Source organism: Bubalus kerabau, chromosome 15 (genome assembly GCF_029407905.1).
Source record: "Bubalus kerabau isolate K-KA32 ecotype Philippines breed swamp buffalo chromosome 15, PCC_UOA_SB_1v2, whole genome shotgun sequence".
NCBI lineage: Eukaryota > Metazoa > Chordata > Mammalia > Artiodactyla > Bovidae > Bubalus > Bubalus kerabau.
Genome location: NC_073638.1, coordinates 58907619 through 59051797, shown reverse-complemented (window position 1 = coordinate 59051797; position 144179 = coordinate 58907619). Strand labels below are relative to the sequence as shown.

At 41.9% G+C, this 144179-nt stretch overlaps 1 protein-coding gene and 1 long non-coding RNA gene across 10 annotated transcripts; one reads left to right on the top strand and one right to left on the bottom strand.

Moving 5' to 3' along the window:
- The first annotated feature begins 57949 nt into the window (after positions 1-57949).
- BDNF (brain derived neurotrophic factor) lies at positions 57950-122161 on the top strand. 8 transcript variants are annotated; one of them, XM_055549173.1, is made up of 2 exons: positions 57950-58220; positions 118483-122161. In XM_055549173.1, the coding sequence occupies exons 1-2, from the start codon at positions 58104-58106 to the stop codon at positions 119254-119256; spliced, it is 891 nt and encodes a 296-aa protein (XP_055405148.1). In that variant the 5' UTR covers positions 57950-58103; the 3' UTR covers positions 119257-122161. The 8 variants fall into 8 exon arrangements, 6 of the variants coding, with proteins under 6 accessions (XP_055405148.1, XP_055405150.1, XP_055405153.1 ...); XM_055549175.1 differs by lacking the exon at positions 57950-58220 and adding an exon at positions 59781-59919; XR_008703105.1 differs by lacking the exons at positions 57950-58220; positions 118483-122161 and adding exons at positions 59784-59919; positions 80630-81138.
- Positions 58084-62665, bottom strand: LOC129629253 (uncharacterized). 2 transcript variants are annotated; one of them, XR_008703108.1, is made up of 5 exons: positions 62279-62665; positions 60580-60778; positions 59368-59861; positions 58831-58965; positions 58084-58214 (listed from the first exon to the last, which is right to left on the bottom strand). It is a non-coding gene; the product is annotated as an uncharacterized LOC129629253 (long non-coding RNA). The 2 variants fall into 2 exon arrangements; XR_008703107.1 differs by lacking the exon at positions 58084-58214 and having other exon boundaries at positions 58490-58965.
- Positions 122162-144179: the final 22018 nt, after the last annotated feature.

The window sequence follows — 144179 nt, the reverse complement described above, 5'->3', positions numbered from 1 at the left end:
TAATACCAGCTGCTATGATGATGATGATGTATTTTCTCCATTTTACCAACTATATGCTTGTTTACAGAATGCTCATTTTATGGTTTTATACTTTGCTTTTATATTTTCTCAAGCCACTCATTATTCCTCTAAAAACCTTATTTTTGTAACAATTATCTAATAGAACATTATTATGTGAATGTATCAATTTTTTCAGCAATCATCTATTGTCAGACATTTAGGATGTTTCCATTTGTTTTAAGTAATGTTGACATTAACATATGTTCATAACTGCTACATTTTTCTTTGAGTGTTGCCTTAGGATCTATTCCTAGAATTGGAATTTCTTAGCCAATGGGGTGTGAATATTTTTATGACTCTTGATACAGTTTGCCAAATAGCTCTTCAGAAAAACTAAAACCAGGTACCTTGCCTAGCATTATATGAGTAGAGGATAAAGTCATTCTTTAATTCTTAGCTTGTCCTCCTGTGCCCTTTTGATGCAGTAACTATTGAGTTCTGAGTAAACCAGAGAGTCCAATTGTAAGGTAAGGATGCTGATACAGTGGTCTCCCACTGTACTAAGTGTTAAATCCTGCCAGGAAAAAGCAAAATATAGAGATACTAATTATATCCTCCCATGCTTTGTTCTTTGCCTTTCTTTCCATCCAGTTTCTCAACCCCAAAACTTTTAAATCATTCTTGATTCTTCCCTTTTCCTCCCTATTCACCATCTTTAATCTTGAATCAACTCCAATCCCTTCTACTTCCAACATATAACCGGAACCCACAGGCTTCTCTTCATTCCTTTGGCCACCGTGTTGGATTAAGTCACCATCAACTCAGGCCTGGACTGTTAACATAGCTTCCTAAGTGCTTTCTAAACTATCCTCATGTTACAAAGGGATCTTTTCAAAATGTAAAGCCATAAAAGCACCTTCCTGCTTAAAACTCTTGAGCTCTCTTACCCATCCTGATTCACCTGCATCAGCTCTCTTTCACCGTCTGAGGTTCCAGCCACACTGGCTCCTTTCTGCGCCAGAAGCACTGGAAGCAGACCCCACCTTAAGGTCTCTCCTCCCCCAGCTTTGCATATGGCTGGTTCCCTCAGGTCAGTCAGATTTCGGGTCAGATGTTCCCTCCACAGTGATTCTTCCTTGGCTAGCCAGTCTAGTCTCCTCCCGTCCTTCATCTCTTCCATATCCTACTGCCAAAAGCGTTCAAAACTACACCTGATCTTGACACCTTATGGCGCATGAAAGAAAGTACAGAAACCTTAGTGTGATTTTTCAAGTCTCTCTATGGTCTAATCCAACCTACCTTTCCAGGCTTTTTCCAGTCTAATTCCCATCCCCTACCAACATACACACACACAGACACACACACCTGCCAGGTTACTCATCATTCCCATTTCTTCCACCCTCCTGGCCTCCAGGAATTTGCTCATCTTGTTCCCCTAGGATGAGTATTTCCTACTTTCTAAAACACTGCTCCCTCCTCAAGCCTGTTCTCCAATACAGTCTCTTTTAAGACAAGTTCAGTGCCTCCTCAAGCCAAAATGAATAGTTTCCCTGTAACACAGAGATGACAAGAGATTTCGGTTTAATTAATGATCACTTTCTAAGGAGAATTTGAGAAGAATTCTGAGAAGTATTCAGGCTATCAGAGAAAGAGGTCAAGGAGGAGTTGTGAGATACATATGTATAGTATTATAAAATATAATACTCAATCATGGGCATGTTTTTCCATGCTTTATATAATGTTTACTGATTCATACTCTTCCTTTTTCTTGAATTGTCAGAAACTCAAGTTTAGTCTGTTAAGACCTAGTTAAGATACACAGTATGTATCACATGATGCATACTCAATATATTCTGATTCAGCATGTTTAGTCTTTTTTAGAAGGACCTTTCAATATAGACCATTAAGGAGACAATGAAGCTGGAAAACAAATGATGAACGAGGAGTGGTAGGGAATTGACTAAAAGTTGAATCTATTCCCTACTCTTGGCTGAGAAGATGATGCTGACATGGAAGTGTGGTTTTCTAGAAAGAGTCTAGAATCAGATGAGTCTCGGTCTGATTACTAGCTTTGTCACTTCTTAGCTGCTTAAACTGGCAAGGTCCTTCATCTCTCTGAACCTTAGTTTCCTTAACTGTGAGATGGGGCCTATCGTACCTATCTCATAGGATGATTAGTGAGAAAAAAATAGAAAAATCTAGGAAGATTGTGTGTAGTGCTTTACTGGCTCCTAGTCGATCCTAGGTCCCTCCAGTCTCATTGGCCAGATGGGCATTTGATGGCTCTCTCACTTAATGTGGAGATGCCTGTCCTACTTCAGATGACAGGGAAAGAAAACAATCTTTCCTAATAGAAAGGATGCCTGACATAAACCCAAATGACAATTCAGAGCCCAGACTTCCTGAGTCTGATTTGGCAATAAGGAATTAAGTTTCTCTGAGGTCACTTTCCATCTCATCAGTCTTGGCTTTGTTTTGGCCCTTCCACCTCCATTTTCATGTAGCAAACAGACTATTAAGCCACACCACACTCAACCTCAAGAAAATGCCCCACCTGTCCTTGAGCAAGGCTCACCTGAGGCTCTGGCCAGCGAGGAAAGAAAGAAGACAGTAAAAATAGCACCTATGCTGATCTATTTCCTGAAAGCTCACCTCTGGAGCTTACGTTACCTGTGAATTAATTAATTATAACAAGGTGACACTTAATCTTCTGATCAAAGAATAAAGCCATTTCCATTTCTCATCTCTCTGTTGGACTTCCCCTTTAAATACATACACACACACTTTTCCCCCCAAATGTGGGCTCTTGAATTTGAATGTTCTCCTTCCCAGCCCCCACGACCTGGTTTGCTCAAGAAAGAAGCTAAGAGATTAGGAAGCTCTTAGCACTGAGCACTGTGTGTATCTAACTAATTCCCCAAATCTCATTCCCAGTAGCTTGCTGGTTTACTAAAAACTAAGGGCATAAAATATAGTCACAGAAGGAACCTGATGTGCCCCCATTTTACAGATGGGACAACTGAGGCCTGAGAATAGAAAGATTTTCTCAAGGTGAGACATCTAGGCAACAACAGAACAACTTTCTAGTCCATTGCTTTTCTATTACACCATATCCAAAATCACATGGGCCTGAACATATTTCCCATTTTCTGATTCCACTACTTGGGAAATGATTTGTTAATTTACTGAGCATTGGCTGGGTATGAGCTGATTTATATCTATTATTTTATTTGGTCCTCACCGGAACCCCAAGTGGCTCAGTTAACATCTTCATTTTATAAATGAGAGCGCTGAAGATTAGAAAAGGGTCGATAACTTTCCCAAGGTTCTATAGCAATGAGTGAAGTAGTATTTGAACCCAGGAATTTTGACCTCAGAGGATGAATGCTAAACCACCACCTGATCCTGTTTCCTTACTCTGAGACCTTCCAGGTAGTGATCCCTTCAGGACCATTAGATATCTAACAGAAACCAAGATGCACAGTGCCGGAGGTCAAGGCCAGTGACCGAGCGAAGCCCACACAGCTGGTCCACTGCTGAGGTGGGCAGGGTGGTGAGGGGCCCACCTAGGCTCTGTGCAGCTGGCATCGGGAGCATGGAAAGGTCAGGCACCTAGCATTGCCCTGGACTTGTTCTGTCATCTGATCTACAAGAGCAGACAGCTAACTACCAACAGCAGGGTCCAGTCAATTCCCAGCTTCCTCGGTCATCAAGGCTGTGCCCAGGGCTATGGAAACTGCATAGCCCAAGAAGTGGAGGCATCCGTGTCATGGTTTCTATATATGCTCCCTAAAGAGAGAAGTATTTATCCATCCTATCCTCTCCCCACTCTGCTAATGGACCCCGTCAGTGCTTCTGGGTCAGTGCAGGGAGCAGAAATCCTGCTCTGGTCTTGAGAGTACAGCCCTGTTTTGCTGATTTAGCTGGTTCAGTCACCAGCAGGGAACCTGTCATCTGGTTTCAGTCCCGTCATTTGCTCCTCTCCCTGTACTATCACTTTTTTGTCTCTGGGCCTCCCTTTTCCCATTTGTTTAAAGGTAAGTGTGAATGCTAGTGAAGCTGCATCTAAGATAAATGTGTCTAGCTCGCATGTTCTACATCCCTCATGCTCTGGGTTTTGATGGTAGAATAGGAGCTGAAATCTCCAGACAGAGGCAGGGACCCAGGCACTGTGCTGGAAATAAAGCAAGGACCAGTGAGAGAGAAGTGAAGAAGGCAGCAGGAGCAGCCCAGGAAAGACGTTCGAGAGGAGGAGGGTCGCTGAGGCTCCTAGGGACACAGAAAGGCAACCTCCTCACACCTTTGTCATAACAGGGTCTCTCTTTGCAGAGCTGCAAGGAAGGTACAGACAGGCTTTCAGGGCTTGGAATCTTTTTTCACTCCACGCATTGCCTAGCATCTTACATCCCAGTTTTATTCTGATCCATTCTCAGAACCACCAAGAAGAACACTTCTTCATTCACAATCTTGAGAAAAATAAGCAGTGAATCTCAAAGCCTCCTTAGAAATAGGCAGTTTTGAATTTTGAAACAGACACATTTGTTTTTAATGGTGCTTCAGTAAGAATAATGGACTTCCCTGGTAGCTCAGATGGTAAAGAATATGCCTGCAGTGTGGGAGACATCTGGAGAAGGCAATGGCACCCCACTCCAGTACTCTTGCCTGGAAAATCCCATGGACGGAGGAGCCCGGTAGGCTGCAGCCCATGGGGTCGCTAAGAGTCGGACATGACTGAGCGACTTCACTTTGACTTTTCACTTTCATGCATTGGAGAAGGACATGGCAACCCACTCCAGTGTTCTTGCCTGGAGAATCCCAGGGATGGGGGAGCCTGGTGGGCTGCCCTCTATGGGGTCGCACAGAGTCAGACACAACTGAAGCGACTTAGCAGCAGCAGTAGGAGACATCAGTTCAGTCTCTGGGTTGGGAAGATCCCCTGGAGAGGAGAATGGCTACTCACTCCAGTATTCTTGCTTGGAGAATTCTATGAACAGAGGAGCCTAGCGGGCTACAGTCCAAGGGGTCACAAAGAGTCAGACATGACTGAGTGACTAACACTTTCACTTTCAATTAGAATAATACTTACTAGCTCCATAGTCTAAGATGGCCTCTAGAAAACTCTCTGGAGAAACTGAGATAGCAGTTTCTATCATCCAGATATGGAGGCATGTTTGCTCACCAAACTAGGATTCAAAATCACCTAGACTAGCTAGAACACATGGCAGGAATAAAAGGTAGCAGAAACATCAAGTCCAGCATTTGGGTCAAAAAATTAAATTTCTCACCAACCAGAGTCCTTGCAACAGGTCCTGGGGAACAGGCTCCAGTGGGTACAATAGCCAGCAGGGCTACACATCAACCTGGGCTGAGCTAATGAAAGAAGAATGCTTGTGTTTGTGAATCAGGGTGGCTTAAAAGTGTTCTGGAGTAGAGTCTTCATCTGCTACACAGGAGATTCACATATGCCATTACTCAGATGTGCCTTCATACCTACCATCCAAAGGTAGCCCAGAGTATATGCAAAGGACTTAGGCAGGTCTAGATTCAAAGCCAGATTCAGCTTACCATCTTGGAGAACTTGGGCAAGTTATAGCGGAGCCACTGTTTCTTTAGCTGTCCCAAAATATGCTTCCCTTGACTGGTTGTTGTAAGTAATAAAGATAATGTATGGTTACACTTCTCAGATTAGGCTGGCAAATTCCTAGGAGTATTTGGCAGTATGCTTGGGAGTATGGGAGGCCATGGCATAAATACAAGGCGTGTTCCCAGTGTTTCTCTTTTACTCAATGGCAAATCGTTTACAACCTATTTTTATAGTAAGCCAAAGAGGGATCTGCTATTGAGTAGAAAGAAAAATCTGCTGCCATGTTTAAAGCTTGAAGTGGGAAGGAATTTTCAAGACACAGACAGCTGCTGCATGGCCTACACCCTTAGCTCCTTAGGGATGCACACTCCCTTTTTCTGTCTTCAGGGTGCTTCGGCAGGAAATTTGACTTGCTTTGGGGCACATGAAATACTTAGCATGGGCTTTGGCACATGGCAAATGGTCAACAATTATTAAATGTTGTTATTTGGAATTTCTGGAATGAGCTCATCCTATTAGTCCCTGCATATGTGTATAATGAGGTCCAATGAGGACTATCCCTTTTTAAGAGGGACGCAATCAAATAAGAATGTGTCTAGATTAAAGAATGATGGCCTGGTGGCCAAGTTGGTGAGAGGTCCAGAAATCCTATTATATGAGAAATTGTTCTAGTCACAGGGACTCTTTACCCTGTGGAAGTGAAAAGAGGACAAAGAAGATTCTTCTAATATCTGAGGATGTGAGAGGAAAAAGACAGAGCAAAGATAATGAATTAGCAGATAAGGACCAACCAGGGGAAGTAAATAGGGAGCAGACTGAAAGTCACTCAGTTGTGTCCGACTCTTTGTGACCCCATGGACAATACAGTCCTTGGAATTCTCCAGGTAAGAATACTGGAGTGGGTAGCCTTTCTCTTCTCCAGGGGATCTTTCCAACCCAGGGATCGAACCCAGGTCTCCCGCCTTGCAGGCAGATTCTTTACCAGCTGAGCCACAAGGGAAGCCCAAGAATACTGGAGTGGGTAGCCAATCCCTTCTCCAGTGGATCTTCCTGACCCAGGAATTTAAACAGGGTTTCCTGTATTGCAGGCAGATTCTTTACCAACTGAGCTATCAGGGAAGCCCAAGAAGCAGATTAAACCTCTCTATAAAAAAAAGAAACACTTTTTGAGTTGTCTGGCAGAGGGAAGCAGAATATAATGGTTAAGAACTCAGGTTCTAGAATCAGAATCATGGAGTTCAAATCATAGCTTTAATTTGTAATAGTTTTGTGAATTTGGGGCAAGTTTGTTAACTCTTTGGTTTGCTTTCCTTATCTTTAAAATGGCGATAAAGAGATAGTGCTCATAGGATTACTGTGAAGATTAACAAAAATATGTAAAGCACCTAGATACATAGTAAATGCTCAATACACTACTTTATACAGAAGCTGGCTGCAAGTATACACTTGGGAGTGTTATGGACACAATGTTTGTGTTCCCCCAGAATTCATGTCAAAACCCTGGCTTTTAGTGGTATTAGATGACAGTATTAGAAGACCTTTGGAGAAGACAATGGCACCCCACTCTAGTACTCTTGCCTGGAAAATCCCATGGACGGAGGAGCCTGGTAGGCTACAGTCCATGGGGTCGCAAAGAGTCAGACACAACTGAGCGACTTCACTTTCACTTTCTTGGGAGGTGATTAGGATTAGATGAGGTTATGAGGGTGGAGCCCTCATGAATGGGATTAATGCCACTAGGAGGGTCACAGAGAACTTGCTTTCTGTCTCTTCTTTCCTGCCATGTGAGAACACAGTGAGAAGGTAACCATCTTTAAAACAGAAAGCAAATCCTCATTAGACAGTAAATATGCAGGTGCCTTGGTCTGGGCCTTCCTAGCCTCTAGAACTATGAGAAAGAAATGTCTGCTGTTTAAGCCACCCAGTTTATGGTATTTTTGTTACAGCACCAAAATATACTAAGACAGAAAGATACAAGCGTACAGGGAAGAGTTAAAGTCAAGGATGTTGTAAGACTGTTATTCTAAAAGAGAACATATACAAAGAAAAGAGAACTAGACAAACCAAAGCCCTGCAGTTCCAGGATTGCAGTATTAGAATGCAAATAGCCAAAAATCCAAATAACAGTGGCTTAACTTACTAATAATTTTACATATTAAGAATCATGGTGGTGGGCAGTTCTAATATTAGTCTGAGTTCAGTAATGTCATCAAGGACCCAGGCTGTTTCTTTTCTCTGCCCTGCCGTTTTCTACATATTGACTTTCCATATTCACACTTGTGACCTCATGGTCTCAAGGTGGCTTCCAAAGCCTAAATTCCGTGACTTCACTTAACTACATTCAAGGCAGAAATATGAAGGAGGGACAAAAGATTCCACTTTGTGAGATTCTGTCTTTCATATGGAAAAACAGTTCTTCTCAGAAGTCCTCCAACAGTTTTGTCCTTATGCACTATTGACTGAGATTGAATTTTTCATATTCAAACAACCGTAATGTATGCTCCAGATCTGAGGTGGAAGCCTACCTTCCCTAAAAATCAGTAGATCTCTGCCTAAGAGTTAAACAAAATGTAGGGGTGGTGACTGCTGAGTAGCTGTCATTTGTCACATTTGGGCAGCACCAATATTTAAAGGGTTAGGAGAAGGAAAGAGGACCGTGAAGGATAATGAAAAGGAAATGCCATAGAATTTGGAGGAAAACAAGGGGGAATGTCAAAGAAATGAAAAAGTAAGGAAGCTTCAAAGAGGAGAGAGAGATCATCACAGTTAAATGTTTCCATCTTTGGGTCAAAAAGAACTGAAAGGGGCCCCTGCCCTGGTGATTTATAAACTGGACAAGAGGCATTTCAGTGGCGGATGGGAGCAAGAGCCAGAGGAAAAGATACAAGAAGCTAAATGAAGTGAGGGAATGAAGCGGGGAATGGAGATGACTCTTTCTAGTAGTTTAGCTGTAACGACAAAGACAGGGATAATATAAAGAGGAGAAGACACGGTCGGGGCGGGGGTGGAGGGTTGGTTTTTTTAAGGAGAATCTTGCAGTGCACTTATTTAGGGAGATAAAGCCAAAGTAAAGGGGTATATTAAATATTTAGGAAAGGGAGGAAGAAAGAGGATGAAGATTGTGTAGGAAAGGACAAAGTCAATGCCATGTGTAGAGGCCAACCCTAGATAAGAAGAATGATATCGTTTCCTCTGAGATGTCATGTAGGATGATGTTGGAGAGTTGGGGGGAGGGAGAAGGAAGTAAGGACCAGTAGGGACACAGATAAAAATTGAGTTTTGGGTTCATAGGTCCTCAGAGGGATCTGCAATACCAAGCGCATGGGAAAGGAAGAGGGATGGGGGTATAGCTGAAAAGAGCTTCCCATAAACTGTTAACCTCAGAAAATCTGGTTGTTTCCAGCTGTGGACATAGAGGGAAGAAGAAAAAGAACATATTTACCCCTCTTTCTCAGGAGAGTTTAATATCAGTCCCCTTGTTCTTAGTCACTTAGTCATGTCTGATTCTTTGCGACCCCATGGATTGGACCCCACCAGGCTCCTCTGTTAATGGGGATTCTCCAGGCAAGGATACTGGAGTGGGTTGCCATCCCCTCCTCCAGGGGATCTTCCCAACCCAGGGATTGAACCCAGGTCTCCCACATTGCAGGCATATTATTTACCATTTGAGTCACCAGTTTTAATGAAAACAGGCACCATAGGACCAGCAAGACATATGGCCGAATCCTTTCTCCAGAAAAGGCCTCCAGGCCCAATAAAGTATTTCATCGCACCCAGCTTCAAGGGTAGAGAACAACACTCCTCTGCCCTTGGCACTCATCTATGGGGAGCTTTTAGAACCAATACCATTGACATGTGTCCTAAACAATGGATTTATTGTTTCCTGTGGTTCAGGTATCATGAGTCTTCAATTAAAAGAAAGTTTTATTTTCATTCCCGGATATATTTTAGGGAAAAAAAAATCAATCCATTGGAGACAATATGGGCTCATCATCAGGAAAGATGTCTTCAACCCAGTGTTCCTATAAAACAGCCATAACTCAGAAAAAATATTCCATCAGGGACAACAAAACAATCATTGACAGACTGCAATCAAAATGTAGTTGAAAACCAATTTTGTTCAAAATTATCCCATTTTTGCATTTTGGCTTGGATGTCATTTAGGATTGATGGGGAATGTTAGGCTCTAATTTTTTTATCCCTTTGAAATACAGCTTTTAAAGTGAATTAAAATGCAAGAGAATTTTTGAGGGATGATAACAAATTAAGATACATTTTATTACATCTAGAAGATAGGTAGTTTACTGCCTTCTTTTCAAAGATAAGCACATGAAGAAAGATAGAAAGATTCTCCCCAAGTCACAGAGCTGAGTATCAGAGTGCGGAGATGAACCCAGGTGTTCCTACTGATTTCTACTAGCCCAGGTTTCCACATCTTTAAAAAATGGAGTGATAGACCCCACAAATGTATATTAAATATGATGAAACCTTTAAAACCATCCTTTTCCATGGATTGTGGTTAGAGAAAAGGTTGGAACAGGTCAAACAAAAAGCTGTTGAGAAATTCCAGCAGGGATGCAGTCATCTTCAGTGTGGGAGGCCCAGGGGTCAAGAATTTTGATTGTAAAAGATTAAAACTGACTAGCTAAGTGAAAGCAATGAAATTTGTTGGTTGGGCTTTGAGTGACTTCTAGGCTCAGCTGAAAGGCTGGGGAGCCTGGTTTGAGCAAGGGGCTGGAGGAAGGGAGGCTGAGTGGCCACACTCATAGCTATGGGCACCTCACAGAGACAGGCTGCTTAGACGCTGGACACAGCCTCTGCCCTACGACTGCTGCCACCACTGGACCCTTGAAACCATGCTTCACTCACCGAAGCAAATTCAAAATGAGTCAGTTGATTAGATGTAAATCTGGTTGCAGTATCTCATCACCCACCATGTTCTATGCAACAGCTTCCAGAGATGAGGAGAGCAAGTATCTAGCCTCTTTCACTTCTGTACACTTATAGAGGCAACCCCCCCAAATATGGAAAGGAGTTTCAGATTCTGGACTGCAAACAAATGGCAAATGTTCATTACAGATGGTGAACTTAAATAATACTCTGCTTTTTAAATATTTATTTATTTTTATTTGGCTGTACCAGGTCTCAGTTGCAGCATGTGGGATCTAGTTCCATGACCAGGGACCGAACCAGGAACCTCCTGCATTGGGAGCGTGGAGTCCTAGGCACTGGACCACTAGGGAAGACCCAAATCATAGTTTTATTAATCTGATTTCCATCTTCCTGTGATTCTCATCGCCTGGGACTTCCTCATCTATAACTGTCAGACCCCTCAGATTGGTGGACTCCTCACGTTCTCATGTCTTGACAGAGTATCCCCATTCCCAGATCCGTCTTGACAGAGTATCCCCATTCCCAGATCCATGCTCCTTTTCTTCTCCCTTTTTCTGAAAAATCTCTCAGATTTGAACCATGATTTCCTAACTCTCCAAATCCTACTTATTGAAGACTATGGGCCTGGCATGCTTACTGAACACTGATGCCTATAGTTCTATCACCTTCTAAGAACCTTCCCTAATGAAAGAATTCCTTGTTTACATCCCAGATCTCACTGTCCTCCATCCAGTCTCATTCACATGAGCATATCCAGTCTCATTCACAGGATTAATGACTTGACTGTATATATCACTGCTTCGTTAATCAACTGATGGACATGGTAATATGGAGAGCAGATCAGGAATCAGAGTCTTGAGTACCACCAACTTGATACACTTCCATGGGCAAGTCACTATGATCTTAAGCTGCTGCTTTGGAAAGAATAGAATAGATGAAATCATGGCTTCCAACTTGGGTCTTCGTTAGAATCACCTGGGAAAGGGAGGTGGTGGGGGTAGGCATGGGAACTCAAATATAAATTTCCAAGATCCAACACAAACCCTCTGAATCTTCCAGAATGAATCCAGGAAGCTACAAGGACTTTATCATATTGTTTTGTTTCTCTTCCTTCCTTCCTTTCTTTTTCTTCCTTTCTTCTTTCCTTCCTTTCCTTCTTTCTTTTGGTTTTGCTTTAAGTGTACCAATTTATCCTGATAACAAGCTGGATTGGGGACCCCAGAATGGAAAAATTTCTTATACTCTTTAGCTCTAAGCCATGATGAGGTAGAAACACAGAAAGCTTCCATCTCTGGGGTCTGACTTTGGCTCTGAAACTTCCCAGCTCCAGAACGTGACCAAGTAACTCAACATCTCCAAGCATCAGTTTCCTCATTTCAGAAATGAGAGTGATAAACACACCTACTCTATGAAATTTTTGCAAGGATTCAGTGAGATAAGGCTTGCTGCTCTGAGCCCATGCCTGGCCTGTGAACAGCACTCAGGAATGCTTGCTGGATTATTGTGATGATGAGGGGAGGAGAGCTAAGCCACCCGGCTATGTTGGGGGAGGCTGGAAGAAAGCTGGTGGAAACATGACTTTCTTTTTTCTGTTTTTGTGCTTGATTTAACTGTGTAAAAATATAACTGATGAACTTAAAATGTTCAGGATGTTGGCGTTTTTCCCCCTTTTTTCTGGCTGCAGCTTCTCAGAAGATGCGTTCCCAAAGAGGAACATCTCAGCCCCACCAACCAGTATGTGACTCGCTCCTGCGTCTTGGCTCAGGCCTGAATGTGGTCCATAGTAAGCGGCTTTGCCTTAGTGACTCAGCATAGTAGGCCCTTTTTCATTTCTCTCTCATTCCCCAGCCAAGAAACGCTTCCCACTTCTCTCTGCCGTCTGCTACTGAGATCGCATTCTGTATCATCTACTGGGAGATAACACAGTTAAATCGATGCTGGGAACCTTATAAGGCTATAAACACCGCTTTGCAGGATGGACGTCATAATAGCAAATTGAGGGCGAGTGCCAATAATAGATTTCTTGGGTTTCTTTTTTGCTTTTGCACATTCTTCAGGGTTCTCCGAGGGGGACTGAAATGATATGGCAACCCCAAAATAGTTCAGGGAATCAGACTGAAGGAGTCTTGAGCAGGCAGGCAAACCAAATACAGCCCACACCTTCTCAGCCCCAAATCTGCCTCCCCTAAAAAAGTGAAGGGGCCTCTTTGGTGGCCCTGGATTAGAGCAGTGGGAAGATGGCTTTGGTATTGGACAGCTCTGGGTCTTGTTCCCTCTGCGTCCTACCAGCTACCCGATCCTGGGTCTACTTCCTAATTATCCTGTTCCTGGTCCTTGTAATGAACAAGGGTCTGCTGATAAAATGAGATGGCAAAGTAAACCTGCCTGCCACACAGTAGGGGCTTAGAATGCGTTCACTCAATTTGCATGCTTTCTTTCCAAAAATAGTCCCACATTGGCAGGAGCAGTCCATTTTAAATGTGCAACTTCCACCACAGAGTGATTCTAGATTGTTCTAGCAGGAGAGAATTCACTTCCCCAAGAGATCCTTTGAACCTGCTATATGAAATAGTAAAAAAGACACTCAGCTCAAACACTAGTCCTGTTTTTTAAAATTTTTTATCAATATTTATTCATCTGGCTGTGCCAGGTCTTAGTTGTGGCATGTGGAATCTAATTCCCAGACCAGGGATGGAAACGAAGCCCCCAGCATTGGAAGCAGAGTCTTAGCCACTAGAATACCAGGGAAGTTCCCCACTAGTCCTGTTCTGTAACTTACCATCTTTGTGTCCTTGTAAATGTTATTAAGAGTTTCTACAATTGCCAAGGGCTTCCTAGGTGCAAAGCACTACGTGTTCATGCTAAGTCGCTTCAGTCGTGTCTGACTCTTTGCAGCCCTATGAACTGTAGCCCACCAGGCTCCTCTGTCCATGGGATGCTTCAGGTCAGAATACTGGAGTGGGTTGCCATTTTCCCCTCCAGGAGATCTTGCCAGGCACTTACTGAATACTTAATATGCCTTATTTTACTTCATCTCATAACAACCCCTACACAGTAGAAATTACTGTCCTCTCATGATAAAGGGCAGAGAAAATAACTTACCCAAGTGCACATCCCTGTAAAGGGTGAAGCTTGAATTTAAACCCAGTTTTGTCTGGCTCTAGAGTCCCTGTTTCTCATTACCATATACCTGGCTCCTGCTTTCTGTTCCTGACCTCACTTTCTCTATCTGTGAAAAAGGGGACGATAAGCAAAGTCTACCCCCAGGGCTTTCTAGAGATGAACACAGAAAATCATGGACTGAGGGGGCTTTATGCACTAATGGGACAGTTTATTTAAAGAACCACAGTTATTATCACAAAAGGGGTAATAGTCTCTTTGGTCTGTAGAAAACAATCCCTGTCTCCAAAGAAAATCAGAACTTTAAGGATGACGGCTCTTGCCTGCGCTGAGGACAAGGTGGCTTTTGCAGCTACATGATCGTATATTGAGTAGGGTAGAGTACACACTAAATCTGTATTTATACTTGGGAAACCACGCTGTGCTTAAATTAGCACTTGAAGAATAGACACTTCTCTAAAGCTGCCCTTCTTAAGTAACACAGACTAACATTTCTGTAACTACAGACAACAGTATTTTGAAAGCAATAGCAAGACGCCTTGAGTTCATCCTTAATCCTTACCCACCCCTCTCCAATCACACCTCCCGACTTCACCTCTCCCCCAGCAACCAGCATCTATCTTAAACCAAAGCTCTTTTCCAACATTTGTGGTTCAAGCAAGGTCTGAATAATAAAAGACTGCCAGAGATTTCCCTAGGGTCCCGGTTTGTTCAATGGTATGTTACTTAGAAGTCACAACGTTCATCACAAAGGGGCTCAGAAACACTTGATGATTAGAGACGCCCCAGGCATCATCACAGTAAGAAAGGTATCAATTTTCCGAATTTATGAAAACTGTAGAAATGGCATCCAAGCTTTGTCCTGAGATTTGCTCTAATTTAATAGGGTCACTGTACCTATTGCCTGGTAACCCCCAGATTCAGCCTGGCTGCCTCCTTGGGCTTTGCTCTGGGGAGTCTATCCTTATTGAGGCCTTTTGGCCCAGACATAATAAGTTAGTTGCTCAGTCGTGTCCAACTCTTTGCGACCCCGTGGACTGTAGCCCTCCAGGCTCCTCCATCCATGGAATTTTCCAGGCAAGAATACCAGAGTGGGTTGCCATCTGCTTCTCCAGGGGATCTTCTTGACCCAGGGATTGAACCTAGGCCTCCAGCATTGCAGGCAAACTCCATCTGAGCCACCAGGGAAGCCCAATATATACCTAGACGTATATTTGGATATACCACATATACACAAATTAGGAATTAACCTGGTGGCTCAGACAGTAAAGCATCTGCCTTCAATGCGGGAGACCTGGGTTCGATCCTTGGCTTGGGAAGATCCCCTGGAGAAGGAAATGGCAACCCACTCCAGTATTCTTGCCTGGAAAATTCCATGGACAGAGAAGCCTTGTAGGCTACAGTCCATGGGATCGCAAAGAGTTGGACATGACTGAGCGGCTTCACTTCATATATGCAGGGTGTGCATACATACACACACCATGCACATCCCCAATTCCCAAGGAAACCAAATGAGGTGGAAAAATTGAAAAACAGAAGAAACTGCAAAAGAGCTCTCTGACCCTGTTGCCAGATTCTCCCTAGACGCTAGCTCTGAGACCCCTCTGAGATTTCTGTAGGGTTGTGAGCATTCCTTATCATTTAATTTAGAAATGAAGAGTGATGTCTTTAAGTTGAGAATAAATAGCCATGTAATTGAGCTTCACAATGAATAACCAAGAGGGATGCTAATTTTAAAGCAATCACCCAGCCAGTAGAGCAGACAGAAGCCAACTTTTGATCTGAAAGTCACCTTTGCCCAATAAAATATTATAGGTGTGGGAAGCAAGGAGAGAGAGGAAAAATATGAATATTAAATATTTTCTTCATTCTCTGAATAGCTGTAAATAAGGGAGTGAATAAGTACATTAAAGTATAATACATCTGTACAATGGAAAATTGTACAGCCTATAACAAATGAGAATTTCAAGTACTAACAGGGAAAGATGTCCATTGTATTGTTATGAAAAATAGAATTGCAGTGTTACTGTATTAATCCATCTAGGCAAAAGCAATCATATGGAAAAAAGAATGCCTTTACTTATATCTGTGGAGTAAGATTTTGGAGAATTATTATTTTCTAAGCCATTCATTTCTATAAAGTTTGTTTTTAAAGATTAAGAATCCACTATGCTGATAACCAGAAAAGGTGAGGAGGCTGAGCTAAATTATCTTCTCTTCTCTATGGAAACCAATAACCTTGAGACCTTGAGATCTAGGGAGCCCCTGCAATGATATCTACAATGGCATGCCCTGGGTCCTTCATTTCCCTGTGTAAGCAGGTGAATTTGGAAACCCAGACATGCCACATTCTAGCCAAAACTCTTCTCTTCTATTTTTGAAAAACTAGAAAAACCACAGTGACTTATGTTCATCATTTCTGGTCCAGCGGTGGCCAAGTGGGTGGGTGGCAGAGTTCCAGGTTCTGATGGATGACAAGACTTCAGTGGCCAAAATGTTAAAGACCTTTCCTCCTTCTTCTCCTTTTGTGGGTTGTTGTTTTTTTGGTTTTTGTTTTTTGTTTTTTTTTGTCTTCAGCACTGGCAAAACACATTTACAAAGCTGTTATAATGACAGGTCATCAGTCATCAGTCTGTAACATTGCCAAGGGCCAGTCCTCCTGCTCAGCGTGGACTCCGATCACTTGTCAAAGGAGAATGGCATCTGGAAAGTACGAAATTCTTTCTTTCCCACTTTTTTTGGCCGCACAGTGCAGCATGTGAGATCTTAGTTCCCCAACCAGGGATTGAACTTGCATACCTTGTAGGGGAAGCATGGAGACTTAACCACTGGACTGCCAGGAGAGTCCCCCTTTGAAATATTTTGACTGAGAAGAGTCATGAGAGGGGACACTTGGTCTAAGGTTTCCTTTCATCCAATTTCTTGGCAGAACTTCTGATTAGAGAATTGGAGATCCCCACCTTGGATAGACAAGAAGAAATCATGGATTTAATATGTGACTACATGTCCATTTACAGAGGAATGAATAAAAAGGATGCAGTACATATATGCAATGGATTATTACTCAGCCATAAAAAAGAACAAAATAAAGCCTTTTGTAGCAACATGGATGAACTTAGATTGTCACACTGAGTGAAATAAATCAGAGAAAAACAAATGTCATATGATATTGTTTATATGTGAAATCTTTAAAAATGATAAAAATGAACTTTTTTTTTACAAACTTTTTTGTAAATTTGTTTTTACAAAACAGAAATAGAGTCACAGAAAACAAACTTATGGTTAAACCAGAGGAAAAAGTAGGGGTGGGGATTGGGAGATTGAGGTTAACATGTACACACTACAGTAAATAAAATGGCTAGCTAATGAGGACCTACTGTATAACACAGGGAACTCTACTCAGTACTCAGTGCATTAGTTGCTCTGTCATGTCTGATTCTTTGTGACCCCATGGACTGTAGCCCACCAGGCTCCTCTTCCATGGACTCTCCAGGTAAGCATACTGGAGTGGGTTACCATTTCCTGCTCCAGGGGATCATCCCAACCCAGGGATCAAACCCCCAGTCTCCTGCATTGCAGACAGAGTCTTTACTATTTGTAATGACCTATATGGGAAAAGAATCTAAAGAAGAGTGGATACATATATACGTATAACTGACTCACTTTGCTGTCCAGCAGAAACTAACACAACATTGTAAACCAACTATACTCCAATAATAATTTTTAAAACTAAATAAATAATAAAATGAAATGGGACTACAAGTAGCCAAACTGAGTGTTAAACACTTTTGTTATAAACACTTGTTGGTGATCTTCAGAAACCACACGGACCCATTTTTTCCAAGGACCACAGTTATGTACTCTGGGCAGTCATGCTTTTTTTTTTTTTTAACATAAGTTTCCCAGAGCCTCTCGATTCCAATTTCATCCAGGATGAGCACCTGACCCACTGGGACCAATCAAATTTTCTGGAAATCTGTGATTACAAATCAGATTCATCCATTTCCTTTTTGAGGCTAGAGATGATTATCCCCCCAAACTGGGAGCTGTGGCACCGGTACAAGTCAAGAGAATGTGCCAGTGGTTTGACCATTGTTTAAAACAGTTTGGTTACTCAAAAAAATAAACATAGAATTATTATATGATCCAGAAATTCTCCTTCTGAGTATACACCCAAAAGAATTCAAAGCAGGGACTTGAGCAGATACGTGTATACCAATTCATAGCAGCATTATTTATAATAACCAAAAGATGGAAGCAAACCAAATGTCCATCAACAGATGAATGGATAAACAACATGTATGTGTGTGTGTGTGTTTGTGTGTGTATGTGTGTGTGTACATATATATATTTAATAGTCTTAAAAAGGAGTGAAATTCTGATACGTGCTACAATATGGATGAACCTTGAAGCCATTACTCAAAATGAAATAAATCAGACATAAAAACATAAATATCAAATGATTCCACATATATAAGGAATCTAGAGTAAATTCATACAGACATGAAATAGAATGGTGATTGTCAGAAAATAGAAGTGGGTAGGGTGAAATGGGGAGTTGTGAAATGGGTTTCAGTTTGGGAAGATAAAACACTTCTGGAAATGAATGTGACTATATATGGTATACCTAAAACTGGTTGTGATAATTAATTTTATACGATGTATGCTAAGTTGCTCCAGTCATGTCTGACTCTTTGTGACCCCATGAACTGTAGTCTGCCAGGCTCCTCTGTCCATGGGATTCTCTAGGCAAGAGTACTGGAGTGGGTTGCCGCACCCTCCTCCAGAGGATCTTCGTGATGCAGGGATGAAATCCACATCTCTTTTGTCTCTTATATTTCCTACATTGACAGGCAGGTTCTTTACCACTAGTGCCACAATTAAAAAAAAAAAAAAGAAAACGCACCACAAACTCTGGGCAATATTGGAGTTAGAGTTCAAGAAATGTGAAGCCAAGACAGCAGCTTTGAACAAAATGCATTCAATTCCACTGCACAGATATTTCCTGAGTACCTATTATGCAGTGTGCCAACTGAGAGGTTATACAGAGGATTTAGAGATTAATGAGACCTTGTCTAAGCATCAGGGAGCTCACCTTCTAGGGGAGATTTCAGAAAGTACACAAATGCAAAACAAAGAGTAACAAAACTGCAAATAAAAAAACAAAAACAAATACACCTTGGAGGATTGAGAATTGAAGGAAGACTTCACTGTAATCTGACACCTGCAATGTGCCATGATGTATTGGTAGCTGCTGTAGACTGAAAGTGCCACCCTCAAAATTCACATTGAAATCTAATCCAAAAAGTGATAGTACTTCTAGGTGAGGCCTTTGGGAGGTGATGAAGTCTTAAGGGTGAAGCCCTCATGGATGGGATTAGTGCCTTATAAAAGAGCCCCAGAGAGATTTCTTCTTTATTTTATTGAGCAGAATCACAGCAAGGAGACAGTCGTCTGTGAATAAGGAAGCAGTCCCTCATCAGAAACCACATCTCCCGGCACCTCAATCTGAACTTGCCAGGCTGTAAAACTGAGGACTAAAGTTCTGTTGTAAACCACCCCGCCTAGGGTACTCTATTATAACAGCCAGAACAGAATAAGACAGTAGTTTTGCACCAGGAAGGGGACATTTTAAACACAGAGAATATGGATTAAAGCTGTGAGCCAACTTGGGGAATAGTAAGCAGAGGATGGGATAAAAATAAGAGCAGAGAAAGTGACAGTGAACTTATTCTCTTCCAGAAACCATGCACAGTATTTTTCACATATCTCATTTAATCTGCAGAGCAGTCTTGTACCCAAGTCTTGTAGAAGACCCTCCTGGTCACCTATCCAGCAGCCATTTCTCCCTTCCCATTCCTTGTCTCCAAGTCTGATTTGTTATTGTTGTTATTCAGTCACTAATTTGTGTCCAACTCTGCAATTCCTCAGACTGCTGCATGCCAGACTTCCCTGTCCTTCACTATCTCCCAGAGTTTGCTCAAACTAATGTCCATTGAATCCATGATACCATCCAACCATCTCATCCTCTGTCACCCACTTCTCCTCTTGCCTTCAATTTTTCCTAGCATCACGGTCTTTTTCAATGAGTTGGCCCTTTACATCAGATGGCCAAAGTATTGGAGCTTCAGCATCAGTCCTTCCAATGAATATTCAAGATTTATTTCCTTTAGGATGGACTGGTTGGATCTTCTTGCAGTCCAAGGGACTCTCAAGAGTCTTCTCCAACACCACAGTTCAAAAGCATCAATTCTTTGGCGCTCAGCCTTCTTAATGGTCCAACTCTCACATCTGTGCATGACTACTGGAAAAACCATGCAGGGAAAAAAAGAAAGTGAAGCCGCTCAGTCGTGTCTGACTCTTTGTGACCCCATGGACTATAGCCTACCAGGCTTTTCCATCCATGGGATTTTCCAGGCAAGAGTACTGGAGTGGGTTGCCATTTCTTTCTTCAGGGGATCTTCTCGACCCAGGGATCAAACATGGGTCTCCCTCATTGTAGGCAGATGCTTTTACTGTCTGAGTCACCACTGAAGTCAGAAAAACCATAGCTTTGACTAGATGGACCTTTGTCGGCCAAGTGATGTGTCTACTTTTTAATATGCTGTCTAGGTTTGTCATAATTTTGCTTCCAAGGAGCAAAATTTTAATTTCATGGCTGCAGTCACCATCTGCAGTGATTTTGGAGCCTCAAAAAATAAAGTCTGCCACTGTTTCCAGTTTTCCCCATCTATATGCCATGATCTTAGTTTTTTGAATGTTGAATATTAAGCTGGCTCTCAAGAGACTCCTTAATTCCTCTTCACTTTCTGCCATCTGCATATCTGGGGTTGTTGATATTTCTCCCAGAAATCTTTATTCCAGCTTGTGCTTCATCCAGCCTGGCATTTCACATGATGTACTCTGCATAGAAGTTAAATAAACAGGGTGACAATATACAACCTTGACGTATTCCTTTCCCAATTTTGGACCAGTCAGTTTCATGTCTGGTTCTGTTGCTTCTTGTCCTGCATACAGCTTTCTCAGGAGACAGGTAAAGTGGTCTGGTATTCCATCTCTTTAAGAATTTTCCATAGTTTATCATGATCCACACAATGAAAGGTTTTCATGTGGTCAATGAAGCAGAAGTAGATGTATTTCTGGAATTCCCTTGCTTTCCCTATGATCCAATGGATGTTGGCAATTTGATCTCTGGTTCCTCTGCCTTTTCTAAATCCAGCTTATACATTTGGAATTTCTCTGTTCATGTACAGCTGAAGTCTAGATTGAAGGATTTTGAATATCATCTTGCTAGCATGTGAAATGAGAGCAAATGTGCAATAGTTTGAACATTCTTTGGCATTGTCTTTCTTTGGAATTGGAATGAAAACTGACCTTTTCCAATCTTGTAGCCATTGCCGAATTTTCCAAATCTGCTACATATTGATGCATCACTTTAGCAGCAGCATCTTTCAAGATCTGAAATAGCTCAGCCGGAATTCCATCATCTCCACTAGCTTTGTTCATAGTAATGCTTCCTAAGGCCCATTTGACTTCACACTGCAGGATTTCTGACTCTAGGTGAATGACCACACCATTACAGTTATCTGGTCATTAAGACCTTTTTTGTATAGCTGTGTGTATTCTTACCACATCTTTTTAATCGCTTCTTCTCCTGTTAGGTCCTTGCCATTTCTGTCCTTAATTGTGTCCATCCTTGCATGAAATGTTCCCTTGATATCTCCAATTTTCTTGAAGAGATATCCAGTCTTTCTCATTCTATCGTTTTCCTCTACTTTTTTGCACTTTTCATTGAAGAAAGCCTTCTTATCTCTCCTTGCTCTTCTCTGGAACTCTGCACTCAGGTACATATATCTTTCTCATTCTCCCTTGCTTTTTACTTCTCTTCTTTCCTCAACTATGTGCAAACCCTCTTCAGACAACCACTTTGCCTTCTGTCATGTCTGACTCTTTGTGACCCCATGGACTGCAGCACGCCAGGCTTCCCAGTCCATCACCAACTCCTGGAGCTTGCTCAAACTCACCATCTCTATCTTCAGCTGCAAAGAATACAGTCAATCTGATTTCAGTGTTGACCATCTGGAGATGTCCATATGTAGAGTCATCTCTTGTGTTGTTGGAGGAGGGTGTTTGCTATGACCAGTGTGTTCTCTTGGCAAAAACTCTGTTAACCTTCGCCCTGCTTCATTTACTATTCCAAGGTCAAACTTGCCTGATTTAGTTTGGGGGTATTCCTCCTGGACAGAGTTGTCTTGCTGAGCTTGAGGGAATGAGTCTTTATTATTAGCCTAACCTGGTGGTACTAATCCCATTCCTGTTGGCTCCTTTGACCAAAAGGCAAGATGCAATTTGACCAGAAAGGAAAGGAGGCAGAAGTGTCTACCAGAGGACTTGTGAAAAGTCTTTTTTCTCTGATTTAAAAAAATGAAAGCAAAACCTTTCTGCTTTTGGGTGCATCTGTTTAAGAATATAAAGCTTGGAATTGGCTATACCCCAATACAAAATGTTTTTGCTGTTAAAAAATAAAAATAAAAACAAATGTAAAGCCTGGGACTGTGTTACTCCTCTTGTGACCATCATTCTATGACTTTAAAGATAAAACTAACCCTCTAAAAATGGCAGATGAGAAAGACAGAGGGAAGCTACTGACTTTGAGCCCCTGAGTTAACCAACCCTGTGACCACATCCCTCCCTCTCTCTCTTTACTTAACACTTTTTTTTTTTTTTTTTTTTACATTTGAGCCACTTTAAGTTGGGTCGTCTATTAAATGCAAATGAAATGTTACATGAGTCTGCAAAACAAAAATATTTCCCTGTAAGTTAAAGATCAAGGTGTATGACTCCAGGTGGTATGAAATTAAAACAGTAGTCTGTGACCTCAAACATGTGGGTGGGCAAATCAGAGGACAATGGGGACGACCCTCCTCTGAATGTGTGAGTAGCTCAGGAATGTGAAGCATTATTTTAGAGTCCCACCTCCCTGCCTGTGACCTGGAGGAGGGATAAGGGGTGGTGTTTCCGTGGTGACTCAGCCCTTCCCCTTGAAAACTCAAGAGAACGTCAAGCGTGTCCTTGCAGGCAACGTTTCCTCTGTCAGGGCTGTGTTTATACAGGGGAGTGCCTGGAAACTCTCGCTCCTCCTTTACGCTTGACTTGTCCCATGTCTCCCACCTCCTCAACTCTCACAGGGTTGGGGGGCCCAGTGGCACTCCAACCCCCTCTCTCTGCCTCCCACACATTTCCAGGCCTTCCTTGGAGGCAACTGCCAAGGGGTGGAATGACCTCCCCCACCAGTACTTTTACTATTAGGATGGAGAAGATTGTTTTCTTTAGGTTATTATAAGATATTGAATAAAATTCCCTATGCTATACCGTAAATCCTTGTTGCATACCTATTTTATGTATAGTAGTTTGGATCTGTTAATCCCACTGTTGTTCATTGTTCAGCCGCTAAATCGTGTCTGATTCTTTGTGACTCCATGGAATGCAGCACGCCCGGCTTCCCTGTCCTTCACCATCTCCCAGACTTTTCTCAAATTCATGTCCATTGAGTAGGTGATGCCATCCAACCATCTCATCCTGTCTCTTAATTTATGCCTCCCCCTCCCCTTTTGATAATCTTAAATTTGTTTTCTATGTTTGTGAGTCCATTATTTTGTATATAGACTCACTTGTATTATTTTTTAGATTCCACATGTAAAGAATAGCATATAGTATTTGTCAACTATACTTCCATTTAAAAAAGGAGAAAAAAAAAGACTTTTCTATAAAAATAAAACTCATCCTTCCGGGAGAGATTAGAGGAAGGTTTCCACCAGAGGTGACCAGAGGCTGCCAGATGGAGCAGTGGATGTGAGTCAGATAAATCTGGATTTGTATTCCAGCTTGGACACCATGAGCTACATGATCCTGGGCAAGTCACTTCATTTCACTTGGGTTTATGATCTGCAGAATGGGAGTCATGTCACCTGCTCTGCTTACTTCATAGGGTTCATTTTTGTCTGCCAAAAAGATGATAAAAAACACTCACAGCTACCATGCCAACTTCAGGATTGTATCTTGAGGTGCTGGGACTCCCACAGAGATTTACATTTCAGACAGAGCAAAAAAGTTCAGAAACAAGAACTTAGTATACCCAAACTGTCTAGGCGAGTCCTTAAAGGAATCTGGGAAAAGAGAAGGGTGTATATTCACTATGGCAGGAGAAGGACGATCCAACTGGCTGAATCTCTTCTGTGAAGCCTGACTGCGGGTCTGGGGCTGTGCATTCATTTTCTCACTTACCCTCCTGGCAGCCTCATGAGATGGGTGCCTTCATATTCATTCTATAAATAAGAAAAAGCCACATCAAGAAATCAAAGGTACCAGCTGAAGGTAGATTCTGGTCTTCTCATAACACAGGTTATGAGGGACTTTTTAATGAAAGGCTTTACAGCTTTTTAGAGTCCTTTTTGCTCCTAAGGATAGATGAGAGGGAGCAAAACCATGGAAAGGACTCTTGCAGCATTATGGGAATTCTCATGCCCATGGTTACAGTCCTCTCCTGGGCTGAGGGTCCTAGGGGGTCGAATAGCAATAGCACTGAAAGTGACTGAAAGGTAGCAGTTGTTCCACAAATTGTGCTGAACAATGAATTAAAAACCCCACATTTCAGTCTAAACAACTTTCTAACTATATAGCCTTGAACAACCTATTGGATCAGGCTTCAGATTTTTTTTCTTTAAGATTTTCTTTGATGTGAAATATTTTTCAAGCCTTTATTGAATTTCTTACTGTATTATTTCTGTTTTATGTTTTGGTTTGTTGACCCCAAGGAATGTGGGATCTTAACTCCCTTATCAGGGATCAAACCTGCACCCCCTGCATTGGAAGGCGAAGTCTTAACCACTGGACCGCTGGGGAAGTCCCCGGTCAGGCTTAACCTATAACAGAAGAATGGGCTTAAGCCTCTTTTTCTGTCTGTCCAACCAGGTTTAGGTGGATACCATAGGATAAGGACAATCAAGTTTGACCGGGGAGGGGAGGGGGCTGAGATGGACAGCAGAGCAAACACTGGTTCTGAGTCCTCCTTCTCATTTGTGAAATGGAAGATTGTGCTAGATTCCTGGTTTTCAAGTTTTCAACCCCCTTTTTTTCCCCTTTTTAAAAAGCAACAACTGAAAGCTTTTATTATCGGAAATCTGACAGGGAGCCCCAAATTATTAGGTGAGTAAAAGTCCTGAACAGATGGAAACAGCACAGGCATGCAGAAACCATCCCCACCCTGCCATCCCGAATTACTTTTTCTTCCCTACTACCAAAGCCACTTTGCAAGATGGGGGGGCCCCACAATCCCTGTGGGATTTCCCAAGCTTGACTTCCAATGAACTGTTTCAAATGCTTTTAATATTATGATTTTAGCCTCAAAAATCCTACAGTATAGGTATCAATAGTAACCCCTTTCACAGATGAAAAAACAAGCACAAAAGGCTCAATTAACATGGCCCAGGAATTAGATTTAAGATACTTAATGGAGAGTGCCTCATTCCACAGTGGGAAGGGGTTTCAGATCCCCTGGGACACCTATACTCCTGACCCAAAGGCTATTGAAATCAAACTTAAAATACAATCTTGATGTGGCTGGAAACACCAGATGAAATTTTATTTTCCAGGGCAGTTTTTCCACAGTACTTCTTTTTGAGAGCCCAGCAGAGTTGGTGACTTGGGCTTGGTATCCAGGCAGTAGAGGAAGATGTCCAGAAAAGTTCCTGATGTCACAGGCTCCGAAAGCACCAGACGTGTCAGAACTCTGCCTCGTGAGCTGACCCCAGTGGATCTACGTGTGTAAACAAAGCCACACTTTAGACATCTGGGAGGAAATGACTTTTCTGATGGCTCTAATGAGTGTGGACATGTCAGAAGCCCAGACTGTACCCTCTCCTTAATGTGTGAGCTTGCACAAATGAGTGTCTGTGTGCCTCCAAGAAGCAGTGAGAAAAGATATAAAACAATTGTGACTCAAATGAACAGTCCAAGTTTCTGGTAACATGATGGAATACACAGACTTAAAAAAAAAAAGAACTATTCCAAGCATAAGGACCCTGTTCTCAGGAAGAAGCCCAGTGTCTTTCCATTATACTCTGCAGATCTCATTCACGTGGCAGGAAAGATGATTGCTTGCCTGATGTCATTCTTTGTCTGCCTACTATGGGCCAAGCATTTATTCAAATCTTCATTTGACATTCACTGAGGCTCTTGGTAATATTTTCCTAATCAGTATGACAGAGGAGAGTCCTTCCATTCTTCCTTGTTTTATCCAGCCAAAGAATATTCGTTGAGTTCTTCTTGTGGATCCATTATCCAAATTCTCATTCCATACAGATTTATTAGTCATCTGTGCTGTGCTCACTCAGTTGTGTCCAACTTGTTGCGACCCAATGGACTCTGGGCCTCCGGGCACCTCTGTCCCTGGGATTCTCCAGGCAAGAATACTGAAATGGGCTGCCATTTCCTCCTCCAGGGGATCTTCCCAACCCAGAGATCGAACTCTCGTGTCTCCTGCATTGGCAGGAGTGTTCTTTACCACTAGTGCCACCTGGGAAGCCCAATTCTTTTTCTAGTATGTGCTAGATGTTGAGTATAGGTCTACAGATACATGTGATTCAGTGTCCCTTTTCTCTGACATCTTCTAGCACAGTGGCTTTATTTTCTCTAAGTCCACTTGTCACATGCCATCTTGCCCTTAGAGTCTGGGCCAATAGCAACAGCCTACAAGCAAAAGTCAAACAGCAATGTCTTGGATCCTTGGGAAATCCTCCAGGCATGTGTAAATGCACATACATAAAGATACCAGTTTTAAGTGGAACTTAGTACAGCACTGGTCTTACCTTCATTAAAGATTTAATATCCATCCCATAGATGTTTGCCTCCATATCAGGAAAAAACTGAAAATAAGGGAATGGATTGATGTTTATATGAAAACCCCAAACAGAGAAAAGAATAAGGAGGAATTGGAAAAGCCAGTAATCTCCCCATCAATATTCATGGTTAAATTGACCAGATTGCCGTAACACAATTTTAGGAGTTTGCTGTTTGGTGTTTTGTGTTCAGGGCCTGCAGTTCCAAGAACAGCTGTGACTCGACTTCAGCAGCATATATATTTATATATTTCCATCTTCATCACCTCTATCACCATCAAATGTCAGCTCTCTTCCATGAAGGCAGTGAGGCCCATGTGATTTGCTGAGCCCACAATTATTCATGCTTCCTGGTGCCCAAGCCAGGCTTTTGCCAACCTATATCCAAAGTGACCCAGCCCCTGTTTCTGAGGTAGAAGATGGGGATCATTAAGATCAGGTGGGTCAGTGTCTCTGAGTTGAAGCCCCAGAATGAAAGGACATCTACTTCCCTTTTGGAGGGGTCCATGGATGTCAAGACCCACCATTCATCACTGCCAATTGTGGGAAATTGGCATTTATTTTAGAAAATGCCAAATGTGTTTTCCTTGCATATCTGTTACCACATTAGTGATCTGTCCTTAGATCTCTCTGGAAAAAAAAAAAAAAAAGAAAGAAGCAAGCAAGCAGATCTTTCTGCCTCTTTCTTATTGGGTGATCTTTGGTAAATTACTTAACTGTCTGAGCTTTAATAAACTTAACAATGGAAGCATTAATACCCACTGAATAGAATAATTGTGAAGATTAAATATAGCACCTGCTACACAGTAGGTAACAATGCTACTGTAAATACTATTATTAATACTATTTACTAAATGCTTACAATGTGACATTTGATAATGTTAATTCTTCCTTAACTTGTCTGAACTATGTTACCTCTCTAAAATTTACCTTTGAAAAATCTGTACAGCAGGCTTATTATTTTATGCATTTGTTTTAAGGCAGTGGTTCTCAAACTTGAGTATGCTTAAGAATTCCTACTGAGCTTCTTAAAAGCATTGCTAGCTGGGTCCAACGGCCAGTGTTTCCAATTTAGTAGGTCCGGGTTAGAAACTGAGAATTTGCAGTACTAACAATTTCCTAGTAGAGGCTGATGCTAATGGTCTGGGGCCACACTTTGAAAAACTGTGCTCTAAGGATTAAATTCATTGAACATTTTTTTTAACATGCATTTATTGAATTCCTACTGTGTGCAGAGGGCTGTTTTAGCCATAGAAGGAGAAGCCGTGAACAAGAAAAAGTCCCTGTCCACATGAAGATTACATTCTGGCAGGGGAGGTAAACAATAAATAAAGCTACAGGGGAACACCAACATTCAGCGCTTTGAAGTAAAAGACAGAAGGTTAGGAGGACAGTGAGTGATTGGGTTACACTGGGAAAGATATTTCAGGTACAGCAGTCAGGGAAGACATCCTCGAAGATCTGGTTAAAAAAAAAAAAAAATGATAGGGAAAGGAAGAAAGCATTTGGGAGAAGAGCACTCCAGAAAAAGAGAACACAGCAAGTGCAAAGATCCCAAGGAGGCAAAAGATTTGAAGACATCCAGGGGCAGAAATGGCCAGCATGCCCTGAGCAGAGTGAGTGAGCTGAGAGAGAATGAGGAGATGCCCTCAGAGAAATAGGCAGAGAGGCCACGTCATGCAGAACCTCGTAGGTCGTTGTAGGCAGATTGCATCTTATTTGCAGTGTGATAGACAGTGCCCCCAGTGTTTTAAGTAGGCGAGTGACATGAAGGGAAGCCCCTGAGTTCTAGAACAGTCCCAAAGAGCACACTGGCTGCTGGGTAGGATAGGAGAGAAGAGTTAGAGTACAAAGAGTAGAGTAGAGATAAGAGTACAGAGTTAGAGGCTGTTAAGGCCCTCCGGGGTGAGGGACGAGGAGGGTGTGGCCCCAGGTGGTGGCAGAGGAATGGCTGAGCAGCGATCTGATGCACATTTTACTCTGTGGGTCAAGCCAAGGACCTGCTATGGAGGTGGGGGTAAGGAGAGGGAGAAGGCGCACTTGGGAATGACTCCTGAGATTTTTTTACTGAATTTAATAAAATAAGATCATCTGTGAGAAAGTATCTGGCACATAATAAGGGTTCGCTACTCATCTATGTATTTTGGAATCAAGACACTTTCAGTTTGGAAATGCTAATGCTACCAAAACCGCCATGCAGCCCTGTGCACTGCACAACCTCCGTAGACTGGGCTATGAACAGAGCTGTGTAAAGCTGTTGTGCTGGGAAAGCTCTGGCTTGCAGGACTCTGACTCTTTATCAATGCTCTTCCTTAGGTTTTTTGACCTTTCTGCAACTGTATATAACTCCAGGACATTGAGAGGAGTGTCCAGTGTGAAGGCCACTGTGCCGGGGGCTGAGCCTGTGTCACTCGAGAATATTCTAGAACTCAGGGACTTACCTCTGGAGTATGAGCTTGTAGCAAGGGAAAAGTTATCATGTCATCAGTAATCAATATTGATAGGGAAGCCTTCTTTCTCGGCATTTCCCCCCAGATCTTGCTTACGGACTATGGGCCAGTTGCCCTTCTTGATTATAACGGTGGTTTAGAGTGCTTGCACCATGTGATTTACTCGAGGACAGCCACCCTGGAGGCCCACCTCCTCCCTGAGTGGGGCTGGCAAGCTTGCTGCTACACGAGCAGAGATGAAGCACGTGCATTCTGGGGAAGCCATCATGTTCGAACTCTGGACCTCTCCAAATATCTTCAGGAAAGAAATACGACTCATTGGAATTCAGTTGTATTTTTTAAGACATGTGTTCTTGTTGTTTATAACTTAGGAGATTCAGTTTGTGTTCATGCACCAAACTTGTGAAGAAGTCAGTTTGTCTCCTCAACTTCTTGAAGCATATGTAGCATCTATTTCCTGGGTGCCAAGGTAACCACAAACATGTATGCAGTTCCCCATTCCCGTCCTCCCTGGTCTTACCCAGGTGCCTGTGCTGCACACCTGAATTCACCAATATCCATTAAAGTGAAGTGAAGTTGCTCAGTCATGTCCAACTCTTTGCAACCCCGTGGACTGTAGCCCACCAAGCTCCGCCGTCCATGGGATTCTCCAAGCAAGAATACTGGAGTGGGTTGCCATTTCCTTCTCCAGGGGATCTTTCCAACCCAGGGATCGAACCCAGGTCTCCCGCATTGCAGGCAGACACTTTAACCTCTGAGCCACGGTGGCTCACACATATGCATTTAGAAAGTATCTCATAGATCCCACTACATATGTTTCACAAAACACCCGTTCTGAGTACTGCTCTTGTTTATCCAGTATTTTTTGAGTGTCTGTTATTTGTCAGGCACTGAGTCAAGTGCTTTTAATAGATTATCTCATTTAATCCTCACAGCAATCTTATGATTTTAGTACTACAATTTTATTAGCTCCCATACAAATAAGTATATATACCTGAGAAAAGGTGAAATGATGCCCAGGATTAGTCAGGAAGCATATAGCAGGGCAAGATGCAAACCCCAATCATTCTGATTCACAGTCCATGCTCTTAACCACCGCCATCTTGCCCTTCAAGGCAGAAGAAAACTAGCATTTATGGAGCACCCATTGTGCAGCATGCCCTTTACAAATGTCATCTCATTTGATCCTCACAGCAACTCTTCAGCATGGATATTATTGTCAGCTAAAAGGAAACAAGGGTCTTGGAAAGGTTAACAATCTTATGCAAGGCCCGTGTTGATTTTAAAAGTGACTGAGCCAGGACACAAAATCAGATTTCCTAAATGCCCATGTTCATGTGCTTTCCATAGCACCACACAGCCCAAGTTTCTAGCTTCATTGAGGAGCTGTGGTATCTGAGGGGTTCTTTGAAGGTTGCATGGCAGATAGAGGAATAGCTTCTGGAGGTAAAGAACAGCTCAGTGTGCACAAGTACCATTCATGCTCTAGTTTTCCTGGGGTGGAAAGCCAAGGAGAAAAGCATATCCTCACTTTTTACATTTCTATATATTTTGTCTCCCCTTCTCCTTTGTTTGAAATCTTTCAGTGAGTCGCTGTTATGCAATGACTTGCATGATTTGGCCCCTGCCTGCTTCCTTTTCTTTGGGGGTTTACTCACTCTGCTCCAGCCTCACTGGCCTCTCTTCTAATCATCAGATATAAGGAGAAAGTGATAACCACTGCATGATGTGAAAGCCTACTAATCCTCCAATGGATCCATCATTTTGCATGTTAGAGATTCCTGTATTTACTCTGTGCCCTGCCCGTAACTTGTTTTTACCTCATCCTCCTACAGCAAAGATCAGTACAAACGTCACCTCCTCAAAGGCCTTCCTTGTCCCCATAGTTACTCTCATTACGACATTCTGCTTAAGTGTTTCTGGAATAAATAAAGCTATGCATCCTTGCCATGCATCCTTGAATGTTTGCAATTCAAGAGAAAAAAAAAAAAAAGCAGTGTTTGTTATCAACCTTTTCCAAAATTGGTTTGTTTGCAGGTTGATCAGTCCTGCCCCAAATCAGCATTCAGCTGAATCTTCAGATTATTTTCAAAGCAGCTTCCTGACATAAGAAGTTTTAAACTGACTGCAGTGGTGATGAAAACCAAAAATCAAGTGACAAACCCCATTAGGAGAAGGTGATTGTGAGAGTTCAGGCTTTAAAACCTTGTCTTGATGGATGAGAAAGACAAAAGAACTCTTTGCCCTTTAACCTAAAATTGATTTGTGCTGCTGCCCTGAAATCATAGCCGATAATTCCAATAGTCTGGAACAGCCCCCAGGGCTCCTATAAGAACAGATTTCACAGATTCCTGTGCTAGGAGACAGAAGAGCCTCTTTCCTGTATGTGGTTTACATTGCAACACAGGCTAACATTCCCTGGCTTCTTTCATTTATTCCAAGTCTTCTCCTCATTTTTGAATTACAGTAGGAGAAAAAAGAGATTTTTTTTTTCTGCCCATAAAACATAAAGGTTATTATTGGCCAGTAGAGCATCCCCCAACTTCTCAAAGCAATATTATATTTGTATGAAATGAAACACAGTATCACTCCTTCTAATTAATATTCAGGGTTGATTTCCTTTAGGATTGACTGGTATGATCTCCTTGCAGTCCAAGGGACTCTCAAGAGTCTTCTCCAACACCACAGTTCAAAAGCATCAATTCTTCAGTGTTCAGCCTTCTTTATGGTCCAACTCTCATATCCGTACATGACTACTGGAAAAACCATAGCTTTGACTAGACTGACTTTTGTTAGCAAAGTAATATCTCTGCTTTTTAATACACTGTCTAGGTTTGTCATAGCTTTTCTTCCAAGGAGCAAGTGTTTTTTAATTTCATGGCTGCAGTCACCATCTGCAGGGATTTTGGAGCCCAAGAAAATAAAATTTGTCACTGGTTCCACTGTTTCCCCATCTACTGGATGGAGACTGGATGCCATGATCTTAGTTTTTTGAAAGTTTGAGTTTTAAGCCAACTTGTTCACTCTCCTCTTTCACCTTCATCAAGAGGCTCTTTAGTTCCTCTTCGCTTTCTGCCATAAGGGTGGTGTCATCTGCACATCTGAGGTTATTGATATTTGTCCTGGCAATCTGGATTCCAGCTTGTGAGTCATCCAGCCAGGCATTTCACATGATGTATTCTGCACAGAAGTTAAATAAGTAGGGTGACAAAATATAGCCTTGATGTACTCCTTTCCCAATTTTGAGCCAGTTCCATTGTTCCATGTCTGGTTCTAACTGTTGCTTCTTGACCTGCAAACAGATTTCTCAGGAGTCAGGTAAAGTGGTCTGGTATTCCCATCTCTTTAAGAATTTTCCACGGTTTGTTATGGTCCACACAGTCAAAGGCTTTAGCATAGTCAATGAAGCAGATGTTTTTCTGTAATTCTCTTGCTTTTTCTATGATCCGATGGATGTTGGCAATTTGATCTCTGGTTCCTCTGCCTTTTCTAAATCTGGCTTTAACATCTGTAAGTTCTCAGTTCACATACTGTTGAAGCCTGGCTTGGAGAATTTTGAGCATTACTTTGTTAGCATGTGAAATGAGTGCAATTGTGTGGCAGTTTGAACATTCTTTGGCATTGCCCTTCTTTGGGACTGGAATGAAAACTGATGTTTTCCACTCCTGTGGCCACTGCTGAGTTTTCCATATTTGCTGGCATACTGAGTACAGTACTTTAACAGTATCATCTTTTAGGATTTGAAATAGCTCAGCTGAAATTCTATCACCTCCACTAACTTTGTTCATAGTGGTGCTTCCTAAGGCCCACTTGATTTTGCACTCCAAGATGTTTGGCTCTAGGCAAGGTGAGTGATCACACCATCATGGTTGTCTTGGTCATTAAGATCTTTTTTGTATAGTTCTTCTGTGTATTCTTGCCACCTCTTCCTAATATCTTCTGCTTCTGTTAAATCCATACCATTTCTGTCCTTTATTGAGCCCATCTTTGCATAAAATGTTCCCCTGGTATCTCTCACTTTCTTGAAGAGATCTCTAGTCTTTCCCATTCTATTGTTTTCCTCTATTTCTTTGCATTGTTCACTTAGGAAGGCTTTCTTCTCTCTCCTTGCTATTCTTTGGAACTCTTCATTCAGATGGGTATATCCTTCCTTTTATTCTTCGCCTTTCACTTCTCTTCTCAGCTATTTGTAAGGCCTCCTCAGACAGCCATTTTGCCTTTTTGCATTTCTTGAAGATGGTTTTGATCACCGCCTCCTGTACAGTGCCATGAACCTCCATCCACAGTTCTTCAGGCACTCTGTTTATCAGATCTAATCCCTCAAATCTATTTGTCACTTCCACTGTATAATTGTAAGGGATTTGATATAGGTCATACCTTAATGGTCTAGGGGTTCTCCCTACTTTCTTCAATTTAAGTCTGAATTTTGCAATAAGGAGTTCATGATCTGAGCCACAGTCAGCTCCCAGTCTTGTTTTTGCTGACTGTATAGAGCTTCTCCATCTTTGACTGCAAAGACTATAATTAATCTGATTTCAGTATTCACAATCTGGTGATGTCCATGTGTAGAGTCATCTTTATTTAAAATTATGTATTAATATATTCATTTTAAGTGATAATTATACACCCATTAATATTTACAAAATAGCATATTTTTATTGAAAAATATGAATATTGAAAAATAACTATATTCCCCTCAAATAGATAAGTCATATCATTTCATGTTTTTATAAATCTCTTCAATGCCTCACTTAATGGAAGACAGTTGCATCCTCATATGTCTCTCTACATTCAATCCACTGCACTATCAAATATAATTTAGCCCCACTACACACTCTTAAGGGAATTAGACTGAAAAGGACAGATAGCATCTTATTTTTATGAAAATACTTTAAAACTTGCAGGCAGCTGAAAGAGTCTTAGGGGTCCTCAGTCTTGGGGACCCTGCAGCTCTACCTCTGACTCTTTCACATGGTGGATTTGGTCATGGCTGAATTTCATGTGCGCAGGCTGAATTTATGAAAACCTGCCTCTGTGTTTTGGTTTGCTTTGCCCTGTGTGGCTTTATTCTCAGGCAGATTTTCTCCCACTAGCAACAAAGATGGTCACCAGCAGCTCCAGCCTTATGTCTGAGTAAAAAAATTAGCAACTCCAGGGCAAATTCCACTTCTTTCCCTATAGAACTAATAAAAATCTTAGGTTTGACTCTTATTGGACCAATGTGGGTCATATACCAATACACCAAGTACAGTGTTGTTGTTGTTTTTTTAATTTTATTTTATTAACTTTACAATATTGTATTGGTTTTGCCATATATCAAAATGAATCTGCCACAGGTATACATGTGTTCCCCATCCTGAACCCTCCTCCCTCTTCCCTCCCCATACACAATGGAGTATTACTCAGCCATTAAAAATAATACATTTGAATCAGTTCTAATGAGGTGGATGAAACTGGAGCCTATTATACAGAGTGCAGTAAGCCAGAAAGAAAAACACCAATACAGTATACTAACGCATATATATGGAATTTAAAAAGATGGTAACAATAACCCTGTATATGAGACAGCAAAAGAGACACTGATGTATAGAACAGTCTTTTGGACTCTGTGGGAGAGGGAGAGGGTGGGAGGATTTGGGAGAATGGCATTGAAATATGTATAATATCATATATGAAACGAGTCACCAGTCCAGGTTCAATGCACGATACTGGATGCTTGGGGCTGGTGCACTGGGACGACAAGCACAATGTTTTAAAAATGAATTCTCATTTAAGAAAACATAACACAATGCTAATATTGGAAAATATTAAATAACTTGAAATCCTAACTGTACTGGAAAATCTGGGCTATGTCTAAAGCAGACACACTGGTATACTAGCTTTCTCCCAATTAAGCCAGGGAAATGTGCTTGGCTGGGACTTCATGCTTACAGAAGAGTTCTCTCCCCCTTCTTTCATTCAGGAATGACACAGTCAGAGGTAGTTGCAATCTTTGATCAACAGTGAGAGAGGCTGTCTCTAGAAGTTAAATTCAGAAAGAGTAAAGAATGAAATGTCTTAAAATTTTTGAGCTAAATCCATCTTGGAAATATCATACCTCTCTATTTTGTCTATGGTAACATACAAAGAATATATATTTCATTCTCATCATAAAATGAATCCAATATAAAAGGCTAAGATATTCTATGGTAGATGGGCCTGGTGATGGGGGCAGTTATAAAAGGCTAAGAAGTAACTAAGAATGGATGAAATAAAAGATTTTTGAAGAATGGTGGGCCAGAGGATAGAGAAATAAGATCTCCAATGTAGGGCTAGCTAGTTGATTAAGGATTAATCCAAATTTGCTCTTTATCTTAAAAGCAAAGGTGAATCACTGAGCTTTTTTTAAAACATAATATGAATTACAATCATGGAAATCCAGGGCACCCTGAGAGCTTATAGCTAACATCTCTAAAATGGATGGGGAAATAAGGGTAGGTCTTACGGAGGAAGTGACAGTGAAGTTAAGAATCAAAGGGGAAGAGCTAACAGGGAAAAAGAGGATGACGTGTGCTAGGCAGAGAGAATGTAAGAGATCCACACGTTCAAGGAAGTGAACAAAATCCAGAGATGGCTGAAGCATGATTATGGAGGTGTGAAGAGTGAGGTGGCCAGAGAAATAAGCAGTGTGTAGACCATGGAAGGCTTTGCAAGATTTCAGAGCTTAAATTTAAGCACAAGAGCTGTGAGCATTCACTGAAGGGGTTCACTATGATCAAATTCATGTTTAAGAAAGACCATTTCTTGGGCTCCAAAATCACTGCAGATGGTGAGTGTAGCCATGAAATTAAAAAACACTTCCTCCTTGGAAGATAAGCTATGACAAACCTAGACAGTGTATTAAAAAGCAGAGACATTACTTTGCTAACAAAAGTTTTGTTAACAAAAGTCCGTCTAGTCAAAGCTATGGTTTTTCCAGTAGTCATGTATGGATGTGAAAGTTGGACGATAAAGAAAGCTGAGTGCCAAATAATTGATGCTTTTAAACTGTGGTGTTGGAGAAAACTCTTGAGAGTCCCTTGGACTGCGAGGAGACCAAGCCAGTCACTCCTAAAGAAAATAAACCCTGAATAGTCACTGGAAGGACTGATGCTGAAGGTGAAGCTCCAGTGCTTTGGCCACCTGATGCAAAGAGCTGACACATTAGAAAAGACCCTGATGCTGGGAAAGATTAAAGCAGGAGGAGAAGGGAATGACAAAAGATGAGATAGTTGGATGGTATCACCAACTCAATGGACATGAATCTGAGCAAGCTCAGGGAGATGATGAAGGACAGGGAAGCCTGACATGCTATAGTCCAGGGGGTGCAAAGAGTCAGACATGACTGAGTGAACAGCAGCAGCAATTTTGGCTGCAATCTGGGGAAAGAGATGAGAGCCTCTGGTTGTGGTCCTTATGGCAGCAAATGCTTTATTTCTATGGGATATCTTATCTCTGCTTAAACTTACCTAACTGGAAAGGTAAGGAAAGGAAAATATCTTCCTTTCTCTGCTAGTTGGTTTTTCTTGACGGGACTAAAATAAAAGGGGTCCCTCAAAACTTCCAAAGAAGGAAATAGGATTGCTTGTGCACAAAAGATTTAATTGTATGATCAGGGCATGCTGAATCAGAGCAGAGATGGACAAAGCTACCTAAAAATGAAAGGACTCTGGTCAGAGCAAACATTTGACTAAATGCAAAATCGTATCTAAAAAAAGAATTGTTCATCCTGGTAACCCCAGGCAAAGGGAAATAACAAAGCAAATCTTGGTGTTGTGACTAACCACCAACCAGGAGAGAGTGAGTCTTCCCCCTGGGGACTGGATAATATGGCACCATGACCAAACCATTGCTCTTGGGGAAACAATTGTGTATCAGACTGAAGGTCTCAATCATGAATGACCAAGAAAATCATATGCAGAGTTTTTAAGAAAAAAAAAAATGCCTGACCCTCATTTTGGGTCTGAGGTAGACCCCAATCTCCTGAAAATTTTGTAAACGCCACTGGTTTTACAAAAGAGACATAGCCTGTGTAGAGAACCACCATTGTGTCAGGTAATCTTAGCTTGATGCTGGAATCAATTTAATCTCCTTTATTCTGATTCTGTGCTTATCAAACAACCTCTCATTATAATTTGGTGTCATAGGTGGGTCTTTGTACAGAGAAAGAATATGCTCGTTCTTACCACACATGTATTCCAGTTCAAAGGGTTATTACATTTCTTCTCATGGCTTCTCAATAACAATGGCTATTTATACAGCAATCTTAATATACCTAATTAATATAAAACTGTCTTTGAGAGAATAATACTTCTCTTTGGGTGATAGTCTCAGGGACTGTAAGCCTTGAAGATGGTCTAACTTCACCAAGATAATACCATCATTTGAGCCTTTGATCAGCTCAAAGATGTTACTAATTTTTCATTAACCTTAATACAAAGGGTTTATCCCTCCACTCACCCTTCAAAATTATCAAATAGCAATATTTTAAACTCAAGCATATGTAGTAATAGTTTAGAAGCAAAAATCCAGGTACTGGGACGTAGAACACATTCCTTAATGAGTCCCCTGATTATACTTAAACTAAAAGCCCCACTTACCTTTAAAAATATTGTTTTCATCATCAAGGGAAAGTGTTCCCTGCAGTGTATTAAGCTGCTCGGGGGAGAGAGGGAAAATATTAAAACTTAAATGTGGAAATGAATATAAAAGACGCATCATAAACTTCACAGACCCAGCAGCAGGTACTAAAGGAAGGTTTTTATTTTATTAAAATGTTAAACGACTGTTCAGCTGAGTAAGTGGGACTGAAGCTGAGCTTCAGGAGGTATTGTTCCAGCTTTATAACAGAGTTGCTACCCTTTTTCAAATGTAAATGGAGGGTATCTTTTGTCATCAACAAAAGTTGCAGAAAACAATGGAGAATGGAAGAAATGTCATAAAAGCAAACGTAAGAAAGCACAGAGGTAGATAATTCAGCAGCAACATCCTTGAAAACGTGCCAAAAATCCTTATCTACGGAGGGAGCTTTGGTGGGGAATGAGAAATGGCATGGGGCCAGAGTAGCCATTCAGAGGAAGTTGGAAGAATAGAGTTTCCTCTAAGGAGGCCCAGGTGAAAACACAGATGTGAGTCAAAGGGAAAAAAACAATTCCTCAGTGTTTGCTGTGGCCACCTAGGGAAGCACAGACCTGGATGCAATCTGGGTGTCCCTGGATCCCTGGGACTTCTGTAGGAGACACTCCTAGAGATAAAAGAAGAGCTAATACTTCTGCACGGGCTAGATAACAATAGGAAATTGGGCCTCTTAACTACCTGTGCACTCTTAACCACACAGTCCAAGCCTGAGCCAAAAGGAAAATTTACCCAACAGCACCAATGTTCATGAGTGTATATCGGGGCTTCCTTGGTGGCTTAGATGGTAAAAGAATCTACCTGCAGTGCAGGAGACTGGGGTTTGATCCTACTGGACCACTCATCCTACATGAGTGGTCCAGTAGCACTCATGTTCATGCATCCTCAATTTACCAGGATATTAGAAATAGAGAAATGAGATAAAAGAGAAAGTACAGCATTGTATCAATGCAAGGACCAGGGTTCAATCCCCGGTCAGGGAACTAGATCCCATATGCCTCAACTAAAAGTTGGCATGCTGTAACTAAAGATTGTACATGCCTCAACAAAGAAGATCCCAAGTGCCACAACCAAGACCCAGCGCAGCCAAATAAATAAATAAATTTTTTTTAAAAAAGAAAGAAATTTGGGCTATTCTAGAGAAAATAAGAACACTGATAAGCAATATAGAGCATGCGTCATGAAGGCAGGAACCATATCTGTTTTGTGCACTACTAAACCCATGGTGCTGAGGTCAGTGTCTGGTTCGTAGTATTTGCCTATTCATTCATTCCTTAATTCATTCAGGAAGTCAGCCATTCCACAAGTATTTGTTGAGCACCAACTACATGCAAGATACTGTTCCAAGAGCTTGAAATACAACAGGGAATAAAATAGGTAAAGTCCCTGCCCTCACTGAGCTTACATTCTGTTGGAGCAATTTAAACAGTAAAAAAATAAATAAATAAAGACATAAAGTGTCAATCATTGATAAATGCTTTAAAGGAAAATAAAGCAGAATCATGTCAGGGGAGTATAGGCAGTGACGAGATGGCACATATTGTTTGAGATGGTTAAACACCTCTCTGACAAATGTTCTTTACTAAAGAACTGAAAGACTCAGGGAGTGAGTCATGTGGTTGTCTAAAACAAGAGCATCTAGGCAGAGGAAGAGCAAGTCCAAAGGTATCAAAGAGGGACCATCTTTGCCGTGTTTCAAGAACTGTCAGGAAACCAGTGTAGCTGGAACAAAATAAATGACGAGAGTGGACAGAGATACAGTCAGAGAAGAAGTTGGAACCTTCAGAGCCTTGAGGAGGAAGAAGAAAATGTAGAGCTCAGAAGTCCTTTAAGGACAAAGGATAAGTCTGTAAGAATATCAGCTTTTGTGCCAAATAAGGCTGGAAGCCCTTGGATTGTTTTGATCAGAGGGGCAACTTGACCTGACTTTGATTCTACCATGATCTCTCTGAGAGTTATGCTGAGGGAGACTGGAGATGCAACACAGAAATGGGCCAGGGTTGGAGCAGGTAGACCAATGAAGAGGTTGATGAAATAACCCTGGTAAGAGGTAATGATGGCATGAATCAAAGGAATATGAGAGAGTGGTAGGAAGTTGTAGGTTCTGGTTATGTTTCAATGATAAACAGCTGAAAGGATTTGCTGATGGATTGAAAATGGGATGTAAAAGAAAAATAGGTGTTAGGGATTATACCAAGATTCTTACCCTGAGCCACTTGAAAAAATAAAATTGCCATTGAGATATGGGAAGACTATGGGAGAAGCAGATTCTGAAGGTGGGGCAGGAGTTTGCAGTCCAGGCTGGGACATTTAAATTTGAGGTAGTTACTGGATATCGAAGCATCTATCAAGTAGACAATAGGATATATCAATCTAGCATTAAATGGAGTGGTCTGAGATGGAAGTCTAAATTTTAGAGTTGAGTTATTTAAAAGATTTAAAGTTATGAGACTTAGTCAACCGAAAACTGATTATAAATACAGAAAATCACCAAAAGCTAAAACTAAGAACTGAACCCCATAATTTAGAAGTCTAGGTGCAAAGAAAAAAATCAGCAAACTGAGACCAAGGAGTAACCACTGAGAAGAAAACCAACACAGAGAACTCCAAAAATTAATTTTTATTGAAGATGAATGATAGGAATAGGATCATGGATTTGGGAGAAAATTCCAAGTCATAATCATCCTTGCATTCCTACTTGCTGCTGCTGCTGCTGCTAAGTTGCTTCAGTCGTGTCCGACTCTGTGCGACCCCATAGACGACAGCCCACCAGGCTCCCCCATCCCTGGGATTCTCCAGGCAAGAACACTGGAGTGGGTTGCCATTTCCCTCTCCAATGCATGAAAGTGAAAAGTGAAAGTGAAGTTGCTCAGTCATGTCCGACTCTTTGCGACCCCATGGACTGCAGCCTACCAGGCTCCTCCATCCATGGGATTTTCCAGACAAAAGTTCTGGAGTGGGGTGCCATTGCCTTCTCCAGCATTTCTACTTACATGTAGTTAAAAGCAATAGGCTTCCCTGGTGGCTCAGACAGTAAAGAGTCTGCTTGCAATGCAGGAGACCTGGGTTCGATCCCTGGGTTGGGAAGATCCCCTGGAGAAGAGAATGAAAACCCACTCCGGTATTCTTGCCTGGAGAATTCCCATAGATGGAAGAGCTTGGCAGGCTACAGCCCATAGGGTTACAGTCGGACACAACTGAGCGACTCACATGCACACACAAAAGCAATATAATTGTGAAGGCAAATAGCCCTAATGGTAATGTTTTGAAGTAGAGTTAGCTCATGAAACCCAGACTACCAATTTGCGGCCTCACTTTCCCCTCTGAGGCTGTAAAGCATTCCAGTTAAGAATGTGGGCACAGGGACCAGGCTATGAGCGTTCTCATTCCAGTTCTATTGCTCACTGACTGCATGATTTTGACCAAATTACTTAGTCTTTCTCTACCTCAGTTTCACCATCTATAAAATGACAATAACAGGACCTATCTCACAGGTTTGTTAAAGATGAGCTGTTAAGACATAAACTCTCTGAACAGTCAGGAAGAACTCAAGTAACTCTAATCATGTGGCTCCTGATAGGTGATCAGTGACTAATCAAATTTGTTTTAAGCCAAGAAATCCCTCAAAAGGAAAAAGAATGGACTAGAAAATAAAGTTATTGTGGGACATTCTCACGGGGCCCCAAACTTTCTGCTTAGGTATATGCATGTCTATTTTATTTTTTAACACATTTTTAACATACCTAAAGTTCTTTGGTAATGTAACATTTCTTTGTATTGTATGCATGGGGGTATGTGCTTAGTCGTGTCTGACTCTTAGCGACGCCATGGACTGCAGCCCACCAGGTTCCTCCATCCATGGGATTTTCCAGGCAAGAGTACGGGAGTGGGTTGCCATTGCCTTCTCCGCCTGCATTAGCAGGAGGATTCCTTATCACTGTGTCACCGAGAAAGCCTTTATCATCTTTTAATTAATTTACTTTTAATTGAAGAATAATTGCTGTACAGTATTGTGTTGGTTTCTGCCAAACCTCAACATGAATCAGCCATAGGTATACATATGTCCCCTCCGTCTTGAACCTCCCTCCTACCTCCCACCCCATCCTACCCCTCTAGGTTGTTACAGAGCTCCGTTTGAGTTTTGCTGAGTCATATAGCAAATTCCCATTGGCTATCTATTTTACATATGGTAATGTACTCCTTTATCTTTTTAAAATCTCATGTGAGTTCTAAGGAATATCCCCATGTCTTAGTTTGTCCCAGCTGCTGGAACAACACAGCATAGATTGGGTGGCTTATAGACACAGACATTTATTTTTCACAGTTCTGGAGGCCAGGAAATCCAAAGTCAAGGCCTCCGTATATTTGGTGGCTGGTGAGAACACACTTTCTAGGTCACAGAGAGCCATCAGTCATCTTCTCCCTGAATCCTCAGATGGAGGAAAGGGTTGAGGGAACCCTCTGGGGTCTCTGTTCTAAGGGCATTCATCCCATTCATGGGGACTCTACCCTCACGACTTAATCATCTCCCAAAGGTCTCACCTCCAAATATTATACTGTGGATTAGGTTTCAACATATGAATTTTGAGAAGACACAAGCATTCAGTCTACAAGTCCCAAGTGAAGTTGTTCAGTCATGTCTGACTCTGCAATCCCACGGACTGTAGCCCACCAGACTCCTCAGTCCATGGGATTTTCCAGGCAAGAATACTGGAGTGGGTTGCCATTTCCTTCTCCAGGGGATCTTCCCAACCCAGGGATCGAACCCAGGTCTCCCGCATTGTAGGCAGATGCTTTTACCGTCTGAGCTACCAGGGAAGCCCCAGTCTAGAGTTTACAGACCTGCTAAATTGATGTCTTACTTTAAAAAATACTCTACGCTTTGTTAACATATTAAGGTTTAGACTTTGCTATAAAAGCTAATCTAATAGGAATCAGAGGGTTTGTTTTTTTTTTTTCAATCAGGAAACAAAAGAAAAATGAATATTTTTTTCCAGTGTCAAATGGAGGGTGGAAGAGATTTGTTTAGTAATTTTAGTTTCCATATTCTTTCTCTTCACTTTCATTGAATGCTTTAATTTCATTTTCCTATTCTGAATTGTTTTTCCTTGAAAAACCACTCTTCCCTATTCGTTCTGCTTCATCTCATAGTCTGGTGAAGGAGTTTAATTGAAGTTGAACATTTCGTACATGTGTGATACATACACAAAATTCTATACACAGTTGCTCTTGTCAAGCAGGTCAATCAGAGGATGATAATCTACTTTTGAAGTATATGTTTTTGTTTTTCAAAAGATGATCCAAATAAGATTTCCTTTAAGTCATTTTCATCGTTGGGACATAACTACTAAATCCATTGTTGAGAATTTGATCCAGTATGTAGTAAATACTTAAGGAATATCTATTTTTGTTAATGATATGGTCTACCTGATAACATAGGCATTTGTGTATATATCTGTCCCTCCACTAGAGTCAGGATGGTAAATGGATTTTCTTTCTTGTCCCAACTTAGACGGATTGGAAAGAACTGCCTAGAGCATCAAGTTTAAAAAGATTTTGAGACTGAATCCAGATTCAGACAGAAAGCGCACCATCATCGATTAGAAATGTCTGATGTGGGAGCAGGACGGGACAGTGGCTGTCCATGTGCTTCCCACCCTTCACTAGTAGTAAGTGTCTCCAGAGAAATTATGCACTTTTCAAATTACTCAGAGAACATAACACAATTTATGGCATGTGTAGACAGTTTATATTCATTAATTAAATCAAATGGAAGATTAGTGACTTTCAAGACTATTTGCAGTAAAGCAAGTTCCATCTTTATCTATGTCTGGTACTTTTGTTACTCAACCAGTCCATCTATTGAGCATTTACCAGATGGAAGAAGTACCTCTATAAATAGTTAAATTCCCTCTCTCCCTCCTTGAAGAAATCAAAGTGTTCACACACACACATACATACACACACACACACATGCACACATACACAGACACACCTCAATCATAAACCCATGATAAGAGAGATTTTGATTCTGTCTGTAGAACCCAAGTACCCCCAGAACCCTTCCATAGTTACCAACCCTAAGTCCATAATCATCCATGAGCCTTTTTAGTCTGCTTCTTTTTGCTAAAGTCACGACAGAAGGCAACTAAAACATAGATAAATGGGTCTGTCCTAGAAGTTGTGTAAATACCATGTCATACTTTTGACTTCAATCTCCTAAATTAAAGGGTAATGTTGACACTCCTTTAAACCAGATCATAATCACTAAAAAAGTATATAATCCAAAGATTTTCTAACCATCAGAAAAAGGATCAGAAGATTAAGAGAATGTTAACTGATTGAAAATTAACTGATGTAAAAATGATATAATATTATTATAACCTATTATAATAATGATAATAAATTTAAGGTCATAAAGACAATCTGGCCTTTTAGCAGGAAACTTCCTGTCTTGAGTGACAAACTTCCTGTCTTGAGTGTTGAGCAATGCAATAAACTCCAAGGGGAGATCAGCAATCATGTGAGAAATCTTACAAGCAGCACATGACATGCTTTGGATAGCAACACAAATGTTTACTCAATTTCACCCAAATATACTGTTATGGAGCTGGGTCACATGGAAAAACTTCTGTGACTCTGTAAATACTCCAAAATTCCAAGCCAAGCTTGAAAATGGGTCCTTTTTCTAAGAGATTCCAGAAAAAGTCCAAACAGAGTTAGAGGACCCCCTACAGAGACTTCATTTCGTAATTCATTATCAGCACCCCTTTCCTCTTTCCATGCCTCATCTCATTCATCCTACCTACAGATACATTTAATGAAATTGTTAGTTTTTTTCCAACATGTATACTATCCGTGTCAAGGAGGAAATGGGTAACAGGGTCATAGCGGTACAGCAATCGTTTTATCAGTCTCTTCATACTTAGCCAAAGGAAGTGCTCAGTAAACATTTGGTGATGAAAGGGAGGAACCATCTATTTATAATAGCAGAGTCATTGAGCTGTTAAGATTATTACAGGCCTCAAGTTAGGGTTTGATTCGGTGTCATTGTGTTCACAACTTGACTCTTTTAAGAGCTACAGATCAAGGAAGAAACTCATTCTAATTCTGAATTTAAATATTACAATAGATAGCAATTAGCACAGACATCAAAGGAGTGGAGAAAATTTCATCATTAAGAGGATAAGGATGTTATTATTATAACCAAAGAAAGATGATCAGATGGAACCTATTATAGCAGCTGCTAATAAAATAAAGCTTCACAAAATGGGTTAAATTACCTCCTTAATATTAAACAAATGATTTTACAGAGGTATCTTGCTGGAACTGAATATGAGGGCAAGTTACGGCACATTGCCTCCTCTGTTTCTGCATTCCATGACGAAGACAGAAAATAAACCAATAAATGTAATCATGGTTATAGCAATATTAATGGAGCCACCATAATTTCCAATACCTTTCCCACGTTCTCGTTCCTTTACTAGATTGGGAGGTATATCAGGTCACGTTAAGGGTGTTTTAAGACAGAACTACATAACACGCTGGAATCTACAGTTATCTTATTAACGAAGTGACATATGTGGCCCCTGGCAATTTTTAGAGGCAAGTCCATGCCTCTGTCAGAAGGGAAGTTCGACTTCTCATGGCATTTTATTCTCCTCCCATAAATACCTGGATCAATCACTGTGAAAGAATTTTCATATTGCAGGGTCATTCTTTAACACTGAAGGACAACTAATAAGGTTTTAAAATATCCCCAATATAGTATGTAGGCACAGCCTTTCATCCATGGTAATAACCCAAAGCCATACAATATTTTTTGTGGTCAAAATTGTTATTAAACCTTAGCAAAACTACATAGTTCTTCAAAAGAAAGAATAAAATGGCTTACAAATTATGTGTTTAACAGCCAAGGACAGCAGTGCAAAATAATTTGAGAAGGGAAGAGAAGTCTACCTTAACCAATTGAAGAGTGCAGGGACACTTGAAGTTGTCAGAATGCAATTATCCCTGTTGGAATTTGGGCAAGCCAGCATCTGACACTTCCAAGCAATGCTGTAGGCCTTTTTAATGAACATGAGCCCTCTAGATTGGATTTCACCTCAATTCAAGGTATAAAGCCTGCACTCTGAGAATAAAGAGTGCAGAGATGTTAATTAGTTCACGGCTGTCAGGTTCAAAATTGCCTTCCTAGAGATCAATAGGTCTAAGTCCATGATTTCATAGAAGGAAATTGAGGCCAGGTCAATACCACACAAAAAAGAAAGAAGTTAGTAACTTGGTGGGTTTTTTTAAGCATTAAAAAATATATATATTTATTTGCCTGCACTGGGTCTTAGTTGCAGCACGTAGTATCTTTGATCTTCCTGGCAGTACACAGGATCTTTAGTTGTGACATGTGAACTCTTAACTGTGCCATATGGGATCTAGTTCCCTGACCAGCGATTGAACCTGGGTCCCCTGCATTGGGATTGTAGAGCCTTAGCCACTGGACTACCAGGAAAGTCCAATAACTGCTTTTTTTGTGTTCTTTTTAGTTCCTCTGAGTCCACAGTTTCCTCAATTCAGTTCAACAGCTATTTATTAACTCCTCTTTGCCAGATCTCTGGCTGGGGTATAAAGATAAAGGAAACCTGATTTCTGCTTTCTCAGTGCTGCTCCTCTGGATGGAGGGACAGACATAGACAGAAGTAGTTCTATCAGAAGGCAGAGTGTGCTATGGACTAAAGGACAGATAGGGCCTTGGGAATACACCAGAGAGAAAGAGTTCCTTCCCTGGAGGAATCTAGGAGACATTGATGGGAAAAGCCTTCCTTTCTGTGCTTCCAAAACCCCACCTAACTTCCCAGTGGGTTTGCCCTCCTGATTAGTCTCTTCTCTGCCATTTCTCAGACCTGAGCTTTCATTCCAAACTTCTCTGGAGGATTTCCCTCATGGTCCAGCGGTTAGAAGTCTGCTTGCCACTGGGGACACAGGTTCAATCCCTGGTCCAGGAAGATTCCACGTGCCTTGGGGCAACTAAGCCCATGTGCCACAACTACTGAAGCTTGTGAGCCCTAGAACCGTGCTCTGCAACAAGAGAAGCCACTGCGATGACAAGCATGCACACCACAACTTCAGAGTAACCCCTGCTCGCCGCAACTAGAGAAAGCCCACATGTAGCAACAAAGACCCAGCACAGTCATAAGTAAGTGAAGTGTCAACGGTGGGATTTTGACTCTGTGGCAGACCAATGAAAGCGGCTCGTTTGGAAGATGCATTTCATCCAACTTCATTGGCAGGTATAGGTAAGTGCACCTGGTTTCATTATCATAACTGGAAGCAGAAGCAGCATTACCTATGAAGGAATAGTGGTTACCATCTACAGGAGGCTCACTATCTGCCTAGCAATGTGATGTCTAACACATTAAATTCTCACGAAGCCTCACACAGGAGGGGTGATTATCCCCATCTAACTGATGAGGAAACTGGGATCAAAGATACCAAATGACTTTGAAATAAGAGACTTGCCAAAGGCAGAACTTATCAAAATCCAAATCTTAGCCCCAAACCTTTTCCCTTAATAGTTGCACCTTACTTCTTCCCCCAAAGTGAGACTTTGTAAGAGAGGCTTGTATAGAGTTGATAGAGCTATATCCAGTAAATCAGTTCAGAAATGTTCATTATATCATTGTAGCAAACTAACAAGAACCTTAGTGGTTCACTTATATCTGCAACCTTGTTATAACTGATGATTTTGTGAGATAATAATTCAGACAGGGTTCAGCCAGACAATTCTTCCACTCTACCCGGCATCAACCAGGGTCACTTGAAAGCCTTCAGGGGTAGCTGATGTGATCTGGAGGTTGTAGGACAATTTCACTCATGTGCCAGCTTCTTGGCAGGACATACTGGAAGGTTAGGCACCACTGGCCCCATTCCTTCTCTATATAATTTCATGGCTTTGCACATGGTCTTTCTGACATGGCAGCCTAAGGCTCCAAGAGCAAGCATTCCCAGAGACAGGAAGAGAAGCTCAGAACCACTTAAGGCCTAAACTCAGAAAGTGTCACAGTGTCTCTTTTGCTATATTCTGTTGGTCAGAGCAGTCACAGAGTCCATCAGGATCTGGGAGAGGAGCACATTGATCCCACTGATGGGAGAACTGTCAAAGCATTTGCAGTCAGCTTCGATGGATCCCAATACTAAGTGTATTGAAGGAAATTTCACAGAAACAGGAAGGCAGAATACTTGGCAGTTTGAAATATGCATTCATTTTCTGGGCTGCCGTTATAAAATAGCACAAATCGGGTGGCTTTAACAAGAGAAATTTATTTTTTCACATTTCTGGAAGCTGCCGAAGACAAGGTACCAGTAGGGTTGGTTTACCTCTGAGGCCTCTGTCCTTGGAGTGCACATGCCCACTGGCTTGCTGTGTCCTCTTGTGGTCTTTCCTCAGTAAAAATGCATCCCTGGTGTCTTTCTTCTTATAAGAACATCAGTCATATTGGATTAGAGCTCCGCTTCCCTGGTGGCTCAGATGGTAAAGAGTTTGCCCGCAATGTGAGACCCAGCTTCCATCTCTGGATTGAGAAGATCCCCAGAGAAGGAAATGACAACCCACTCCAGTATTTTTGCCTGGAAAATTCCATGGATGGAGGAGCCTGGAGGGTTACAGTCCATGGGGTCCCAAAGAGTCAGACACAACTGAGCGACTGACACTAACACCCTCATTTAATTTGATCACCTCTTTAATGACCCCATCTCCAAATATGGTTACATCTGAGGTACTATGGATCAGGATTTCAAAAGATGAATTTTGGGGGGATGCAATTCAGCTCAAAACAAACGTCAAATCGAATGCCATTATATGAGTAGAAAAACTGAGGCCCAGAGAGAGAAAATGATTTGCCAAGGTCAGAGAATACAGCTGGTAAGAGAGTCTGAATGAAAGTTCTTTCCAGTGCGGCCCTTTTCTAAGACTTGTGTCCTGCCTTACGGGAGGCAGGAGGCAGAGGCAGAAGAACCAAGAAAGGCCCAGTGTGGGGGCCAGAGATTCCTCTTTTTCTCTTGAAATTTCAGGCTTTTCACAATTATTTTATTCAGACCCAGATCTCTATCCTGCTCATTCCTTTTCCTGTCTCTTGGCTGACATTTCTGGCGTTCAGGTCACTATTTAGATTCTGAATCACAGTAATATTGGAGAATATGATGTCCTTGTTTCTGCCTTAACATAGATCTGTCAAGACTTTGGGAACATCTCTTCAGTGATTTGCAAACTCAGACCCATTCTGGGACTCTGAGTCATCACATTAGTGCCCCCTAATTTGCAGTGTATACCCCATCTTTGATTTGTAGCTCTTGGGTTTCAAGAATAACCTGCATCGTAGAAAGGAGTTGACCTACGTTTTGGCACAACTTCTAGGATGCATCTGCTCCCTTCTAGGATGGAGATGGGGGAAGGGGTGGCTCCAGATGTGGCTTAAGGCTTCCTGGCACGAGGGACCATTAGCATTCCATGCTCATCTTCTGGCCTCACCCCTGCATTTCAATCTAGCCTTCTGTGTTGTATGAGGTCAGAAAACTAGTCTTCCCAGAGATAAAAGGATCAGTTTAATTCTAATTCACATAACAAAATTATATTAAGCTTCAATTATATACCAGCCACTGTGTGTTGTGGGGGGTGGGGGGTGGAGGGAGGGAGGGGGCAGTACAGTTAATTAAAACTGGCTTGTGGCAGTATTCTAACACAAACTACAATAAAAACAAAAATGAATAAAGAGCATATGATATCACTTACATGTGAAATCTAAACAATGATACAAATAAACTTATTTACAAAACAGAAACGGACTCATAGACAAAGAAAACACACATGCTTTGCCAAAGCGGAAGGGGGGGGAGATAAATTAGGAGTTTGAGATTAATATGTACACACTACTATACATAAAATAGATGACCAACAAGAACCTATTGTATAGGTTAGGGAACTATATTCAGTCTATTTTAATAACCTACAAGGGAAAAAAATCTGATAACTGAATTACTTTGCTGTACACCAGAAACTAACACAACATTGTAAACCACATATGCTTCAATTAAAAAAAAAAAAAGCTAAAAAACCCCAATAATGAATGTATTAAAAGAGGGGAAAGACAAGGAGAGATAAGTGTAGTCTAGGACTTAAAAGCACAAGCTCTAGAATCTGAAAATTCTGAGTTTTAATTTCTAGCCTATCACTTACAGGCTGTTTGACTTTGGGAGAATTAGTTAACCTCTCTATGCCTTAGTTTATTGAGAGGATTAAAAAGATTGTAGGTAATGTCCTGAACACACTGCCTGGCACAGAGTTAGTGTCCAGTAGATGGTGGCTATCATTTTAACTCGTCTCTCAGTTGGCTGTGAAGATTAAATGACCTAGACCCTTGGTCTCTCCTTCCCCTCACCTAAATTGCAAATCTGCTTTTTCTCCGATCTTTTCCACTCCGTAATAATTCCTTCAAAAGTGCCCATTGTTCATGCCAGAACCCTCTCTCCTCCTCATTCCATAAACTAATCAATCAACAAGTCCTTTGATTGACCTCCAAAATATAGCTCATATCTACCCACGTTTCTAAGTCTAAGCTACTGTCATCTCTCACCTGATGCCTGTAATAGACTCCAACCTGGACTCCATACTTGTGTGTGTGTTAGTCTCTCAGTCATGTCCCCCTGTTTGTGACCCATGACCTGTGGCCTGCCAGGCTCCTCTGTCCATGAAATTCTCCAGGCAAGAATACAGGAGTGGGTTGCCATTTCCTTCTCCAGAGAATGCAGTCTTCATAGGGCAACCAGAGTAATCATTTTAAAATGTGAAACCTGTCATGTAACCCTTTCCACTGAATGGTTTCCCAAAGCCCTGAGAATAAAAATCCAAAATATTCTCCAAGCCCTGCATGATCTAAGCTGCAGACTTGTTTCTCCAGCCTCCTTTTGCACTCTTCCCACCCTCTTTAATCATGTCCCAGTGGCATTGCCCTTTGTGGTGCCATAAGGCAATGGCAACCCACTCCAGTACTCTTGTCTGGAAAATCCCATGGACGGAGGAGCCTGGTGGGCTACAGTCCATGGGGTCGCTAGGAGTCGGACACGACTGAGCAACTTCACTTTCACTTTTCATTTTCATGCATTGGAGAAGGAAATGGCAACCCACTCCAGTACTCTTGCCTGGAGAATCCCAGGGACAGAGGAGCCTGGTAGGCTGCCATCTATGGGGTCGCACAGAGTCGGACACGACTGAAGCGACTTAGCAGCAGCAGCAGCAGCATACAAGTTAGAGGTTTTCCAACTGTGGTGGTTTTAAAAAGTTATAAAATTCTTTGACAACTTTCCATTTAATAGATGAAGTCTAACTTTCTTCTCTTTGCGTGTAGAACCAGGCAGGGATTCACTTCTAACATAGAAAGTGACAGAAGTGACGTTACATGACTTCCGAGGCAAAGTTATACAGAGGATGGTGGCTACCTGACTCTGTTTCTGGGATTGCTTGCTCTGTAGGAAGCCGACTGCCATGTTGCAAGGACACTCAAGCAGCCTGTGGAGAGGTCCACATGGGGAGGAACTGAGGCTTCTTGCCAACCAGGAGCACCAATTTCCTATCCACGTGAGTGGCTTAGAAAATTAATCTCTCAGTCTCCATCAGGTCTTCAGGTAATTGCAGCCCTGGGCTGAAATCTTGACTGCAGTATCATAGAAGTCCTGCCCCAGGGTCTTCCCTGGTGGTCCAGTGGCTAAGACTCCATGCTTCCAGTGTAGGGGGCCCAGGTTCCTTGGTCACGAACTAGATCCTGTATGCTGCAACTACAGATCTTGTGTCCTGAAAGGAATATTGAAGATCCTGCAAGTTGCAACTAAGACCCAGTACAGCCAAATAAATAAATAATAAATAAATAAAAGGCCTGCCCCACACCACCTCCCCACCTACTTCCTTCCCTCAAGCCAGAACTACCTAGATAAGCTCAACTTTCTAAGGTCATACTTTCTGACCCACAGAAAGTATGGGTATAATAAATGTTGATTTTACTTTTAAGCTACTAAGTTTTGGAGTGACTTGTTACACAGCACTAACTAATGAAAACACCACCTCAAGGGCTTCACAGAGGCTAGTTTCTCTTCTTGGAACACTCTCTCCCCATCTCTTCCTCAGGTTAACCCTTATTCAGGATACAGAGGAGGGCAGGGTAGTATAAAAGTGGGAATAGAGAATTCCATGTTGTCTTGGTGGAGGAAGAGGCAGGAAGAGATAATAGCATCACACCTTTGCAAGGAGAAGCTAGAGAGAACTGCTTCCTTCTCCCAGTGACTTCCTGAACTACCGACCATTCACAGCAGTTTGAAATCACTTAAAGCAGCAGAGTGTTTGAGTGTTAGTCACTCACTTGTGTCCAACTCTTTGTGACCCCATGGACTGCAGCCCTCCAGGCTCCTCTGTCCATGGGGGTTCTCCAGGCAAGAATACTGGAGTGGGTTGCCATTCCCTTCTCCAGGAGATCTTCCCAACCTAGGGATCGAATCCAGGTCCTCTGCATTGCCGGTGGGTTCATCATCTGAGCTACCAGGGAAGCCCCCAATATATTTGAAGTGTTTATTTAATGCTGGAAATTCACCCTAGGGGACAGAAGGATGTGAAAGGAAAAGGCACTGTAATTAAGCCATTCTTGGAAATGATGAGGGTTTTTTTTTTTTTTCTTTTCTTTCCCAAATACCTTCACATTAATGTAACTTCAAGCCCAAACATTCCGGGAGGTAAACAGTCTGATAGCTACGAGGGATGAGAGGCAGGATGCGCCCCAGGAGGAGGGGAGCACTGGTGTCTGGCCACTCCATTGACTCTACAGCAGGGCCTCAGACACGAAAGCTCTGAGCAGCTGGAAGACAAAGGACTCCTCAGGTTCCCACATGAAGGCACTGTGCGACCTAGAGTAATTTCTCTTGCATGGGTTGACTTATTGAAAAGACAGGTCATGGTATGACTAATATTTTCTGGAGAGTTCACTGGGGAATTTTCAAAGTTTCTGGAAAGTGTATATGCTCCAATACCAAATAGACAAAATTGCATGATTATCAACTCAGTGAGTTCTATATTCCCCTGCTATAAAATGATGGGGTTGACAAAAGTAGCTTGTAAGTGCTTCCATCTCTGAGTTTCAGGGATCAGATGAAAATGTTAGGATCTCATATGCAAAATCATAGACAGTACTTTTCTCCCAACTGAAAAAGAATGTTTTCCAGGATTGATAAAGAGGAAAAAGTAAATTAGAGGAAGAGCCTTGCAATTGTAATTGATTATTTACTTTTTTTTTTTTTTTTTTTTTGCTGAATTTATGGAACCACTTGAGGGTGAAGAGGAAGCAGAAATGTGTTACAGAAGCAAAGTCCTTGAGCCTGAAGAGTGTCAGAAAACTCCATCATGGGCTATGAGTGCAGTGCTTCTGTGGGATTAATAAATGCCCATTTGAAAATTTTCTCAATGAAAAAAAGAGATAAGATGCCTCTTTGTCTCCTTATTTTACATCTCTCACTTATTTCCTGATCTAAATTCAGTGTTTACCGCTCCTTTTGTGACCAGTGGAATTTTGCCAGTAGGAACACTGCTAGCTGAAGGCCTTTAGAAAAGCTAGAGCCATTCTTCTGGCCTTCATTCCTTGCCAGAAGCCTTCTACTGTTGTTTCCATAAGGCACTCTTGTCGCATCCTATTACTTCCACTACTTTCAGAATGATATCACCTCAGTGAGGTACCATCTTTTCTCTCCTTACAAAAGAAAACAGACCTAGTTTCTTTAACCTTTCAGTAGAAGCAAATTCCCCAAATCCCTCTGTCATTCTGGTTGCCTTCTGCTATGCCTTCTCTAGTTCCAAAATATCCTATTTATAGAAAGAAACCCAGAATGAGCTCAGGACTCAATATGACCTAACCAATCCTCTTTACATGACTAGAATAATTTTCTCTGACTGCCTTTCAGTTGTGCAATGTGCACAATACATTCCAAGCTGATTCTCTTTTCTTTTATTCCAATACATATGAAATGACAAACATTCAAACTATGGCAGTGTGACTGATTGATGTGAGAGGCTGATGCCCATTATATTCAGGAACTTTCTGGAATTAATGGATTGAAAAGTAAGCTAGACTTTGTGATTTGTGTAACATTAGGGTTAAAGGAACAGGTCTCTTCCTTGAATTATTTCTTGTTATTTGGCATTCACTTCAGTTAATAAAGAGATTAGCTAGTTTTCAATGAAGTCATAATGCAAACAATACCATAGGCTGAAGTAGCATTCACAAAGAGTCGTCCAACCTCATCACCAGGGGATTTGTTAAAAATGCCAAAGCTTCATCTTCAGGATCCACTTTTAACAAACTGCCCAGAACACTCATATGCACACTAATTATGAGAAGCATGTTTTAGCACCTATGAACATTTCTTTCCAGATACTCTAGGCAAAGTTGATTTGAAACATATCTTGTTAGGCCCAATCATAATATGGACCCTTTCACTAGTTTTTAATTGCCTTTCCATGGTCCTAAGTTATATGAAGGTTTCCCTGGTGGCTCAGTGGTAAAGAATCTACCTGCCAACGCAGGAGATGCAAGTTCCATCCCTGGGTGGGAAAGGTCCCCTGGAGAAGGAAATAGCAGCCCACTCCAGTATTCTTGCCTGGGAAATCACAGAAGAGTCAGACATGACTTAGCAACTAAACAATGACCACAAAGTTATATTACTCCTTCGGGATTTGCTTTCTCTTTTTATTCAATTTCTAATATGCTCTTGTGTTCTTTGGAAGGAATGATGCTAAAACTGAAACTCCAGTACTTTGGCCACCTCATGCGAAGAGTTGACTCATTGGAAAAGACTCTGATGCTGGGAGGGATTGGGGGCAGGAGGAGAAGGGGACGACAGAGGATGAGATGGCTGGATGGCATCACTGACTCGATGGACGTGAGTCTGGGTGAACTCCGGAAGTTGGTGATGGACAGGGAGGCCTGGCGTGCTGCGATTCATGGGGTCGCCAAGAGTTGGACACGACTGAGCGACTGAACGGAACTGAACTGAACTGAACTGAATATGCTCTTACATTTAGCTCAATGTATTTTCTCACAAGCCCTGAACTGACATGCTCTTGACCTGTCTTAATCTCCTATCAACTTTTTTTATTAACAACATCACTTCTCCTCTACTTGCCACCCAGACTTCCTCTTATTCATCTCTTGTCTGTAGGATGGTTTAGACAGCGTCATTCAGTTCTTCCTCAATATTCCATGTGGTCTTGCTTCGGCCTCATTATGGGGTTGTCTGGTTTTCCTGAAATTGAGTTAAGACATATCCAGATCTTCTGTCTCATGCTTACTTGTCAGGCTCAGGAATGCACAGAGGTTATTGAAACTACATCATGACTTTTCTAAGGTTTTCTCTTGCTTGCTTTCTTTTTGATGCTTGGATTGTTTCCTTTCTAACTAAACTAGGTTTGTAGATGGAAGATTCCTTGAGTTCTTTTTAAATATGAGCTCAACACCAGGTTCTTGGCAATCGCTGCCTATTCTTGTTTTCAGAAAGCCTTCCAAATTGTGCATCGTGATTCTTTGCTTCTCCTTCTATTGCCTGTGGAGAACCATTAGAGATCAGGAAGTGACTAAGAGAGCCAATCTTTCTTCCTACCTGGTCAGAATCACTTCTTATATCATGAGAAGAACTCTTTTGCTACCTTTTTTTTTTTTTCTTGAGCCTCCCAGACAGTAGCTATGTCACTATCTGAGGCCTTTCTGTGAATACTTTTCTTCAGTGATTACAACTGATCCTTAGGTAATGGCTGGGAGAAGGCAACTGTTGACATCTTGGCAATAATTAACCATGTGTGATACAGCTGTATCATCTTCACCTGACTCATTGACTCTTTATAGATTAGATCTTGGGTCTATTAGACTCTGAGATTCTTTAAGGTAGGCAACTATTAATACAGGGATCATCAGCTTCTATCAAAGTACCTGGCATAGAACAAGTACTGAAGGGGAAGGAGAGGAAATATAAGTAAGGGGGAGGAAAGGAAATAATCTATCCAACACAAGGTGAGATGGAAAGCTCAGTAATTAACTACTAACAGATTTAGGAGGGAAAGCTGGGAGAAAAGAATAAAGTACTCTCGTCAATTCCACCTTGACACAGGGGAGGGAGTACCCAAAATATTCTTTTGAATGTGGCTTGCTGAATTTCCTTTTAGAAATTGAGATAGAGGGGACTTTGTCTCAAGAGATATTCCAAGCATCTGCTAATTGCCTAAACAAAAGAAATCCGTTTTCATTTCTGATTTTGTAGACTCCTGTTTTGTTACCTCTCTCCCATTAATTCCGAGACTCCTGACACATCGACTTAATGATATTTTTGTGCCTCCTAGTCTTGATAAGCTCCTTCTTATTAATTTTTGTACCATTCTTCATAAAGGTACAGGCAGAGGAGAAACTTTATGGCTTTGATAGAAAACTGCATGTGAACATCAGACCATGCACTGATAAAGAACACAGTATTCCTGGTCTGAAAACAAAAATCCTTCCTTCTAGGTTGTATTAATACACTTGCCTTTAAATTTGGCTACACTGTTGCATTAGTAATCTTTAAGAAAGCAAGCTTTGTTTACTGTTCAGTTTGAAATGTTCTTACCAGTACTAAAAATGAATGGGGTCAGATGAACCTAGAGAGGTGTGATGTTCATATCATAGTTGACCAAGGCTTTGTGAGAAAATGAGATGATCTCAGGAATAAGTGCTCCTGAGTTGAACACTGTTGAAGGTCCAGTGCTTGGCATCTATCTTAACAAATTAAATGAATGCAACTTTTGCTTATATTAGAAACTGGATTTTTTTGCAGATGTAAAAAAAGAAAATATGTAAGTGAGTGGATGGAGAATAAAAGGTGGAAAGCTGATAACATATCAAGAGAAGAGAATTCTTCTTCAGATCACTGAGAAATCAAGAGAGGAAAATATATGTATGTCAAACACCATCTCTTAACTCCTTTCCCCAACTCTCTATAGCAACTCTCTTTATATAACAGCTCCTGTCTCTCACCAAGGGGCTTCCCTGGTAGCTCAGACAGTAAAGAATCTGCCTGCAATGCAGGAGGCACAGGTTCCATCCCTGGGTTGGGGATATCCCTGGAAAAGGGAATGGCTATCCACTCCAATATTCTTGCCTGGAGAATTCCATGGACAGAGAGGTGGTCACTAACAGTTGGACATGACTGAGTGACTTTCACTACTTTTTCGTCCCTCATCTTGGTCTATGAGTTATAGGTTTTAGTAATGATTCCAAGAAAGAACAACAATAGTCAAAAATATTCCTTGGGAAATATTTTCGGCACCATCATGTGTTGTCTAAATCATTTCAAACTAATCAGTCATTCATGCTTTGAGTCCCCAGGAACCCAAGCTCACAATTCAAGATATCCCACGTAGTATCATACAAAATATGACATTAATTTTCAGAACAAGGATCCATCAGAGAAGTAACTTAATAAGTCTCTATACAGACCACAAACTGTTGAGGAAAAAGTCATATAAATATATCTTAGATGATGGGGAATAATCATGTTCATATAGTAATCATCACCTTGGGTTATTTCAAGATTTCAGATCTGTACATGAGACACTAAATACTTAATAACAGTATTATGAATTGCATTCTCAGGAAACTGGTTTTGTCCACAAAACCTGTACCCCAAGACCTCTGAGGATGGCGTGTGCCAGCTGTTCTAGTCTTAGGGCAGCATCTGCTGGCTAATTCATGGATCGACAAAAAGTGGCAATTTGTGGACAATCTGAACAGTCCTTTTAGTTGGCGGGAACTGTTACACTGGCGATTGTGAAGATGTGTGGCATCTTTTTATGATGACCTATTTCAGGTCTCCAGGAGCCTGGCAAGTCTAGAACTGTCCCTAATGAGGTCTGACAAGCATTTGTAGAATATGTACTTTGGCTGGATCCAAGTATAAGCTAGGTTGGCTCTGGAAACATCTCTTGAGCCATCATCAACTCAACACTGGACTTACTTGTAGTTATAACAACGCAGTACCAATGGAGACTCCAACGAACAGAAGTCCGTATACAGAATTGGGAAGTAAAGCCCGTTTTCCATAATGAGCATTTCTGGGATGGGAGGGGGGAGGGGAGAGGACCTTGAAGCAGCCACTGAATGCTAATTTTCTCTTGCTTCTAATCATCCTATCGTGTAACTGAGGTTTATTCACCTAAGGAAGCACGAATGTCATTCAGACACAGCACTTTTGATCGGCATAAAGAAACTGGAAATTGGAAAAGGCTGGATGGTCTGAAACTTAAGAGCTATCCACCATCTTCTGCAGCATCTCTCTGCCTCATCCCTGCAGTCGATAGCGCCGCGGTCAGGGCCTGTGACGCCGTTGGTGGGCTTCCCCTTCCTGGGAACTCTGGGTGGAGAGTAACATCTTGGTGTTGGTGCCAAAACGACGAAACCTGAAATGCGTCTGGGGACTTTGCAGGGCATTTGCGCTCCTCAGAGCGACCAGCATCTCCATAACAACTGGTTTACAGTCGTCTTCCGTTCCTCTGCTCGGCTGTGGAGGCGCCGACTGGGGGTAGGCAAAGGGCAGCTTCAATGGAAAGCTACCTTGGGTTAGCGCCTCCCTAGGCCCGGGGGACGCTGCGGATGACCGGGTTATACAGCTCGTTGCCTGAAATTTCGCGAGCTCTCCGCAGGTCTCCAGCAGAGAGCCGCGCCCCCTCCCATCTCTTCCTCCTTTACCTTTGTTTTACACATGGGGTGGGGGTGGGGGGGCCGAGGGAGGTGCGGGTGAGAGGGTGGGGAGGTGGTTTGTTTTCTTTTGCTTTTTTCTCTTCTCCTTGAAGTTCATTCTATCCCTCCTAAGTTACTTTCCGCCAACACGTGACCTCTCCAGCGGGAAGCGCGGGTGCTAACCGCGGGGCTTCCTGGGAGAGCCCCCTCTCGCGGAGCTCAATCCCATCTCCGGCTTCTCAAGCGCCGCTCCGCTTCCCCGTCGCTCTCACCCGGGCACCCTGATGGCCCGGGAGCCCCCGGATGATGCGGAAGCGACTCCGGGGAAGAAGCACCGAGCGGACGCGGAGCGTCAAACCGCTGCGGAGGCACCCCTCCCTGCCTTTGCCCGCGGCTCCACACTTCGCGGTGCGCCATGCCGACCTAGCTGCGCACCCGCGCTGTTAACTCACATTGGAGAAGCCATAACCATTAGAGCAAACGCAGTCAGAACTTCATTCAACTCGGCCGCTCGAGAGCTCGATTTACATAGGTTCCTGTGGGCAACTAGTGGCTCGCTCGGGTGCCTCTCGCCTAGTCATCAGTCCCTAAGAGGGAAAGGGAAAGTTGCCGGGCTCATGCGCGCTTCCACGCATGTGGTTGTTCCCAAGGACAAGTCACTCACCCACACCCCCTCCCCGCTTATCCCCCCATCCCCCCCTCCGACTTGATCGTCACTCACGACCTCATCAGCTGGAGACCCTTAGTCATTGGGGGAAGGGGGAGGGGTACGAACTTTTCTAAGAAGTTTCCTTTTTACCAAAGGAGTCACAGTAAGTTGGTCACGTAAACAGCACGGATAGTCGTCGTCGTTGCCCCCCCCCCTTTCGCCCCCCTCCCCCTGCGTTTTTCTGGTATTATTATTAAAGCGGTAGCCTTCTGGCGCTGATAAGCAACAAGTTCCCCAGCGGTCTTCCCGCCCTAGCCTGTCTAGGCGAAGGTTTTCTTACCTGGCGACAGGAAAATCTCCCGAGTCGAGCTCAGCTTTGCCAGAGCCCCAGGTGTGACCTGAGCAGTGGGCAAGGGAGCGGTGTGCAGGCTGGGTTATTTACATGAGGGTACCCTGAAACTCCCCACTTTCCCTGGGAACTTTCTGTGCCAGGACCCAGTGACCGGCGGTTGGAAGGCAGCCCTGGGAACCACCGCTATATAGCAGGGCACTTGGGCAGTCATTGGTAACCTCGCTCATTCATTAGAATCACGTAAGAACTCAAAAGGAAACGTGTCTCTCGGAGTGAGGGCGTTTGCGTAAATCTATAGGTTTTTCAACATCGATGCGAGTTGCTTTGTCTTCTGTAGTCGCCAAGGTGGTTGAGAGTTTAAGCTTGCGGATATTGCAAAGGGTTATTAGATTCATAAGTCACACCAAGTGGTGGGCGATCCACTGAGCAAAGCCGAACTTCTCACATGATGACTTCAAACAAGACACATTACCTTCCAGCATCTGTTGGGGAGACGGGATTTTAAGACACTTGAGTCTCCAGGACAGCAAAGGCACAATGGTGAGTAGCAATAAACCCTGCATTATAATTGAAAAATCTTGACATGTTGCTTAACAACGGGCATATCACAGCTCTTCCTAGCACTTCACACGCCAAAGAACAGCAGCTACTCAGGCCAGGATAATCGGGTTTTTACGTAGTGCAACTTTAATTGGAATCATTTGAGATTTAACACAGCAATGTGGAACTGCGTGGAACAAACTTGGAGTTGGAGGGAGGGTGTGTGTGTTATATTGGCTGTTCAAGGCTGATGCTTCTCTCCCAGCCTTCTTGCATTCCATTCTTTGCTTCTATGTGTGTGATATATGAGCATATTCTATGATTTATATGTGGGCATGTAATTGACATTCGCAAGAAGATTAATTTCCATCTTAAAACAATAATGCTATTAGAGTTTGGGGTCAGGGGGTGGAGTGGGGGTAAGGATAGGATAAAGACTGGGAGTTTGGGTGCAGATGGGGGTGGGGTTGGTGGGAGAGAAATAAGTCAGAAGGGCATATTGCGGGTAATGAAATGGGTAAGCCTCTCATAGGAGAAAAGGGTCTCATCAACATGTGATCAACTATTAACAGAATGGCTTTGGCAAAGCCATCCGCACGTGACAAAACGTAAGGAAGTGGAAGACACCGTCTAGAGCAATATCAAATATCACTTAATTACAGATTTTTTAGTCTTTTCCTCCCGCCGCGCCGGGTGTGTAATCCTGGAGATACGAGCCCATTCAGCACCTTGGACAGAGCCGACGGATTTGTCTTAGGTGGTGGTACCCCAGGTAGCTGTCTCGGCCCCGCAGTAAGCCAGCCCTGTGTCGCCCTTAAGAAGCGTCTTTTCGGAGGTTCGGCTCACACTGAGATCGGGGCTGGAGAGAGAGTCAGATTTTGGAGCGCAGCGTTTGGAAAGCGAGCCCCAGTTTGGTCCCCTCATTGAGCTCGCTGAAGTTGGCTTCCTAGCGGTGTAGGCTGGAATAGACTCTTGGCAAGCTCCGGGTTGGTATACTGGGTTAACTTTGGGAAATGCAAGTGTTTATCTCCAGGATCTAGCCACCGGGGTGGTGTAAGCCGCAAAGAAGGTAAGCACCGGGGCGGGGACCCCCTGCAACCCCAATTTTTGAGCTATTTTGATACTCGATCTTCCCGAGAGGACGCGCGGTGGAGGGGAGGAAGTAGAAGGAGAGTGTGAGAGGGGGGTTGTTTCTTGGTATTTGCCCAGTTTGAATTGCCCTAGGTGAGAGCCTTGGGGTAAAGCGAGAAGGGGGGTGGGGAAGCTCAGTTTTCCTGCGGATATAATGAGTTTAGTTAACTTGGACCTGCAAATGTCTGATTCAAATGTAAGATTTCTCTTTTTCTCCCCTTCATCTCCTTCTTTTCCGTTCTCTGCTGGTGTGCGTGTGTGTGTATATGTGTGTGTGTGTGTGTGTGTACAGTAGATTCATTACTAATTATGAAGCTTTTACTCAACATTCGATTTCCTAAATTTTGACTTTGTACCATTTAGAATTAGGCGGTGGAGGTGGTGTGCGGTGAGGAAAGGGGCGGTGGAGGTTGGGAGAGGTAGGAGGTAACGCTAAATCTCCAACACAAAATGCATCAAGGTAATTTCAGCTCTTCCAGGCAGAAGGATTCATTCTCTCTGTATCCCTCCCTCCCTCTCTCTCCCCCTCCCTCCTTCCCGCCTCCCCTTCCACCCCGCCCCCTCCTGCCTCCGTCCCTTCCTTTTTCTCTCTTTCCCTCCGTCGCCCTCGCGCCTGGCTGGATGTTTCTGTTTTTTTTTCCCCCCTCTTGCCTTCTTTCCTCCCTCCCGACGAGTTTCGGGTGCTGGCTTAGAGGGCTCCCGCTTTCTCAAGGGAAGGGGAGCCTCCGAGACCGCGCTCCGCTCCCCCGCCGGACTGGATGCCTCTCTGAGCCCAGGTCCGAGTCAGTCGGGGTAACTAAGGAAAAGGGGGCCTCTACTTGGGAGGAGAGGTCCTTTAAGGGCCGAAGAGCCAGGGAGCGGGCCGGGGAATGGGGTCTGGGCGGCTGGAGGAGGTGGAGGAGAACACGAGTAGCTCCGCGCGGCGGCTGGACCCAGCTACCAATCAGCTGGGTGCACAGACCGCCCAGCACCGCGAGGTTGCAACCGGAGGCGCGTGTGCAGGGCGGCCCGCTCGCCGCCGCCCGGGTGGGCCAGGGGGCGGGGGTGATCAAAGCTGCTCAGAGCCTCCCAGTCTTCCGTTCCACCTCCCTTCCTCGGTCCCGGGGGGACAGAGAGCGGCCGGAGCGCGCGACAGCGTTGTCATGCCTCCCCTTTGGGAGTCCAGGGACTTGCGCGCCCCTGCGCAGGGGCCACCATCCTCACCACACTCCTACAACCCTCAACCTACCCACTTCCCGGCCCCTTTGTTCCAGCCTACGAGCCAAGCCGGGTGGTAATTTTCACCCCAGGGCTTGTGCGTTCCTCCTTCCTGGATCAGCCCTCTTTAATTAAGAGACCTGGCTTGAGGTGGGGGTGGGGGAGCGTAGGGGAAAACCTATTTCCGAAACTCACTGGACTGTTTTAACGAACGAAAAAAGAAAGAATTCCAACTCTGCTCAGGTGAAAAGAATGGATTCATAGGCAACGCGAGGATATTGTGGCGATTTAGAAGGAAAAAAAAATAAAAACTAAAAACCAGGCACTAGGATCAGATGACGGTGATAGGCTGCTACGCACACAAAGGGAGCGTTGGGCAGGGTTTACGGAGCAAGCCTGCAGCGAATGGGGCACAGATTGTTCCGAGATCCAGTCATTTTCTCAGTCAGATCTACGCGCAGGGAGGGGAGGGGAGGGGCTGGGAGGGGAACGGGGCGGGAGGGGCTGGGCTTGGGGGCGGGGGGATTTCTGATCAGTCTGATGCAATTCCAAGCGTGCTGCAAAGGAACTCCAAGGAGTCCGCATCACCGTCGCCGCCCACCCTTCCCAGATGGTGCTGTTTTAAATACGGATCTGCAGGGCTGAACGCAGAACTGGGAGATTTATTGCAAAATCCCGAGAAGGGGGGGAAACGGGGAATGGAGGGGCAGAATTTAAAGGTGCAACACTTGCTTTTCCCCAAATCAAGCGGCAACCGGTCGGCATTTTTTTTTTTTCCTCGTCTGCCTGTCTCTGGATTCTAATTCACCAAGGAAGAGGTGTAAATATTGTGACATTGTGAGGCGGTTTGATGGATGAGAAAAAAATCATCTGTCACTCTAAATTGCAGAGTTCCCTGTCTCCTCGAAATGCTTTGCTAGCGAATACTCGCTGCTGCCTAATACAGTTGCTAGGGCTTCAAATGAATGCACCGTTAAGGGAATATTATCCTTTTAGTCGACTTGCCAATTTATCTGACAGTCAAATGGAGAAAATTGTAGATTTCGAGTCTTCGGGAGACAAGAAGGGAAAATGCTTACCTAATTCTTGTAACCTCGGGATCTTTAATAACTTAAACCTCAAAAGTGTCACGTCATCCTCTCTCACACGCGCTCACATGGGTATCCTTGACTTGTAGGTGAAATGGTTTCGCCTGCTGTTGTGAAAATGAGTGTCACTTTAAGAATAGTGCACCTGATCGTCACTGTGTGTATTTACATAGAGCTGTTCAGTACGAACGCAAGAAATTTCAACTGTCCTGTTTGAAACTAGAGAAAACATTAGAAGGTGTTAAAGAGAAGAGGGGAAGAAAGAGGAAGGGGGTATTTTGACCTTAAAAAAAAAACGAAGAGTAAACTAGCCTACTTTTGTGCCCCCTGGTCTTGCATGTTAATATTTCTGTGTGTGAGACTTCAGCTTGGTCTAGCTCCCCCAAAGGAATATATCAGTATTGATTCAGATGAAAATATATTCATTTTGCCTGTAGCTTTTTCAGTGTCATTGATAGTAAGACCTACAACACAGCAAATTTTGGAGGATAGAAGAGAATGTCTGAAAGAGCTTTGCAAACTGGGAAGAAGACACTCCATAAGAGGGAGGTATCACTATGTCATTCTCTGCCTACAGCATTTCCATCTCAACCAGAGTGCTAGTTATTTTTAAATATCATCTAATGTGTATGGTAAGGCAGTAAATGGGATTTGAAAAGCAAGTTCTTGTTGGCTTACAAAATATTGTTTGTAAAATTGCCTATCTGTAAATTGGAAAGAATACCTTTAAAAGATCTAAAATCAACATTCATATGCTGCTTCGTTCATTTGCCAGACTCTTGCCCTATCGAATCTGTAATCTGTATTCTTAATAAGAGGAGAAGCTAGTGAATTTAGTTTCTTTCCTTTTCCTGGCCTGTCCTCTAGGGGAAGCTTAGTAAGAAACAACATTCCAGTATCAGGCAATGTGAGAGGCAAAGGCCTGGATGACCACAAAATAGATAATAAGCCACAAAAACCAACAAATAGAAATGAGGAAAAAAATCATCACTGTGGCATGACTTACAAAGGATTTTCATTTCTAATTCTGTGATTTAGGGACAAGGCTCCAACTTGCTCAAATGACATTCATTTAATCAAACTGCTTACAATATGTCAGTTAAAATGATGTCTAACTGAACATAGTTTTTATTAAATATACTTCTATCAAAAGCCAGGAAAGCTAATCCTTTTCTTTAATTAGGAAAAGCTAATCTAACCATCTAACTGATTCTAGTGAATATGAACTGATATAATCTGATTTTAAGATTCTGCTTAAAACTAAATTTGTTCTAAAAAGCACTGACTTGCCAGAAAAATATCTATTTTTGTAGCTTTCTTTTCACTCTATGGATAATTTAATGAGTTGCCTATTTTAATTTTACAACTGCTACCTCAGAAGTATCTCAAATTATCTTTCTTTGGCTGGTGTCTTTCTCTGCTGATCTGCCACTGCTGGTGTATGGGTGTGAGTGTGCACTTGTGTGTATGGGTGTGTTTGTGTGTTTCTAGAGAATTTAACAAGCGGTGAGTCTCTTAAATTTACATGCCTTGATCCATGTAAACGATACTTCGTGGCATTTAATAAATAACAATAAACATTAACATTTAGTGAGAGCTTACTGATATTGAATCCTATGGAAATGGGGAGAGAGGCTGTTACTTTTAAGGGGAGAAAGATTATATTCCTAAATAATAAAAAGAAAATTTCTCTCCTTTTTGGCCAAAGAGTGGCCATATTTCAAAAATATTAAATCTTCTTTTACTTTGGATGTTAAAGCTACTGCTTGAACAAGTGTGTCTTGAGAGAAACACATAGTCCCTAAAGACTAATACCCCAAAACACCAGGGTGCAAAAATGAAAATGTCAAATCTTTATCCCTGCCTCCATTGTCAGTTGGCAATTTTTGGAGTGTTCATTCTGAGTTTTCTAAAGTTCAGATTGACTTTCCCCCTTTTTTCCTAACATTCTAAAGGAGTCCTATAAAGAATTCTGTATAATGCAGACTTTATTTGTATTTGCTACTAATAATACTTTATAAGCACATAGTGGTTTGAAAGTTCTCACAGGTTTCCTAATCTGATCTCAGCCAGGAGGGAAGGGTAGGAATTATTAGTCACCTTTCACAAATGAGGAACCTCAGGTTCAGGGTTCCCCAAGAGTACATTGCCAGTAAGAGGGAAAGACTGACTCAGAATCTTTCTTCAGATTTCAAGGACCACACTTTCAGCTCTCCAGCCCATCCTGCCTCAAACCCCACTCTGGCATCTGAGGGGCTTGTAGGCATTATTTTCTCCTGTTTTGATTTCTTTAATTTAAAAGGGGGAAAAGTTATCTACAAATCATTCCCACAATTCTATAGGCCAATGAAAAGTTTTTGCCAGTCTATGACCTTTTCTTCCTAAGCCATTCTTTCACTCTCCCATAATTGGAGGCTTAAAGAAGTCAAGGATATTTCTAGGGTTGATATACTATCTAAGGAACAGGCACTAATTCCCCCCAAAACAACACAGAGAATAAGAAGAGCTGAAGACAAAACAGGACTCTTGTGAGTTGTAGAATCTGGGGCCTGGGAAGGTTCTCAGGGGTCATTTCTGATGTGTGGATTCATGCTGGCTTATTTTCTTCTTGTTGTTTAGTTGTCCAGTCGTGTCCAACTCTTTTGCAACCCCATGAACTGCACCCGGTCAGGCTTCTCTGTCCATGGGATTTCCCAGGCAAGAATGCTGGGGTGGGTTGCCATTTCCTTCTCCAGGGGGTCTTCCTGACCCAGGGATCAAACCCATGTCTCCTGCATTGGCAAGCAGGTTCTTTACTGCTGAGCCTCCTGGGAAGCCCTGTTTTCTTTTAACCCTCTGGAATTTCATCCTAGTGTTGAATGCCTGGGATCTTGCTTCTCTTAGTAGGTACTCTGATATTTATGGGGATCATGAGCTTAACAGGCCATTTTCCATTTGCCCAAGAGGAATGCTTTCTATAGAGACTCTAATGTTCATAAATTTATTTTGTAAGCATTAACTGACAATCTACTATGTGCCAGGAACTATGCTAAAGTCTGGAAATTCAGCAGTGTGTAAGACTAAAAGGTGCTTAGCTTGGTGGACTTACAGCTTAGAGACCTGATTTGTCCTTTAATTTCCCTAGAAGAAGATAGACTTCTGGATTCTTATCTTTCCAAGAGAACACAGTGAAGTAGATTAAAAGCCTGAGTTCAAGCTCTGCTCCCAACTAATTACCAGTAGCTAGAAAAATCAATTAGTCCCCCTTGATCCGTATTTCCTCACACAGAAAACAAGGAGGATGTTCTTAGGATAAACTCTGAGTTCCATTTTAGCTCCAAGTTTGAGTGATATGATGGCTAACTTATTTCTTGGGCCTAAGTTACCCTAATCTTTGATGATGCACAATTTTGGGTGTCACCAATTTTTAACTTTTTTTGTTAGGAAGTACATTATGAAAAATCAAAGCAACTTATTTGAATCTAGCATAGAAAGAATCTGGATATTGAACCAATCGTTTTTTGAGAAACAAACTTGGAAAGTTTTCATCTGAATGATGATCTCAAACTTCTGCAGGTTATTTTTTAAAGGGATGGGCTGATGAGAGACTCACTAACAAATTAAATGCTTGTTTTCTTTGTGCCAGCAGAAGTTCTCATTTTTCAGGTCATTTCCTTTTAAAATCAAAGATATTACACCCTGAAATTGTCTGGGCCTCATGAATAATGCATTATATACACATGATAATAGGTAATTAGATAGACCAACCAGGAGAAACATGAAAGGGAGCTGGTAGCCCAAGGATTGCAGAAGGTGTGTGGGCATTTTGACATCCAGGAAATGCTATAGGTCTGTCCTTAGCTAACTCAGCCTGGTGGAGATAATTAAGAAAAATGTGGGTGTAGAAAGGCTGCAAGCCATTCCTTGGGATTGGCTAGATCGCTGCAGTAGTTCAAAAACAATTGGCACAGCCACCCACACTGGACATGATTGCCCTTTGATGAGGCAGCTATTGACTTTTATAAAGATGCCATATTTAAAATAACTTCTGATGCACTCAGGATGACATGCATCATTCTCAAATTCTATTTTAGACAAATGGGAAAATATATTCCAAAGTATTAATTTAAAAATAAAAAACTTAAAAGTCGAGTTGCTAAAAATCAACAGTTTAGCAGTGTGTGACCTCCAAATTTAACTTTCGTCTGAAGCTAGGAGAAACCTGTGGCCTGTGTGAGGCATTTTTGACCATTTATGAACATTTTCTGGATCACCCCAGGAGGTAGAAAGTACTTTGCCACTGTTTTTAACCTCTGAGTGAATGCTAAATGCACTTAAAAACCTTCTCACACTGGAAAAGGGAAACCCAATCAATTGCCTGTAACAGCAGAAGAAGATGCTTTGAGATCTTTGTGCCCGGAGTGCATGCTATGATGTTATGGAATTCAGGATTCCTTCAGAGTATGCTAAGCCCCATACCCATCAGCATCAGCAGGAGTTGGAAGTGACTTGTCTTATCTCCCTCTTCAAGGACAATAGCAACTACTACTATCCCTAGGTAATAACGTGACTGTGGGAAAAAATACCTAAACTGAGGGATTGCAGAAAGGCTCCATAAACATCTGATGCCTGTGGGATAGGACATTACAGGGCAAGTGAATGGGAAAAAAGAGAGGAAACATGGGAAAATTTGAGCAGAGAAATAGAAAAGAAAACCAAAACAGGGTTAGTATTAGAATACTGGATGTGTTCTTAAATAGACGTGTCCTTTCTCAGGGTAATCTTCACATCCGTTTGTCCACTGAGCTAGATCTCTACCATCCTTACTCATTACTGTTCTGGTTGTGTTGGTAGGAAACAATGATTTCTTTTACTCTTACCTTCCTCCTCCAGTAAGGGCTTCTTTCTCCCCCAACAACTTCCATAGCCAGTGTTTGAGAATGGCCTTGCTATTACTTCTCCTTGGGGTGTGTTGGATTCACAGCACTTGGATTACCACCAAGTGGTTGGTAACCACTTCTGTGCCGTGGACTCCCCTCTTTTGGCAGTCTGGTCAAGCCTATAAACCCTTCTCAGAATGTTTCTAAATGAATAAAACTTAAAAGTATACAATCACAAAGAAAGTCAATTACATTGGAATATAGTCGTACAAATATTTAAAAAGTCAATTTGCATGATATAGTAATAGATACGCAGTGCTGTGCTTAGTCGTGTCTGACTCTTGCGACCCCATAGACTATAGCCTGCCAGTCTCTGTCCATGGGAGTCTCCAGGTAAGAGTGTTGGAGTGAATTGCCATTTCCTTTTCCAGGGGATCTTCCCAACCTGAGAATTGAACCTGGGTCTCCTGCACTGCAGGCAGATTCTTCACCAACTGAGCTATGAGTCAGATGCCCAATATATGTGCTTTCTTAAAAACTAAATAAGATCAAGCAGCAAGGTGAATACTGTAGTTTTCCAGGAATGATAAGCATCTGTGTATTTTGGGATATCTGTAACAACTGACATGTGGTATAAAGGTGACTGATTTCTATTGGTGGCAAAGTCTGGCAAATACTACTGAGTTGCATTTCCCAAACATATTTGACAATAGAACACTTGGGGAAGGGAGTGCTTATTAACATGGCATAGATTCAGAAATGTTAGTTTAGTCTCTCCCTGCCTTTCAGTATGAGCCATTGAATGTTCCATCCTGGCAAAAGGAAATTGGCATTTGGAGAAAACTTTTAAAGTTCACTTCTGCCATTTAACAAGTTGCCAAGTGGATAAAGAACCAGCAGATGAGATGGCTAAGGTGTAGTAGACATGTTTCTATGAGCTGAGCTTACTATTGTTGTTGTTTAGTATGTCCGACTCTTTTGTGACCCCATGGACTGTAGCCTGCCAGGGCCCCTTGTCCATGGGATTTCCCAGACAAGAATAATGGAGTGGGTTGCCATTTCCTCCTCCAGGGGTTCTTCCCAACCCAGGGATCTACGTCTCCTGCATTGCAGGTGGATTCTTTACCACTGAGCCACCAGGGATGCCCCTATTACTCTGAGGTTTATCCTTATTACCACTAGCACTACCCTCAATGCTCTAGAAATCCATCACTCCACTGATAAAGAGAAAAAGTTCAGACTCTGGTCATTGACTTAGGGAGCATTGCCTCAGATTCCTGGTGTGGCTTCACTAACCTCAAGAGGTTATAAAGACTTCATTTCTGTCATTACTACACTATGAGAAAATACGTGCACATTATGATAGGACGGGATAGCATTCATTTTGCATTTATCCAGTGCTAAGTTGTTTCCTTTGCATTTGACATTTATTATTTAACCCTCAAAGTAATTCTCTGAGACAGATTATATTATTGTATAAGGAAGGAAACTGGAGCTCAGATAGTTTATTTACCCCAAATTATACAGCAAATCTTAAATGGAAAAGCTAAAATTCAAACCTAATGTTCTCTAGTTCCAAAGTCCATTATAATATTACACTTCCCTATGGAATAGCTACCACACAGATTAGACTTGGATTCCTCATTGTCAGGTTGGCACACACGTTTTTGTCAAGAGATCTTTAACACAACCCTTTGGTATGTCTGAGAATCTCAACATCAGTGGCCACAGATGCTGCGTTAGAATTATATTGAATCTTTGCTAACTAATGAAAGATTTTCAAACCACTGATTGTCCCCTATCCTTTTTAAAACCCCGTTTTCACAATCATAATATGGAGAAAGTGCTACCACTTAAAGTGGGGGAGGATCAAATAAATTAATCATTTAATTTAACTTTGTTGAGTTCACCATGATGAGCGTTCTACATTCCCATAGCTGAGTTCTTGCAATGATCTTTCTTGGCAGAGATTATTAGTATTCCTATTTTAAAGATAAGGAAACTGAGGCAGTTAATTCCTTGAGAGAAGTCACTCAGTCATGTCCGACTCTTTGCGACCCCATGGACTGTAGCCTACCAGGCTCCTCAGTCCATGGAATTTTCCAGGCAAGAGTACTGGAGTGGGTTGCCATTTCCTTCTCAAGGGGATCTTCCCAACCCAGGGATTGAACCCGGGTCTCCTGCACTGCAGGCAGACGCTTTACCGTCTGAGCCAATATCCTAAATTAGCAGAGTCAAAAAGTGGTTAAACTTGACTAAACCCAGGTCTGTCTAATTCCAAGCCCTTTCTTTTACTCAGTAAACTAATCTGTAAGCCCCTACACAATCTTAGTTGTTCTTATTATAATTGTTGTCATGTTTAAAACACTAACAAGAGAGAAATAAGTATATATTGTCCAGAAATAAGTATATAGTCATTGAAGAGAAAGACTACTCCATGGAATACTTCACCTGCACATTCTTCCTTCCACTTACTTTAGTTTATGAACCCCATGGATGATGTCTGACTCTTTTCTTAACTTGTTTAGGGCAGTTCCAAGATAGTTGACTTCTGAGAGTTATTGAGTAAGAAACGTTATAAATTGTTTAGATTAGGATTTAGTATGTTTAGAAGCCTTTTCATAAATTTGCCTTTTCAAACTGTTACTGGCTATAGCACTGCAGATGCTGTGATGAGGAATGCCTTCTCCAAAAACCCAGTGGATGACAAACTTCCAAAGCTAACATGTTGTTTACAGAGATGGAGAAGAAGGGGATTGACAAGCACAATCCTAAATGTAATTACAAGGCTTATAGTCCCTGCTGGGGACTAAAATGTTTATTGGCTTTTCTTGTGCAATTTAACGTTCTTCCTCCCAAAGCCCTACTCCAAACTTGGAACTTCTCTGGAATTAGCATCTCGTTTGGGAGAATGCCAAGTATTGGTGTCTGGGTCCTTTGCATCTTTGCACCAACTCAGAACTCAGAATAGCAGCTCTAGAAACTAAGCTGGGGGTAGTCTGGGTAAAGGAGTTAAACATCCACTTGGGCATCTTCCTAATAAATTTCATCCATCTTCCTCCTGGAAAACAACTCTTAGAAAGATGTGGTCTTTAATGAGGGAATGGATGCAAACTGGTAAGTCCAAGATAGTACAAGTCAGTGGTCTTTGCAGAGTTGCCAAAGTCATATACAGAATCAAGGATCTGGAGGCTATGAAAAAACCTCATCCCACTGCCACTGTGATCTATGCAAGGAAGGATGGCCTGAACTCACAATGCATTTGATATGTCCTAAAGCTAAGAAACCAGCCCAGGGGGAAAGGATGATATTAAAGGACATTTTGGTGTATGAAAAAGTCTACCTAAAACCTCATCAGAGATAACTATGTAGTATAAAATGCAGAAGAGTATGACTCCTTACCTTGGCTCAAGGCTCTAAATTTAGGGGAAATAATTACATGAGTTTCAAGTTTAGTTTACCAAAGATATACAGTTCCTGTAAGCAGTTCAAATTTATATGGAAAAAAAGAACCTTAAAGATGATCTAGTTGACAAATTTCCTTAGTACACTAAAATCACCTGAATTATGTATTCCTTTGAGCTGAAGTCTGAATGTGCCCCTAGACTTGGCAACCGCGGCTTATAGCCTGCTGTCCTGGCCTCATTCATTGATCAGGTGACTGAGATGCACAGTCGTTAACGCTGTTCCACTTATTCAATAAACATTTCTCTGAAACTGATAGCATTGATGTGAACAAGCGTGGGCTGGTGAAGTGACTTTCCAGGTCACATGACCAGAGAGTGATAGCGTTTAAACAAGAACCCAAATTCTCTTGACTACTGAAGGACTTACAATCATATCATATGATAATGATACTTCTTCTATTTTCTAATAATCAAACATAAGAAAACAATAAATAGCCTGAGCAAGGTTTTGATTATCTTGATTTTTCAAAATATCTTGATTTTTGTGTATATACCTTAATTTCTTAAATATAAACATAATTAACAAAATGTTAACAGCATTCCAGTAAGGCATTGCTAATTTCAAATTGTTGGGACAAAACTAATTATAATATTTTAAGTTTCTTCAATACGCCATTGATCCTACTGGTGGCTCAGATGATAAAGAATCAGTCTGCAATGCAAGATACCCATGTTTGATGTCCAGGTCAGGAAGATCCCCTAGAGAAGGGAATGGCAACCCACATCAGTGTTCTTGCATGGAGAATTCCATTCACAGAAGAGCCTGGCAGGCTTCAATCCATGGTTTGCAAAAAGTCGGACATGCCTGAGTGGGTAACACTTTCACTTTCAGGACAAAACTAATTATAGTATTTTAAATTTCTTCAATACTCCATAGTTACTTTATGATTATTGAGACACTAACTAAGACAAGATGAATTGAAACCTCAAGTTTTCATTGATTCTTATATTATTCCCAGTGTTTTCAGTTGGTTCTAGATTTTTATCTGAGGTTTGGCAACAGCTTTATTTATTTCTTCTTGTAGCATACTCCCCTCTTACCCTAGGAAAACAAAGCAAAACAAAAAATTGATATATTTTTCTTAAAACAACAAAAAATAAGGAAAAAATTCTAAAATTCCTTAAAATCCTTTTTCTTAAAAATGCTAGGAAATGTTTACTAATTTAAACTTTATATTTTTTTAACTCTTATCATTTTCCAAAGAAATATTCTTTGAGACTGTTTCTTTGTATCATATGATATTTATACATGTAATTCTGTTTTCAAGATTAATTTTATTATTAAATACTGTCCTGAAGTTGCGCTCTTATCAATTCATTGAAGGGTAAATTAGACGTTATAAATTTTTCCTAGGAATGGAGGACAAAATCATATCAATAAATAACAATTTGACTTATCAAAAACACAGTAACAAAAAGTAAAATTAGAAAAAATGTTAATTAGTCAAGCAAATAGTCAAAAATATGTCAAACTTTGACATATTTTCTGAGATAAATTGGCATCATGTATGTTAGCATGATTCTTTTTTATGGAATTCAACTTATTTTTACTCACTTTAATTAGTTTTTGTGTGCAGATAAAATGAAAGGCAATGGAAATTTGGCTTGCAAAGTAGTTCTAAGATGATCTACATCCACAATCTGGTTGTAATACCATAAAAATATGTTTATTATGTGAGAATGGTAATTCAAGTTAGCATTCATCATAGACATAAAGCAATGAGCAATGCAAGTTAACTTCAGTTATTTATCCTGGGAACTTTTTTTTTTGCTAAAAAGGCCAGAATGCATGATAGCATCGGCTCATTCTTCCCAAAGCCTCCTGGAAAACATGTCTCTGAAATAAAAGCTTCTCAATGCTAAAAATTTTACTGCATTTGGGAGAAGCATACAATTTGATAATAAAGAGTTGGGTCTTCATTTTTCTAATTCAGTATGGAGTCTGTTTTGAGTAAAACTGACTGTGAGCTGAATTTGCATCCTAGAAATATATTTAATTTGTATCATAGACTCAAAATCTGACTTCCAAACTTGGGCATCTATTTTCCCCCACCTCTTATATATCACCACCTCTCCCAGGTCATGACTTCAGTCCAAGCAGAGAAAAATAAATTTCCCTGAAGATATATGTAACCATAACTAAAATGACAATAATAATAATAATGAAGAGATCTTGGAATTTAAATGTGTGGCTCTGCTTTTCCCCATTCACTTCCCACTCTACCCCATCTCTTTGTCCTCATGTTTTATGAGCTATTATATTTGTCTTGTCCATCTGTATCACCATCACTCTTTCTTAGGTTCAGCCAGACTTTGCACTTCTTGGTACCCTTCTTGGTACACTAAAGTTTTAGAAGCAAATCTCTTAGTAATCTTTTGGCCACAGAGTGCCCTGACAGTTTCTCCAAATGATGTTAGGAAGGGGAAGTAAATGTTACCCATTTCTACTCAGTTTCTTTTTAGGGCATTGATTTCATTCCGTGTCTGGCTTAATTTCTTTTAATCCACTGCTGGATTGATTTTGAAGTTACCGTTGAATTCCTTCAACATGGCCTAAACAGACAACTGGGAGTAGTGGGGATGATATTTATGCTAATCTCATGCTCTTCAACTGGGCTATCAAGAATTAGAAGTCCCAAAATAGTTGGTCACATTAGATTGTGAGATCATAACAGAGGTATTCTTGACAAGTGAAATTATCAGTTAAACTTGATTCTAGGAATCATGTAGGTTAGCTTGATTCTCTCTTATGGACTTCAACTCAGTTTTACTGTATTCTAATTAGGTTTGGAATGCAGATGAAATGAAAAGACATGGTTTAATTTAGGAGAAAGTTCAAAGTTCAAAAGTCATGTAGTATTTTGTAGACCTTACCTTCCGAGAGAAATTACTTGAGACTATGAAAGTACTATCCTAATTTATCAGATAAAGTCTACAACTTGGGACATTAAGTGGAGAACAGAAAAATTACTTGTGCTTAAACAATTTTGCTGAGAATAAATAAAAACAAAATGTCCCGTTAAAGATCTGTTTCGTTTGAAAAATGTTTCATCTGAAAACTAAGGATAGAATATATAGCTTTGACATAAAGGATCATCTTTTTATGAAACAACCGCTTCTGTCTCCAAGTTGCAAGGAAAGGATTCATCAATCTGATTGAATCTTCCCTTTAGTTTTTCCCAACAGCTGTGTTCAGATAATTCATGACTCCCATGTTTCCTGAGCCCTGGATAATTTCACAGACATGTCTAATACAGGCCTCTACATTTTCAGAAGAGTATGGAAATCTTGGAGGAGGTCCAGGGTAGACCAAAGAACATGATTAATGGGTTGGAAGTTGGAGTTTATGAAGAAAGGTTGTGAGATCTGATTTCTCGCTATGAGAAAAGCTGAGGGGTGACTTAATAACACAAGATGGTTAGGAAGCAGCTGGTCTCTATCTTCACTAAGGTTGGATGAAATGAAATAAAATATAAATTGCAACAAGAACAAAAATATGTTACAAGTGGGAACTTCCAAGCACTATGATGACTGGATTCTTAGAAAGGTCGTCAGAAGAAGTATGTGTAGTCTATATTCCTGGTCTTTTGTGATAGGCCTATGAGTAGTGAGGAAGAGGAGATAATCATGAAAGATCCCTTCTGGATCTGTCTTTTTATAAGTCTGCATGTGTACATGCTAAATTGCTTCAGTGGTGTCTGATTTTGTGTGACTCTATGGACTGTAGCCTGCCAGACTCCTCTGTCCATGGGATTCTCCAGGAAAGAATACTGGAGCCAGTCACCATGCCCTCCTTCAGGGGATTTTTCCAACCTAGGGTTCGAACCCTTGTGTCTCCTGTATTGGCAGATGGGTTCTTTACCATTAGCATCACCTGAGGAGCCCATTTTATAAGTCTACCTGATCATATTTAGAAAAATTATTTTCCCAAGCTATGTCTCATTTTCTCCCTATCACTAACTCTACCCTAATTTCTTATCCTTTGTCTGCCTTCTGTAAAACACTGCTAACCAAAGATGGCTAGGGCACTGATCAACCATGAGGGGCCCTCCCCAGCTGCTAGCTGCCCTTTCAGCTTTGGGAGCAGGTTTCTTGTCCATCACTGCTACCCCTTGACCACTAGGGTCATGCTGATGGTCATCTTTCTACACAGTAAACCCATGGCAAGGGAAAACAAAACTAAACAAAGCATAATTTCCTACTTTTAACTAACTCATATGTGGCCCAATGGATTAAAACACAAACCTTAGGTGGAGAATTTGAGCAGCTGAAGGGCTAAGATGTGTTTTACTCATTTGCATGGATGCTAGTCCATAGAGCATTGTCTGGTAGGAGGTGCTCAGCAAGTTTTCATCAACTGAATGAATGGAACTATGAAGCGAAGGTAGTAAACTGAAGTTAAGAAGGCCAAGAGTGTCAGAGGTTTCTAAATGATTCTGTATGTGACACAAATCTAAAACCTAATCCTTGCATGGGTACCACTGGGGACTTTATTCCTACCTTGAGCCTTTCCTCCCAAAAAATATTCACCATAGACACTGTGTAGATTCAGAATCATGGAAAAATAGGCCAAATTCTTGGTGTGGTTTTTCAAATATGACTTTAGGAAGTTCAGTAATTGTTTTTTCTAAATTATCTTTTTGCATACGTTGCTAACTTTCTCCATGAAGAATATAAAATTTAGCAGTAGAAAATCTCTCACTCCCATCATCACACAACCTAAATAGTTGGGTTTCAAAAATAAGGTAACCTGCTCCTTATAACCTGATTCAATGTCCTAAAACGCTTTGGTTTAAACTTGCTCAAGTTCTTCCTGGCTCTTCTCCCTGCAAAACCAGCAAAATCAGCTACCATTGTCAGTTCTAACTTTTGTCCTAAAGCCCACAGTCAGGTCCCTTCTGACTATCCTTGTAGAAACATTGTAACAAGTAAACCAATTTATTGCTCATTATTGGTTTTTAAATGTTCTCCAGGAACTCTGGTAACTTGGAGGGCTACGAGTTGATGACTCGCATATGTTTGGGAGTTAGTTGTTTCATAATGGTTTTTATGCTTTTTTTTTTTTTTTGATCCAGCTAAATATTATTCCCAGATGGGATCAGTTCTTGACCTTTTTGCGCTACTCTCCTAATCTTGGCCCTTCTAACATTTTCTTACTGTGCTTTTCTTTTGTTCATCACTAATGACCATGCTAAGTCACTTCAGTGGTGTCGGACTCTGTGCGACCCCATAGACGGCAGCCCACCAGGCTCCCCCGTCCCTGGGATTCTCCAGGCAAGAACACTGGAGTGGGTTGCCATTTCCTTCTCCAATGCGTGAAAGTGAAAAGTGAAAGTGAAGTCGCTCAGTCATGTTCGACTCTTAGTGACCCCATGGACTGCAGCCTACCAGGCGCCTCCGTCCATGGGACTTTCCAGGCAAGAGCACTGGAGTGGGGTGCCACTGGTTACATAATTTCTGTAACAGGTGTTGACCCATTTGGATGTATTTCAGTATGGCACACAGTTACTCTTATGGTTCATGACAAGCTTACCGGTAAGAAGTACACCTCATATTAAGGTACCATCTAGTGAATAGGGATATTATTTTTCCCGTAAGATTATTCTCAGGACAGGCCTTGCTCAATAATTTGGAGGATTATGAGTGACAGTTTCACACTGTATTGGCCCTTTGAAACCATACATCATGAATTTGAAAACATCTTTGCCACTCGGCTCAGCCGGAGAGTTTTCTGTTTACTTATTATTTCCGTTATGCCAATTTTCAGCCGTTTTTGAGGTCAGTTGATTTGATCCTAGACATTTTTTTTTTTTTTTTGCAAGGAAGACTGAAGACAGGGGTAACTAGGAAACTTAAGTAAACATAATTAAACATAAAATGCTTATAGTGATAGTAGAATTGACCTCAGCCAATTAAAATTATTAATAGAAAAAAATATGTCAATGTCACATCTGAGCTTACTGCCTCTGCTCCCACTTGGGTAATAAGGATTAGTTCGTATTTCCTGACAAGAATAGATGGGAATTTCTCCCTGACCTTTGTCCTTCTAGAATATTCTGTTAGAAGGATTGATTAGATCCTAACTAAAAATAGCGGAGAAGGCAGTGGCACCCCACTCCAGTACTCTTGCCTGGAAAATCCCATGGATGGAGGAGCCTGGAAGGCTGCAGTCCATGGGGTCACTAGGAGTCGGGCATGACTGAGCGACTTCACTTTCACTTTTCACTTTCATGCATTGGAGAAGGAAATGGCAACCCACTCCAGTGTTCTTGCCTGGAGAATCCCAGGGACAGGGGAGCCTGGTCGGCTGCCGTCTATGGGGTCGCACAGAGTTGGACACTACTGAAGCGACTTAGCAACAGCAGCAACCAAAAATAGAGATTTGATTAATTCAAAATTAATTTTGTAGGTCCCACAAAAGTAGAATTGAGAGCATTTTCTTTTCAAGCAGTGAAATCCTCTCCCCTTTTGGTGACTGAGAAAATATTCAGATTACAAACTTGGAATCTTTGCTCTCACAGCTATCATGTTAGAGACCAATCTTTAAAAAGAATCAGAAATACGTGCTCTATATTTTCAGCATCACCCTTGATCACAATAGGAAAATGATTTTTGTAAAGCATTTGATCTTAGACCTCTAACACTATCTCTATATGCCACCTGAATTAACCAAATAAAAAAATTATTCAGAATTCCAGTCAAGACACTGGTACAACTTTATCTTGGCATCATTGTTTTTAATGTAAGATGTATTTTTAAGGCAAATAGGCAAGCATTTAAGTCTGGGTTTTTATTGTTTTGGTAACACCATTATCACAAATCAGAAAGTTGGGAAATGCTCAGAAGTGTCCAGAGGTCTGATTCATCAGAAGGTTTATCTGAATTGGCATTTGATCTTCTTTTATTCTAAATATTCTTGCCATTTCTGGCTCGTCTGTCTTTTCCTCAGTAAAACTGCACCACACACTGGAAAGTAAGGATATATCCATCTGTATAACATCGAGGGAGAGTAGGAATAAGAAGATTGGCTATACATACAACCAGAGTGTCAGAAATAAGAACACTTTCAGCAGAAATGCTGACGTGGCAATGTGAATTTAGTAGGTAGATTTGCCATAACTTCTCATTTAGCAGCATTGAGAATGCTCAGATTCTTGATATTCACTGGTTAGGTATTTCTCCAAAAGGAACACAATTACAAGTGAGCTTAAAAACCTGGAGAAATAACTCATTTTCAAGCAAATTTAAAGTTGGAAAGTAAGCACTGAAGTTATCATAAAGTCATAAATATATATATATAAAGTTATCATCAAGTCATAAATATATATATATATATAGAGAGAGAGCTTAGGGTAGGGCTCCTCCAGTATTTTATAAAGCAGTACAGTTGTTTTTTTTTTTTGATTTATAAACTAGCCTCTCAAATTGTTTTTCCATATTAAAAGAAATTGTGTCTGCACTCAGCCTACACCCCTAGGAATCAATTTGTTGTTTAGTCACTAAGTTGTGCCTGACTCTTTTGTGATCCCATGGAGCCTGCCAGGCTCCTCTGTCCATGGGATTTCCCAGGCAAGAATACTGAAGTGGGTTGTCATTTCCTTCTCCAGGGGATCTTCCCAACCCAGGGATTGAACCCAAGTCTCCTGTATTGCAGGCAGATTCATTACCATTGAGCCATCTGGGATGTCCTAGGGAATCATACAGAGGTTTTTTGAGGGGGCCAAGCTGGGCTTCATGACCTCTGTCCTTCATTGCTTCCAAGTAGCCTGTATATTTCACATACATTAAATATTCCACAATATACTTCACCATCTGTGCTGTAGGGTAGTTTGTGCCGGTCATGTATACTGTCAAGTTGATAGAGGTGCAAAGCTAAATGTGTGACACTCTAAGAATATGCATATATTTGAATAATTTGACTATTCAGTCCAACAATTTGCAAAGAGGCGCTGAAAGATCGCACATCTTGATAACACTTCCAAGAAACATAGCTTCCCTTATTGGGGGTGGGGAGAGGCAGGGATATTTCTAGCTGGAGTTCCTGATTTATTAAAGTCTTGTCTCTGGCATTTTAGCTGTGTGAACTCGGGCAAATGATTTCGTGGCACTCAGCCTCCGGTTTTCATTTATAAAATAAGAATAGTAATTTCTGTGACTGGTCTTTAGAAGCTCTAAAACAGCTAATATAAGTGCACTCATTTTTTTTTTAAAACTGTAAACCCTTAGGCAAACTGAACTGAGTATATAATGATATTACATATTCAGTTCAACAGCACATTCTTGATAACCACAGAAGGGTTCAGGGGAGGAAACTGTTTATAATCTTTCCCTTTCCCCAAATTAATGTTGGAGTGTTTAGAGAAATTCTTAAAGCAATGAGTCTTAGCAATGATTAGGTCAAACTCCTTTGAGATTACAGAAGAAATGCACATACTCATAAAAATGCCTACCAAATTTGGGGGAAATGAGAGATTCCTATGACACCCAAATATGCATTGCTTAAGAAAGAGTGCTTCTCAAAGCTGACCCCAGATTTTCTGCTTCCCAATCGCTAGAGGTGATTGTTAAAATGCTAATTTCTGGACGCTGCTCCCCCCCCTACTAAATCACAGTTTCAGGAGGATAAATCTACATTTTAATAGGCAACCCTGGAGGTTTTTTAGGCTTCCCTGGTGGCTCAGATGGTAGAGTCTGCTTTCAATGCAGGAGACCTGGGTTCGATCCCTGGGTCGGGAAGATCCCCTGGAGAAGGAAATGGCAACCCACTCCAGTACTCTTGCCAGGAGAATTACATGGACAGAGGAGCTTGGCATGCTACCGCCCATGGGGTCACAAAGAGTTGAACACGACTGAGCGACTAAAACACAGGTGGTTTCTATGCTCGGAAGAGGTCCCAGGATTACAAGTTAAATGTCAGGGTCTTTTTCCGTTCCTTACTCTAAATTTTAAGGTCTGTACTCTCGCGCAGGAACTGGTCGAACTAGTGGGAAGAAAATTCCGCCTTCAAGCAGGAACCTAGACAGACGGTTGCAAGCGTTTGTCCGATAGTATATTGAAAGTGAATATGAAGTTCTCTGCAAGAGTCTTGGCTACCTGCAACTAAGAATCCGAAAGACTGCTGCGGGGGAAGAGGGGCGAAGTGAGGATTAATTGAGACAACTGCCCACCCCGAGACACACACACACACACACACACACACATTAAAACAGAAGGCTTTTTATTTATCTTTGCTACCCAGGTTCTTTATTAAAAGGGTTGGTTTATGTGTGTAAGTTTGCTAGGGAGAGAAGTGAAAACATCTGCAGAACCATGCAATGCCCTGGAACGGAACTCTTCTAATAAAAGATGTATCATTTTAAATGCGCTGAATTTTGATTCTGGTAATTCGTGCACTAGAGTGTCTATTTCGAGGCAGCGGAGGTATCATATGACAGCGCACGTCAAGGCACCGTGGAGCCCTCTCGTGGACTCCCACCCACTTTCCCATTCACCCGGAGAAGGCTGCTCGCGCAGCCGCTGCCCGCCCCCCCCCCAAGCTAGCATGAAATCTCCCAGCCTCTGCCGAGATCAAATGGAGCTCTTCGCTCAGGGGGTGCGAGTATTACCTCCGCCATGCAATTTCCACTATCAATAATTTAACTTCTTTGCTGCAGACCAGAAGGAGTACATAGCGGGCACCAAAGACTCCCCTCAACCCCACCCCTTCTTTTTAACCAAAGGGAACGTGAAAAAAAGAATAGAGTCTGGGAGTTTCGGGGCCGAAGTCTTCCCCAGAGCAGCTGCCTTGATGTTTACTTTGACAAGTAGTGACTGAAAAGGTGGGTTTCTTTTCTTTCTCTCCGTTTTTTCCCTCTTGTTTGGTCGACTAGAAAGCGTGTGGCTTGAGTGAGGTCTGTCATTGCCTCGGCTTCCCTACTGGAGCAAGTAACTTGGTGTAACGTTATCTGGGGGTGTTCATGAATAAAAAATGCCGTTATTATCTTGATTGGATTCCTATTAGGCAAACTCCGGAGAGGTCAGTGCACGAACTCTGTTTAAGCCGCGGCGTGTTTAAGGCAGCGGAGTAAACCAATAGCCCCCCTGCTCTGTGCGATTTCATTGTGTGCTCGCGTTGGCAAGCTCCGTCGTGCGGGAAGGTGCGGGAAGGTGTGTCCGTGGCCCGGGAAACGCACGCCCTCTCCCACAGAACTTAGGTGCCGGGATGAAGCGGGGGGGAGTTGCCACAGAGGGGAGCGAGACCCCGGGGGCGCCCGATGCGCGCTCGCTCCCTTCAGTCCCGGCGCGGACCGCCCGGGTTTCCGCGGAGGGCCCGGGACGCGGGGTTCCCCCGGGCCGGGGCTAGGTCACCCATCGGAGCCGCGGGCGTGGCGCGCGCGTCCCGTTGAGGCGCCCCAGGGACGGGCGCGGGGCTTACAGGGCCACATCGCAGGGCCCCGGGGACTGGCCGAACGGGGGCGCGCGGGTCCGGGGCGCCCGGGCAGCCCGGGGACTCCCCGGGGCCGAGCGGGGGCGAGGAAAAGGCACAGCGTTCCCTTTAAGCGGCCGCCCCGCACGGGTCTCGGTGGCGCGGGCGAGCTGGGGGAGGGGGGCGGGGGGCGGTGCCGTTTGACCAATCGAAGCTCAACCGAAGAGCTAAATAATGTCTGACCCGAGCTCCAGGCGCAGGCTGGAGCTCCGGGTCCCCGTTGCCGCCGCGCCCGGGCGCACCCGCCCGCTCGCTGTCCCGCGCACCCCGTCTCGCCGCGGGCTTCCGGGCGCGGCCGAGGAACCGGCCCGGCGCGCCCCCCACCTCCTCCACGGGAAGCGTTGATGAGACGCTTGAACCGCAGCTGCCACCGCTGCTGTGGGGCCGGCGGCGAGCGGCTCCGCGACGGGGACCTGGGCTGGGCGCAGGGGCCAGGAGCGGGACGACGATGTGACTCCGCCGCCGGGGACCCGTGAGCTTTGTGTGGACCCCGAGGTAGGCGAGCATCGGACCTGGGGCTTGGCTCGAGAGCCGCCGGTCCGCCAGGGAAAGTTGGCTGGGGCGGAGAGGGGTGGGGGCGAAGTTATGGGGAACAGGCCAGAACTCCTTTCTTCCCCTCCAAGAGAAGGGGGCATTTTGAGTTGTTCCTGCTGAGCTTTCTTCTCCCACCGCACGATCCAGAGGGGTAGCCAGGACGCCCGAGAGAGAGGGGACCCCGGGAAGCCCAGAAGTGGCGGGGAGAAAGCCAAGAAGAGACGCAGAGCTGCGCGATGGGAGAAGACGGCGCCCCGGGGACCCCCAGCAGAGGAGGGGTCGTGAGAGCGATTTAGGGCGCCAGCTCTGGGGGGCCCCGACTGAGGTGACGGGGCTGGGGCTGAGATACGAATCTTTCCCAAGGGCTGGGCGGCCCTTGCGCAGGTTTTGGGGGGCCGCTTGCTCCTTCAGCCCGCATACCGCGTCCCCGGGGCTTCAGCAGGGCTGCACATCATCACCTGCTCCCCAGGAGCTGAGTTAAAAGCGGACGTATACGGGTCCAGTACGAGTTTATCTTGGGAAACTTGACACACTCCTGCAGCTCGGACCTGAAAGGGGCTGAGGGACTCCGGGGCTAGTTGTGCTCACGCCTCTCCCCACCCCGGGCACCTCCCTTGAGGCACCTTGCAGAAAAGTGAAAAGTTTTGGCTTTCAGGGGCTGGGAGGGATGTGTGTGTGTGTGTGTGTGTGTGTTTGGCGGAGGGTGATGTTCTGACTCGGGTAGGTCCCCAGGGATGCCATGCACAGCCGGGAAGAGGAAATGGGTGAATTAGCCGTGCCTGGAAAGAAATAGCTGAGGGTTGGAGGCTCTTTGCTCGACGGGCAGAGAAGGGGACTTCCAGACTGGTGGCACCCCCTAGGGAAGAAAAGCCTTGGGACTGCTGGGGTGAACTAGAGTCACCGTCTAAGGATGCTGTTTGTGTTGCGGGTGGAGCGGGGTGGACGGACACTGTTGGAGGGGCCGCGAGGAGGAGGGGGTGGGGAGAGCGGCGCTAGGGAAGGTAGAGGGTGCCCTCTGCCGGCCAAGCTACCCAGAGCGGCTGCAGGGGCGGGAGGCTGGGGGCTGGGGGAGTGGTAAGAGATGGCTTTGCGGGATCTCTTCGGTAGCTGGTAGGAGGGACTTGTTGAATGACGCTTCTGACTCCCGACTCGGATGAATTTCGACTCGTCGCGCCTCCCTGGCTCCAGTGCAAGTTTTCCTTGAGCTGGGGGAGCTTTCACAGGCTATGGTTGGTGGTGTGTTAGGGATTCCTGGATCTCAGTTTAGGGTCCTTCAGGGATCTTACACTTACTCCTCGATGTCAGCAGTAAACAGCGAATATTTTCTGACAAGAGTGCAGGAATGTTCTTGGCCAGAAGTAAAGAAAAGCATATTCCTGAGTGTTTATTAATTTGCTAGTACAGTTATCTTTTTCAAGCAAAGTCATGTGTAATTGGGAACGCTGATTTCTTTTTACTGCATATAAAACTGCATATTGATTTTAAATAGGATGTAATGTTATTAAATGAGACCTTCAAATTGGTTTAACTTCTGGGAAAATACCCCTTACCTTAATTTTACCCAAAAAAAAGTATTTTATGTGAGTCTGTTATAAAGTCAGAGGCCATTTTGGCCTTAAAATTATATTTGTATTTACTTATATTTTTTGCATTTTAATTTATTGAGGTACTGATTTAATTCGTCTACACGTGTTTGTTTACCCATGCAACATTATGATTTTTAGGTTGAAAATTTATGAGATTATGGCATGTAGTACTCCAAATTATTACAAGCAATAGATCATAAAGTTTTGACTTGAGGGACCACACCCCTTTAAAACCATCATTAATCCTGTTTCTCGATTTTGCAAATACCTTGCTTAAGGTCATTAACTCCTGTCCCTTGATTTTGCAAATACCTTGCTTAAGATTCTTCTTTTGCAAGTTTACTGCTGGAGGTAAGGGAAAGGAAAGAGACACTTGTTGAAATGTAACCATAACCTTTACTGGAATTTAAAACTCGTTGGTCACCATTACTGGAATTCCCAGGCCATAAAGTCGTCTTTTTTTTTTTCTTCCACTTTATTTTGCAAAATGTGATAAATGTTGGTAAATATAGACCTGTACTAAGTATTATGACAGGAGAAGCATTATGTATGTAGAGCTATTTTAAGTCATTACAAAACGTTTTCTATTTATAAATGATATAAGCAGAAAGAAATGATTTCCAGATAAACAAGACTTACGTACATGTTTTGAAGCATTAGAACATTGCAGACACACTTAGACATCACATTTTTTTAAAAAGGAAAATAACAGAGTAATTTTTCACATACCTTTGGAGCCTTTCATTGCCTATTCAGAGCTGAATTAGTAACTGGAAATCTCATTTAAGATCATATTTAAGATTATTTAAGACTTACAGTGGGTTAACATTTGGGTGTCCAGAAAATAAAACATTTAGGAACTCTGTTTTAGGATGTCTTTTCAATAAGTGTAACTTTTACTTGCAAACAGAAGGAACCAAGAAAATGATCATTTGCCAGAAATACAATGACCTCACCTCAAATGATTCATTTATACTATGTGAGTTAATTGCCTAAATCTGAAAATAGCCAAAGAGAGATGGGGAGATGCTGGAATGTTGCTGGTTCATTTGATTCACCTGGAGAGAGGGAAGTTCTGCAAATAATGCAAATTTCTAAAATCCTGGCTCAAAATCCTTGAATTTTCGGTTTAATAGGGGCACCATTAGAATGTAAGTTATTCTCTTCCTGGAATCTTTCAAGAGTTCCAGCTTTTCAATAGTCAAAAAGCAGATAATTGATTATCTCATTTCTTTTAAAAATAAATAGCTCTGGTTTGCAGTTTAACACACAGCAAGTTGAGCATGCCCACCTCATAGTACAGCAAAGAGCTTGTTGATTTGGGGTACTTTTGTCTTTAGAACCTGCTGTTAGTATCCAATACCTCCCTCCCACCCTGGTCATACACACACATCCACAGCCCTATATGCAGGTGTAAATTTGTGGAATGTAAGAGCCAGCAGCTTTGGGTCTCAACCATAGACTTAATCTTCTACTAAGCTTTAGAATATTGAAGATGTACACAATGGAAAGGTAATCTACAAGTACTTCATTAACATTTTAGTTTTAGGAAGTTAGTCCCACAGCAGACAGACTGATTTTAGGCTGCTTGAATGAAAACAGAATGGAAAAGTACATGAGAACTCAACTCTGAGTATCTTTTAAAATGAAAACCATTGCCGTTTCTGATGTCCATAAAACTGAATTTATTTTAATGGCTGAAACATTTACATTTACATTTCCCTGTGTAGAAGATTTCAGCTTGTGTGAGGGGGCTCCCCTAGCCTAGCTCTGCCCAATGCATGTGAATGTATCCCTTTAATAGGGTAATTGCTAACTTGTCTCAACTTGTTGTCAAATGATTGTTATGGTTCCCTCAGTTTCCACTAATTGCAAAATTGCTGCTTAATTGAAGGACTCTCAGCCATCTAGTGCAGTCATTCAGCCACCGGCAGACTCTGTAATCTCAAGCTGTGAATTGCATTTTAAAAGAGGAATGGAGGAGAAAATTCCGGGGAATTCTGGGTTTCAAACGGCTAGCTGTTGCTTCATGGAGGAAGAAATCATTTGAATGTTTAACTGCATTGTGGTGAATTTTCTTTATTAGGATGAATAACATGCCCAGATGGGCTTCAGAAGTGAGTAAGTGAACTTCTTGGTTACACTCTGCATCCATTTACTCTGTTTAAGATGGAGTCACGTTAAACAGTAAATGATGTTGGCAAATGAAATCCGTATGTCATTTGTACATGGCGTTTAACCCTAGGAAACAGTGGAAGCCTTTGGTATTTTTAAGCTAGACATGTGCGTCCTCAAAGTCTCCTTAAACTTCCTCTTAAGTCATAAAGTTATTTGCTGCTGCTGCTTAGTCACTTCAGTTGTGTCTGACTCTGTGTCACCCTATGGACTGTAGCCCACCAGGCTCATCTGTCCATGGAATTCTCTAGGCAAGAATGCTGGAGTGGGTTGCTATGCCCTATTCCAGGGGATCTTCCCAACCCAGGAAGCGAACCCTGGTCTCCTGCACTGCAGGCAGATTCTTTACCACTGAGCCACCAGGGAAATCCTAGAATTGCTTAATCGTAAATAATGCACTCTGGCTTTCCAGAATACTCACACCAAAGGCTTAGAAAAATCATGGACCTAGTTATTAAATATATGGAATCATTATTGATGATAGATATGGAACAGTGGAGTTCACTAATATATGGACTTGGGAAAACTTACGGGGGTGACGGAGTGGTAAATGGGCATGTTTTCTAAGTGAACTGGAAGGTATTCTTGTTTCTGTAAGAAAAACATGAGTATCTTGTCAAAGAAGTAGTGTGGGAGCTTTCTTTAAATGAAAGTACTCAAATTCAAGTACAAACTCTGTGACACTACACTTTTGGTGAAACAAATCTGACCCGATAACACTGAATACTAAGAAGTGGCTAATTACACTGATGTCTCATCTATACATTGTCTAAAGTTTAAGCATGGGTTTCATTAGATGAATTGGGGGGTGGGTGTCGGACAGCAGAGTGACTGGGGGTGGGGAAGCAAAGTCATTTCACAAAGTTCCATGACAGCCATCATAAAATAAAAGTTTATTTCCAAAGAGCCCAGAGAACAACGTGTGTTATGCAGTTTTCCCCAAAGGTTCACTTGAAAAAACTTTTCATTGGTTGTCATGGTAGTAATGTCCTGATTTTGAGAGCTCGCAGAACCTAGTAGCTCTTAAATGTGCTTTCATCTTGGTTCCTTTGGTCTGGCTGAAGCTTTATGATGCCCCTCTGTGTTTCTGACATGCGTCTGCATTTTAAAGGGAGGAGGTCAGGCAAAGGAAGATTCCTTAACTCTAAGACAACAGAACTAGGAAATGTGTAACATCAAGTGGTGAAAAAGTCACTTTACTTCAAAAGAGCTTATTGAAATCAAACTGGAAGGCAATCTGTCATTTAATTACAACTAGTACATATAAAATTAAGATTTATATGATGGAAATAGAAAATAAACAGACAGTTGGAAGGAATTTCATCAACTCATCAAAAGTGGAATAGCGCCACCTAGAGAACAAAATCACCAGCTTTACCAGCCAAACGGCTTCTGTGCCATCTGAGCCTCTTTTCCAAGACTATGGTTACTAGGATTGCCTGGCCACCCTATTCAGATTTGGTGAGTGTATGTGTTGGTAGGGGTGTGGTGTTTGTGTGTGGGTGGTTTAGGATGCACTTGGGGTTGTAGATGAGATTTTTAAAACAGGCAGATACATACCTCAATATCTACACCAAGTCCTTTTAGTGTTTTAATAGTAGCCAAATGTAGAATAACCCGCCAGGAAGAAGAGCGGCCTCCTTTTTAACATTTTTTATTTTCAACGATATATGCTGAAGCACTGAGTACAAAGGTTCTGATTTTATTTACTTGCTACAGAGAGTTCATTGCCCTTTCTGAGATATAATAACACCAAATAAATTGAATAGAATGACCTTAAGAATGCCTTTGATCTATGATCTAATTTTAACTTTAATGATTTGAGAATAAAAAAAGGGTCATATATGTAGCAAGACTTTAAACACCAAAAAAGTAAGGGGGAAGGTGGAAGACAAGAAGGCATTGTAAGAGCTGCCTCAACCTTAGATAAACCTATAAGTCTGAGCCAGCACCAAAAATTTATGGAACCAGGAACCAGTCATTAAAATTAGCTTAAAATTATTTGATGCCAAAATCTGCATTTCCTTCATTTTTGCATGCTTCTGCAATAGTATCCAAAATGGTTCTGGTTGTAGAAGAAACGCTTCAACAAATATTGTTGAACGAACAAATAGATTGATTAATAGCTGCCTCAGATTCTGACAGTGTGGACAATGAAGAAACTTTGTAATTACAAAAAAAAATATTTTTTGCTGGCAGAGAGGCAGAAATTGGAGGAAATAAGTGTAGTATTTTTGTTTTTGTGGTAGGTATTATAAATGTCCTTCAGTTGCATGAATTCTGAAGTTGCTTGTGCACAATTTGGTTCACTCATAAAGTTGTCATGTTTGGAACATATGAAATGTTAAAGCCGATTTAGATAGTATCAACTATAAACCTGTTGGTGAATTTTCACTTAATGTTTTCAATTTGAGGTACTGGTGGCGATGCTGATCATTGTGCTTCAGGGAACAGAAAACAGTGTATGTTAAGTGAGTGTCAATTTCTGGTAAGCAGATAACCAAAGGAAGGTATTATATTGTCTGTTCATTGTGTCATGCATAGGAGCAATCAGGTGCAGAAACTTAACTTTTCAGGAGAAAAATCTATACTTCTCACACATACAGAGAGAGCGAGATGGGGGGTGGGGTGCGCGAGGGAGATAGAAAAAGAAGGAAACTCATAGAGTAAAATTTTTGCCACATGGGATTTAGTCTAATCACTCTTGGTTTAGAGCTGTTACCATCAGCATTTGCTGCCTGTTCTGATACTTGCTTTCTGCTTTGGAAAACTGAACCTATGCCCAAACTGAAACAAGTTTCCCTGAATTTTCACATGTTCATTTATTTCTTGAATTATGGGGAGTGTTTTTAAACACAGATAAATTTCTTTTACATCACACAGAATCTGAAGGTCGAGAAATTTGCTTCACGCTGCTGGCAGAGATGCTTGGCGGAGTCCCAGGCCACATTCCTAGACCAAACTGTTGAAGGTGTTCTCTCTTATGCAACATGGTGAAGGCTCATTCAGCCTTCTCACGCCGGCTGATAATGTATCTGAAGGCACAGACGATGTGCTTATCATTTTGAAACACAAAGCCAGCAGGCATTCTGTTGAATGATAGAATCTGGATCAGCTAAATGTAAAATACTATGATTAGTTAGGTTAAAAGTCAACTGTATAAATAGAGAGAATATGGAGTTGGGACCAGATTTGGGGGGCTGACTTAGACTGCACAAAGGAAACTCAGAGGTTTTAAACAGCCGCAGGCTATGAGTGTAAGACAGTGGTGTGTCTATGTGGCGATGGGGGTGGAGGGACTTGGATAGAACTACTGCCGTTTAGGGCCTTCCAAGCAGCTCAGTGGTAAAGAACCAGCCTGCCAATGCAGCAGACCCAGGACACACAGCTTCAATCCCTGGGTCGGGAAGATCCCCTGGAGGAGGAAATGGCAACCCACTCCAGAATTCTTGCCTGGAAATTTTCGTGTACAGATGAGGCTGGTGGGCCACAGTCCGTGGGGGTTGCAAAGAGTCAGATACGACTGAGCGCACGCACACACATACACACACACACACTGCAGTTTTGGTCTGCAGTTTTAGTTTGGGGAAACTAATAATTTCCCCCCATTTCTCAAGTAGACTATACATAGAATAGCGCAGGGAAGTCTGCTCAATGTTAAGTGGCAGCCTGGACAGGAGGGAGGTTTGGAAGAGAATGGATACATGTGTAAGTATGGCTGAGTCCCTTTGCCCACCTGAAACTGTCACTACACTAATTGGCTATGCTCCCATAAAAAAGAACAAGTTTTTTAGAAAAAGTTTTATCTTCAGTTCAAGAAATGAAATAGGTTGCTTTCGGTACAGCACTGACAGAAGGGTATATATTGAGATCAATGGGACCAGGATGCATAGGAAGTTGGAAACCATTGCCAAGTAAGCAATGACTGAGGAAACTTGGAATGGGTAGCCTGGGGACAGGAAGACTTAGGCTGGAATGGCGAATGTATTTTTGTCTTCTTTAGTCTAAATTCACATGATGGTAGCTCCCAGAAGTCTGGGTTAAGAAGAATTCTGAACCCAACCTGGCTCAATAAGAAAGAATATCCTGTCGCTGCCCACCATGTCTGGGGGACTAGGGAGCAGCATGTCTGACTTGTTCTTGATGTCCAGTCTAGAGGACCGTCTTCACAATTGTGAAGAACTGGCATATGGAGGAAAGAGAGAGTTTACTTTATGTTGCCCCAGAGAGCAGATCTAGAACCAGTGATATAAATTTAAGCACTGTACATAGTATCTAGAAGAACTTTCAGTTTGATTTAATTAAGTAAATATCACAGGCTCACCACATTCAAGGCATTGAATTGAGTGAATTTATGATTTAACAAAGAAAGAATATGGAATATGATCAGTTTCCTGTTCTAAGCACAGACTGAAACCTTTTTAGAATGGATGGATATTAACATGGAAGCTTGGAGTTAGGTATATTCTGAAGTACCTTTGTACTCCTAAGTTTTTTCAAATGTATTGGTCATATCATCAGTATGCTCCTTGTTTTAGTTCACATACAATCCTGATGACAATCACGTATTTCTTTGGGTCTTCTGCCTGAGATAGGTGCAGCATAATGAACTGAGCATCAGAAATCCTTCCCATTTCTTTGAAAAGTGCTGGACTTTTGCTTTTTTCATACTTTCATGTGGGTTCTCAAAAGTAGTTGTTTTTCCTTTGAATCATACAGAATGGAATGTTTTAAAAAAGAGTCCTGATCAGGTTCAGACACCCAAATTGCTTAAGAAATTAGCTTTTGACATTAGATTTCTTTAGAGTTCAGTAACTGAACTAAAAAAAGCCCACAGCACTCACCTTCCCCTTCTCAAAGTATGGCACCCTCGGCTATTAACAGTTTTCCAAAGAGTTTCCTTTTCTAAATGTAAACTGTCCAAGAATTGGCCCCTCCCTCAACCTTTTCATGTTTCAACATGGATAGATTAACTTTCTTTTTTTTTTTTAATAACTTATTTTGCTCTTCTGTAGAACAGTCAGAAATTAATTAACCCACATTTAATATGCAAGTTTAGACCAGAGGTTACACAGCCCACTCCTAGGAGTCATGACCATTTTATTCTGCATGGTCTCATCAAATATTCATATTTTCAGTCAGCAAAGCAAGCAGTTTACTGTTTACATACTCTTTAGAGCTTCACATATTTTATAGTTCATGTTGCTGCATGCATGTTTTCTCCTGTTTCAAAGCTTTTCTTTAAAGAAAGTAAAGGTGTTATACATGGGGGATGATTCTTTTATTTATTAATTCATCTAGCATTAATTTAGTGCCCAGGCACTGGGCTAGATGGATCCATCCATCATCAGGTGCTCTATAGTAAGCCACTCCATTGATTCTCCCAGGTAAGGCTTCCATTACCTCCTTATATACTCACTTGTAAAGAGTATTTTAAAAAGCTGTTGAACAAATTCTCTGAGTCACTTCAGAACTTCCTGCCTGTCCTGTATTTTCAGTTGTGGATTGTAATATTTTGGAAAAACTTATGTCACTCTTAAGAGAATAATCTCTTTTTTATATATAACAATTGAGTATCATTTTGTGTTCAAATTAAGGCAATGAAAATGCTTAGACATTGCCTTAAATATTTTGCTATTATTTGAGGCTATTTCTGGAGAAACTCATGTTAATGATGCTGGTAGAAGCCACAGTAGAAGAATTTCTGGACTAAAAATGCCATTCATTTCCACTAGTGTTATGATGGAGTTTTTTCCTTACTTACCAGGGCATGTTTGGGCCTCTTAGTTTCCAGGAATGTGTCTTTTATTTGACAGTGTTTATAAATCCCATGTGTTTCCCCCCTAAAGGAGCTAAAATGTGAGAATGCTTCCATTTACGAGAATCTGGTTTCATGATTATGCTGAGTAAGAAAAAGAAGGAAAGATCAGTGTTGTGAATATTATCTTTAAACATTAGTCAATAATATGTTTAAGTTTAGTAATGGTATTTTTTTAAGAGTTTACTGAAAACCACTTTTCAATCCATTGGGTGGTCTCCTTTCACCATGAAGTCAGAAGGTGTTTTTGCTCAAATATATGGAATAAATAAGACTCCGTATGTGGTATTCATGGATCGTGTAAATATGTCAGTGGAACTAGAGCACAGTTTGGCACCATCAACCCAGAAATATTTAACCTCTTGATGTACAACAAGGAAGCAAACTCTCACATAGTTCTCTTGTGAATCTCAAAACAAAACAAACAAAAAAACCCCAAACACCACCCAACCCAAAATTAAAAACAAAAAACCCACAGGACTAGGAAGTGGTAAGAAATCCCATTTTCCTGCTAATACCAAACCTACAGCCATGTTTCTAACCTTCTCTTTCACTCCTGAGCAGGGCAATCAGATTAAACTGTAAATCCTTAAATACAAAAGAATAAGCCGTAAGTACATAATGACAGAGACCTTTGCGTTCTTTGAGACAAAACCAGAGGAGTAGACACAGATCTTCTAACCTCCAAATTAGTAGTATAGGTGTAAATAAGTAAATTGTAGGACTGGATTTTTCTCCTTCTGACAAAATCTCCAGTAGAACCCCAAGGTATAAAACAAAATAAACAGTGCTGGGCTAGTTGAACTATAAGTGGGAACAGCAGAGTCCTGCCTCCTTGACCTTGACTTTGCCCCTTGCAAGAAGCCTCTTGATACTCTTCTCTGCAATACCCAGTTGGAAAACTGTTGTTCTTGAGAAAAGTCAATAAGTAGAAATCCCCAAGTCCTAAATCTTTCTTCCCTCCTCATGGAAATGACTGTCCTGCCCATTCTTACAGCCATTCTCTTGAATTCAGGATTGTGTTCATCCACTTGTTTAAATTATTCAGAAATGGTAACTCGGTAACTTAGATATGGATATGTGAAATTTTCCCTACTGGATAATTTTTGGAAATAATCGTAGACATGTAATGGCTGAGAAGCAATGCAGGATGACCTTATCTTGAAGATTTTAATAATCATTTAAGTTTATCATAATTAATAAAATTTATTAATAAAATGATAAATTAATTTTAATTATTTATTAATTTATCATTAATAAAATTTATCAGGAATTTCCTGGAGGGCCAGTGGTTACAGGCTTTCACTGCTGGGGCCAAGTTCAGTCCCTGGTCTGAGAACTAAGATTCCCAAAGCTATGTGACATGGCCAAAAAAATAAATAGAATTTATTTTAAAATGTTCTTCCTAAAATACAAGTGTATTTTTCTAGTTTTCACATCCCTGGCAATGATTTTCTTAAAACTTGAAAGTGTCTATTATTCCAGAGTATTTGATTGTTCTTCAAAACTAATCTCATGTTGAAATTTAGGGGAACCCTTGCCATCACTGCTTCAAGCAGTATCAGAGGTTTTGATAGCTTGTCCTAGTACAGTGCCCCGGTAGGCATTGGTACTGGGACCAAAATTTAGTTGACTTGTTATTAACATTCCTACATGAATTTATTGTCATATGTAGGTAAGATTGTATGTACATGCTAAGTTGCTTCGGTTGTGTCTGACTCTGTGACCCCATAGAAGGTAGCCTGCCAGGCTCGTCTGTCCATGGGATTCTCCAGGCAAGAATACTGGAGTGGGTTGCCATGCCCTCCTCCAGGGGATCTTCCCGACACAGATATCATAACCCACGTCTCTTACATCTCCTGCATTGGCAGGTGGGTTCTTTACCACTAGCACCAAGGTTGTACATTTCAGTAAAAATCTTGTCCAAAGGTATAGTGTTCCATACATTAAGAAAATGAATCCGCATGTTCCACTTGATCCTATAAATAACCCTTTGAAAAAAACTGGGCACACCTTATTCCCATATAACAGTTGAGGAAACTGAAGCTTGGAGTAAATAACTTGATCTAAGTGGCACAACTATAGAACCAGAGCAAGGATTACAGCTCTGTGATCCTAATCCAGCCCTCCTACCATCACACAGGCTATCTAAACCATGACCTGCAGAATTCAAGTAAGACATCATATTTCACCCTTGTTAATGTGAGTGTTTGGCACAGATGGAGACCCGTGTCATCACCGTGACCTCGTCTCTGCTCTCTAGAGAAGGAAGAGATTGGCAAAAAGTGATGGTGGGAAGATAAAAAAATGTTTATTTTAAGGACTTTTTAAAGTTCCTTGTTTTAAGGAAATAAAATACTTGAAGAGAGAAAAAGGGTATGTCTTGTTCTTTGAGCTCCTTAGTAATAATTTTGCTTAAAGCTGAGGATCCTATAAGTGAACTATTGGAGAGCATAGCATGGAGCAGTGGTTCTTAAAGATGGTGATCATCAGGGCCTTTCCTTGGTGGTCAGGTGGTTGGGAGTCCGCCTTGGACTGTAGGGGAAGCTGGTTCAATCCCTGGTCCAGGAACTAAGCCTGTGTACCACAACTACTGATCCTATAAGCCCTAGAGCCTGTGCTCTCCAACCAGAGAAGCCACTGTGATGAGATGCCCTGCTGCTGCTAAGTCGCTTCAGTCATGTCCAACTCTGTGTGACCCCATAGACGGCAGCCCACCAGGCTCTCCTGCCCCTGGGATTCTCCAGGCAAGAACACTGCAGTGGGTTGCCATTTCCTTTTCCAGTGCATGAAAATGAAAAAGTGAAAGTGAAGTCGCTCAGTCATGTCTGACTCGAGTGACCCCAAGGACTGCAGCCTACCAGGCTCCTCCATCCATGGGATTTTCCAGGCAAGAGTACTGAAGTGGGGTGCCATTGCCTTCTCCAGAGATGCCCTGGCATCACAACAAATAGTAGCCTCTGCTTACAGCACCTAGAGAAAGTCTGCGAGCCGCAATGAAGACCAAGCACAGCCCAAACTAACTAACTAAATAAAATTATTTATTTTTTTTTAAAAAGGTGATGATCATCAGAATTACCTTTGAAACTAAAAAAGAAAATTCACAGAGACTTCTCTGGTGGTCCAATGGTTGACTCCATACTTGCAATGTAGAGGGTGTGAGTTCAGTTTCTGGTTGGGGAACTAAGATCCCACATGCCGCCCAGTGTGGCCAAAAAATAAACATTAAAAAAACAAACAGATATCAGGTCCTAGTCCCTGAGATTTGGAGGTTTGGGCTGCGGCTTGGGCATGTGTTGTGTTTAGAAACTTCCACAGGTGGTTCAGACTTGCAGGAAGGTTGAAGAATTGCTGAGCTTGAACCCAAATACATTTTAAAAGACCCATTTACTTCGTCATCCAAATACTTGGATTTGAGCATGGTTAGAAGGGATTTGCAGCCTTGTAAATAATCAGAAACTCCAAAGCTTTGAAGTGGGAAGCCTGTTGAAGATAATCTCCTGACTTGAAAGTTGTTTCCTAATCACAGACTTCCATATGGCAGCAGAAGGCCTGGCCCAAGGATGGAGTAGGATTCCATGGCCACCACTTACTTACAAGGTCTGGGACCTTGTACAAACTACATCTAATCTCTGTGCCTCAGCCTCCTAACAGGGTTGCTGTAGGGATTGTTGTTGTTTAGTCACTAAGTCGTTGACTCTGTGTGACCCCATGGACTGCAGCATGCCAAGCTTCCCAATCCTTCACCATCTTCCAGAGTTTGCTCAAACTCATGTCCATTGAGTCCATGATGCCATCCAACCATCTCGTCCTCTGTCGCCCCATCCCCTCCTGCCCTCAATCCTTCCCAGCATCAGGGGCTTTTCCAGTGAGTCAGTTCCATCAGGTGGCCAAAGTATTGCAGTTTCAGCTTCAGCATCAGTCCTTCCACTGAGTATTCAGGGACATTTGACCCATGTCCTTTAGGATTGACTGATTTGATCTTTCTGTCCAGGGGACTCTCAAGAGTCTTCTCCAGCACCACAGTTTGAAAGCATCAATTCTTCAGTGCTCAGCCTTCTTTGTGGTCCAACTCTCACATTCATGCACGACTACTGGAAAAACCATAGCTCTGACTATATAGACCTTTGTTGGCAAAGTGATGTCTCTGCTTTTTAATAATCTGTTTATGTTTGTCATAACTTTTTTTTTAAGGAGCAAATGTCTTTTAATTTCATGGCTGCAGTTACCATCCACAGTGATTTTGGAGCCAAAGACTTATTATTGAGACTATTAAAAAGTTTATCAGTGGGTTTTCCCGGTGGTCCAGTAGTAAGAATCCACCTTGCAGTGCAGGGGGACATGGGCTTAATCCCTCGTCTGGGAAGATCCCATGTACCATGAACAACAAATCCCACGTGCCACAATTACTGAAGCCCGAGCGCCTAGAGCCTGCGCTCTGCAACAGGAGAAGCCGCTGCAATGAGAAGCCTTCATAGCACAACGAGCAGTAGCTCCCGCTCTCTGCAAGTAGAGAAAGCCTACACACAGCAACGAAGACCAGTGAAATTAAAAGAAAACTTTATTAGCATGCTCCCCGTCTAAATCTGCTTCACTTTGTTCCTGCGGTAACAAGACCAGAACCCTTTTGTTGTCATCTTTGGAGGCTAATTTACTTACTCATTGACTTTCTCTTCCTTTCATCCATCTAAATCCGACTCATTGTTTAGACTCATCTCGAATTCGACTTCCTCTGGAAAGACTTCTGCCCAAGAGAAACCTACCCTATTTGGATTCCTGAATCATTCACAGTCTCTATCTTACAAAAGTTAATTATATAAGCAATACTTGGGCAACTGTTAAACATTGGGTACCTTCTCTGTATCAGGTTCTCTGCTAGGAGCTGTGGATGTGAAGTTTAGTCTAGAAAAACATTCTAGAATATCCTGCTTAGGCTATCTGTGACTTTAAAGAAACATTTCTTTCTCTCTCTCTCTCTCTTTTTTTTTTTTTTTTGATATACCTTAGAGGTACATTGTGTTTTTATTTTTAATTTTTTAATATTTATTTATTTATGGATTTTTGACTGCGTAGAGTCTTAGTTGTGACATGCTGGGTCTTCCTGCAGCATGTGGGATCTTTCATTGCTGCACACAGTCTTAGTCGCTTCATGGCTTGTGGGATCTTAGTTCCCCCACCAGGGATTGAACCCCTGTCCCCTGCTTTTAGAAGGTGGTTTCTCAAACAAGGCCACTAGGGAGGTCCCTAAAGAAACATTTCTTCAATAGAAAGTTCATGAAACAGTCTCAGCCTGGGACCCTGCATCTCTGCAGCTGATGATTGAGTTTCATTCCATTGCTCAATAGATCTGTGATCTTGGGCAAGTTACTTAAATTCCTTGTGTCTAAAATAATGAGGGAAATCCTCTTCCCTCTCCTGTGTTTCCATGAGGGGACTTGATCTGAGGTAGACTTCACTTTCCCTTTTAACTTTCATGCATTGGAGAAGGAAATGGCAACCCACTCCAGTGTTCTTGCCTGGAGAATCCCAGAGACAGAGGAGCCTGGTGGGCTGCAGGCTATGGGGTCGCACAGAGTCGGACACGACTGAAGCGATTTAGCAGCAGCAGCAGCAGTAGGAAATAGGCCCCACTGCATTTTCTAACACAGCTTTCCTAACATGACTCTGACCCTGTATTATTCCCATTTGGCATCTTATTTCTATTCTGTTCTCAGCAGAAAATCCCAAGGGGAGGAAGTGTGGTTAACCCAAACATGTACTAGTGGGAAGTTAAAAAGAAGTGGTAATTTTTTCAAAGTTGAATGAGCTATATGTCCCAAGGAAGTTGTCTTTTAAGTTAGGTTTTTTCTTTTGTATATTTTAATCAAAAACTTTTAAGCAAAAGCTTTATCTCCTATATTGTCTTTAGTCTCCATAGCACATAGCTGACTGATGTGCACATACAAAGTAGGGGGTTCTACAGCTATTTGCTAAATAATTTAGCATGTCCTTTTCCCTGGAAAAGATAAAGATTCCAGCATTGTGATATTCAGCTAAAAAAAGCACTCTAAATGGGAAATTGGTTCTATGTAAGTATTCATAAATGAGCCTTTTGGTTTCCAGTTTATAAAGCTCATCAACTCTGGACTTTTCGTGGGTCCTTCATGGGTGGTAGATGCCAAGCAGGTAATACAATCTTTTAGTCTCTGAAACATGATCTATTTTGAACAAAACCTTGTACTGACAATTTCCTCTCCTTTCTCACCTTACCTTCCTTTGCATTTTATCTTCGGGGAATCCCCATGCGCATACGTCAATTACAGTGTGTTCTACATTGAACCATAATTGTCTGTCTAACCTGTTCTCCACCCCTCACCCTCCTGCCCTACCCTTTAATAGTGAAGTCCTCAAAGGCAAGGATTCTGTCTCATTCCTTTTGGTGTTCCCAGTATCTGTGCTCAGAGAATGTCTAGTAAATGAACAAAAGTTAAAATGTCGATTTTAGGAGAATGCTACGTCATAGTCATCCTAAGTTATAGTCACCCTAAGCTATAAATTTGACAAGTTGTCATCCAAATAGAAGATAACCCAGCCATAGAAAGATGATGACCTTTGTAGCTGTGAAGGGAGAAGAGGCCAAAATGTAGCTTTAAAAATATTAGTAGGTTTTTTTCCTCATGGAATAAACATGGAGTACAACTTAGTTTCCTTCTCATGAGGAAATGACAGAAACATAGCCTGTTATGACCTTCAACTTCAATCAAATGACCAGAGCTCTGCTGATGAAATATGAGCTTGTATCCTTGACCCTGACATATACCTTGGAGGTGTTAACGCATTGTCCCTGTGTTTCTATGAACATTTTTTTAAAGAATTGTTTTTGATCTAGTGAATCTCTAACTCAGTATTTAACCATATAGATGATTTAGGGGTAACATTGAAACACCTCCCTTGAAAGCTATTGAGTTAGCTGGGAGTGCACCCACCTCCATAACTAATTTTTTTGTTATATTTGAAAATCAGTGAGGATTTAAACTCAGGATTCAGTCACTTGAAGAATCTATTAAGAGTTACCAAGTTAATTATTCCTACTTTACAAGAAACTTACTTGAAAATGATTTTCCTAAAGCAAAGTACATCTAAACTTTGTAAGTTCTTAATAACCTGTGCTGAATGAATAAATGAATCCTGAACTAAAACAGAACACATTCTGATTCTTAATCAGAGGTAGTTTAAGCCTTTTGTGCAAGAGGGGACTCTGACTTGAAATAATACAGGATAGTAAGCCTCCTAGAGAACTTTCTGTAAGGAAACATGGTTGATTGTGAAACATGAAGCTGAAAGTGAGAGGAGATGGCATTTGACCCCAAGAAGCCTGAGAACATCTCAGCAGGGTTCATCAAAGTCATTAAGTGGTGGTCTCAGAAAGCATGGTACTGTTTCGACCACCTAGACCCAACTGGAATCAGGAACCTTGCCCAAAGACCTTCCTTAATCAAAGCAGAAAGGAGTTCTTTGCTTTCTTCTGAGTTCCAAAGAGGCTTCTGGTTTCCAGGCATCTAGATAGCGGTACCAAGTTAGGGCACCGCCAGTGAACTTCCTCCTGTGGTTATTTCCTACTTCTTGGAATGTTTTACTTCAGGAAGGTAAGGAAAGCAACCTTGGGGTTTTCATGATGAGTTTAACATTGTGGTGCAGCTTTGGCCATCCATTTCATAGGAGATCTGCTTTCCAGATGATGTACAGATGTACATATGGAGATGAGTGTTTTTTTTCTTTCTTGCCTTTTTAAAGAGTTTTTTTTTTTTCATCCTGTTTCTAAATTTGGGGTGTAAGGTCCTCCAGGGAGCATTTTTAAAAGTATCTGAAGTTTGCATCTGATTTTGGAGAAAAGTTGGAGGCCTACCTGCATGTGACAGACACACGGCTCCAACAGCTACACTGATTGCAAAGATAAGGGCCATCCTTTTGGATCATTTGTTTGACATTGATCATGCATCTGTATTCAGGTCTGAAAGTTTGCTCCATATATGTTTCCCTGATTTCCCTGTTAAGGCTTCTGGATTTTGCAGTATATTCCATTGCAGATGACCACATATGGAGTCATTTAACCATGTGTTTTTCTCTTCAAAGTCTTTCTTTGGCATTCTACTCTTATGTTCTGTTTAATTTAGGTTCCGTCTTTTAGAAGTTTTCTTTCTTCGCCACCATCTGACTTTGGGGAATGGGTCTCGTTCTCCTCCTGTGTTTGGCCATGGTCACCACTCAGCTTGGTGTTATGCTTTACTTACAGAGGTTCTTTATAGGATTGCCCTTTGTTGGTGACCCTTGGCATGATGCTGTGGCAGGTGGGGTGAGAACTCTAACCCTCTGCCTGTCACAGAGCTGAGGCAGCAGAGTCCTTGAATGGGCTCACTCAGGAAGGTTCACCCACAAATTTGCCCAATTTGTTGGTTAAAAAAAAAAAAAAAGGCCAGTTATCAGCCATTTCATAGGGTCAACTTAATAGCAAGTGGGAAAAGTAGGACCAGAACTCAGATCTTCAGCCCCTAGCCCCAGAGACTGTTTTCTACATCCAACCATTCTACTTTAGCCTGGTTTCTTCCAGGGAAATGTCCCCAAAGTTGAGATGGGTCACCCCCGCCACCCAGAGTTTTTCTTTAAATATATATATGTTATATGGACCATTTTTAAGATCTTTCTTGAATTTGTTACAATATTGCTTATATTTTTATGTTTTGGTTTTTGGCCACGAGGCACAAGGGATCTTAGCTCCCCAAACAGATGTTAAACCCCCTGCACTGGAAGGTCAAGTCTTAGCCACTGGACCAACCAGGGAAGCCCCCCTTCCCTCGACCCAGACTTTTTATTTTAGTTACCACCAGGCGCCAGAATTCTGAATCTCTGAAGTGTCTGTTGCATCAGAGCAGTGTGAAGGATTCTTTGGGGCCAAAAGTGAAGCCTCTAGGTTAAACATTTTTTTAATTGATTATTTTTTAAAGTTTTTGATAATTTATTGACATGATTCAAAAATCAAAATAGTATTAAAATGTATGCATTGAGAAGGGTTATCCCACCTGTGCTGTGCTCGCTTGTAACCCCACCTGACACATACTTCCTGTGGGGTGGTTATTTGTTTCCATCTCATGTGAATCCTTTACAATGTGTTTATATGGAAATACAGGTAAATATGGATATTATTTACATTACCCCATTTTAAAGCAAAAGATAGTATGTATATGTATACATGTGCTGATCTGTATCTTGCTTTTAGTTCCATTTCAGTATATGGAAATTAACTTGTTCCTTTCAATTGCATGAATTTATTATGAATATATACTATAGTTTATCTATTTTCCTTTAGCTAGAAATGGGGCTTCTTTTAGTTGCTATTCTGTGCTTTATTGCAATTAATAACCTTGTGTATTCATCATTTTGTACATGTGTACCTACTTGTTGCTGCTGCTGCTGCTGCTGCTGCTGAGTCGCTTCAGTTGTGTCCGACTCTGTGCAACCCCATAGACGGCAGCCCACCAGGCCCCCCCGTCCCTGGGATTCTCCAGGCAAGAACATTGGAGTGGGTTGCCATTTCCTTCTCCAATGCATGAAAGTGAAAAGTGAAAGTGAAGTCGCTCAGTCATGTCCAACCCTCAGTGACCCCATGGACTGCAGCCCACCAGGCTCCTCCATCCATGGGATTTTCCAGGCAAGAGTACCTACTTGTTACTGTAGATTTATTCTCAGTAGACTTGCTGGATCCATAGGGAAATTCATTTAAAATTTTGATAAATATTGCCTTATTGTACTGCAGGAAGGTCTTGAACTGTTTGTATAGCCACCATTGGTAAATGAGAATGCCTGTGTCAGTAGCAGCCTTACCAACAGAGTGCATATTAGTCTGAAAGATGAGAAACAGGAGGTGACCTTGTAAGTGAGGTCTCTGTCTCTTCCCTGGCCCCTGGTTTGCAGTGGGAATGCTGCCCAGTTCCAAGAACTGGTGCCGGCATCAGTTCCAATGGAAATAATGCCTCACCATGGCCGTGGGTTTGTGCCAGCTCTAGTGACACACATGGAATGGACCCATGTTGCCACTTGCAGAACTTCCTGCAGTGGAAAGTTACACCTGCATTCATTATTCACCTAATGCCAATACTGGGTCGAAAGGGCCCAGCAGTGTCTGCTGGGGCAGAAAAGGCAACTGTCCCACTGCAGCGCACTGCGTACCCTGCTTTCAACACTTGTTTCCCAGCTGCTAACCTTATTTCTAGGGACTGAGTTCAAGAGAGAGATCCCAAATCACAGCGGAAGTCTCCCTAAGCTTGAAACTTTCATTCCCACGGGGATGCTCTTTTGAAAACTAATTTTGCACTTCCCCCAAGAATGGCAGTCCACTCCAGTATCATTGCCTGAAGAATCCCATGGACAGGGGAGCCTCGGGCTACAGTTGATGGGGTTGCAAAGAGTCGCATACCACTGAGCAACTAACCCTACTAGTACTAAGTCCTTTATAACATAAATTAAAACTATAGGATACAATGTTACAATATTGCTAGACTTCTCCAGCTGTAGGGAGTTTCCTGCGTGATGCAAATAGACTATCCTGTAAATGCAAGATTTATACCCTAGACAACATCTCCAACTGTTGAAGAGCATACATATATTCCATGTCATCTTTGCAGGACTCTTTGCCATTTTCACTGGTAAAATTGATTCTCCGTTACTTTCCTCTGTGAGTTCCTGAGTTTAGGGGAAAAAACTGCATAGAGAAGTTTGCCAAATGAGACTGGCAGGATGGTTATTCAGTCCAAATGAACCTTCTTCTTTCTCATAATTTGTGATGGGGCCACTTTAAAGCAGAAAGAAAGCCACTCCTCTTCCCCTGTGAGGACCAGTTGCACTTGGGGAGTTGATTGGTGGCTGTATCTGGCTACACAAGAAACACAAAATGATTTCTGGGCACAAGGGTGGACTGCCAGAAGCTAGCTGACACACCACTGACAAATGTGGATACACATTTTCTTTTGTTAATACCTGTCAAGGCTTCACAACAGGCATTTCCAGTTTTGTTCTCAGGTTCCTTACAGCTGCTTCTCTAGAAGCTTGCTCTCTTCTAAGGGCTGACTATTGCCAGAAGCAAGGTGTTGTTTTGTGCCATCATCATCTGACCCACCACACACATTCAGGACATCATCCCAGGTATATGTTCTGCATCCGCTCTGTGGAGCCATGGGGTCCGTTTTGCCTAGTCATTCACATGGAGGGCCTCAGGGTACCAGCTGGGTGGCAGAGAAGATGCATGAGACCTGCATTCCATTACCCTTGTTCCTTTGGCTTTTTGACACAATGGTTCCTATTAGCACAGTCTGAGAGTCCGCTGTTCTGTCTATGCTGGACCATCTGGTCTCCTGTCTTTGGGGCCCTAACTTGTCTGAACCGCTCCCTGAGAATAAATTTAACACTCTCTAGCCTTACTTTCACTCCTGTCTCAGACCCTCAGCTCTACTCTTTTTTTTTTTTTTTTAATTTTTGACTTCACTGGATCTTTGCTTTGGTGCTCAGGCTTTCTAGTTGTGGAGCATGGGCTTGGTTCCCCGTGGCATATGGCATCTTAGTTCCCAGACCAGGGATCAAACCTGTGTCCCCTGCATTGAAAGACAGATTCTCAACCACTGGACCACCAGGGAAGTCTGCCCACAGCCCTATTCCTGAGTAACAGGAAAAACTGCATGGATCAGAAGCAGGGTAGCCTAGTTTGCCGGGTCTCTACACTTGGAAGGGATCAGGTTGAGATACTAAAAAGAAAGGTTTTTATGTCACAAGTATTTTTTAAAGGCACTCGGGTGCTTCTTGATTGAAGTCATTCTTACTCATGTGGGGTTGACAGGCGTGTCCTTGGTAGCTGTGGCCCCTAGTCTGAAAAGCATGTGGTTCTTTTCCAGTGCCTGAAGAGACCTCAGGGGAAAATGTCCAGCAAATTCCTGCAGAATTTCGACACTCTGCCTTGTTAAGTATGCATGTATGGTTGGTACCTTGAGGGGATAATTCAATATTGGGAAGACGGTAGCGAGGAGGAAACCTTAGGCTTATATTCAACCTCTGTGGAATTAGCATGTAAACAAACTACTTATCAGGAATGATCACATGGGGCTTTGCTTAAATAAATAAGAAACTGGGGCAATGGACCTCCCTCAAAATATAAGACACCACATCCACATCTGACCCCGTATGGATAAAAGCATGCGAGCCAGCCGGGTTCACATTCCATTTCCACCACATGCCAGGCATATGGTGTTAGGCAATATGATTTATAAATCTCTCTGAGTCTCAGTGTTCTCAGCTGTAAACTTACTATTCATAATTAGATTATTTACCTCCAGAACCAATAAATGTTAGCTATTATTTTAAATCACTTTCTAATTCAAAGAGAAGTTTGACATTACTTATTTAATGTCAAAGAGCATCTTTGGTACTCTGAGGCCCTCCATGTGAATGACTAGGCAAAACGGACCCCATGGCTCCACAGAGCGGATGCAGAACATATACCTGGGATGATGTCCTGAATGTGTGTGGTGGGTCAGATGATGATGGCACAAAACAACACCTTGCTTCTGGCAATAGTCAGCCCTCAGAAGAGAGCAACAGAACAGCGGACTCTCAGACTGTGCTGATAGGAACCAAAGAGTAATGTCCCAGACCATCTTCCCCAAATCCCCACTATATACACCGCTACCAATACTGTATGTCTTTATGGTACTGTGTGGAAACACAGCCTTCCTTACCTTGCTTAGATTAAATATATTAGTGTTAAGAGTTTGCATGTCTTATGTAGGAGTCAATGTTGAGTGAAAAGGATTGGAGGCAAGCAGATGTTCTCACAGTCCTCATACTCATGAAACCACAGACTTGAATGTTTCCTATAGGTACAGTCTATGATGTGGGTATTTCCTGACCAGCCATATAGATCTTTTGTCATCTGAGATGTTAGTATTTTCCTGGTATCTTATAGTAGCTCTGGAGCACAGCCAGTTTCTAGAATAGGGTCCACACCTGGTTCATTATGTTTCGGGCCCAGAAACCAGCTTCCTTGTGCTCTTCAAATGAACGGTGACATACAGAAGGGTTAGGGGCTGGGGTGAGGGCAGTGGGCAGGGGACTGCAATTATTCTTGCTCCTGCATTAAGCTACAAATAATGAGCACTTTCCTGTGCTTTACAGTAAGCAATTAAAAGAAATTACAGAGTTGGATGCAAAAATAACCCGAAGGACAACTCTGTGTGTGGAGCCACCGGTTTGCTCCATTTGTGGAAAAGGTTAATCCTCGTGACTGCGCGGAACACTGTGTTGCTACAGAAAGGGTGGCGTGTCCACACATGTTTCGGCCTCTACCCACACGCTCCTGTATATGACTGTGCATCCCAGAAGAAGGGCTGTGGAGTGTGTATTGGTGCTGCAGTGGAATTTAACAAACTGATTACTGAAAATGGTCTCATAAAGGTGAGCTTTTCTTCTCTTGCTCACTTTATCTTTACCCTAGGATTTCTTGGTAGTGGCTTCTAAAGGGATGTTATTCTTTTGATTCTAGAGGCAACTTATTCGTCCACGTTCTTCCCTTACCTGTTTTCACCTCCCTTGCTTTGTTAAAAATTAAAATTTTGTGTATTTCCAAGGATGGGGTCTAATCTAGAGAGAGATCTCTTCATCCATCCCATTCTCTTTCCACCCCTTCTGACTTAATGACGTTGAAGCCTTCCGGTTTGGACCTAAGATGTGTGCAGATATTCTTTCTATATGGAAATTGCTCAGATAACTAATTAACCACAGGCATACATTGGCTATGGAAATTTTCAGGAGCACCATCTGTGGAAACACTGAGAAGGGCATGCCTTTACCGCAGCTCTGGGGTCCATTAAGAGCGTGTTTGTGTGGCGACGGTGTCAAGTGGGTGTTGGCTCACAGCTGTCAAAGTCCCCATAGCATCTCCTGGCAGGAACTCCAGAGTGTCAGTCCAACAGCACCCTGAGAGCAGCCTGTCGATGTGACATTGCCACTTCTGAAGAAAGAGGTGGAAATAGGACAGACGGGTCTTAACTTTCTTCTCTTCTTTTTTTTTCCAATTGTAATTGTTCTGGCATGTTCCCAGTCTCCACATTGTGGCAAACTTCTTAAAGAGGGCTTTTCTTTATCCTCTGGTTTGAGTTACTGCATGTTCTCCCCTTAGGGACAGAGAATGCAGTTGTGTTACTCCTGCATGTTTTTTTACTTAGAGCATGCTCCTTCCTGGATCCAGAAACTGGAAGAAGATCCGAGTTCTGTGCTTTCACAACAGCCCCTGTCAGTAGGTACGCCTTGTTTAGGGAGGCAGTCCCTAACAGTGCTGACATCTGTGTCAACTCTGTGGGGCTCAAGGTGGATCTCCTGGGAAAACAGGGTCTGTGGCATCTCAGCCCCACCCATTCGCCAGTGATTTAACAGCCACAATATCGGGGTTCTCTGTGTGAGTCATTTGCATTTGTACTGGTGAACTTGGTGATTTCTTGGGCTTTGGAAATTAGCTATCTTTTCAGGCCTTTGTAAAAAAAAAAAAAAGCCTGAACAGTGGACCAGTCTCCAGTTCTGTTTATGAAACTACCCCATCAACTTCCTGATAATGTTATTCAACTCAAATTTTTTACTTTTCTTTAGAAATCTTTTTTTTTTTTAATCATTTTTGGTGCTTCCATCTTGAAACAAATGATCCTAGATGCTGGAACTCAATTGAGAAATGGGTTGCTGCTGGGTACCTTATTGAAATAAAGACCGACTTGAGTTGTGGAGGGGGTTTTGATGCTTTATACTTTCGAGTTGGACTATTTGCTGCTGCCGCTGTTGTTTTTGTTTGTTTGTTTGTTTTAGCCTCACCATTTGGCTTGCAGGATCTTAAGTTCCTCGACCAGGGATTGAACCCTGAGCTTGAGCCTCAGCAGTGAAAGTGAGGAATCCTAACCACTGGATTGCCAGGGGATTCCATGTTGTAGTTTTCTTTTGTGAGTTTTTGTTTTAATTTCATAGTACTTGGTAGGAGAGAGCTGGATCTGTTTGTTTTAGGACAAGCCTAGAAATAAGAAATCTCCATTGAGTGGGTGAGTCTGTTCTTTCTGCCTCTGTTCCATTATTTCAAGACAGAAGAACTCGAAGGATCAGAGACATCTGGCTGAAAGTATTTGCCTGGAAATCTACTAGCTGCTGTAACTAGTCATATCATTTCCAGTGTCATTCTGCTTGAGTCAGTGGTGTTAAGGTTGCAATGATTAGGGAAGCCAATTATGCTTGCCCTTGCCTTGTAGCATTGAGTTAAAAATTAGCAACTGAGTGGAAGTCCAGATTTAGGTCAGTAGTGCTCTATAAATTTTCATTCAACCTGTTACATTTATAGGTATCCTGCACTTTATGGTATAAACACAATAGTGGAAAAGCCAGTTGACATAAAGGGAACCCAGATTTTACTTAACATTACAGAAGCAAAGCTACTTTCCCACCTAATAAATGTCCAAATAAAACAAGTTGAACCAAGGAAGATGCTTAAGTTGATGTTAACCCTATCATTTCTGTGTCTTATCACTTAGTCCAGTGCTTCTTGACTTTTAATAAATATGTGAATCACCTTGAAGTTTATGAGCCTTGTTGAAATGCAGATTCTGATTGAGTGGATGTGTGGATGGGATGGAGGCGGGGAAGCCGAGAGTCTGCTTTTCTTATTAGCTCCCAGGTTTTGCTAATGGTGGAGAAGGCAATGGCACCCCACTCCAGTACTCTTGCCTACAAAATCCCGTGGATGGAGGAGCCTGGTAGGCTGCAGTCTATGGTGTCGCTAAGAGTAGGACACGACTGAGTGGCTTCACTTTCACTTTTCACTTTCATGCATTGGAGGAGGAAATGGCAACCCACTCCAGTGTTCTTGCCTGGATAGGCCTGTGGATTCCACTTTGGGAAGCAAGACTTCATTTAATTTCAGCCCATGGAAACTGATCCCATACCTCTATTTCCTAAAACTTATTTCAGGCTCCACAGGTTTTTCCTTCTGTTGTAACAGATTGGAATTGCATTCATACACTTAGCTTATAAATGTAGCATTAAAAAAATTATCTGAAGTTTGAGACTTTAGGTTGCATGAAATAAATTTTATAAGTAAATTTTTTCTGTAAATTCAAGGCCTGTGTGATTAAATATAACTTAAATGCCTATGTTATAATGAGGTTTGTATCTTCTTATTTACTATTTCCACAGTCATTTCCCTTTGTAGGATAATTTTCCCTCTGATTTCACAGCATTTGTAGAGATCAACACTTGATAATTTTTTCAGGCCCTTCCTTACACAGTGGATTACTAAAACTTCACAACACCAGGTAGACAGTGTCTTCATAATTAATATTACTGTCTACCCTGTGTGGAAATTTGATAAATAATTCCTTGCTTTTGGCCTTTTAATAGTCAGAACATTATTAAATATGAACTTTATTTTAGTTCATTATGACAAATTCCACCAGAAATTCTAAGGAAAACAAAATCCTATTAATAATTAAAGAGGTTAGTTTTTTAATTGAATGTTAACTGCCATTTGGTTCTTATAATCTAACAATTGGTAGTTTTTTTAAAAAGCATTTTTTAAACAGTCTACTTACCTGATATGCACGTGACTTGCATATGCTTGAGACTTCTTTATTAGAGGCTAGAGATGTGCCCTGTTGGGGCAGTATTAGGGTGCAGAGCATGGGTAAGACTGCCAGCTCTGGGCCGCTCTGGCTTTCAGGGATGCTCCCTTGGTTCTAGTAGAACAGCAGGGTTCCCAGGGCAGTAACGATGGAAGCTCTTGGAGACCGTCACACGGTGACAGCTGTGCCCGGGGTTAGGCTGCCAGGCGGGATGCTTTCTGCCCAGACTTGGTTCATCTGCCAGGCATTTTCTGTCTCTTATTCCAAAATCCATTCCATCATTGTCACTCACTTGAAGTCTTACTGCTCTTATTTTAATTGTGCTCAGTCGCTTCAGTCCTGTCCAGCTCTTTGCGACCCTTTGGACTGCAGCCCACCAGGCTCCTGTTCATGGGATTTTCCAGGCAAGAATACTGGAGTGGGTTGCCATGCCCTCCTCCAGGGGATCTTCCTGGCCCAGGGATAGAATCTGAGTCTCCTCCATCTTCTGCATTGCAGGTGGATTCTTTACCTGCTAAGCCACCAGGGACGCCCCTTACTTTAACTGCACCTCCCTACTTTACTTGTGTCTCCCTAAAAACCACGCAAATATTGCCAGCACAAAGGGAACAGAGTCATTTAGCATGTGTGAGGACGTAGTTTGTGCAAGGTACTGTACAAATTGCATTAATTCAGAAAATGCCTAATCCTTAGCCTGATGGAGAATATGATCTAGTTTGACTCCTGGATAAGGTAGGTCTCCAACCAGTGGGAAAAAAATCATTTTTCAGAAATAGGGTGGGGAACAGAAAGAGTGAATAAAGGACCAGAGTTATACGGCTTTCTATCAAAGGAGTATGTACATCTACGTATTAAATTTATGCTTCAGGGAAATATACTTTCTTTCCACGGTAGTCACATGTATGTGTCACTCTGGGTTTGAACTAAGAACCAGCAGTTTCTCTGGCACTCCTGGTGAGGCTAATGTCTCCAGGTGTCACTCATCACCATGGGCATCCTTGGGGATCAGAGAGTAGTGTGAACGACTGTGTTTCATAGGAAGTATAATCAGGTGCTCTTGGACATAAACTACGTTTTGGTTAAAAAGAACTACATTTTTAAAGGAACTTTCTTCACAGCTTTGGAACATATACATTATCAGATATCGTTTACTGAAATATTTATTAGTTTCAATTGATTGGTCATTCAGTAAGTAGGTGAACGTCTGAGCTTTTCCCTCTCCATTTTATTTGTGGATTCCAGCGACCCATTATTTTAGTTCAGGAATGTGAGGTATTTCTGTTTTTAAGTCTTCTGGGCTAAGCAACATGTACCTAATGGGCAAACGATACAAAAATAATGCAGAGGGATGGAAGAATCTAGTCTCTGTAAGTGAAAGCCTGGTTTTCCTTTGGAATCTGAGATTCTGACCTTGTTCTATCAGGGGACCTACAGCGAGTGGATGAGTTGATTAAAAACTCTGGTTCTCTTTCCTCTTAGATGAAATGGGAATAATTATAGTTACCTGCACCTCTAGGGTACTATGAGTCTTAATTACTTAATATTTGCAAAGTGTTTAGAGATCTTTGAATTAAAAGTGCTGAGCAGTAGAACCCAACTTCAGTGTAATCATAATTGGAATGAGAGTTTATATTCTCGCCTTCCCTCCATCTCTCTCTCTATTCTGTTCTTTTGGCCAAGACAGACATGGCTTGTGGCTACCACCTAGCTCTGCATACTTCTCTCTAACCCCTTTGCTTTTGGCAACTTAAGCCTAAAAATACATACATAGAATAAGTTAAAAGATATGTCCAGGCTCTTAACCCCTACTCCATATGTACTCCTTAATATTTATTTTCAAAGCTCAATAGCCACTAAGAATAAAATCAATCAATTAACTTGTCTCTTCCAGTGCATCATTTCTTTCAGTTTCTCCTACATATGGTGATAAACTGAACTTCTCAAAGCATTCCTCCCACTCAGAAACTCTGGTTGATTCTTCCATGCTTGTTTGGCAGGTTCCAAACTCTTTAGCATCACCCTAAAAGAGTCTTTCAAAACCTGTCAGTCATTCACTCTTATTCCTCACTATTCTAGAACTCTTCTCCCCAGAAATGTGTTGTTGTTCAGTTGCTAAATTATGTCCAACTCTTTGCAGCCCCATGAACTGCAGCACACCAGGCTTCCCTGTCCTTCACTATTTCCCTGAGTTTGTTCAAACTCAGATCCATTGAGTCAGTGATGCCAACCAACCATCTCATCCTCTGTTGCCCTCTTCTTCTCTGGCCCTCAATTTTCCCCAGCATCAGAGTCTTTTCAAATGAGTCGGCTCTTCGCATCAGGTGGCCAAAGTATTGGAGCTTCAGCTTCAGCACCAGTCCTTCCAATGAATATTCAGGGTTGATTGCCTTTAGGATTGATGTTTTGATCTCCTTGCAGTCAAAGGTACTCACAAGAGTTTTCTCCAGCACCACAGTTTGAAAGCATTAATTATTTGACACGCAGACTTCTTTATGGTCCAATTCTCTCATCCATACATGACTACTGGAAAAACCATAGCTTTGACCATATAGACCTTTGTCAGCAAAGTGATGTCTCTGCTTTTTAATACATTGTATAGGTTTGTCACAGCTTCTCTTCCAAGGAGCAAGTATCTTTTAATTTTGTGGCTGCAGTCACCACCTGCAGCGATTTTGGAGCCCAAGAAAACTGTTTCCACTGCGTTCCCATCTTTGTGCCATGAAGTGATGGAACCAGATGCCATGATCTTAGTTTTTTGAATGCTGAATTTTAAGCCAGCTTTTTCACTCCTCTTGTGCCTTCATCAAGAAGCTTTTTCATTTCTCTTCACTTTCTACCATAAGGATGGTATCATCTGCATGTCTGAGGTTGTTGATGTTTCTCCCTGCAATCTTGATTCCAGCTTGCGAGTCATCCAGCCCAGCATTTTGTATGATGTACTCTGCATATAAGTTAAATAAGCAGGGTGACAATATACAGCCTTGATGTACTCCTTTCCCGATTTTGAACCAGACTGTTGTTCCATGTCCACTTCTAACTGTTGCTTCTTGTCCTGCATACAGATTTCTCAGGAGGCAGATAAGAAATGTACTCCATGCCTCTAACCCAGCTGCTGTCCATCAGTGGGGTCCTTTCTGGATACATTTAAATCCTTTCTATCCTTTGATATCTTTGCTCACAAAGTATTCTTTATTCTCTAGCTAGAAGTAACCTCTTTCTCTTTATAGAATTGTACCTGTAATTTCCTGGGTCATTTCTACCTTTATATCTTAGTTACTTTACATATATGTCCTACTTCCCTCCTAGACTATAAAGCTTGAAAACAGATCCATGTCTGATGAATGAACAACAACAGTAAGCCTAACCTATGCATGGAATGAAACTGAATACAAATTAAAGATTATTGATATTGACTTGAAAGATTTTGCTAAGGTGGCTCTTAATTGATTTGCATCACGTATGTTAGAAATTAAATATTAATTGATAATTTTGCCAACATTACCATTATTGTTGCTTATGGAACTAACATGAGCAAGTAAATCTTTAAACTGTGTTTTCTTTGTCTACATGCTCATAGACAGAACTCAAAGGGATTGGGGAACAAACAAAGCTTTGTAGTTTTCTCCCCGTATGCCCAAATTATCCATATTATTGTTTGGTTCCCCTTCTTAGCTCTGGCATGAAAACTTGGCTCCAGCATGTGTAAATTTTTGCAAAACTTTCTTTTAGAGGAGGACTGAATTGTCTGAAATTCCATCTGCTGAACTAATCAAGCCTTAAAATTGAAGGGTCTTGAAGGTCAAAATATCTTAATGGTGCTGCCTTTAGAAAGTTGGACTCCGAGATATATATAATCAGAGAAAACTGTGTCCACACTTTATAAGCTTCTTCTTTGACCACTTTTCATAGTGCTGCCTCTCCTCCCTGCAGTTAAATATTTTAAATTAAAAAAAACATTTAGAAGTATTTTTTTTCTGCCTCCTGATGGTAAAAATGTAGACAGTGAAACAGGTAACCTTTTATTAATAGCTTTATGATGTCTGATAGGTTACTTGACCTCTCTGAACAGTAATTGTCTCATCTGTATAATGTGGATCATAACACCTGTTCTATCTCCTTGTGACAGTCAAATGCTGATTGTGAATGTTCTGTTGTCTTTTAGACAAATAAAAGCTATTACTACAGCATGCTGTCATGGATATTCATCTGGTTGAATGTTTAGAACTTGTGAGTAAGGCTTAAAAGCAAACCTCATTTCTATTTCATTAATTTTCTTTTTAGCCCTGTGCACTATGTTTAATTTTTCAAGAATGGGACTAAAAACAACTTGCCTAGCATTTTATAGATGTGGTTGAGTTGATTGTTGTAAGGCTTGGAACAGAATTAGCAGCAGTGAATTTTGTTGTATATAAATAGATATATAGACTAAAAATCTACTTAGTAATTTTGCATAGCCTCTTTTATCTCTTGCACAATAAAGGCTCATCTGAAGAAATTGTCAGAGAAGAAAATTGTCACGGAAGCACTTACTTAACCTTTTATGATTTGCTAATATGGTATATAGAATTACTCATTAAAGAGGTAAATAGAAGAAAGGACATTAAAAGACTGAAAGTTCTAATTTTTGCTATAATTATTGTTACTGCCCCCTTTTCAAGTCTTCTCTTAGAAACAGCTATACAGGAAGTGGTGGGGGCAGTTAGTGTGTTGTAGTATTATTTGTTTTTAAAAATTATTACTCAAGTAAAATTTTATCCTATTAGAGAAACTCCCTGGCTGATAATTACCATCTATCAAATACTTTAGAGCTTATAATTTGGGATTAGCACAGCCTGTACTTGACCTAATAATTTCAGTGAGTTCACTGGTACGTGCCATGTGGAAAGACTTCCTATGAAAATGATGTCAGAACTATGTCTTCTCATGATTTAATAAAATCATCAGTACGTTTTGACTGAGTCCTACTGTATTATTCAGTGTTAAGCATTATGGGGGAATCACCTATGATTCAGTGAGTTTTATCATCCAACTGAAGACTTAGCATAATTAACAAACACTGTTAACAATTAACAAGTGAGTACGGAATGAAGCACTAAATGAGACGTCATGTGGAATTTTATTTATTTTTTTAATTTAAATTTATTTATTTTAATTGGAAGCTAATTACTTTACAATATTGTATTGGTTTTGCCGTACATCAACATGAATCCGAGAGGCAAAGAAGGTCAGTGTGTGCTGGAGCAATTAGAGAAGGTGACACGTGTGATTTGATGCTTGAAGTGGGTCATGAAGAATAAGCAAGATTTAGTCAGATAGAGAAAAAAGAATTTGCCAGAAGAAAGGAACAAGTCACTTCCAGGTAATGATGTATATGGGACTCCCAAGGACACTGGCTTGATCAGAGCAGAGGTGATGGAGCACTGAGTAACATAAGAAAGTCAGCTAAGTAGGATGACGGCCAGGTTTTGGAAGGTGTTGAATACCAAGTAAAAAAAGGTTGGATTTGATCTGGTGGAATAAATGGTCATTGCACGTCTTCATATAAGAGCCTAAGATGAGAGGTTAGTCAGACAGTGGTCATCAGAGTTAAGTGGAGCAGAAAGGATGTCCTGTACACTGAAGGGGATGAGAGGATTACAGTCAAAATAAGATGGTGAGGGCTGTGTGCCGAGATAGTGGCAGTGGGATGGAGAAAAGAGGATGGACAGGAGACATACTTTAGAAAAATGAGCAGGATTTCTTCATTGACTGGATTTAAAGGCTTTGAAAGAAATACATTATCAGAATTGATTCCAAGATTTCTAACCTGCATCCTGGGTGGTCCAAAGTATCAAGAAACCATTGTCAGAAACAGAAGAGTTAGAAAGGAACATTGTTCCTACAGGAAATATTGACCTTATAAGCCAGCAGGCAGGCAGCATTGTAGAAATGTGTTGGGGGTGGGGGTGGCGCTGGGTGGGGTGCGGGGAGGGCTTTATCACCAGGTAGGTTAATTACTGAATGTCTGCAGATGTTCTGCTCTAAGGAAGGCCCATGTTTGGGCTCAGGGTGAAAGCCAAATTATATTTACCATTATAGTAAATATACTATAATGATGCCATTTGTTCCTCTGAAGTACTTGCTTGTGGAACTGATGAGAAAGTGATATATTGGCCACCTCATGTGAAGAGTTGACTCATTGGAAAAGACTCTGATGCTGGGAGGGATTGGGGGCAGGAGGAGAAGGGGATGGACGACAGAGGATGAGATGGCTGGATGGCATCACTGACTCGATGGACGTGAGTCTGGGTGAACTCCGGGAGTTGGTGATGGACAGGGAGGCCTGGCGTGCTGCGATTCATGGGGTTGCAAAGAGTCGGATACGACTGAGTGACTGAACTGAACTACTTTTATAAGCAAAAAGTTTTTAATAAAAAGACAAATGAGACAAGTGAAAAGCAGTAACTTTACAGTGTCAGCTTCTTTAAGCTAAGTATAGAAAAAAGGATCATTTAAAGACTCACTATGATAGTGATAATAAAATAATTTTCCACCTGTATAGTTTAAGATATCTCAATACCTTGGGCCATTTTAAGCAGCGAGTGTGGGCACTTAGTAAACACTAAACTTACCCATTTTGTTAGTTCTAAGATGCACATTTTCTTATTCATTTCTTTAAACATCCCTGAATTGGGTCATGTCTTACAGTTAATGTCATTTTATTGTCATGGGCTGTGCAGCAGTTGCAACATAGTTATCATTGCCTTAACCAAGTTATTTTGCTTGATTTTCTTTTTTACATATGTACAAAAGTTATCTATGATAAAATATGTCCAAATAAGTCTAAAAGAGCTCTTTTCCATTCTAAGTGGTAATGAAAGCAGTAGTTTATCTGGCTGCATTTTTTTGTATCCTGCTGCTGCTGCTGCTAAGTCCCTTCAGTCGTGTCCGACTCTGTGCGACCCCAGAGACGGCAGCCCACCAGGCTTCCCCATCCCTGGGATTCTCCAGGCAAGAACACTGGAGTGGGTTGCCATTTCCTTCTCCAATGCATGAAAGTGAAAAGTGAAAGTGAAGTCGCTCAGTCGTGTCCGACTCTAGCGACCCCATGGACTGCAGCCCACCAGGCTCCTCTGTCCATGGGATTTTCCAGGCAAAAGTACTGGAGTGGGATGCCATTGCCTTCTCCTTTTGTATCCTAGTGGTACCTAAAATGATGTGTTTTATAAGGATGGTAGCTTAGATTTCATAGAATATGGTATTAAAAGATAGCTCAGGGACTTTTCTGGTGGTCCAGTGGTTAAGACTCTACACTCTCATTTCAGGTGACCCAGGTTCGATCCCTGGCCAGAGAACTAGATCCCATAAGCTGCAACTTTGACCTGGCACAGCCAAATAAATTTTTTGTAAAAAAGGTAGCTCATCACAGCAAATCTCAGCCAGTATGATATAGAGGGCAGGAGTAAAATATTCTAAATTTGTCTTTTTTTCAGTGACCTGCATTTGAGGTGCCCCTTGGGTTGCTTTAATTTGGACAGGGAATGCTAGGAGAAAGGGTTTTCATTCAGTGTGTAAATACCGCCTGCCAGGAATAGAAATCTCCTTGGAGGATCCAGTTCTTGGATGGTGTAGAATCCAGAACCTTTCCAGAAATTCAGGTATTAGCAGAATGGATATCTGTGTTTTTTTCAAACCCTTGTGTCTGTACTAATCTGAGACTGTGCACTCCAAGGAGCTCCAAGCATGCTTGCTGTTTGCACAAAGCAGGATTGAATCTGCAAGGAAATTGGTTGGTGTCTGGGGACAATAATTAAGTCTCATAGTAGTAGAAACTGTGATTTCAATAAAAGTGGAGGACAGACACCTTGATTCCTTATGCCCAGAGTTTCAGCTCTTTCTGCAGTATGACCTACTGACTGGAGGTAGGTTACCTTCCCTGGCAAGTGACACTTCATGGGCAGACAGGCAGTCCCCTTTCCTACTGATTGACAGTTTTAACAGCTATGGCACATGAGTGTCTTTTTGTAAGTCCTTGCTCCAGAACTGAGGAGTAGGAGTAAGTTAGAGTGTCCAGGTGGGGGGCGGGGAGGATGCTTCTCGTTACTACTCAGGGACACGATGCCTCAGGTAAGTGACTCTGATGTCCTCCACCACTCGACGGTAACCTTGTGTCTGTAGGTATGTCCTCGCTTCACTTGTTCGCTCATTCTAATTGGCTTCCCAGAGCATGCTTGCAGAGAGAGAGTCAAATTTAGAGTATAGCTACCCTCTGGCAAACAGGAAAAGATTAATTTTGTGGTGTGCTCTTAAGGGACTTCCCAGAAAACTTCAAAAGCCCAGAAAGAATCACCAGCTGCCTGTACCAAAATGTATACAATGCTACTCGGCCTTTTAAAGGTACGATCAGCTTAGGGCTTGCACGCATCTACACGTGCACACAGGCCACATTCCAATAAAAAGGGAGGCTACGCTCTCTTAGATGGGTCTGCATATGAGCCAGAAAAGCTGAGGGGCAAGGGGCCGGGGGAGTTGAGATACACATGGATGCGCATATGGCAGGCATTGGAAATTGCCTTCCAAGCTTTTTGACACCTCTTTCTTCAGCTCTCTCTTAAGCAGACACGTTGCTTTCATGATATCAGCCCCAGGCATAGACACGTCATTAAAATCAACATGTAGAAAATGACTTCTGTTTGGGAATAGGCAAAACTTATATTCATTACGGCCACCCAAAGTGTAGTAAAGAAAATAAGTAGAAAGACACTGGAGCTTGACTTGGGAGCCCTGAGTTCTAACAGAAACTTTCTTCATGATGGGAGGCAAGTCCTCCGTGGCCTTTGGTTTTTTATCAGTAAAACCGGATGGCTTGATGAAATGATCTTTCTCTGTTTTTTGGCCATGCCACACAGCTTTGGGGATCTCGGTTTCCTGACCAGGGACTAAACCCAGGCCACAGCAGTGGAAGTGCCAAATCCTAACTACTAGACCACCAAAGAAGTCCCTCCTTTCTTCTAATGTATTGTCTCCATGGGAGGAAAGAGAGTCAATGGGAAGACTCCTTGTAGCTCCCTGACTCGTTTTCTCGTTCATGCCTGGATGGTCTATAGGTAGAAAGGCCCACCCCCGACAGGCCACTACTGGTCCCATCACACATTCCTGCCTTAGAGCCATGCTGCCAAGTTGAGGGGAAAAAATTACTATTACCCGTGCAGTTGTTGCTTGGTAACATTTTTGATGTGTTTCTTGTGACAGCCTGAGCAGAGATCATTAAAAATTAAACTTACAAAGCTGCTCAAGTGGGAGGAAGAAAGCACACTCAAAGCCATAGTTTTTTTCACTTGCTCAGGAGCCATCTAATCTAGGGTTTACATGCTCAACCTTGGGACCAGGGCTGCACAGCTCTGGTTTATATTAAAGCCTATTGGGCACACTACTGACATTAACCCGTGCCTGGTGCGGCTGCAAGTTTATCACCAATACAGCAGAAACCTTGACCTTGCAGAATGGCCTGGAATTACAATCAGATGGCTGCCCTGCCTCCCAGCAAAAGAAAGCCCTAAACCATCTTTGTGTCCTGTTTCTGCTCTCTCCCCACAGTTCCACCAGGTGAGAAGAGTGATGACCATCCTTTTCCTTACTATGGTTATTTCATACTTCGGTTGCATGAAGGCTGCCCCCATGAAAGAAGCCAACCTCCGAGCACAAGGCAGCTTGGCCTACCCAGGTGTGCGGACCCATGGGACTCTAGAGAGCATGAATGGGCCCAAGGTGGGTTCAAGAGGCCTGACGTCCTCGTCGTCTTTGGCTGACACTTTTGAACACGTGATCGAAGAGCTGTTGGACGAGGACCAGAAAGTTCGGCCCAGCGAGGAAAATAATAAAGACGCGGACATGTACACGTCCCGGGTGATGCTCAGCAGTCAAGTGCCTTTGGAGCCCCCTCTCCTCTTCCTGCTCGAGGAATACAAAAATTACCTGGATGCCGCAAACATGTCCATGAGGGTCCGGCGCCACTCGGACCCCGCCCGCCGCGGGGAGCTGAGCGTGTGTGACAGCATCAGCGAGTGGGTGACCGCAGCGGATAAAAAGACTGCAGTGGACATGTCGGGCGGGACGGTCACGGTCCTTGAAAAAGTCCCCGTCTCGAAAGGCCAGCTGAAGCAGTACTTCTACGAGACCAAGTGCAATCCCATGGGTTACACGAAGGAGGGCTGCAGGGGCATAGACAAGAGGCATTGGAACTCCCAGTGCCGAACTACCCAGTCGTACGTGCGGGCCCTCACCATGGATAGCAAAAAGCGTATTGGCTGGCGGTTCATACGGATAGACACTTCTTGTGTATGTACACTGACCATTAAGAGGGGAAGATAGTGGCTTTATGTTGTATAGATTATATTGAGACAAAAATGATCTATTTGTATATATACATAACAGGGTAAATTATTCAGTTAAGAAAAAAATTAATTTTATGAACTGCATGTATAAATGAAGTTTATACAGTACAGTGGTTCTACAATCTATTTATTGGACATTTCCATGACCAGAAGGGAAACAGTCATTTTTTGCGCACAACTTTAAAAAGTCTGCTTTACATTCCTCAATGTTGTGGTTTGTTGCCGTTGCCAAGAATTGAAAAACGTAAAAAAAAAAAAAGTTTAAAAAATACTACTAATAAATTGCATGCTGCTTTAATTGTGAATTGATAACAAACTGTCCTCTTTCAGAAAACAGACAAAAAAAGAAAGAAAAAGTCTAACAAAAATTTGAACCAAAACATTCCGTTTACATTTTAGACAGTAAGTATCTTCGTTCTTGTTAGTACTCTATCTGTTTTACTGCTTTTAACTTCTGATAGCGTTGGAATTAAAACAATGTCAAGGTGCTGTTGTCATTGCTTTACTGGCTTAAGGGATCGGGGATGGGAGGGGTATATTTTTGTTTGTTTTGTGTTTTTTTTTTGTTTGTTTTGTTTTGTTTTTTAGTTCCCACAGGGTGTAGGGATGGGGAAAGAATTCCTTCCATCTATATTCTGGTTGATAAAAGATTCATTTGTCAAAGATTCATTTGCAGAGATGTTGGCAGCATCAATCAGATGACTGGAAAGTGAATAAAATTATGACAAATAAATGAAGTGCTCACTCCACTTCCCATGGCGCACCACTTAGGCGCCCACTCACCCTCTGGGCCTTGGTCGGTGGGTGGGGGTGGGGAGGGGATCTTCTTTGGTCAGAAAGATCTTCATTTACTCTGAGCACATTCTTTCCCCCCCACCCCCTCTGGTCCCCTCCTTGTTTTGTTTTCTCTTAAGGGAGAAAAACCAATTGCAAGCTCTGAAGTCGTTTACCACTGCTGCAAATGAGTAGACACGTTTGTCACACCGTGGCACTCATAAGCCTAGAGAATAGTGATTTCTTTCTTTTCTTTTCTTTTCTTTCTTTCTTCTTCTTCTTTTTTTTTTTAGAGGAGAGAAAAACAACAAAAAATAACTCGAAGATGAAGATTCTTTTAGATGAGGGGTAAACATTTGGGTCAATCATGATAAGGATTAAAAAAAAATCATGGTAAAGTTTAAAACTGCCTTGGAAGCCAAAGGAGAGTTCTATTCAGACCCAGAAACACCTAGATAGAGCAGGAGTCCACACTGCCAGTGAAATGAGACTGAACAGCCATCTGGAGGCTGTGTGGAGCTGATGCATCCTTTCCAGGTGGTGCAGGAAAAATTTCTGAGTGGTCATGCTGAGGCCTAGGTGGGGGTGGGGAAGGGTACTTGAGACATTCCAGAAGGGAGACCTCTAAAGGACTCATCAGGGGTGGCTCTGGCATGACACGTGTCAAGTTGCTTGGACCTCAAGCTTTAAGTGCCTACATTATCTAACAGTGCTAAGAGGTTCTCGCTGGAGGATCCCGCTCAAGCTGATTATACCCTCTGCCCCTGAATAATTTTGCGTAAAGTTGGATTAGCCCGGAGCATTTTTGGAACCACATGGGTGGCATTGTGATCATGAAATGGATTCAATGAGATGGGATATGTTTGCTACATGAACATTGATTGCTTTGAAATTAGACATGAGGAAACCAGGGTTTTGTTTTTTGAGAACTTCAGTAAAGGGGAAGAAAAAACAGGAAAAGGTCCCCCCAAAACTCAGGTTGGATGACCACAGTTACCAATAGAAAATCTTGTCCAGGGACAAGACTTTGGAACAGTGTCTGCCCATCCAAGATACCAAAGGCTTAAAGGCACCTTGCTCGGTGGGAGAGACCAGGACAAGCTGACAAAATGTTGCTCCCTGGTGAAATGATGCTCCCCACCTCCTGACCATCCTGTCTGTTCGTGGAGAGGGTCCCTACCTTCCTTCTGCCATCTTGGGTTAGGAGAAATCGAATTGGGAGCTGGAATAGTGGTCCTGGGCAAAAGGGATCCCAGTGAAAATTAGTGCTAAGGTGCATTTAGCCCATCGTTTAAACTTGAAAATCTCCTGGGCCAGTTCTGGAGTATCAGAAAGCCTCAAGAAATTTGCTGCATCTTAGGGTAAGAGATAAACAAAAGAGGCTGTCTACCATGACCCAGGGAATGAAGATACCATCAGCAAATAATGTGTAACTTGTTCAGTCTTTCATTTAGAACAAGCCTATATTTTATGGTACCATCCGAATACCTGTCTTTAAAAGAAGGGATAACTTTATGTAGTATAGTTATGTTTTGTGCTGTTTGAAATTATTATCTTTGTAATTATTTTTAACATGTAATGAATTCTCAGAATATCTGCTGTCAATTTTTCCCAGCCTCCTTTTGAGGGGCAAAATTCTAAAACCAGAAAAAAGTCCCCATCACAGTTTCAAAGAGTATTGCAAAGGCCAAATCTGTGGCCGAGTAGGAGACATTTCAGCAACCATGTGGTCAAAGCAGTCTCTTACTCAACAACCTACATCACAGTCACATGCTTGGTGGTTTACATTGACCTAAGGTTGATTTTGTTCAAATCTTTCTCTGTTGCTGTTCATTTGTGTTCCGTTTTGTTTGGTTTTGTTTTTTTTTTAAAGTCTTGCTGTGGTCTCTTTGTGGCAGAAGTGTTTCATGCATGGCAGCAAGCCTGTTGCTTTTTTTATGGTGATTCCCATTGACAATGTAAGTAAATGTCTGTGGCCTTGTTCTCTCTATGGTAAAGATATTATTCACCATGTAAAACAAACCAACAAAAAAATATTTATTGTATTTTAGTATATTTATATAATTATGTTCTTGAAAAAAATTGGCATTAAAACTTAATCGCATCAGAAGCCTATTGTAAATACAAGTTCTATTTAAGTGTACTAATTAACATATAATATATGTTTTAAATATAGAATTTTTAATGTTTTTAAATATATTTTCAAAGTACATAAAATCTGGGGGTTCTGGGTTTTTTTCTCTTCACTGTAAAACAAACATGAAAACGTGTTTTGTTAAATACGTGTGTTCCTTGCTTTAAGATCAACCTGACCAGTTTCAGCAATTGCACAGCCCTCCAGAAAGGTTGCTTATTTCAAAGCATGGGAGGCCAATCCTGCAGTCTGCAAGCTTTCAAGAAGCTCTAGGATTGGGCCTGTCTTCCACAGTGGAAGACGGGGGAGTGTCATTTTCTAGGACACTTGAAAGTTTTCCCCTTTGAAGTGATATACTTTCATCAAATACCAAGCCATGTATCCTAGCAACACCAGGATCCATGAATCAGGGCTGGCTGGCTCTATTTGATTATAAAATAACTGTTTAAAAAAATCAAAGTAGGTTTACTTAGGGATAATGAGGATAAATTGGCCCAAATTTAGAAAGTCAATGAGTGAAAAAAAACATAGAAATTCAATATTTAGAGGCAGGTCATGTACCCTTGGTTTAGAAATGGTGCCATTTGCATTACGTGCTCACATCCACTGCACTGATTTAATTTTTCTACGTGGAACACGCAGATTTTATATCACAGTACCCACAGTCTAACAGATTGCTAGGATTTCTAAAAAGATTTTGCCTCATTCATGGCTGCCAAGCCACTGGGTAATTTAGTTAAAGTGTTTAAAGTTATCACTAAATCTTAGGGAAATAAATGGAAGGATTTTACATGAGAGAAAGGGCCATTAAGGGAAAAAAGCATCTGTTCCTACTCTTTAGACTCCCCGTTTGAACACTGACAACCCACCCCAGAACGTGGTGAACTATATCTGTGCAATGTATCATTTCTATTTCAAACATATACACACAGGGTTTCCTCTTGATTTGTCTTATAAATAAGGATCAAGGAAGTCATAACAAACAGACCTGTGGATTTGGAAGAGCAGATCCAATGATAGAATTCCTCAATCCTAAACAGTCCAGTGAGTTTGCAAAATACCCTAAATTCTAGAAGTCCCAACAGCCAATGAAGCCAGGAGCCCAGCCATGGAATTAGAAGTTTGGGAAACTTTGAATCTTGAGTGAAAAGAAATGAGAATTCAATGTGACATTCAAACTCCTTAAAGGAGTTTGGTAAACATGATGGGACGTTTTCATCAGAAGAAGAGGTCCAAGGAACAAACGAACAACAAAAGATGGAGACATCAAAAGTATCCAACTTGAACATAACAGGAGTAGTCAATAGGTACTCAAGTCACTGGGTAAGAAGGTAAACCTCTTTCATCACGAAGATGCCTGGAAATAACCCAGACCATTGCTGTTGTTTATCACCTTATTGATAAGCCTCTTTGGTCATAAGCAGTGTCCATGAAGTCTTTTTTATTAGCTATACTAATTCTGAATACTGAATTCTGTCACAGTTCTGAGTGAGAATCTGAATTCTTAGAATGGATCAGTGTTAAGTTTTCCCTGGTTCAGTGGTTATTAAACTCTGGATAAAATGTCAACACCTTATGAACTGTAACAGAAGCCTTCATGCCTGGCCTCAGCTCAGCCAGTTACCCCAGCAGCATTAGGGCTTAGGCTTAATTAAAACGTACATGTCTTCTCCATGTTCATCAAGCCTGTCCTGTAAGTCAGCTAAAGTGGAAGTGGCTGCATGTTTTGGTAAGCCATGGTTAAATAAAGGAGGTTGATAACTCGGATAAGAAGCAACTTACGTACATTATGTAGGTAGATAAATTATTTAGCTTGGAAACAGTGATCCACAGATTTGCGCTAACCTTAAAATGTTGAACAGCAAAATTAGTGATGGAATCTGGGCTTTTTCTTTTTTAAGCTGTGGGTTGTTTTAACTTGTTTTAAAGATTAGGTGGTTGGTTTTGGGGGAGAAATAATTGGAAAACGGACTGCTGTTGGTTACAATAAGCTAACTGGTGGCTGGGGCTATGAACGCCCCACCTAAGAACCAAACTCTGGTTAGAGTAGATGCAGCCATTCCAAACCAGCCAGCCTTTATGTACATTTCAGCTAATAAATATCTGACCCACACCTCTATCCCTTGTTCCTTCAGTTCTAGCCACTGTTTAATTTGCACAGGGTATGTGGTGTGGTGGGGGAGGAAGGAGACAACCTCCTTGCTTTTTGATTTGTGAGTAGGTGCAGTAAATTGCCTGAAGAATATATTTAAATATTACAAAAGTATGTGGTCTTACCCATGATGTTCCTCATTAAGAAAAAAAGCCATTTATGTGGCTCTATAGGATTTCCATAGGCCTTTACCTCAATCCCTCTAATTATTTGCTAGGCACAAAATCCTAGATCAGGAGCGGTGCAACCTGACATGTGCTTCTCTGACAAACAATCCTGTGTGGTTAGTAATGTCAGTAGCATAGACTTGTAAAAGCTGGTCTTCCAGTTCATTAAATCTTATCCCACCCATTACACACATGCAAAATAAACAAATAGGACCCTTGGATTCATTGTATATTTAACTGTGAGCTGCTAATTTTTGTATCTGGCAAAACAAAAGTACTTTTCCTTTGCAAAAATAAGCCCTTCTGTCCTAAAACACCGCAAACAGAACACTGTAGTTAATGACAGGATATTAATAATCATAAGCCTGTAAGTGACAAGAAAAAAATGTTGGTTGAAAGACTGAGCTTGGGGTACATGTTCTGCATTTAGAAATCATCACCAGGATGCTTCTGCAGCATCGCATTGTGGTGCTGTATGCTGTTCAGATGGTTCCTTAGGAACCAGGAGCTGGTCTGCCTAGAATGGCTGAACTCAGGGGAAATATTTTTGTCCAGCTTAAGTGCTCACATTTTGGAAAAATCCATATCACGTACTGAGGTACGCAGTCAAATTAATTTAGTCTACAGTCTCCATTGAGCCTTAACATTAAAAAATAATCACAATAGTTTCTAAATTCTAATTTGGTGCTTAGCGACAGGGGAAAAGTGAAAGACACAAAACAAAATAAAAACCCTCAGACAGTAAAGACTCTGCCTGCAATGCAGGAGACCCAGACTTGATCCCTGGGTTGGGGACATCCCCTGGAGAAGGGCATGGCAACACATTCCAGTATTCTTGCCTGCAGAGTCCCATGGACAGAGGAGTCTGGCGGGCTCCTCTGTCCCAGAGTTGGACACTACTGAGTGATGAACATCGGACCTTCTTCAAAAAGTACCGAGCTGTGTTTACTTGGAGATCGTTCTACCTGTTGTAAAGTCACTCAGTCGCCCCACTCTCTGCGATCCTACCTGTATGTGCCTCTCATTCAACTAAGCAATGGTTCTCAAGGTGCGCTCTCCAATCAGCTGCAGCAGCACCCCCAGAGACTTGTTAGAAATGCACGTTCTCAGGCCCTACCCTAGACTTACTGAATCAGATGCTCTGGGGGCAGGGCCAGAAATCAGAGTTTTTAACAAGCTTTCCAGGCAATGCTCATGAATCCCTTGCCTGAAGGGAGTAAACAGGCTGCTACGTATGCTAGACAATAGGAAGACTCCACAGCCCAAGAAGTTGGAACTGTGAGTTTCAATCCCAGCCACACCTCGACCTCTTTCCAGGGCCCTGAAAACATCATTCAAACCATCTAGACTGTCGTTTCCTAAAAAACACCAGAGCAATGGCTGCTCCCAGGTGGAGCAGTGTTCAGTGGTGGGAGACGGCAATGTTGATTTAAAAACCGAGCACGAAAATAAGTGCTGGGAAAGCTCCCTGCAGTTGACAGTCAATATTTTTTTTTTTTTCCAAAGCTATAGCAATAGTGGATTCAGGACCCAGAGCATGTAGTCGTTTGTAACACATTTGGAGTGACTATGAGAAATGAGAAGCAACATACAGCAAATTAATAAGAAAAAGATTATTCCATCTGGGGAGCTGGTCTCTGCATCTGCCAACACAGCCCTCTCTTTGTGAAACAGCTATATTGGTCACAAATTAAATAAGCTTTCTGAATTAATCAGCTATTAACGTCCAGCCGAAGAGTCCTAGGTTCACCCCTCCGGAATGACCAGATTGCAAATGCAAAGGGCTTCTCCAGTCTCCGTAGCAAACCTTTTCCTAATCATAGGAACTATTTCTGGAAAGGAGGACAGGAGAATAATGTGTTCTCACCCTCACCCCATCTGTGTGCGTGTGTCTGTGAGTGCATATTCCTGCACGTTTAAGACACTGCAAACTGCATTTGAAGAGTCTCCATTTATGGGCTGGGGTGGAGGGTGTCCACATATGTTGCCTATTTATTAAACCACATGGAAACCTGAGCACTGACAAGCCTACCTTAGGAGCCAGGAATCCTGGTAGTCCAGTCTTTAACTAGAATGGCCAAAGCCATTTCTTATTTCTGAACCTTCAAGCCCTCATCTGTTGCAGGAAGAGACTGAATTGGATGGTCTTGGAGGTAACTTCCACGCTGAGTCTATCATTCTGACCTGGGTTCAATCCCTGGGTCAGAAATATCCCCTGGAGAAGGAAATGGCAACCCACTCCAGTATTCTTGCCTGGAGAATCCCACGGACAGAGGAGTGTGGCAGGCTACAGCCTATGGGGTTGTAAGAGTCGGACACAACTGAGTGACTAAGCGCACAGCGCAGCATTTATCATGAGATTGAAATCAGGAGGCCCTGTCAAAACGAGAGTTGAGGAAGCGGGGGAGATGCCCCAGGAAGTTTTCCCTTCACACATAACTATGAAACTGTTACCAACTCTGACAACTGGGCAGGAAATTCTGTGGCAAAGGTACCCATATATTCTTCAAGGTGCAAACATTTTCTGCCTGGCTCTAAACTTGCTTTTGAAGCCAGACAATGATATGTGCCTATGTTGTATGTCACTCCGTGATGTAAACGGTTCCTGGGAAAGAGAGATCTGGTGTGTTTTGCTGAGTTATGGTCAGGAAACCCTGGATCAAACTGCAGGATTTGCATCCTGTGAAGTCAGGATACAAGAACCTCCAAAACAGAAGAGACTTGCCTTTTGATTCCTTTGGGTTTATAACTTCACCAAGGTCATGCAGCTCTCAACCTGCTTCTCCCCTCAGCACTCTAGGTATAGCCTCTTTCTGGAGACAATGACATTGAAAATAAGGGTGTCACATGATAAATCATGGCAACACCACACCCAATAGACTTGTTAACAGCAAAATTTTAGGGAAGGTCAGTCTGAAAAGAACTTTGGCCCGCTTAGGAGACAAACCTCTCTAGGTAGGCGAGAGTCTGGAATTCCTCGTCTAGTCTCCCAACTTTGGCTTATTCCTGGCCCAGAACCCTTTGGGCCTGAATCTCTGAAAACATAAATTTTCTTTCTAGTTCCATGTATGTCTGCTCCCAGTTCATGCTGATTTTCCCTTCTTGGTGGCCTCAGGACACTATTTATTCTGGGATCCAACTTATCACCCCCATCAGAGCACAGAACCATGGATTTTGAAACCTGAGGGCAGGGTTCTGAATTTCAGCTCTGATACTAGAGCTGTGTGTCTGTGGGCAATTTACTTAACTTCTCTGTGTCCCAATTTCCTCGCTTGGAAAGGACAGGTAAAAAATACTATCACTTACCTCATAGTATTTTGTGAAAATCAAATAGGTCAATACACATGAAACCCTTAAGAAAAATGATGGACCCATGGAAAACTCTCAAACTCTATTGACTGTGGATAAGCTGTGCTCATCTAGAGCAGATATTAGAGACGGTTCTCTAATATTCTCTGACCCCTAGAGGGTATCCTATTTCATCTGTGTTTCATTAGCATCTAAGACCACTTTGTCTTTTCTGGAAGACTCAGGATGGCAACTCTAGTGTAGCCCCTTGCAATATTCCTTGCCAGTTAAACTGTGGCCAATACTCACACTTAGGCAAGTGGAGAAGGAGATCTACCACAGTCAAAGGTGTCTTTCTAGACTGTAGGTTAGAAATTATCCTTTAAGTGTCCATCCCAATTGAATGGAAAAAATGGAAGCCAGGGTAAAATGGATGAACTCACAGAGTCGTCCTTGGAAAGAGATACAAGGCGCCAGAGCCACACTTATAAAAATAGTCACGTCCCATCAGGAAGATCCCACCTCATCGTTGAGCTGCAGGTCATCCAGCCCTTCACACAGTAAGAATGATTCGTGCTGACTGTGAGCAGGCAGCATGCAAGGCACCTTGTGAAGACGTGCTCACTTAATCCTCCTAAGAGTCCATAGACTAGAGGTTGGATTAGGTCTCCCATTTTAGAGATGAAGACACAGGGTAGAGAGTTCACTGAAGTTGCCAAAGGTCACTAGTGAATAGCTGAGCAGGGTCTGGGATCCAGACAATCTTGGTCTGGAGCCAGTCTGTTAATCTCTGTAGAATTTAATAGAAGCCATGTAAGGGCTAGTAAAATAATGCTCAAAATTCTCCAAGCCAGGCTTCAGCAATACGTGAACCGTGAACTTGCAGATGTTCAAGCTGGTTTTAGAAAAGGCAGAGGAACCAGAGATCAAATTGCCAACATCCGCTGGATCATCAAAAAAGCAAGACCGTTCCAGAAAAACATCTATTTCTGCTTTATTGACTATGCCAAAGCCTTTGACTGTGTGGATCACAATAAACTGTGGGAAATTCTGAAAGAGATGGGAATACCAGACCACCTGACCTGCCTCTTGAGAAACCTATATGCAGGTCATGAAGCAACAGTTAGAACTGGACATGGAACAACAGACTGGTTCCAAATAGGAAAAGGAGTACGTCAAGGCTATATATTGTCACCCTGCTTATTTAACTTCTATGCAGAGTACATCATGAGAAATGCTGGGCTGGAAGAAGCACAAGCTGGAATCAAGATTGCCGGGAGAAATATCAATAACCTCAGATATGCAGATGACACCACCCTTATGGCAGAAAGCGAAGAGGAACTAAAAAGCCTCTTGATGAAAGTGAAAGTGGAGAGTGAAAAAGTTGGCTTAAAGCTCAACACTCAGAAAACGAAGATCATGACATCTGGTCCCATCACTTCATGGGAAATAGACAGTGAAACAGTGGAAACAGTGTCCGACTTTGTTTTTTGGGGCTCCAAAATCACTGCAGATGGTGACTGCAGCCATGAAATTAAAAGACGCTTACTCCTTGGAAGGAAAGTTATGACCAACCTAGATAGCATATTCAAAAGCAGAGACATTACTTTGCCAACAAAGGTCTGTCTAGTCAAGGCTTTTGACCAATGGTTTTTCCAGTGGTCATGTATAGATGTGAGAGTTGGACTGTGAAGAAGGCTGAGTGCTGAAGAATCGATGCTTTTGAAGTGTGGTGTTGGAGAAGACTCTTGAGAGTCCCTTGGACTGCAAGGAGATCCAACCAGTCCATTCTGAAGGAGATCAGCCCTGGGATTTCTCTGGAAGGAATGATGCTAAAGCTGAAACTCCAGTACTTTGGCCACCTCATGCGGAGAGTTGACTCATTGGAAAAGACTCTGATGCTGGGAGGGATTGGGGGCAGGAGGAGAAGGGGACGACAGAGGATGAGATGGCTGGATGGCATCGCTGACTCGATGGACGTGAGTCTCAGTGAACTCTGGGAGTTGGTGATGGACAGGGAGGCCTGGCGTGCTATGATTCATGGGGTCGAAAAGAGTCGGACACGACTGAGCGACTGAACTGAACTGAACTGAACTCAACTGAAGGGCAAATATGGAAACAAGAGAAATGGAAGTAGCTACGTATCTCAGAAGAGCTGGACCTCCATCAAAAAGGTGGAGCACTAGTGGTGCTTACAGTTTTAGCTTTTGAAAGAACACTGGCTTGCTCTTTTAAGGGTTAACGTGCCAAGAGGCTCATATTGGCTGGTGTCCCTTCAGAAGTGGACACACTCTAGTCTGTGCTGAACAACATGAGGGTATGGTTTCTAGAACTCTGTGCCAGCTGTTTCCAACGCCTGAAAATGAGACAGATGTCACCCCTTCCATGTCATAGCAGCTCAGAAGGGCTTCCTGTGAGTGGCCAGGACTGAGTAGACAGGCAGACTAGTAAGTAGACTTACTAAACTTAGGAATGCCCAATCCTTCTAGGTCAAAATTTTATAAAGTTGTTCTGTGTTTGGGCTTGGTGGAGGAGAGAAAAGGTGGTGATCCAGGCCCTTCTGGGTTGGCATCAGGAGAGGGCCTATGTCCCCTACTCATCCATGTTGTCCTAGCAGAGTTTAGGTGTTACGCTCTGTGACCTTAAATGGAACAGAACTGATGCAGGAGATGAACTCAGTTTGCTGTTCAGATTTCCTCAATTTCTCAAGAACAGATCCAATAGGTGATGGGATCCCTCAGGCAGCAAAGTCAACATGCCGAGGATTGGATGTGCCCATCAGGTTGGAGCAGAATTGGGGCATGAAAGGACAAAGCATGTTCTACAGATGTGTTCACAGAGAGTGAATTCCATGGCCTTCAGACAGGTGATCTATACGGGAGAAGCCCAGAAAGAAATGATGACTCTAGGACTTGATTGAACATGGGAAAGAGTTCGACATTCGCAATGATTTACATCGCTATTTTGTGCCAGATGCCAGGCCAGGTCCTTTGCATGCTATCTAAAATACTTGTCAACTGTGTGATACATACAGTTTTAGAGACAAGGAAACTGACAATAGATAGCCTACATAACTTGCCCCAAGGTCACACAGTTAGTAACTGATAAAGTCAGATTTGAAGCCTCATCTATAAAATCTCAAGATCCCATTTTTTTCAAATCAGCATTGTTTCCTTTCGTTGTTCATTTGCTACCTACAAGTTGCTGCTGCCTCTATGTTAATAATCTCTTGGCATTCTCATTATGACCCTGGCATTTTTCTCCCCACCTAGCTTTATTAAGGTATAACTGACATGTAATATTGTATAAATTAAGTACAATGTGTTCTTTTGATACACTTATATACTGCAAAATGATAACCACCATAATGTTAGCTAACACCTGCATCACATCACACAATTACTGTTCTTTTTTGTGGTAAAACTTATAATCACCATGCTATACATTAGCGTCCCCAAAACATATTCCTTCTAACAGTTGAAGGTTGTATCTTTTGCCTTGACCCCCAACCCCTGGTAGCCATCATCTAGTCTCTATTTCTATAAGTTCAGTTTTTTATTTTTGTTTATTGTAGAATTGATTTACAATGTTGTGTTAATTTCTGCTATAGGGCAAGTGATTCAGTTATCTATATTCTTTTATAAAATAATATAAAATGCACATTCTTTCTATACATTCTTTTTATATTCTTTTCTATTATGGTTTATCATAGACTATTGAATACAGTTCCATGTGCTATAAGCTTGCTGTTTATCCGTTCTATATATAAACGCTTACATCCGCAAACCCCAACCTCCCAGTCCATCCCTTCCCCAACTCCCTCCTCCTTAGCAACCACAAGTCTGTCCTCCATGTCTGTGAGTCTCTTTCTGTTTCATAGATAAGTTCATTTGTGTCATATTTGAGATTCCACATATAATTGCTATCATATGGTATTTGTCTTTCTCTTTCTGATTTACTTCACTTTGTATGATGATCTCTAGTTGCATCCATGTTGCTGCAAATGGCATTATTTCATTCTTTTTACAGCTTAGCAGTATTCCATTGTATATATGCACCACATCTGCTTTATCCATTCATCTGTTGGTGGACATTTAGGTTGCTTCTATGTCTTGACTTTGTAAATATTGTTGCAATGAACATTGGGGTGCATGTGTCTTTTTGAATTAGCATTTTTTTCTGGATGTAGGTCCAGGAGTGGGATTGTTGGATCATGTGGCAATTCTATTTTTAGTTTTTTGAGGAACCTCCATACTATTTTCCATAGTGGCTGTACCAACTTACATTCCCATCACAGTGTAGAAAAGTCAAAGTGAAAGTCACTCCGTCATGTCTGACTCTTGTGACCCCATGGACTGTAGCCCACCAGGCTCCTCTGTCTATGGAATTTTCCAGGCAACAATACTAGAGTGGGTTGCCATTTCCTACTTCAAATAGTGTAGAAAGGTTTCCTTTTTTCTATACCCTCTCCTGTCTGTTATTTGTTGCCTTTTTAATGATTATCATTCTGACTGCTGTGAGGTGGTACCTCATTGTAGTTTTGATTTGCATTTCTCTAATAATTAACAGTGTTGAGCATCTTTTCCTGTACTTATTTACCATCTGTATTTTTTCTTTGGGAAAATGTCTATTTAGGACTTCTGACCATTTTTTTATTGGATTATTTGATTTTTTTGTTATTCTTGAGTTGTACATGCTGCTTGTGTGCACGTGTGCTAAGTTGCCTCATCGTGTTTGACTCTTTGTGACTCTATGGGCCACTCCTCTGTCCATGGGATTCTCCATGTAAGAGCACTGGAGTGGGTTGCCATGGCCTCCTCCAGGGGATCTTCCTGACCCAGGGATCAGTCGTGCATCTCTTAAGTCTCCTGCATTGGCAGGCAAGTTTTTTACCACTAGCGCCACATAGGAAACCCAGTGGCTTATGTAGTTTGGAAATTAAGCCCTGGTTGATTGCATTGTTTGCAATATGTTCTCCCATTCTGGAAGTTGTCTTTCCGTTTTATTTATGGTTTATTTTGCTGTGCAAAAGCTTGTAAGTTTAATTAGATCCCATTTGTTTATGTTTGTTTTTATTTCTATTGCCTTAAGACTGACCTAGGAAAACAGTGGTCTGATTTAAGGTTCAGCTTTTTTAGATTCCATATAAATGAGATCATATAGTATTTGTCTTTCTCTGTCTGACTTATTTCACTTAGCATAATGCCCTTATGGTCTATTCCTATCGTTGCAAATGCTAAGGGCCCCAATCTTAATCACTAGACCAGTGGCTCTTGATCAGGATCTATACACTTGAATCATTAGAGAACATATAAAAAATATTTATGCCCAGGCTGTACCCCAGATGAGTTAAATCATAATCTCTGGAGAGGGGTGCAGGCATCTATTAGTTTCCCAATGGTTCTCTTGACCAGCTAGGGCAGAACCACTGCACCAAACTCCACTTCCTCCAGGTAAGCATGACTAGGAAACATCAGAGAATTCTAGTCCTAACCTGGTGCCTAGGACTTGGGCATGGGAGTTTAAGGCCTATATATTAACCAGCTAGGAACCTAGGCCCAGAGGAAATCAAATAAAGTAGAAACCTTACCATAGAAACAAGAAAAACAATTCTAGATATAAAAATCAGCATTCAGAGTCAGGATGGGCTGACCAGAAAGCTCAAACACTGAATCCCAAACTAGGGTCCTCAAATTTCTTCAAATTCACTGTGATCAGCAACAGGAGACACAAACTCTGAGGGCTGAGGCTGCAGAGGAAGGTCCAGTGACAGCAGCGCAGAGAACAAAGCTCCACCGGCCAGAGGGCAGACAGGTCATCACCTGTCCCACCTCCGAGCAGCCCGCTCTGAGAGAGATGAACTCCCATACGTCGTTTCACTAAAGCTTGGATTGTTCTGCAGGACTCCTAAGGCCTTTGTAAAGCTCAAGCAATACTAAGATTCAATTGTTTGAAATATCTTCTCTGCTTTCAGATTGACCACTAGGTTTACACTTGGGTTTGTCTTCTGCCCCTTCTAATTTTTCTGTCTCCCTCCCACCTCTACCTCAAATTGCCAAGCAATCAGTCTGATTGACTCCTAGCAGGAAAAACATCTCTGCATATCTCACCCCTTCCAGGAGGGCTTCTTTGAGCAGCAATGCGGGACATAGCCAGCTTTGCTAGGCCACAGGGCTCATCACAATTGGCGAATGCTCTGTGTCAGCAGGCAGCAGGGTCAGCTGGTGAGAGCGTGAGTGGGCAAGTGCCTGGCTTCTTCCCCGAATTTTTCAGAACAGGAATCTGAGTCCCAGGAATCACCCGCCTGTGGGACCAGAGGCTATTTTGGGCTTTCACTCATCCAATGGAAAGTCAGGGGTGGTGTCATCTGAAACTGCCAAGGAATATCCGATTTCACCGTTATCTAGGACATGTCCCTAGAGGAAATGGAAGCAATGTCAAAAGGACCAACTACTGGGGTCAGAACTTTCCTTTGTTTTTATTTCAGGGTCATTTCTCCTCATCCATTTCTTCCATTTTCAGCTCACCTTTTCTACTACTCTGGTTCAGGTCTTCATTACTTCTAGTCTGGACTCTCAGAATAGTCTTCTGGTGCATTCTCTACCTCCACTCTGTTACCCCCATCCCAATCTATTCCCTCAAGATAGCAGAAGGATCTCCCTGAAGATTCAATGGAAATGATGAGAAAACAGTTTGTAGCACATCTGAAGGAATAGCAACACCTGTATACTGACTTGGCAGGAGAGAGAGATGCTGTCCTTACACACTAGTAACGGCGCTGGTAAGGGATAAAGTCCAGTGCTTTTGCAAAAGGTTGAAACTGACAGACTGAGTGAAATGTTTTAGGGTAATAAGGTTAACAGTTGGTAAACATAGTATTGGAGCTTTTGAGGAAGGCCTCAAGAAGTCATTCAAGATGACCTTGTTTGCTCAGCACTCGTGTGATAGCATGATAATCCTGATGAAAAGTATAGGATGAAGACCTAATTATGCCCATTTCTCAAGAAAGAGAGGCTGAGGGAAGCTGGATGATTTGCCAAACATTACTCAGTGAGCACATAGCAGAATGAGAATATAAATTCAGAGGATGTGTGCTTTCCCATATGCCAAATTCATACAGATACATTGATGCAATGATGGATGGATGGAGCAATGGACCGATGAATGGATAGATGGATGGGCCATATGATTTCCCTTCCTTTGACATATTGAAGGGATTTCCATTGCTGACAGAGCATATATCAGTCAGACTGGCATTCAGAGCCTTATAGATATGTTTTTAGATTATTTTCCTACTGTATTTCTCAGACAACTCCCAGCATACCCTTCCCCATCCCCCAGTACACTTTGCATTCTCCCTCCCCCATGCCTTTGTCACTTCCTGACTCCCTGATTGTGAAAGCCCCACCAAGCATAAACCACTGCCAGATAAAATAAAGGATTCCCAGTTAAATTTGAATTTCAAATAAATATTGAATAATATTTAATATCAGTTCAGTTCAGTTCAGTTGCTCAGTCGTGTCTGACTCTTTGCAACCCCATGAATTGCAGCACGCCAGGCCTCCCTGTCCATCACCAACTCCCAGAGTTCACTCAGACTCACGTCCATCGAGTCAGTGATGCCATCCAGCCATCTCATCCTCTGTCGTCCCTTTCTCCTCCTTTCTCCTCCATCCCAATCCCTCCCAGCATCCGAGTCTTTTCCAATGAGTCAACTCTTCACATGAGGTGGCCAAAGTACTGGAGTTTCAGCTTTAACATCATTCCTACCAAAGAAATCCCAGGGCTGATCTCCTTCAGAATGGACTGGTTGGATCTCCTTGCAGTCCAAGGGACTCTCAAGAGTCTTCTCCATCACCACAGTGCAAAAGCATCAATTCTTTGGCACTCAGCTTTCTTCACAGTCCAACTCTCACATCCATACATGACCACTGGAAAAACCATAGCCTTGACTAGATGGACCTTTGTTGGCAAAGTAATGTCTCTGCTTTTCAATATGCTATCTAAGTTGGTCATAACTTTCCTTCCAAGGAGTAAGCATCTTTTAATTTCATGGCTGCAGTCACCATCTGCAGTGATTTTGGAGCCCAAAAAAACAAAGTCTGACACTGTTTCCACTGTTTCCCCATCTATTTCCTGTGAAGTGATGGGACCAGATGCCATGATCTTTGTTTTCTGAGTGTTGAGCTTTAAGCCAACTTTTTCACTCTCCACTTTCACTTTCATCAAGAGGCTTTTCAGTTCCTCTTCGCTTTCTGCCATAAGGGTGGTGTCATCTGCATATCTGAGGTTATTGATATTTCTCCCGGCAATCTTGATTCCAGCTTGTGCTTCTTCCAGCCCAGCGTTTCTCATGATGTACTCTGCATAGAAGTTAAATAAGCAGGGTGACAATATATAGCCTTGACGTACTCCTTTTCCTATTTGGAACCAGTCTGTTGTTCCATGTGCAGTTCTAACTGTTGCTTCCTGACCTGCATATAGGTTTCTCAAGAAGCAGGTCAGGTGATCTGGTATTCTCATCTCTTGAAGAATTTTCCAGTTTATTGTGATCCACACAGTCAAAGGCTTTGGCATAGTCAATAAAGCAGAAATAGATGTTTTTCTGGAATGGTCTTGCTTTTTTGATGATCCAGCGGATGTTGGCAATTTGATCTCTGGTTCCTCTGCCTTTTCTAAAACCAACTTGAACATCTGGAAGTTCACGGTTCACATATTGCTGAAGCCTGGCTTGGAGAATTTTGAGCATTACTTTACTAGCGTGTGAGATGAGTGCAATTGTGCGGTAGTTTGAGCATTCTTTGGCATTGCCTTTCTTTGGGATTGGAATAAAAACTAACCTTTTCCAGTCCTGTGGCCACTGTTGAGTTTTCCAAATTTGCTGGCAAATTGAGTGCAGCACTTTCACAGCATCATCTTCCAGGATTTGGAATAGCTCAACTGGAATTTCCATCACCTCCACTAGCTTTGTTCATAGTGATGCTTTCTAAGGCCCACTTGACTTCACATTCCAGGATGTCTGGCTCTATTATATTTATATTATATACATATAATATAAATACTTATATTTAATATAAGTATGTCCAAATACCACATGGGACATACTTAAAATATTATTTGTATTTATTTAAATTCAAACTAAACTTGATGGAGTTGGAGTTTTTGTTGCTAAATCCAGCAGCCCTGCCCTTGAGATGTTGCCTCATATGAATCCTCCGATTTTACTCAGCCCATCTCAAAATGGGATTCAGCATCCTCTTTGTATTTTCCACACATAATTCACTCTTACCAAATCATTGGTAAACAGTGCGGATTTTATTGAAGGTTTCTTAGTAAACATGAAAGGTAGAAGTCCCATTCCATAATACCTAAACTTTCATCTTCAAATATCTTATTTAAAATGGACTCCTGAGCCACATTTTTTTAATTGTCTTTACATTTTTAAAAACTTTTAATTTTGTACTGGAGTGTAGCCAGTTGACAATGCTGTGTTATTTTCAGGAGCACAGCAGAGAGACTCCGTCATACATATACAAGTATGTGTCCTCCCCCAAATTCCCCTCCAGGCTGCCGCATAACACTGAGTAGAGTTCCACATGCTATACAGTAGGACCTTGTTGGTTTTCCATTTAAAATACAGCAGTGTGCACATGTCCACCCCAAACTCCCTAACTATCCATTCCCCTCCCCTTCCCATGCCCCCACGCCTCCAGGCAACCATAAATTCACGTCTGTGAGTCAGTTTCTGTTCTGTCCGTTCAATTGTATCATTTCTTTTTAGATTCCACATCTAAGGGAAGTCTTACAATATTTCTCCTTCTCTGACTTCCTTCACTCAGTATGACAGTTTCTAGATCCATTCGTGTTGCTGCAAGTGCTGAGCCCTAGTTCTTGGTGAAAAAGTCGCCAAGTATTCTTTTGAGCTCTTCTCTACAGGGCATTCAGCCCTACTTTCCAGCTCCCACTCCCAGTTATGCAGGGACACTTCCATCTTGCAAATCCAGACACTGGCCCAAGGCGCTTTTGAAGACGATGATGGACTTATCAAAGCACCTTTACCATTAGGCAGGCCTCTTCTCCCTATAAGTGAATCATCTACTAAGAAGATAAAATTGTTCCCACATGTTATAGAATCTTCAAGGTTCAATTTTATAAGGCCTTTAGGATTTTCCCAGGAAAAAGTAATTGCTACCTTCCCAGGCAGTGGTTATTAATGTCTAGGAGATTGAGGCCCTTGTTTTACCCTATGTTCTTCTAGGACCACGGGCATTTTCATTCATCTATTCACCCCCTGCAGTCATCTAACCATCAAGCACTCAACAAGTGTCTATGAGATTGAATGACGCAGTGTAACACCACATTTTAAGGGCATTTAACCCTAAGTGGATACAAAAAACTTAGCAGCAGCAAAAGGAATGGGTCCCAGCAGTTAGGGAAAGCTACTGGATCATCCAATTGAGTGGTTTTCCATCCTAGTTGCATGTTAGACATCTGGGGAGTTTTGTAAAAAATCTTGAGGTCTAGATGCCATCCCAGATCAAGTGAACCAAAATCTCTAAGGGTGGAGCTCAGTCATCGCTATTGTTTTCAAAGCTCCCAGGAGATTTTACTGGTCAGACAAGGTTGAAAATGATGACTGGTTGGTAGAGATCAGGACCAATATTCTTCTTTGGATCTAATCTATTTAAAAGAGTCAGAATGGAGTATGAGGGAGAGTATAGATTTCTTTTCATTTTTTTCCATATATCATGTTTACTAGTCCACACAGTGATTTCACACATGTGCATGCCACACCCACGACCCAATCTAGCCATTGAGACTTCACCATGTGTTCCCTTTGTGAGTATGAGAATCGGGGGATGCAGCCATGCTGTGCAAATATGAAGTTTTGGCTTTGACTGGGTTGGGTCCAGTTCAAAGTTCCCGATTCCGCTTTCACTGGCTTGGGCTCTGGTTTCACGAAGACATCAATAACTGGGATACATTTTGGGGAGGAAAGGATGAAGGACTTGCTAGAGCAGAATTGGCCAGCTTTCCACACCTCCACCCCACCACACACCAACCTGAACTATCTCAGGAAAACAAGGACACAGCTTCATCCTGGTATGGATACATTCCACTTGAAGCTCCTCCTGGCTTTGTGCAGCAGAACTCCTTTCAGTGTGTGTGACTGTAAAGAGATGGATTCTTGAAGTGGAGACTCTGAGGAATAAGGATGATGAGCATGTACAGAGAGAAAACATGGGCCTGAAAGTCTGTGTACTGGAATCCCTGACCTTACTCTGCCCCTCTCCAGCTGTGAGATCTGGGCAAGACCCTCTTCACTTCTCTCAGTCTTGGTCATCTCCTCTGCGACAGGACGACAGTGGATTTGATGATCTTAAAGTTCCCCCCAGCTCTAAATACCCCCATGGATTCTATCTTGAAATAGCACATGAGAAGTCTGTTGGAACTCTGCGAACTAACCACTTCTAAGAAATTAAATTCTCCCCCGAGCCCTGCTTACACATGTGCTCAGATGATGTGCTAAAATGAGCACTGGATAGGGAACAGAGGATAAGGTCAGGGTCCAGCTCTGCCTTGCTGTTGTTCGGTTACTCAGTTGTGTCTGACTCTATGCAATCCCAAGGACTGCAGCATACCGGGCTTCCCTGTCCTTCACTATCTCCCAGAGCTTGCTCAAACTTGAACAGGTGTCATGTTCTTGAGAAAAACATGCTCCCTCTCTGCACCTTCGTCCTCTCAGCTGTAATCTGAGGTTATATCCTCTCTTGACGGTACCTTTCAGCTTGGTCATGCCAGGGATATTGGGTGTGCTGGTGGCTGAGAATTCATGTTGCAGTGAGTGTGAAATTTATTTATTTATTTTAAAAAAATTTTCACTGGGGTATAGTTGCTTTACAATGCTGTGTTAATTTCTGCTGTACAGCAAAGTAAGTCAGCTATATGTATACATATATCCCCTCTTTTTTGGATTTCCTTCCCATTTAGGTCACCACAGAGCACTGAGTAGGGTTCCCTAAGCAATACTATAGGTTCTGATTCAGTTCAGTTCAGTTCAGTCGCTCAGTTGTGTCTGACTCTTTGCAACCCCATGAATCACAGCACGCCAGGCCTCCCTGTCCATCACCAACTCCTGGAGTTCACTCAAACCCATGTCCATTGAGTCGGTGATGCCATCCAGCCATCTCATCTTTGTCATCCCCTTCTCCTCCTGCCCCCAATACCTCCCAGCATCAGGGTCTTTTCCAATGAGTCAACTCTTTGCATGAGGTGGCCAAAGTACTGGAGTTTCAGCTTTAGCATCAGTCCTTCCAATGAACACCCAGGACTTATCTCCTTTAGTTATCTATTTCATACATATCTATTTCATCCCCCTTTCCCCTCTTGGTATCCAAACATTTGTTCTCTATGTCTGTGTCTCTACTACTGCAAATAAGTTCATCTATATCATTTTCTAGATTCCACAGGTAAGTGATATTATATGATATTTGTTTTCCTCTTTCTGTCTTCCATCTGTATGACAGTCTCTAGGTTCATCCACATCTCTACAAATGACCCAATTTCACTCCTTTTTATGTCTGAGTAATATTCCATTGTATATATGTACCACATTTTCTTTATCCATTCCTCTATTGATGGACATTTAGGTTGCTTCCATGTCTTAGCATTAAATTTAAACATAATAAAACATTGAAAATGTGAAGGAGAGAGCAGAATTAAAGTTGGAGAAGACACCAGTTGTCCAGGACAAAGGGGTAAGCCAAGTTCAAATGCAAGCAAAAGGAAGGGACGGAGAGAAGGAGGGTAGGAGGAAGACAAACAATTCACAAATAAAGTGTAAGTTCTAGGTGTATTTTATCCAGCCTAGGAAAAATACCCACAATAGTATTTTCATTTAAATAATGGAAATTATATCACATTTCAGAAAGAAAGCTCTTCAAATGAACAAGTATTTGTTTGCAAAATCATTTCTCTTTGTGGTTAAAAAAATCTTTTTTTCTCTGTAAACTGATGTGACTTTTTCAGAAGAGATCTGACTAGATCCATAAGCTCATATTTTGCCAATTCTCACTGATAAATGATAACCATGTCTCAGACTCTTGGGTCTTAATTTTTTGTTTTTGTTCTTTATTTCCTTTCATCTCTTTAAGGGCCATTTTAGGAAACTTCAATTTGAGATGCACACTTTTTAGCTTGGCACTTGAGGCCCGTGGTGATCTGGCAGCACTTAGGGTTTCAGAGCCCTCGCCTCCCTGCTCCCCTGCACAGCCCTCAGGATCCAGTTTTCCTGAAACACCCTCTGCCTGCTTCCCATCAGCACCTTGCCCTTCTCACCCCCGGCCCTTTGCTTGTCCTTGCTTACTCCTGTCCTTGGATAACTAAGTCCTTCAAGACTCAACCCCAGTGCCACATCCTGCATGACTCTGCTCCTCATTTTCCAAGCTAGAAACCATCTTCTTCAGGCCCTGTCCTAAAGCCTCCATCCCACATTAGCTCTTGGTCTCACTGGACCTTGAGCATTTTCAGTCCTGCCATAACACTCCTAGAACACAGTTTTCTTTTTTAAAATTTATTTTATTGAAGTAGAGCTGATTTACAATGTCATGTTAGTTTCCACTGTGCAGCAAAATGGCTCAGTCATACATATATATACAAACTTTTTCATGTTCCTTCCACTATGGTTTATCATAGGATGCTGAATAGAATTTCCTGTGCTACACAGTAGGGCCTTGTTGTTTATCCATTCCACGTGTAATTGTTGGCATCGGCTCATCTCAAACTCCCAATCCATCCCTCCCCTAACCCCCTCCCCCTTGTCAACCACAGTTTGATCTCTATGTCTGAGTCTGTTTGTGTTTTGTAGATAAGTTCATTTGTGTCCTGTTTTAGATTTCACATATATATGATATCATATATCTGTCTTTCTCTTTCTGACTTACTTTGCTTGGTAAGATAATCACTAGTTGCATCCATGTTGCTGCAAATGGCATTATTTTATTCTTTTTATGGCTGAGTAGTATTCCATTGTATATACGAACCACATCTTCTTTATCCATTCATCTGCTGGTGGTAATTTAGGTGGTTTCCATGTCTTGGCTACTGTGAATTGTGCTGCACTGGGGTGCATGTATCTTTTTGAATTAGAGTTATTTTTGGATATATGCTCAGGACTGGGATTACTGGATCATGTGGAAGGTCTATTTTGAGTTTTTTTGAGGAATTTCCTTACTATTCTCCATAGTGGCTGCACCAGTTTACAAATTCTCACCAACAGTGTAGGAGGGTTCCCTTTTCTCCACACCCTCTTCAGCATTTGTTATTTGTAGACCTTTTAATGATGGCATTCTGACTGCTATGAGCTGGTACCTCATTATAGTTTTAATTTGCACTTCTCTAATAATTAGTACTGTTAGCATCTTTTCATGTGTTTGTTGGCCATCTGTATAGCTTCTTGGGGAAAGTGTCTATTTAGGATCTCTGCCCATTTTTCAATTGGGTTGTTTGTTTTGTTGTTGTTGTTGTAGAGATGTATGAACTGAACACAGCTTTCTTGACAGCAAATTTGCTTCTCAGGATACTACACAGTATATTGGGTATGAGAACAGGCCTGGCTGTCAGACAGACCTGGGTTTGAATTCTGGTTCTGCCACTGGTTTCTGGGTGTCCTTCAAGAGGTTACTTGCACTCTCAGCGCTTCAGTTTACTCCCATGTAAAAGGTGGAGGGTACCAACTTCATAGAGTTGCCGGGAGACTCAATGAGATAGTATGTGTGAAACAGCAATACAGCTCTTACTGTATATCATGCACTGTGAACGCCTGCTATGTATTAAAATCAAATAAACCCAAGTAATATCTTGCTTTTGGCAATTTAATACTCAGACATTGGTAAATATGAACTTTGCCAAAAGAATATTTAAACCACTGCTACTCCATCAGATCTGCTAGGTGAAGCCCATCTTGACACAGGAAAAAGCAAAAGGAAATGGTTATCAGTGTCCATTCCATGTGGGGGCTTTCCTGGTGACTCAGTGGTAAAGAATCCATCTGCCAATGCAAGAGACATAGGTTCAGTCCCCTGTTGGGAAGATCCTCTGGAGAAGGAAATGGCAACCCACTCCAGTATTCTTGCCTAGAAAATCCCATGGACAGAGGAGTCTAGCAGGCTACAGTCCATGGAGTTGCCAGAGAGTCAGACATGACTTAATGGCTAAACAACAAAGACTCAATATTTATTTGAAGAAAGTTACCTGATTAGATGCCTGTTGGCTGAAATGCAATTGGCTACTTGAATGGTCTATTTGTGGTCAACTAAGTGGTGAGCTTGCAAACTTTTCTGAATTCTGTCTACTGCCTAATTTCTACCATCTCCATTGGTGAATTTAAGATACATATCATTGCCCTTGAAAGAAAGGATTTCACTTTAAAAATTGTTTTCTTTCCAAGGACATGTCAATATACCAAAGACATCAAATGTTCCCAAGGAAGAATAATGACATACAAAGGTTACATTTCACAGTGTGAACTTAGGCAAGTCATTTCATGTCTCTCAGACATAGTCTTCTCATCCATAAAATAACAGAGCTGAACATAATGATCTTTAAGCTCTGAAATTTCATGATTCTGAGTTGTTATACATTTCTCTCTTCTTTTGATAGCTCAATATGTGCCCTAAGGCACACAGGATACAGAAATATAGAAATTTGACCTATATAGGATGTTTTTGCCAAATGCAAAGAACAAAACAGAAATAAAAGCAATTTTGCTTATAGAGTTGTGGTTTCCATTGCTACTCATAAATTTGTATAGTATTAGTAATAATAGCACCTCCTGAAAATTTAATAATACCTTTGCATTTGAACAGGGCTTTTTGAGATTTTTCAAAGGCTTTTAATGCTCATTGTTAAGAGGTCACCAGACTATTGAAAAACATTGCTACAATAACATGAAAGACCAATGCAGAGAAAGCCTGAATTCTATCTGTATATCTAGCATTTATTAGGCATCCATCATTTCTAAGTTTTGTAAAGAAACTTTAAAGACACACCCTAGGCTCAAGACTCATGCCATCTAAGAGTTAAGATGTGCAAACACATCCAGCTACAAATTAAGAGTATGAAAGTAATGGGCAAACAATGCCTGCCTAAAACATCCCGGCAACCAGGCAACAGGCCAGGAGGTCATTCTAGGATTTTTCTGCCTTAATAATAATCTCTTCAAAGTGTGCAGTGCCTTAGAGGTTCCAGAACATTTCCCATGCCTTTCTTAATTTAATCCTTAGAACAGACACACACATATACCATCACTGCCACCACTTCCCTATCTTTGCAATAGTCTAGTCTTCTTATTTTATAGATGGGAGAACTATGATTCAGCATTGTCA

What these genes read in the sequence shown, in the direction of transcription:
- BDNF (XM_055549173.1), top strand. Translation starts at nt 58,104, where the DNA reads ATGCGTCTGGGGACTTTGCAGGGCATTTGCGCTCCTCAGAGCGACCAG. An exon ending in TGTGGAGGCGCCGACTGGGG is followed by an intron (nt 58,221 to 118,482) that starts GTAGGCAAAGGG and finishes CTCTCCCCACAG; the next exon opens with TTCCACCAGGTGAGAAGAGT.